Source organism: Cryptomeria japonica, chromosome 11, assembly GCF_030272615.1.
Source record: "Cryptomeria japonica chromosome 11, Sugi_1.0, whole genome shotgun sequence".
Classification (NCBI taxonomy): Eukaryota; Viridiplantae; Streptophyta; class Pinopsida; order Cupressales; family Cupressaceae; genus Cryptomeria; species Cryptomeria japonica.
In genome coordinates, this window is record NC_081415.1 from 68,220,751 (window position 1) to 68,357,476 (window position 136,726).

The following is a 136,726-nucleotide window of genomic DNA, read 5'->3' on the forward strand; positions in this document are numbered from 1 at the left end:
ATAATTACTCAGCCATTTAATGTTATTAATAAGTGTTTAATTTATGAAAGAGATAAATGGTTGGCCACAAGTACATGAGTTAGTAAATGCACACAAATAAGTGAATTGGATATTCAAAACTATCTACAATGAATTCAATTCTTGTCCATTAGTCATTTATGTTTGCAATAAGCATCTTTCTTTGTTTTTCTTAATCTTTATTCATAGTTATGTGCATATTTCACATTCTATAATTAGGATATCAATTGCTATGGCTGAACACTAGCATGATGTTTGTGTTGTGGTATAGATGCATGGAAACATAATTATGGGATTGTTATATTATAGAGATCATAAATCTAGATATCGCATATTAGTTCTAGCTCTTCTTGGATTGAGTCTAAAGTTGACATACATTCATAAAGCCATTATTAGTAGATCTATCCATTTCTAGTAAAGACAATTGAGAAAGTCATTTTGATATTGAGAGTTTCTTATATGTTTACCTATTGATCATTATTAAGCCATAATATTTAGGTCTATTTATCTCTCTTGCAAAACCTTTGTAAGTGTCCTAGATTGTCCCTACTACTCACTCTTCAATGAAATAGTGGAGTTCTAAAGATTTGTTGCACAAGATGGTGTTGAACGTATCAACAAGGCTACCATGGAAGGCATGTTCAAGCTTCCACTTGTACAACTTACAACAAATGATTTGTTGATAGAAGAAATTCTTGAAATAGGAATACAATCGAAAGACAAGTAAGTACATACAAACCTCCTCAGTTGAAAGTAAAATCTGTGTATAAAAAGAGTACATTGAATCTCAATCCATAAACACAATAGAGATACCGATGGAGACTTAATTGGATGTAGCATGTCGCACCAAAGTTGTTAGAGTATGCTAAGCTAGTACATAATGTTTCCTAAGCCACATTAGTATTTTACCCAGATCATTATCTACCAAAACTAACTATAGTAATCCTTTTAAGGACTCATTTCATGGTGCTAGATCTTCATTTAGTTCCACTTCTTGTTGGAGAAAAGAACAGTTATTTCTTGAGGTAGATGAATATCACATCAACAAAGGACAAGACCCTTTCTAGAATATAACAAATTCTACTCCAACAAAAGATCATGGGGGTTTCACTAGAGATATTGAATAAGAGATAGACTTCTACTAGCTACATTAAAAGCATTGGCATGTTCTTCATTTATTGATGTAAACTCTCTGTGACACCACCACAACCAAAAAGGGTGTAAAAAGTTGTTTGCAATGCATGGATTTTTAGGATTGTCCTTTGAGAAAACAGAATTAAAGTATGGAAGCAGGATCTGCCAGCTCCTGAGGGAATCTTGATGAAAAATAACTATAAAATATTTGGGCGAGCTTATATGCAAAATAAGCAAACTAGAAATCTAAATTCAATAAGATGCTTTGTTCAATGATGATAATTTCTATTTTCTTGCTAGTGAAGAAAGACCATGTCAGACAATATCAACAAACAACAAAATAAGGAGACAATTGCTAGATTGTGGTCTAACTTGAAAAGAAAAGGAGATGGAAAATAATATTGTCCATGCAAAATTTTTAAGGGGTTAAAGACTAGAAGACTTCTAATCAAAACAATGAAGAAACATTGTAGCTTGCATGGTCACATTGCAGGTGGACATGATTATCATCCATTGGTAATTTTTTCATTATATCATGGCAGCAATTTATATACATAATAAATCACGTGATGATGAGATCATGATCACGGTTTATTTGTTCCTATCAATTTTATATAGGTCGAGCACCCCGGAGCACATGGTATGATCAACACAACCCTGAGAATATGGTTTTCAAAGTGGACGAACATGGAGGTGTGAATATCGAAGCTGAAGATAATCATCCCATGGAAGATGACGATCATGAGCCAAAAAACACAATTGAAGATGACAGTACAAATACATTGATCCATGACTCATTTAGTACTCGCGCAACTGATCATGATGATGAAGATGACCTTGATGTTGTTCATAATGTCCCTCTACTTGAGAAGGCATCTAAGGCCCTTTACGAAGGCTCGTAGGCAACTCTTCTCTCCGATGTATTGTTGTTGGTAATCTTGAAGGTTATGAATGGTTTATCCAACATAACAATGTCACGTATGTTAAGGTATGTCATATATGTCATAATAAACTGTGAATCATGTTGTACCATTAATATTCTTTATTATAACAAATTATATTTTTTCGTTGTAGATTGATAGGTGAGTTTTTGTTACCACCATCAAATATTCTACCTCGCTCATACCGAGAATTATCTATCGTTTGAAAGATATTGGAATGGAGTATCAAGCAATAGATGCTTGTCCCAATGATCATATTATATATCACAAACAACATGAATTTCGAACTGAATGCCCTGAATGTCATATCAGTAGATATCGAACAAATGAAATAACAAAAAGGGTTCCTTGCAAGGTTCTTCGCTATATTCCCATTATTCCACGTATGCAATGATTATTCAAGTGCACTAGCTTGGCACAATTTATGGATTACCATGCACGCAATAGAAGTCGAGATGACATTATTCGAATGTATGTGGATGGTTCAGCATTTATGGACATAGAGGAAAAGTGGCCACACTTTAAAGAAGAACCTCGTAATCTCAGGCTTTCATTGGCAGCGGACCGTGTCAATCCATTTGGAGATATGAGATCTGTTTACTCAGTGTGGCCTGTTTTTGTTATCAACAATAACATTCCTCCATGGATGTCAATAAAGAGGGAGCACATAATGTTGGCAATGATTGTTCCAGGTATTTTATCATTTAAATATAGTCGTCTAAATTTAATTATAAATATTGCAATAAAATGGTCATAATAATTATGTAATGTTTTTGTTCATTCGATTAGGTAAGTACCAAGTTAAAGATGTGAATGTATATATCGATCCTCTTATCGACAAGTTGTTGGAGTTATGGAATGGTGTCACTATGTATGACGTCTCTAGACCAATAGGACAAAGACAATTTCAATTCCATGCAATGCTTCTATGGACAATACATGATGCCCTGGGGCTAACACATTTTTGTGGTATGTTATAGTGTTTAAGTTGTGCATGAACATTATAATTCAAAAAATTATCATACTTAATCCAATTATACATTATCTTGTAGGTCTTCAAACAAAGGGAAAATTTGCATGTCCTGTTTGTGGTCCAAAGATGAAATCTCGTCATTCAAAAAGTTTAGGAAAGCAGGTGTTTGATGAGTATAGGCACTTTCTCCACAAAAATCATGTATCGAAATACTGAAAAACATCTTTTCAATGGGAAATAAGAGAATGCATCAAAGCCACAAAGAATGACACCTCACCTGTGGAAGTTGGAATATAATAGAATTAATCGTCAAGGTAATGCCATTCCATCTATTGGTTTGTCATAAAACATCTTTTCTATTTTGTTTTGTTTACTGATGATGTGATTGATGATCATGAAGGTCATGAAGGCATAAATGACCACCTTCCTAAGGGAATAAAAATTTATCCCCAACAATTTAGTAGGTTGCCCTACTACAAGCAGTTACAAATTGTTCATTTGTTTGATAGTATGCATATTGGAAAGAATATAACAGAGACAGTATGGAAAATATTGGATGGAAGGCGTGACAAAGAAAAAATTGTCAAAATATGTAGTGACATTCAGGATTCCAATCATGCAATGATAAATGTCATTCAATCAAATAGCCATGGAGACCAAATTAATATAAGTGAGCTTCCTTGGTTATTAACGGACCAGCAAAGCAATGCTATAAAAGAAGTCATACGAAAAATTCCATTTCCCACAGGATTTGTTGCCAACATAAACAATCTCATATCAAAGAAAAGTGAATTTGGGCCAGGGATGAGAACGCATGATTGGCATACCTTCATTAAGGTAATTCATGTTCTTATGTTTTTAGTATGTATTTAAGTATTGCGCGTACGTGTACTTTTCATTATGTTACAAAAAAATGAAAAGATAATTTTATAATTGTTGCAGTACGTTCTACCTCTATCTCTCCTAGATGACTTCGACAATAATGTCAAGCAAGTCATATATGATCTTGGAAAATACATGAGGTAAGTAGTGATATTTGTTTTACTTGTTATGTAATATATTTTTTTGCATCTTGAATACCTTGTAGGTGGTTGTCATTTAAAGAAATCCATAAAGATGATATAAAATATTGGAAGAGAAAAACTCCTCATTTAATGTGTGAAATGCAAAAGTGTCTACCTCCAGCTTTTTTCAATGCACAAGAACACTACCTCATACACCAAGAAGAGGAGATTGAATTGTGTGGACCTGTACACACTAGGTCAATGTGGATGGTTGAGAGGCACTCGAAATTTTAGAAGGCTTTGGTTCGACAAAGAGCACATCCTGAGGGTTCTATGGTGGAGGGATATATGGTATACCAAACTATGGTGTACATTTCTGAATATCTTCCTACGTTTGCAGAAAAGATCCATGTGGATTGCATTTGGGATCCCAACACCATTAACAAATTCGAAGGGGAGTACTTGACGGGGAAAGGTAGATTGAGGAAAGTGAGAGGTAATTATAATATGTTATTGTATTTAATTAATTCTTAATCTTCAAAATAAATCGATTGTAAGACGTCTATTTATTTTTTGTACATTTGTATGTTCTTTTTTTTAGTGATTTATACTAGTTTTGTAATTGTTAATGATATTCTTGACATAGACGGATGTTCAGGGAAAGGGAAAGGGAGTTGTAGTACCTGAGCACCTTTCTATGGATGTGGAATGATTAGGGTTAAGCAATGATGACCCTGAAGATCCCATAGACCTTGTGAAATTCTTTAAAATTCCTCTTATAAAAATTAGAAAAGAGATTGTTTCTTTGGCAGTTGTGCATCCTACCACTGATGAGATATGACAAAGGGTGGAATTATTGTTTAAGATAGCAGAAAAATTGCAAGTAAGCAGTAATGAAAGCTTTAATTATAACAAAAGTTCAATAATGGTTTATATTTTATTCTCTTTTATGTCATTAACTAAAATATGTACGTATTGTTTTTACAGCAATTTATCCACCCTCATGAAAGTCGTTCCCACGATCAAGGTGATGACGATTTTCTTGTATTATCACTTGCTTGGCTTATCACTCTGAGTACCCAAAACATATCATACTTGATACTGTCAATTTTCAAAATAAAGGTTCATCCTTGTTTACAATTCTTGCACTTTTCATATATTTAACATTTGATATATTTAATGTATTATTCTTTAGGTGTTGTCAATGTTACTGTGCAAATGTCGCCACTGCCTCATCAGAGGTCACCCTCACCTGTATTGTCGACTGCAATGTTGGCAACACGTAGCATGCAGACATTCTCTACTACATGTCATATTGGCCCGCCCACTGTTGGTAGATCCCTCTTTTGCTCTATCTTTTGTCATGTGTTTATTTCCCTTCAAGCATTCTTCCTTGAATTCTAATGCCATTTCATAGTGGATTCATTTTTTGTAGGAGGAGATGCACATGAGGATGTGCTAGAGGCGACTACTGTTGATAACATACCATCATTTCCTGGATCTTCTCGTATTGCTAGTACGGGAACGTTGCAGGCCACATTGGTAGTGAGCGACGAAGAAATGCTTCCCTTAAAGATACAAAAGGTTCCAGGTACTTTAAAATTATTATTATATATACTCTAATTGTAATTTACTTTATGATCACTCGTTTTGGACTAATGATCCCATGAATTTTTTGCAGGCAATGATATTTTCTATAAACATCTTAGTGAAATTGCATTGCAGATATTTGGGCCCACCATACGTAAAAGGTGGTACATCATATGTGAACTAACCCTTATCCACTTTTGATTTCATATCATTTCTAGAATAGTTTTCCTTTGATCCATTTCTTGAAGTGTAATAAATGTAGATTCAGTTCATTTTTTAATCTAACGGGTTTGTTTTTTCTTTAAAAGGTGGAATGACCAAGAAAAAAGGTTAAAAGATGAATTGACAAACCAAATGGTTGAGTGGTTTGGAAATGACACCTTTGACAAAACCAAACTCCTTGAAAAAACTGGCACATATCTAAAGTATGTGAGGGACCAATACAGGACCCATTTGGAGAGGAACCTAAAGTACGAGCGTCCCCCATGATTCCAGAGAGGGAGTGGAAGGACATAATTTTGGATGTCAAGGAGAGAATTGAAAGGAAAAAAGGAAATACACCACTAAACGCCAGAAGAAGGTACGGGATACTATTAAGAATGTAATTATGTACTAATTAATTACTCTTTATATTTATATAATCTAACATATTTCAAACTTTTTATAGACTGAGTGACACATCAAAGGCAACCAAGGCAAGGCAAGAAAAGCACAGGCAACACAAACTTGGCTCTAGTGGTTACATGAAACTTGTTGCACGAATTGTAAGTATCTCATGTAAACGAAATATTGAATCAAAATATTAATAAATTGCAAACATTTTTTTTTATCAAACAATGCAAGCAAAATTCACGGTACCAAGCAAAAATGTAGGGTTCTGAAATCAATAGAGCACCCATAGAAGATGACAAGAGAATTGCCTACCAACAAGGCTATTCAGTCGTGGCTGATCGGCTACGAGAATTGAATGGGCATACACAACATTCGAGTGCATTTGTCACACAGGTAAATATGGTAAATGGAAGTTGTTTCAAATTGAATACTTTACCAATAATCTAATTGATGTTGAGTTCCAACATAAAGTGACTATATTTGTTTTAAATAAGCAAGCAATGATAACAATGTGCATGTAATTGGAATGCAGCCTGCTAATTGTGAAACACCACCTGCACATGAAGGTCTAGATGTGCATCCCAGTAGTGGAGGTATTCATTTGCTATTTTTATTTATTTAGCTATTAATACAAGTATATATATCTTAATTTGTAATTAGAGTAGTAATTAATGTAACCTTTTTTGTTAATATTTTAGAGCATATAGTCGGTGGTGAGCAAGTGGAGCATGATCTGGGTAGACAACCTCAAGAATGTGATGTTCCCCACTTAGGTAAAGAGGACCACTATTATTGCTTTAAACAAATATAATTGCAGGTGGTGTTCAGCATTAATGTAACCTTTAGTATTTCAACTCCAGATGATCTAGAGGGTGTTCAGCATGTTGAGGTTGAGGCTACACAAAATGATGTGGCCCCATCAAGTAAAGAGCACAATAATTTTGTTCTCTAAATTAATGAAATACTTGTAACAATAATTATTATTTTTTTTGAATTTAACCCATTTCTTTGTTATTGCAGAGGACCCCCCTTCGCTTCAGTGTCCTCGTCCTCAGTATAGGACTAGGCATACATGGAGATCACGAGCAGTTGGCAGAACATCTGCAGAGGGGGGAAATGATGAAGAAACCGATGTTCCACTTAGTCTTTTCATAGCTTCAAAGAAAAAACAAAGAAAGAAATGATTGTAATCTAACTAATTTGATAATGATTGATTTTTGTGTTAGTGAATGTAATTATGTGCTAATTAATGGTTATGGATGATATGTGTTAATTAATATTGATGAATGTTGCGTGTTAATTAATGTTAATCCTTGTTATTTGTTAATGAACGTTATGTGATATTAATGAATGATTGCTATATTTTATTAATGGTAGAAAGAATTAATGAATGAATGTTATAAGATGTTAACGGGGAATTTAGAGTGATGTTAAGGGGGGGAGGGGCCAAATGAGATTCCACCTTCACGTGGTTGGCCTTGTTAAGTAGAGAATATTAAGCTATTCTCGAAACCAAGCGAAGCTCAACAAGGTAACACACTTTTCAATATTTCATTATGTTGCACAGTTAATCTTATTGAATAATGTATATTGAATCTTAACTGCAGGGTGCAAGTGGAGCCAACACGAACAACAACACCACAAGTTGTTGGGTATAATAAACTCCCATATTGTCTTGTCTGTACGCAAAAAATATGAGTTGCTTCTAGTGTTGATATCCAAGGTAGGACTGCAAAAGTTATGAATATGCCTCATCCTTGTAAGTAATGAATATGCCTCATCCTTGTAAGTTTTTTAATTACTTGTAAGTCATGAATATTTCTCTTTAGTTGATTAAAATTAAATGAAAATCTTTAATGAATACACAAAACTATATACATATGCAGGCGCACCATGGTTGAGATGGTCCAACTCCCTAGTCTCACTCTACGACTAAGCGTATGCCATATCTAAATCAAAGACATCTCAAATACATGGTCAGTGGAAAGCTGCAAAATGCCATTTTCATACATAAGCAAGACATACACAATTGGGCAAAATCACCAAGAGAACGGTAAAAAGTGTGTTTGAGATTGTATCATGGATGCTTTTAAGGATTGTATCATGGATGCAAAAAATCTCTTCATTAATCCTTGACTCATGATTGCTATAATACTTCTTTAGACTTCTCATGTCATTTGTTGCACTTCTTCACTATTTTGGACTGAGTTTCAACTATGAATTTGCCTTGACTTATGACTGTACCTAGCTTTGTCCTATCTTTGTAAGCTTCCTCTTTGAATTGTGGTTGTAGCTTTGATAATACCTTTTTAATGTTTCACTATTTGTAAGGAGGACAACTCCTAATGCATGTTTCAAATTGTGTTCTAGTGACTGAGACTAACCTAATGCATCTCAGAATGGCATAAATTGCTAGGATGGAGATATAGCAGATGAGTTCAAGATTGTTGTTGTAGAAATTATTCGATTTTTGTGCTTGAAATTTATGTATATAAACTATTTATAGTCTACTCTATATTTCCTACTCAGCTACTCCTATTTCTTTAAAATGAAATGTGAACTGATGAATTGTATTCTATAGATGACCAGTGCCTTTCTTCGTTGTTCAATTGAAATAACCATAAATTACCCAAATGAAACCGGTAAAATATTTGAAAGCATACTAGAAGACAACACAAATTTTAGGCTCACAGTTAATGGTTTGTATATTTATATTCAATTTCGAAAATCTTACAAAACTTAAATAGTTTTTTGTGAAACACTACAAAAAACGCAAATAAATTTCTGCAGAGTTTCTTTACAAATTCTTGTGATCATTTTTCCTCTATCTTGGTATCCATTTATAACATTATGGATGCATACAAGCTTTGAACATCCCTAAGGAAAATTAGTTACAACCATAGCTTCTTTCAAGAAGCAGTTACAAGTCTTTTTCTGTCTCAACGATCTTTTCAGTTGGTAACTCTTCTACAACATCTTCTAACTGTCACGAAGCATCTTCCAACTATTCTGGAGCATCTTCCTCTTGCATCACATACCTTTTGGTCCACTCTTGGAACACATCATCAATAGGCCATGAGTAGCCAACAATCTTTTTCTCTAACTTAAGTAACCTTTTCCAAGAGTTTCTTATTTTCCTCACCTCTGATTCCAAAAAACCGTAATGTGATTTTATCTTTTCTATCTCCTCAATTGTTTTAAGAAACAGAGAGGTGTCATCTTTGTTAACAATTTCATTTACCCTCAAAGACAAATTAGCTCCCAGCTCATCAAGCCATACCTGTTTGTCCTTCAACTGATTTTGGCTAACAAAACCCCCAGGAAATAATTCAAATTTATGCTCAGTATATTCTTTCCTGTACGAGTTATCTTTCCTCTCTACATTGGCTCTTCCTTCTGCTAACTTGGTCAAACCTTTTTCCAACTCACATGTGGATTTGATAGTAACATCAGATCCTGCTTCATCATAAGATGCACACATAATTTCTAAATCCACTTCTCTTGGCATCCACTTATTCAAAATAGGCTCTAAAATAGCCTTGTCCTCATTTAACTCACACAGAGTGTCTAAAATTCTTTTCATATTAGTGTGCACAGTGGGGGCCTCTACTGTATCAGAAAAACTCAAAATGGTGGCCTTTACCTTCTCTTCATACTTACTTGCAAACAAGAATTGAGCCTGTTTCATTTTTTCCAACTCATGTTGAAAAGTCTCAGCTGGTTGAAATCTAGAAGGCATAGGAGAAGGGGGGAATTATATAATAGGACTGGTAGGTGAAGGTCTTGTTGGAGAAGAAGAGATCATCAGGGTAGAGAAATCACATCCTTGGTGTTGTCCTACCAACTGACTCTAAAGTCTAGCAATAATAGTATCCCTGTTGGCTACCTCCTTTTTGGCTTCATTATAAGCCTTTAAAATTGTCTCCAACTTGACTTGGAGATCATCTTTTTCCTTTGCTTCTTTCTCTGCTACTGCCACATTAAACTTTGCAGTTTCTAAGACTGTACTGGCAGCTTCTACCACCCTTGTATTCTGGACTCTTTGTACTATCATACCTCCTAGAAGATTAGATCCCGAGGTATCTTTCCTTCTTCTACTTTCACCCCTCTTGACGGACCACATGACCAGAGAAGCATTATCTTTGCTAAATGTCACTCCCTTCATTGGCTTGGTTTCTTTTCTAACTACTTCAAGAACTAATGCATCTACTATATCCCATTCAGGGAGGATTAGAACACCAGCCTTTGACACCATCTCTCTTCTAGCTTTAGGAGTGATAGCTTTGAATTCAGCCATTTGTATCTTTGTGAGGTTGCTCACTCATTCTCTTTGCACATCTAGCCTTGAATTGTTCAATGTTTTGTTTCCATACAAATTTCATGAAAGCCCCTATTGTGACAAAATTGTTGTCAGCTAGAAACTCTTCACTAGCTTGTTTGACAGTGAGGTCTAATTCCTTTCCCTTTCGCTCACCATCAGTTATATTCATTTCAGCACTAGGTGGCTCTTCTGGCATTCCCTCTTGGGTCTCATCATATGTGTATCCAATTTCACCGAGACTCCCTAACTGTAGCAATTTTTTGGCCACTGATTGCTCATCTCCTATGTGAATAGGGGATTGAGATGGAGAGTATTGAGGCTCATTAGTTTCAACCTCCTTCCCTACTCTTTGCCTTTTAGGGGAATCTTGAATATCAATGACATCTTCAATGGCCCTTTTTCCTCTTGAAGTGGAAGGCTCACTTGTCATTGGCATCATCACAGTATATTTAGAATTTTTATGTATCATATAATTACTAGGTGGGATAGCCTTAGCAAAGGCAGGCTTAGCTAAGACCAATTTAGCCCTATCAGGATCATTTTGCATTATAGCCTCCCTTTTTTCTTTTAGGGTTTGCATTAGGTCTTCAAAATAAAGAATTAAGAATTTAACCTTCTCTTCAAAAGGGGTAAAACTAGAAAGAGGGTCATAGCTAGAATCAAATTGATGAATAAAATCAAGTCCTCTTTTGTATGCAATCCACTTCTCCTTTCTTAATTCCTACTCGTCTAAGCTGAATTCATTTCTAATTAAATCTTTAGGAAATTGAAATTGGTGAGGCCTACTTTTACATACTGCCCTCTTTCTGAACATGTCATTGAATAAATCCTCAGGGTCTACACACCTTGAAACTGCAGTTGACAACATATATGGCTTAAAGAATTCTTCAAAGTATTTCCAGCCACCTTTGGTAATTACAAAATGATGGGCCATGGTAATAGTTGGGAAAATGGTCCCTTTACCCCTATTGGTCAACTCGGCCTCTTGTACTCCTCCAATCTGTCTCAACACTTTTGCAATCCCTATCTTCAATGGGACCTGATAGAGCAGTAGATAGGGGGTTCCTCTGAAGCCATATACTCTGAAAATCGTAGAAACATGGTACAAATACATGTCTCCCTAGTTGTGAACAATCTTGATATCTTCTACAAACTCTTTAGGCCTAAGGAATTTCAAAAGAGCCTTAGGAATCCTAGGGTTTTCTACGCATAAAATAACTCTAATCTTAGATGCAAAGCATCTATCAAACTTTAGAAAACTAGCATCCTCTCTATCCCAAGATAGAACAGTGCTCCAAAGTTGCACAGGCATCTCCTCTTTATCTTTAACCTTGACCAAATCCATATCTTTTGCAAAATAATCAGCACCTTTGAACAAAAACATGTGCATTAATAGGGAGTACCATCCAAATGGCCTATCCACCTTACCATTTTTAATCCCTACAAGCCCTGCATGAATAGCATCAGTGAGGTATGGGGCAAAATCAAATGTTATTGCCAGGGAAGGGTTTAGAATTTGGGCAATCATCAGCATATAATGGGTTGGCATATGTTTCTCAGCATCTTCTCCAAAGATCTGACACGGTGTCCAATACATACCCTTAGCTCTTAAAGTAAACAAATTCAGGGAAAATGGTTCCATTGTACTGGGGCCTACAACTGTTAACCCTCCTATTTTAACAAAGAAATCTCTCAATGGGCTACTCCTAAGATGATCTCTTTGTGCATTGTAGACTTGAGCTAATGCTTCAAAATCAATAGGCTCAAGATAATTTGAAGCTTCACTAAGCTTGAAAACATTTTTAAACTCATCATCTTTGATTTCAACTAGGGCTGATCCCTTTATATTTCTGATACATCTGGCAGCAGGGTCATAATTATGTGTGATCAGGGTCAACTAATCTACAACCATGAACACACCAGGGACCACAAGCTTCCCCACATCCAGTTCCCAGATGTTATTCAAAGGGGCGGGGGCATGTCTTTGACCAAAACCAACTTTAAAAAGACTTAGACCTGATATCCCTATTTCGGGGTCCCTTAACCAATTTCCTTTGTCATACAGGCCATCCCCAATTTTCAAATGAGGGTTTTTTGGTACTAACTCTTTGGCCCTAGCCCCGACATTAGTTGACATGGTTAACTGCTCTAGAAAGTCATCATAGATGTTTATGTCTTGATAGTTCACCTTTCCTGTCAATTACCGTCTGGGTGCCATTTTGAAAGTATGCAAATATGCCAATTATCAATCAAAGCAGTTCTTTAACAAAACAAAACCACAATTCAACAACTTTCAAGCAATGGGTAAGCAAAGAACAAGAAAACCTGATTTTGGCTTGAAGAATTCTACTCTGCACCAACTTTCTCTGCAACAACTTCTTTAAAATGATACCTTCATTCAATTGATGCGAGAGTAGATACGGAAATTGGGCTTCTTAACTACGAAATTAACATTGCATGCTTCGGCCATCCCTTCAGAATTGAATTCATGAAAGAATTCAAAAATTTGGCTCCAATGGGTCAAAACTATCTTGACTATTTTTTCTTTTCACTCTTTCGCTATTTCGCAGAGCATAAAACCCTTACATGTTCATCTAGCAAAGTCACGCCAACCATCCGATCAAATAGAACTTGCACTGCTTTTACCTTTTGACTTTTCCTCATCCGGCAACAGGCTAAAATTCCTTTCGCTATTTCGTGAACGGTAACCATTGTGCACTCTAACCCAGCAAAACCGTGCTAGCCATCCAATCAAATAGAACTTGATCGGTCTTTATCATGTCCTGACCTGACAATTTACCTCACTAACCGTGCACCAAGTGGTTAAGGCTAACAGTCTTCGCAGTTTCACAAACAGTAACTGTCTTGCTCCTTCAGGCTGCGAAATAGCGCCCATCATTGGATCCTCCTCAAGATACCCGCTCTTTAACAACTTTAATCCAGTAGATGTGGGCCCTCTAATTCAGCGCTATCCACCCTGGCATTCGATCTCCTAAGAAACCGACATGGCAAATTCTTACTTGCCAAAAAACTTTTGTGGGATCCACTTCTAAACTACCACCTGTGCTTGACAAGTTGCCTCTTCGTTGGCGGTATGATTCAATCTATCTGTTGGGCCCACCACTTGGTCGCCAAGTTTATTCTTTGATTTACTTAACCTCGAGGCCAAGTGTGACTTTCTAATTTGCCACCTAAACCACCTGGACTGCTAACTGGACTGCCATGTCATTTCGATACTTCGTGAAGGCTAAATCTTGAGAACCTTTTGGCCATGAATCAACGCAGGCCGTTGATCATTCTCTGAACCAACCACTCTTTACTCTTTGGAAAACCTGCCTGCTTCTGGGACCCACCACTTTTTGCTATTTCGCGGAGGGTAAAACTTGATCATCTTCATCCCACGAAACCATGTGATCCGTTCGATCAAAAGAGAAATGATCTGTCTTTAACTTTAGCTTTACTACCACGTGGACCCACTTTCCTTTTCACCATTTCATGATAGGTAACTCGCGATCATCTTCATCCCACAAAATAATGCGGGTCGTTAGATCTCAGGGACTTGCACTGCTTTTATTCCTTCTATTGACCACCTCGCCCGAGCCTACCATCTTTTCGTTGCTTTGCAATAGGTAAACCACGAGCATCTCCCGGCTGTGAATCAACGCTAGCTATTGGATCAACAAAGAGTTGCATGACACTTACAGGGCCCCCGATAAACATTAGAAAAAAGGCAAAGTAATAGGTGTATAAAATTTAAAATATTTAAGGACCGCCTAGGTAAATAACAATGGGGGGACACTTCTCATGACAAACGGGCCCATCACTTAAGTGGTAAAAAGTAACCATCTCCACTTTCCTCAAGACCTTTTCTTGTCGATGAGAACCATCTCCACTTTCCTTGAAATCTTTTATCGATGGAGTTACTGTCTTCAATGAGTCCTTTCTGAAGTTGATCGGCGTTTTCTTTCTTCGATGCCCCTTTTATATCGATGAGACATCGTTGGGTCTCATCGATACTGTTTGAATCTTAGATACTTCGATAGAATGCTTTTAGACTTGTTCGATAACTTATGGGTTATTACGATATCAATGAAAATGATTATTTCTTCCAAAGAGAGATGGCTTCTATGATTTAATTTCTCAAATCAAGATATTTTACTTAATTCAGATTTGATGCTCAATAGAATGACTGCACTATCACCAATCTATCTTCAAGACTTGACTACTCTTTAGATTATTATTATGACTGTCATGATATTTCATGAGACTGCTCTATCCCCATATGAAACCCTTTGTTCCCACAAATCAATGCTTTGAACTTGACTGCAACTTTATAGTGATCACTGTCTTTGTACAGTAAGCTTGCTACTTTCTCAACTTTTGATATATTGGAGGCTCCTAGGATGCTTTCTATCTTATAGTCACAATACCTTGCTATAATTTGTAGCTATTGTATGTTTATTTGTTTTATATGTTTATTTGTTTTCCACTCTTAACTCATAGTTCAACCGAATATGGTTCATCTTGGAATCAATGCACATCGGTTATAATCAGATTATAACCAGTCTCCATGGTTGCAAGACCTGAAGAAGGATTCTTATCATCAATTAGATGCATACTTTTGGGAATATAGAAAGACAAAAAAAAATATTAGAACCGTATTTTTTGTTGAGTCATAATATGATGTGTTAATTTCGCTAAATAAGGGAACCAATGTTGTATTAGGTTTAATTCCATGATGACAGTTGAAGCTTGTTAGAGATAGGGGATTTGTAGTAGTTGGCTTGTTAGTTTATGTCACAATCCTATGAAGGTCCTTGTAAACTGTTAATGTCAATAGACATGAGACTGTTATGTAACGAATTGGATCAGCTAAACCTAGAAGTTTTGTAACCAATGAATCAACTGACTCAAGTGTATGTTAATTATCTTATAATGGTCATTTATGACCGTTATTCTTAGTAGACATTAAGCAGTTCGCTAGATAGTTGGTTAGTAAACCAGTGAGTTAGTTGGCTCAAGTGTATGCTAGATGTGGAATATTACATGTGGTATCAGAGCAACCAAGTTCAACATTGAACCTCAGGCTTTCCACCTATAAACAAAACTATATACATATACAGGCGCACCATGGTTGAGATAATATGCAAGCGCACTATATACAAAACTATATTCCCAAGTAAATCTTTTATTCAAATCCATAATATGAAACACAGAGTTTTACTGGAAGAACACAAGTAACCTTATCTCCTTTAGATAATATCACAAGCAACTACCTACAGAAAGATGCAGTAATCCATAGCATATACACAAAGGAAAGATGATTGATTATATTATGTATGTTCGCAAAATGGTACAATAGTAAGCCTGAGGCTATATTCTACTTCTTCTCTAATGATCCTTATTGTTACAAAAGTTCCCTCATTTATATGAGGGTATACATTGTCACCAAGCATCATGTCTTTTCAGCACATAACTATTAATTCGCACTTTTGTTAACAAACTGGAAGATAAACAAGTTCAACATTCCTATGTGTTCAATGTACTTATCATCTTTATACATTAGAACATCATTGTTTAGTGTCCTCATGTCGCTTTCTGGCTGGAAATGATTGGATAGAATATGGTTAACACAAAGTGACAATTCTTTGTCCCGATCCAACTCTGCTACTGCTTGATTATTCTCATCAATGAACTCTTGTTTCCACTGTTCGAATGATACTAACCATTACTATAAAAAGGGGGCACCCTAGGGGTATTCCCATTGTCCAGCCTTTGAAGCTCTTTCCTTAATTGAAATTTCCAATTCATCATGGGACTTCAAGTAAGCCTCGGCTTCAATTTTCTCACCTGGATTAATCAGACTATTGTCATTCATCATGTCTTCCAACCGAGACCTGAGCCTTTCATGCTCTTTCAAAGCTCTGACTATTCCAGTGTATGTTTTCCAATAGATTTCTGCAACTTGCATCATACTTCTGAACCTATGTTCAATGATCTCCAGAATCAACTTATCCATCTTTTGATGTACCTTTTCTACTTGCCGAGATGTCTTTTCAGCCCTATTCCTCCAATACATAGCGTCTGTCAAGGCATCCATGGAATCTCTGTCGACATCGTATGTCATCCCTGTTTGACTGGTACCTGTATCAATCTGAAGCAATCTTGCTTGCAGCCTCTGTTTTTCTTCATCGGTTTTCTCATATAGGCTTTTGTATGTAGAATTTTCTCGGACCAGAAACTCTATCTGATCTTGGTTCAGTTTAGCGACATCCAAATTTAGTTTGGCAGTTGTTCTAGGGTCAGTCTTTCCAATCTGATGCACCATCAAATGTCCAAAAGCTTCTTCTGTATCAACCAATATAGGTCTTTTATCTTTGGGATAGATAGCCCACTGTAGAAGAGCCTTCTGATCTGGATCATATCCTGATCCTCTAAAGAGTTTATCAATCTCTTTTGGCATCATTTGCCTACTTGGGTCCTGTTTCTTGAGGAATCCATCAAACAACAAGGCAGAGTACATGTCCCATCCAGAGTATAATAGCACACTAGCTTCCTTAAGCAACTGTCTTCCCTTCTCAGGTGTCATTTCTCTCATCACAAGATCCATCTCCTCTTGTAACTTTTGAAGTTGTTTCTCTTCTTCAATATTTCTCATGTTATTCCTAATTTGAGATCCTTTATGTTGATAGAGGAATGCGGTGAACTCCTTGGAAGTAATGAAGTCACTATCAGCAATGAAATCCTCATGCTCTAGGAATCTGATGTCAGCCACTTCACGAACATTTAGTTGTCCTATTTCCAAGTCTATCGGTGTATCCTCTTCATAACCAAGGGGGTAATCCTCTCAAGGAGTGAATGGAACGATGCCAGATGTGGAAGTAGGAGACATATGAGCCAAAGGCTCTGTATTCCTAATAGTATCAATGTAATCCCTAAAAACATGAGGCGGGACTCCCTCAAGTATTTCCAATTCATGCTCCACAAGTTTGTTGGCCAACTCCAAGGGGTCTTCAATCTTTTGTAGCACGTTCTCATCCATTTTCCTTCTAAAAAGCTTCCATTTATAAGCCTGCATTGCTTTCTCAAACTTTATTCACTTCACTTTGGCCTCTTCTCTGCCAATCTTCTTAATTAGGTCATCTGGTAGGTAAGATTTATGCTCTCCAGCATTCAGCTTTTGTGATGACCGGGCTATCCTTATGTATCCTTCAGGATCAAAATTGGGCCTTGGATCCCCCATAGCCATGCCATAATAATCCAATTTTGTCTGCAGCAGGCCATAACTCTTTGAACTTTTCATAATAAAATCTGAAAATACTAACAACCCAGGTACAATTGATTGTTTCCCATGGCTTGTCAGATGTTTTGTACTCACTATTGACAGTTGCCTCACAATTTCCAGACAAGCCACTCTGTTAGGGACTGTAAGTGGTAGTAAGTATGGTCTCCCTCCAAACCCGTATACCCTGACTTGTGTGTAGTCTGAAAAACAATACCAATCTCCCCAATTGTGTTCAATTGAGGGATCTTCATCGAAATCTTTTGGTCTTAGGAATCTTTGAACCTCTGGTGCAAGGGCATGATCGCACGGGCATCCCAATAGTCTATATAATGGCTTGACAAAGAACTCCTCAAAATGCCAATATTGATTATTCTCATACCTCTGGTCCCATGAAGAAACCCATAGTTGCACTGGTTTTCTCATCCCAGCATTGTCATATGTCCTGACACATAACTCTTCTGGCCATAACCCTTCATCTTGGCCCACATACAATAGCATATGCTTAAGTAAGGAATAATGCTTGAAATGAACATTATGACATCCCCCTTTAACTTTTCTAACACATGATTCAAAACCTCAACCAAATAAGCAAAAAAATCAAGGGTCCTTAGATTGCAAATCGGCACAAATGACCATGGCTGCAACATCCATCAAAGGATGGGCTTTTATCCCTAGCACTTGGGCAACACAGTAATAGGTATACTTGAAATATGGATGGAAAGAGTTGACATCATAGGGAGCTTTGTCATCCTGACCTAGTGGCACTAAGGACTCTGCATTCCTAGGTCTATGTATAGGGAGTCTCCATGTTTTGTAAATGTGCTCTAGGTTAAAATATTCACTTGTTAACTTCTTGAGGTCAATCAATTCTTCAAATCCCCAATCCAACTCGAACACGGTGTCAATAACCTCCTTTCTGATTGCAAGAATTGGCTCACCCATGTAGTTATATATGGTCCTAGTTTTAGGGTCATAATTGTTTGCCAATGCCTTCATGGGCTCCACATTCATGAATACATTAGCCACAGCTAACCTTCCTAAGTTCAATCACCATAAATTGTTGATAGGTTGAGGGGCAACTCTTTTGTTGTACCCATATATGAATAATTCATACCCTCTCAATTATGTCCATATGTCTCCAAGATCCTCAAACCGGTCCTCCAGGCCTTCCTCGTCAGCTCTAATCTTCTTGGACCTCAAACTAGATGATGGCCACTAGTCAATCAGGTCCTGGGCCAAAGAACGCCCTTCCCTTTTCTGTCTTTTAGGTTTTTCTTCTACAGCGATAGGTTCTTTTCCCTTTCTGGTCTTATTAGTTTTAGATGATGATTCCATTTGAATTTTAAAAAAGAGGTATGTGTGCAAGCAACTTACTTTGAATTACTGAGCTTTATCTGTGAATTCGCCTAAATCATGCTTTCAATTCGTCACCTGTTAATTCCTTAATGTTGTGTCCTTTGATGTTGATCCACTACTTATGGCGTATTTAATCAGTTAGTAATGGCGGTTTGGACAACGGTCATTCGGGCACACGTTTGAATTTAATGGCGATGTGACCTTCTGTGGGATTTGTTTCTGATTTTCCCAGCAATCAATAATCATTTCGATGAGGATATGTCTTTTGATCATTTGTTTCTTTAGTCCATCGATCTCTTTGTTTCTATCGACAATACTTTTGTTTCGAATATTACTTCGATCAAGTATTTTTTCCCTTCATCGAAATACTGTATTCGGTCAGTATGGTTGTCTCCTCATCGAAAAATATCTGATATCCATCAAGTCTTATGTTGAAGAAACCTTGGGCTTCGGTGTGCTCCTTTATTTTTCCATCGAAATACTTCTTTCATCAATATCACTATGCCCCATCGATGAATGAGCCTATTATCTCACCGATAAAGTTACATCGGCAAAACCACGCATATCGAGAACATGCCTTTTAACCTCCTCGAAACCTATATCCTCATTGATATCTTTTATCGATATAGCTTCCTTTTGTCGGATCGATATTATTCTTTTGATGAAAACGCTCCTTTCGGTGGGTCCTTTTTATGTTGCACCGATAGTATTATTTCCTCGAGAACTTTTCCTGTCGATGAAGACCCTCTCTGCTTTCTTCGATATCTTTTGTCGATGAAGTTATTATCTTTGGTGAGTCCTTTATGGAATTCATCGACGTTTCCTTCCTTCGATGGCTCTTTTATATTGATGAGACATCATTGGGTCTCATCGATCCAAATTCAAAAGGTATCGATGAGACCCAGCGATGTCTCATCGATATAAAAGAGCCATCGAAGGAAGGAAACGTCGACATCGATAATAAATATTTTTTTTTGATAAAAATTATCATCAGAATTACGATGACTACCAAGCTTTCGACCAACAATGTAATCGGCAGACATACAGCATTGGCAGAGTCCATTGGATTGTCGTCTTTTCGACTGGTATGGCATTGTCGACCAATCTGACGCCGACTTTTCGACGGTTGATTTTGTCGGCACTCCAACGAAAATTCATCACAAATCCGACAAACGGTCGTCAGAAATCAGCTCTAAATGTACTAGTGTGTTTACTTGGTGTGGTTGAATTTGAGTTTGGGAACTTTGTATCAGTTTTTCAATATACTAATTCACGCCCCCCCTCTCAGTATTCTATCGCATACTTATTCTTTCATCATACCATCAATTGGTATCAAAGCTTCTTAGGTCCTCTTAATCTAAAAGCCTAATAGCTTGAGGAAAAGATCTTGTAGATCATGATGAAGAAAGAAGGTTTGAAGTTCAACAAAGATAACTATAGAATATGGAGTGACAGAATGAAGATTTACATTAAGAGTCTTGGTAGTCAGTATTGGGATCATATAGGAACTAAGTATATTACACCTACTGGAATCCTAACTGATGATCAGAAGAAAGAACAGCAAGAAAATCACCAAGCATTAGAGGCTATTATTAGTTCCCTACCTGATGTTGAATATGTAGATGTTCATGGTCTTGGAACTGCACATGAAGTATGTCAAAAACTTGAAGAGATTTATAGCACTGATGAACATGTTAAGATTCCCAAAGAGGAGAGTTTAAGAGGAAAGTTCGATGACATGAGAATGTCTGAAGGTGAGAATATCCAGAAGTATGGTCAAAGGATTAAAGAGATGGTTGGTGACATAAAGAGTGCAGGAGGGAAAGTGGAAGATGTCATAGTAATCACTAAGGTACTGAGAACCCTGCTACCGGTCTATGCTATCTGAGTTGCAGCTATTCAGGAGCTGAAATCCATTGACAAGAAAAAGGTAACTTTTGACTCTATTATTGGCAAACTTACTTCTTTTGAGCTAAATGGCTATGATGGTAGTGTATAGAAATTAGAATCTGCATTCATAGCTTTTGTCTCTAACCCATCTGTGAGAAGAAGTAGAGATATTGTCCATAGCTATGAATCTAGATCCAGCAGAGATGTTGATGATGAAGACAGCAAAATAGAACTTGAAGCATTGTTGGCAAAACGACTGCCTAGAGGCACTGGTAAATATAGAGGTAAGCTACCTTTAAAATGTTTTGCATGCAACAAGATTGGTCATATAGCAGCTAATCTCCCTAATGGTGAAAATGAATACAAGAGAGATAAATTTTAGAAGTATAAGGGTAAAGGCAAGAGAGATTTTCTTGTATCTATTGACAATGGTATTACTGATGATGATGCTAGTGAAGATATTGTGTTTGTATCTATTAAGGAAGAAATATCAGATCAGAAGGCACTAGTATCCAGAATGGATAACTCTGATGATTGGATAATTAATATTGTTTGTTCACATCACATGACCGGTGATCGGAGCAAATTTATTTCCTTGAAGGAATTTGATGGCGGTGTTGTCAGATTTGGCAATGACTCGCCATATATGGATAAAGGTAAGGGAGTTATTTCTCTTAATGGGAAGAGCAGTGTTGACGATGTCTATTGGGTTGAAGGCCTAAAGCACAATCTTTTAAGTGTGGCACAACTTAATGACAGAGGATACCCACTAGAGTTCAGAAATGGAATGTGCAAAATCTTTGACAACAAAGGCGAATTGATTGCAACCAGAAAATAGACCAGAGGTAATCTATTTCATCTCAATCCTAAAGTTAGCAACTGTTTCATTGGAAAAATAGATGATAGCTAGCTTTGGCATAGGATATTTTTTCATATGAATTTTGACAATATTGTTAAAGTAAGCAAGTCTAAGATAGTAAGAGGTCTGCCTCAGCTAGACAAACCGGTAAATGCTCTTTGTAAAGAATGTCAGCTAGGAATTATGACTTCTTCAACTTTCAAGAGCAAGTCCTTCTCAGCAAAGCACTTGTTAGATTTGGTTCATCCAATAAGAACAAGAAGCATTCAAGGTGATAGATATTTCATGATCTTCACTGATGATTATTCAAGGATGATGTGGGTCACATTCTTGAAGGATAAGAATGAAGCTTTTAGTAAATTTAAGGCATTCAGAGCCTTAGCTAAGAAAGAGAGTGGCAAAAAGATAAAATGTCTAAGAATAGATCAAGGCGATGAATTCACTTCTGTGGAGTTCACTAAATATTCTGATGAAAATGGTATCAAGCGGCAGCTTTCTACACCAAGGACACCACAGCAAAATGGTATAGCAGAGAGAAAAAACCACTCAGTGGTTGAACCTACTAGGACTATGTTGATACAAGGAGGTGTAGCAAAAACATTTTGGAAAGAAGCTGTAAGTATAGCTATCTAGACAATAAACCATGTTCTGGTGAAAAGAGGTAAGGACAAGACCACATATGAATACTGGTATGGGAGATCACATGATGTTAGCTATTTTAAGATATTTGAAGCAAATGTTTTATTAAAAGAGGTGATTGCATAAGAAATTTTGAAGCTAAGAGTGATGAAGGCATATTTCTTGGCTATTCCACCAAGAGTAAGGCCTATAAATGCTTCAACAACCGAACATAGAAAAGTCTTGAGAGTGTTGATGTTCGTGTAGATGAATGTCCTAAAATTTCAGAAGGAACAAGTTCTGTGAAGAAGGATGAAGATCCTTGCATTTTTCTTTTGGAACCTGAAACTATTAAATCAGAAACCAATAAAGCAAATCCTGATGTACATGTTCAACCCGAACAAATAAATTCAGAAGAAGATGATAATGAAGAAGTTGAACCTGAAGAGAATGATCATATTATTCCTAGGTATGTGACACTGAATCACAGTCCTAAATGAATAATTGGAGATAAGGATGTCAGTGTACTAACTAGAAGGAGAGTAAGAGAGAACTCTTGCATGATCTCCACCTTTGAACCTAGAAGTGCTGAGGCATTTGGTGATGATCATTGGGTGAAATCTATGGACGAGGAGTTGGATCAAATTGAGAAGAACAACACTTGGACCCTAGTACCCTGACCGGTAAACAAGAATGTTATAGGTACTAAATGGGTGTTCAGAAACAAATTAAATGAATATGGTGTTGTAGTTCGCCACAAGGCAAGATTAGTATGCAAAGGTTATGTGCAAGAAGAAGGAGAAGATTAAGGAGAAACTTTTACACCATTAGCAAGACTGAAAGTTGTCAGAACATTACTTGCATTTACAGCTCATAAGAAGTTCAAGATATACCAGATGGATGTTAAGTCAGCATTTTTGAATGGGATACTGGGAGAACAAGTTTATATAGAGTAGCCTGATGGTTATCCATTGACAGATAAGGAAGACATGGTATGCAAATTGCATAAAGATTTGTATGGATTAAAGCAGGCACCCAGAGCATGGTATGAATGGCTTCATACTCATCTGATGAAGATAGGCTTTGCTAAAACTAATGATAACAACAACATTTATCTCAAGTCTAAAGGAGATGAAATACTAGTCAGTGAAGTATCTGTTGATGACATTATATTTGGAGGAAATGATGACATCAGTAATTATTTTGCAGATGAAATGAATAATGAATTTGAGATGTCATTAGTAGGGGAAATTAAAAATTTCATAGGCTTACAGATACAACAGATGAAGAATGGTATTTTCATTACTCAATCCAAATATGTGAAAAAGGTTTTGAAGACTTTCGGTATGAGTGACTGTAAACTAGTTGGAACCCCAATGGTTACAGGTTATAAATTGTCCAAGGAAGATGCATCTAAGTCTGTAGATGAAAAGGAATACAAGTCAATGATTGGCAAATTACACTATGTTGTTCACAATCAACCGGATATTGCCCATGCAGTTGGTATTGTTGCTAGATTTCAGAAGAATCCAAAGGAGGCACATCTGATGGCAACCAAGAGAATTTTTAGATATCTAAAAGGTATTGTTGACTATGGGTTATGGTATCCATATGGTGGAAATTTTGATTTGAAGGCATACACATATGTTGATTGGGTAGGAAATATTGATGACCGGAAGAGTACTACCGGTGGACCATTCTTTCTAGGAGGAAGGCTAGTCTCATGGAGTAGTAAAAAGAAGAGTTGTACTTCACAATCTACTACTAAAGCTGAGTATGTAGCAGCTTATATGAATTGCACACAAGTTATGTGGATGAGACGTATTTTGGAAGGTTTGAAGATTGAAATCTCAGAACCAATAAATATTTTTTGTGATAATACAAGTGCAATAAACATCTCTAAAAATATTGTTTTGCATGTAAGGACTAAGCACATTGAATTGAAGTATCACTTCTTGAGGTAAAAAGTTCAAAGTAAAGATGTTATCTTGGAGCATGTTTCTACCAAGGAGCACCTTGCAGATATCTTTACCAAACCTCTTCCTAAGACCACTTTTGAGTATCTTAGAAGTCAATAAGGGGTTGTCCCTCTTCATGAAGTTAGTTGAGCATGATGTTGATTACATCAGTCCCTGAACCACTTGCAGAATTTTACATGGATTGATGAAGAAGTGGAAGTATTCCACAAGGGGAGCATCATGTTGCAGAATGATGTTGATGCATAGTGAGAGCAGAATTACATGTTTTTTACTTTCACTTTGGCATTGTTGTCAAAGGGGGAGAAGAATTATGTGATTGAGGAGAAGAATTATGTGTATGATTAGGTGAACCAGTAGCAGGCTGAAGACAAACAGAGAAAGGTGAATACTTGGTAATGTAAACCAGGATTCCTATTCACCAATCTCAGAAGAAATCAGAGGTGTTGATATTTTTATTTCCATCAATGCCAAAGGGGGAGATTGTTGACATTTTTAGTTTGTTGGCATTTTGCATAGAGATTGCATTAATGATATGTTGTCATTGATGTCAATTGAACTGGTAATGGTATTCATGTTATTGTTGATATTGTTGTTTTTGATATTGGCTAGTAACCGATAAGAAGAGCTTTGTGGAAGATGTTGTAAACCAATATGTAAAGTTTGTGAGTTGAACCGATAAACTAGTGTAAAGGGTTAAACCTTTCTATGTAATGTAACTGGTAAACCCTATCAACTGTTAAACCCTAATAAATTATGTTTGTTGGTTAATTATCTGATAAGCGGTAATGATGGAGACATGTGTGATCATTGTATGAGGATAAGTTCCAATTGTTTTGGTGTGTTTGTTTATTGTCTATGGAAAGAGAAAAGTGGATTGCATCTAATGCACAGCATGTGATGAGTTACGAAGTCCGATGAAGTGGTGATCATGCAGCGGTTGGAATTTTCTTAAAGAATGTGAAGAGATTGTCATGATTTCTAATGGTCAAGATTATACCAACTTGTTTGTAATCTCGATGATGATAATTAGGTTTTTGTTGTGTTACTGACCTAATTGATTTGTATTTAAGGTCAATGAAGTTATTTGTAAAGAGTCTTGGCAAGATTGGCAAAAACCTGTTGAGTGCGTAGTTACCTAACCAGTGAATGGATCTGCACTTTGAGTGAAGGCAGATTGAACCTTAGAAGGATCTGATCAAGCAAATGTAGTGTTATTCAAACAAATCAAGAAAACTTGTTGTTTTCTAACAATTACAGCAGAAGTTAAAACCCTTAACTGGGTAAGCTCTAACAAGCTTGGTTACTCATTAAATCCTCTAACAAGGTGGTCCATTAGCTTGGATTCTTAAATCCTCTAACAAGGTGGTCCATTAGCTTGGATTCTTAAATCCTCCAGGGAGGTTACTCTTAACAGGGTATTGTGCTTTTTATGAAGGCATATTTGTAATTCCCTTAACCGGGTGATTCCTAACCAAAATTAGTTCTTAATAGGACTTATTGTAAAGCTTTAACAGGCGTGGCTCCTAACAGGGCTAACTTCATAAGAGTTCAGATAGATATCCTTGTGAGTCTCATCTCACCATGGTTTTTACCTATTTGGGTTTTCCATGTAAAAACATTTGTGTCAAGTGGTGAATGTCTTTGTGGTTATGATGTTATTTGTTGATTTGATTAACTTCTGATAAGGCATGATAACTAGAAGCATTGAGAGATGAATATTTTGAGTTATGATTAAGCATTGTTGATTTTTACAAGATTGAAGTTGTTTATTGTTAAGTTGTCATAATAGTTAAACTGGTTGATGTCAAGTATTCTTATGAATATTGATCTTGACTGAGATATGTTTACTTTGTGTGGTTGAATTTGAGGTTGGGAATTTTGTATCAATTTTTCAATATACTGATTTACCCCCCCTCTCAATATTCTACTAGATACTTATTCTTTCATCATACCATCACTCATATGGTGTCCTAAGGGGTCATAGGACACCATATGACCCTTTAGGATACAGTATGACCCGTAACGACACTTAAAGGATCATATGGTGTCGTTAAGGGTCTTATGGTGTCCTAATGGGTCATAGGACACCATATCACCCCTTAGGACACCATACGACCCCTAACAACACCTAATGTGGCATATGGTGTCATTAGGGATCATATGGTGTCCTTAGGGCTCATATGGTGTTTTAAGGGGTTATAGGACACCATATGACCCCTTAGGACACCATACAACCCCTAAGGACACCTAAGGGGTCATATGGTGTCGTTAGGGGTTTTATGGTGTCCTAAGGGGTCATAGGACACCATATGACCTCTTAGGACACCATACAACCCCTAAGGACACCTAAAGTGTTATATGGTCTTGTTAGGGGTTGTATAGTTTCCTAAGGGGTCATAGGCCATCATATGACTCCTTAGGACTCCTAAAGAATCATAGGGCACCATATGACCCCTTAGGACACCATACAACCCCTAAGGACACAATAAGTGTCATATGGTGTTGTTAGGGGTCATATGGTGTCCTAAGGGGTCATAGGACACCATATGACCCTTTAGGACACCATATGACCTCTAACGACACCATTTGGTGTCCTAAGGGCTCATATGGTGTCCTAAGGGGTCATAGGACATCATATGACCCCTTAGGATACATTATGACCCTTAATGACACCTAAGGATTTATATGGTGTTGCTAGGGGTCGTATGGTGTCCCAAGGGGTCATAGGACACCTTATGACCCCTTAGGAAATCATACGACCCCTAACAACACCATATGGTTTCCTAAGGCTCATATGGTGTCCTAAGGGGTCATAGGACACCATATGACCCCTTAGGACACCATACAACCCCTAAAACACCATATTGTGTCCTACGGGCTCATATGGTGTCCTAAGGGGTCATAGGACACCATATGACCCCTTAGAACACCATACGACCCCTAACAACACCATATGGTGTCCTAAGGGGTCATAGGACACCATATGACCCCTTAGGATATAATATGACTCCTAACAACACCTAAGGTGTCATATGATGTTGTTAGTGGTGATATGGTGTTGTAAGGGGTCATAGGACACCATACGACCCCTAACGACACTTAAGGGGTCATATGGGGTCGTTATGGGTCGTATGGTATCCTAAGGGGTCATATGGACCTAAGGGGTCATAATTTGTTGCTAGGGGTCATATGGTGTCCTAAGGGGTCATAGGACACCATATGACCCCTTAGGACACCATACGACACCTAAAGTGTCCTAAGGGGTCATAGAACACCATATGACCTCTAACGACACCATATGACCCCTTAGGACAAAATATGACCCCTAATGACACCTTAGGGGTCATATTGTGTCCTGAGGTGGGAAGATGAACCATTATCACAATATAAAAAGCAGTGCCAATACTGCTTACAAAAATAAGTTTATATCACCCCCTGAGAGCGATCATAAGGTTCAAGGATGAAAATAATAAACCAGTATATGCTCCCCTTCTCTCCCTCCCTCACTCTCACTCTCTCTCTCTCCCCCTCTCCCCTTCTTAGTCTCTCAGTCTCACTTGTTGACTCTCTCTCTCTCTCTCACTCTCTCTCCCTTTCCCCTTCCACCCTCTATCTCCCTTTCTCCTTATCTCTCCTCCTCTATATGTCTCTCTCTCTTCCCCTCTCCCCTTCTCTGTCTTTCTCTACATCTCCCATTATCTCTCTCTCTCTCTCTCTCTCTCTCTCTCTCTCTCTCTCTCTCTCCCTTTCCCCTCCCCCCTCTATCTCCATTTCCCCTTCTCTCTCCCCCCTCTCTCTCTCTCCCTCTTTCCCCTTCTATGTCTTCCTCTCCCTCTCTCCTTTGTCTCTTTGTCTCACTCATCAACTCTATCTCTTCCCTTTCCCCCCTTCTCTCTCTCTCTCTCTCTCTCTCTCTCTCTCTCTCTCTCTCTCTCTCTCTCTCTCTCTCTCTCTCTCTCTCTCTCTCTCTCTCTCTCTCTCTCTCTCTCTCTCTCTCTCTCATTATTCCTCTCTCAATCTCCCTCAAGTATCTCTTTCACTTTGCTTACATGTTAAGAAATCAAATATCAAATATAATCCGATATCTGATTTATCTACATTAGGGCACCAATGGGAATTTTTTGTAGGGCTATGGAAAAATATGTATAAAAATCAAAAATCTGATTTTTGCACCATACAAAAATAGGCTTGTGGGTTGTTTTGTGCATTCCAACGACAAACACATTCATTTTGCAAATGACATTAATGGGTTTTTAGATAGAAAGTGATACAATACAGCTTTTAAGAGATTATTATGGACAAATTTAACATTGTCAATCATTTAGGAGCATCTTTTTGTAGGTATAATGGGGAGCAACAGTTGTCAAAAGCATAAACGTAAAAGAAAGCTTCCAAATAACCAAATAGATGTATATAGACAAAGACATAGAGAAGGTCATAGAAGGAGAAGACAAGGTATGCCAAATATTGGTGAAGAATTTGCAAATGTTACTTCAAGTGAAGAAGAAATTAAATTTGAAAATGTTGAGCAAGTTATTGATAATGAAAATGAAAATGTAGATTTTGATATTGAAAATGTTGAACATGGTATTCAAAGTGGGAATGACAACATTGAAATAGATATTGAAAATGCTCAACATGACATTTAATTTATGAATAAAAATGTGGGAATTGAAAGTGTAAATGTGGTAATTGACAATGAAGGTGAAAATGTGGGTGTTGACAATGAAGGTGAAAATTTGGGAATTGACATTGGAGGTGACCATTTGGGAAATTTTGGCATTGAAGGTGGAATTTTTCAACCAATTGGGTCATATGTAACACCAAATTACATGAGAAATGAAGACCCTCTCATGGATGAAAGACAAATTCCAAATTCAAGACCTTCAAGGACCCCGGAATGGTTACTTGAAATTGATGAGAACATTATTGCCAATCTTGAAGGCAAGAGGTCAACAAGAACCATTCGATTGTGGGCTACACAAATTTTCAACCAATATTTTAGCATTTAAGACATTGACCAAGCAATGCCAACTTTTTGTTCAATTGCTAAAGATGCAAAAGATGAGACCATTCCTAGCCAAATTGAAGATTCCTATGAACAAGAAGATGGAGAAAAATTCTATTATTGTAAAAAATCTTATTGATTCTCTCAATTCTATTTGAAAGAATATCAAGCAAAATTATAAGAGAGTCACTCAAAGAGTGATTACAACCTCCTTAGTAAGCCATCAATTGAGGAAGGCTCGTTTTATGAGACAAACCTGTGTTGATTTGAACATAAACCATAACACTTTGAATAGAGCACTTGCAAGAAGACAAATACTCGATGATCCCCTTCAACATGATACATGAGATTTTGGTGGGAGTCTTCCACGTGTTGATAGAAAGTTGACTGACAATGTGAAGGAGTAAATTCAACAATTTTGGCACTCTACTTCTAGAGTATCACCCATTGTAAAGGATGTTTTGAAATTAAGAATTGGTAACCAAGACCACACACCGCATCCCAAACATTTCTTGGAATCAAGCCAAACAATGTTGTACAAAAAAAAATTTAAATAACATCCAACTTTGAAAATATCGCAAAGGGCCTTTGAATCTTTGAAGCCATTTTATTGTGTACCCATTAAGATTCATAATAGTTGTTGTTGCAAATACCATGTGGAGTTTTCAATTTACCATGAAATTTTATGTTATATTTGTTCTACGATGCATACTAATTATATGTTGCAGGAGTGTGGTGTAATGCAATTTCCAAGATCATCAAGAGACTTGCTAGATCTAGTTTTGTGTCATAGAGATGATGAATGCTTTTTCTATAGAAATGATTGTTTGAATGAGAAGTGCTCACAATGTGGTGGGTTGTCAAAGTTTGTTTCTTGTTTTCATGAGGGAAGCGAACACGAGTTTGGAAAGAATATTGTTGAGAAAAAAAGATATGAGACAGTGAAATATACTTTCAAGATTGGAGGTGAAGGTTCTAGTTGTAAGTTGGTCTCTAAAGAAGTTAGTGTTGTTGATATTATTTTGGATTTTAAGGAAAATATTATCTACAAGTATGCAAGGCACACCCATAGTTCTCAGTGGTTGGATCAACAGTTCAGGATGTGTAAGAACTCTTTCCCAATTGGCACTATTATATCAATGGCTGATTTTGCAGAAAACTATACATTTCAACCACAAAATGAGGTACAGTTTCAGTATTATAATTCAATCCAGATTGCTATTTTTGTTGACATAACATATAGACATTCCCCTAATAGTACAGAAGAGGATAGGAAGATAATCAAGGAGTATCATTTTTATATGAGTGATGATAGATCACACTCCTCCGAGTATGTGCAACATTATTTCAAGAATTTATTTGAATTCTTGCAGGAGAAAGGTATTGCAATTGATCATCATCTCATATGGTCAGATAACTGTATGGGAATTCAAGAATGCTCCTATGCTTTATTGGTTGAGTAGAATGAATGTACAGAGGCGTATACCTCATATTTGGAGTTTTTTTCAAGCAGGGCATGGGAAGGGGGAACATGATGGAGTAGGTGCATGTTTGAAGAGAGCTCTAGTTAAGGAGCAATTGAGGATTTCAGGTACAAAATTCTCTGATGCACGTTCTATTGTTGATTGGTGTACTTTAACATTGTCACAGGGAGGGACACTTGATTGAGCAGTGCGCAGATTCTTTTGGTTGAGGAGGGCACAGTGGGAGACAAATTGGATTATCAAACAATTAAAGATTCTTCAAAGATGCATTCATTTCACAACTCAGTTGCAAGTACATGGGCCATTTGGACATGAGAGTTGGCTTGTTTTTGTCAGATTTGTGTTCAATGTGATTGGGTTCAGTGATAGTCAAGTGAGTGGGTTGATACATGGGTTCCACAATATCTAACTCCTTTATCTCAAACAAATATCCATGTCAAATGATGATATGGAAAGTTCAGTTGAGTATGACTGTCTTTCAGATCTTCTACAGCCAGGACATGTTTTTGCAGTGGTTGCACTGGAGGAGAGATCAAACTATCGGTTGGCATGGTGTGTACAAGGAAAGAAGAAACTAACATAGCCAGTGACAGATGATGATTTTTTCACATATCGTATAGGTTTAGTTGTTGTTGCGGGAACTTGGTTGCGAATATACATGATTAGAAAGAATGGGACACTTGCATTTGAAGACTACGAGAAACACAAAACCATTCTCATGTATTCACACCTTATCATAGCTACAAATGTCAATTTGTTGAAGCATTAAGCAAGATCGAAGACCAAAGAGCTATGGATAGTGATTAGTGTTGATCACAAAGCAATACTAGATACTCTTAAGCAAAGAGATGACCCTTCAAGCACACTTGAGTAGTAGGTCTTTATTATCTCTTATTTTTTTAATCATACATTTTGTCTCAAATAATGATCATAAAACCTTAATGTTCAAGTTTGTTACATGTATATTAAGATTGTGTTAAAAATACAGGTCTACTTTGATGAACATTACTATTGCATCATGATTTTTGCATGCGCGTAGTGGGTACACTCGATATACTTTGTATAATCCTATCTCTTTGTTAATCTGACATCTTTGTTTATTATCATGCATTTCATTTCAAATAATGATCATAAAACCTTTATGCTAATGCAAGTCTTTTTGAATCATTACAACACCATTGCAATACGATTTTTTGCATCAACGTAGTGGGTACACTCGATATAATCCCATCTCTCCATTTATCATTATGTTTTTTATGTGTTTATTAACAACTCTTGAAAATGTAGGTATTTTTGATGTTCACGTTGCTTATGTTGGTCTTCATTTATATGCAAACATTGATCTACATAAGCTTTTCTCTTAGGACATGAGGATGTTTGATGCACATGAAGTGGGATGTTGTATTTGTATATGAGTACATTGATGTAACTTTTTTTTGATGATATACGAAGTATTTGTACATGACTATAAATATATACAATGTATTTACACATGAGAACATTGGTGTAGTTGTATTGTTGATATATAATGTATTTATACATGAATAAACTGGTTTAGTTGTATTGATGATATACAATGTATTTGAACATGAGTTTGTTGTGGTTGTATTATTTTGTTCACCTCGATTTATAGGGCTATCAATTATCAATTAAGAAAATAAATTATTTTTTTATTATATTCTGAGAATGGGATTGTTCTTCACCTCTCACTTAAACCCCAATTCAACCCACTCTTTGCATTCATCTTCTTTGTATATCCTCATCATGATTAATTCAATGTGACAGATTGTGTTTCATTTGTTTCTTAAAGAATATGAGCCAACTAAAAAATGTGGCAGATTGTGTTTCATCTTCTTTGTATATCATCATCATGCTTAATTTAATGTGACAGATTTTTTCGTCAACTTAAAAATCATTGTCCTAAAAATACCACTCTGAATCTTGTAAATCCAAGACAAGCTTTTGTAGGCAGCCCTTACACAACCCTATAGGTTCAAACAGATCATTCGCAGGTGCCATGAATTCTGGGATATGGCCTGTCAAATTTTGACAGTTTTTCACACTTAGGGCGCTCAAGGGATGACACTAGTAGGGTATGGCCCTGAGTGTTCAACCAAGTGGGGGGGTAATACAAGACCATGCCTAGGGTAAGAATGGCTAACCAGATGTGCTCGAATCAATGGTTTGAGCCCATGACATGCATAATGAGAAATTCTCCCCTTGGCAACTTTTCATTGAATGAAACTGACGATTTTTTTGCCAACTGAAAAATCATTGTCCTAAAAACACCGCTCTAAATCTTGTAAATATGAGGTAGGCTTTTGTAGGAAGCCCTTACGCGATCTTGTAGGTTCAAATGGATCACTCACAGATACCAAAAATTCTGGGATATGGCCTATCAAATTTTGACAGTTTTTTGCACTTAGGGCGCTCAAGGGATGGTGTCGGTAGGGTATGGCCCTAAGCGTTCGAATGAGTGGGGGGTGAGACAGGAGCATGCCTAGGGTAAGAATGCCTAATCGGACATTCTAGGAGTGACGGTTCATGCTCACGACGTGCAAAACAATAAATTAGCCCTGTGGCAACTTTTCATTGAATGAAAATGACGATTTTTTTGCCAAATAAAAAATTGTTGTCCTAAAAGACCGCTCTGAATCTTGTAAATCCAAGATAGCATTTTGTAGGCAGCCCTCACGTGACCTTGTAGGTTCAAACAAATCATTTGCAAGTGCCACGGATTCTGGGATATGACCTATCAAATATTGACAATTTTTCACACTTAGGACACTCAAGGGACGACGCCGATAGGGTATGGCCCTGAGCGTTCGACCGAGTGGGGGGGTAAAAAAGGAGCATACCTAGGGTAAAAATGCCTAACTGGACATGTTATGACTGATGGTTTGCGACCACGACGTGCAAAATGAAAAATTCTCCCCGTGGCAACTTTTTATTGAATGAAACTAATGATTTTTCGCCAACTAAAAAAATGTTGTCCTAAAAAGACCCCTTTGAATCTTGTAAATGTGAGATAGGATTTTGTAGGCATCCCTCACGCAACCCTGTAGGTTCAAATGGATCATTCATAGGTGCCACAGATTCTGAGATATGGCCTGTCAAATTTTCACAATTTTTCACACTTAGGATGCTCAAGGGACGACATCGGTAGGGTATGGCTCTGAGCGTTCAACCAAGTGGGGGAGTAAAAAAAGAGCATACCTAGGGTACGAATGCCTAACCGAATGTGCTAGGACTGACGGTTCATGCCCACAACGATCAGAACGATAAATTCTCCCCATGGCGACTTTTCATTGAATGAAACTGACAATTTTTCCCCAACTGAAAAATCATTGTCCTAAAAAGACCGCTCTGAATCTTGTAAATCTGAAATAGGCTTTTGTAGGCAGCCCTCATGCAACCCTTTAGGTTCAAACAGATCATTCACAAGTGTCATGGATTTTGGGATACGGCTTGTCAAATTTTGACAATTTTTTGCACTTAGGGCGCTCAAGGGACAACATCGGTAGGGTATGGCCCTGAGCGTTCAACCGAGTGGGGGGTAAAACAAGAGCATTTCTAGGGTAAGAATGACTAACCAAACATGTTGGGACTGACAGTTTGCACCCACGACGAGGAGAATGAGAAATTAGCCCCATGGCAAATTTTCATTGAATGAAACTGACGAGTTTTTTGCCAACTAAAAAATCGTTATCCTAAAAAAACCGCTCCAAATCTTGAAAATCCGAGACAAGCTTTTGTAAGAAGCTCTCACACAACCCTATAGGTTCAAATGGATCATTCGTAGGTACCATGTATTCTGAGATACAACTTGTCAAAGTTTGACAATTTTTTGCACTTAGGGCGCTCAAGGGACAGCATCAGTAGGGTATGGCCCTAATAATTCGAACAAGTGGGGGGGTAAAACAGGAGAATTCCTAAGGTAAGAATGCCTAACTGGATGTATTAGAACTAACAATTTGTGGTCACGATGAGAAGAACAATAAATTAGCCCCGTGGCAACTTTTCATTGAATGAAACTAACGACTTTTTTGCCAATTGACAAAACGCTACCCTAAGAAGACCACTCTGAATCTTGAAAATCTGAGATAGGATTTTGTAATAATATCTCACATGACCCTATAGGTTCAAACTGATCATTTTCAGGTGTCATGGATTCCAAGATACAACTTGTCAAAGTTTGATAATTTTTTGCACTTAGGGCGCTCAAGGGACGGTGTCGGTAGGGTATGGCCCTGAGCATTCAAATGAGTGGGGGGGGTAAAATAGGAGATAGTGTATCTTTTAGTAGCTAAATGAAAATCAAAACAATTTTATTTTTAGAGTTCATATATTCAGATCTTAAATTTAACTGGCAATGTGTGGAAATGGACCTCTTCACAATATCTACCTGCTTAGATGACTTTAATGATGGTGGATTGTTGCTAAATGTAACCGATTGATTATGGAAAAAATGCATTTCATTGTAGAAGATGCTTTGCTACTTTTTATTTCTCATTATTAAGTACATCCATGTTATCATTATTACAAATACTAATATGGTCATTAAATTTTGTGAAGTCGCCAAAGGCAACCAAATTTAACACTTAGGATTTAGATGAAACAAATTATATACAATCTCAAGGTTATACAAACAATATTGTATTATTCATTAATTAACCATTGTTAATTATTGGATTGAAGATTAAAGTTTAAAATAATGACGCCATGCACATGAGGAACAAGATATATTGAATCTCAACTTATATATATATATATATATATATATATATATATATATATATATATATATATATATATATATATGTATGTATGTATGTATGTATATATATATATATGTATGTATATATATATATGTATGTATGTATGTATATATATATATATATATATATATATATATATATATATATATGTATGTATATATATATATATATGTATGTATGTATATATATATATATATATATATATATATGTATATATATATATCAAAATGTTGAATAATTACAAGTGTATGTTCGTATACAAATATGGCACAAACGTCAACTCAAACAAAATATATGTCAATATATGTAAATGTATGTCCATATACAAAATATACATGCCAACTAGACATGTGAGTATCCCAAAATGATCTATAACATCCTAAACTACTGATGGATCATCAAAATCAATCCTCTTCGTCGCACTACTCCTCTTTGAAGGATCCTGCAAAGAAAAATCAAACCACAATTAAGATTAGTTATATTATATAATTCACATTCGAAAAGTTAACATAAAAATCAATATACATTGAACTATAATTGAACTCTCAAATTTAATTCTTGTTTACCTCATCTCCACATTTCCTCTTCATCTTTGGAGGAGTCTTGACATATGTCTTCACTAGAGGAGGTATGTCATCAAGATTTTCAAACACAGCCTAGATATGTTCACAAACATAACATTGATACAAGTTAGCATATAATTATCACTCATAGGAACAAATTGTATCTACTAAACACAAATTGTATCTACTAAACACAAAATAAAATAGACACATGTACCTGATGCCTCTCTTCTTCTTCTTCTTCAGGTATAATGGACGCAGTCAACAAGGATGTGAAGCCAACAATTTTTTGTACATAAAGAAAACAAGTGTGTGAAACTATTAATCTATGTAGACATGTATAATCATTATGTTATTTTAACTCTTAATTCAATCATGTTTGCATTCAATTACCTTTCCCTTGTCTCCAGCTACACCAGAAAAGCCTAAATCTTGTGGCATTGCACTCGCGCTACTTGTGTCCTACAAGAGTAAAATAAGATAATCATGCAAGTTACTACATAATTTAATTAATGACAATATAAATGACGAGCATGTATGTACAATAAAAATGTAAACAACTAGGTGCAGTAATATATGTACCCTATAGTTGTCAAGGCCAAATGAAATGGTTGTCAAGGTGCACTCATGGACCTGTGTCAACTCCTCCTCTGTCATTAGTTGTTAAATAGACCATGTATATAAATATTAGTACTTAATACTATCTAGAGTATAAATATTCATTTAAAATAAAATGCATTGTGAAAATACAACTCTTACCACTACATCGTCAGTGTATGATGAAGGTACCTCCTCACCTCTAACATGTGAAGGCTCTCCAGGGTATCGTACAGTCCCTGTCATCACATTTGGTGCATCGTGCATTTCATGCACCTCATGAGTTGTAGTGTCCATGAGAGGATCAACAAGCTCTCCAATTGGACCTAAACATACATGCCCACACATAGCAAAACTATGCAGCACACAAATATTTGAACTTGAAGAGGACATGTCAGTGCCACTGGATCCACCAACACCATCACTTAAAGGCTGACCTAGTGCCCCAGCCTGAGAAACCAAAAGGCTACTCAAAGAGTGAATAGTCGATATAGTCTGTGACGCTACCTCAACAATGATATCTGGATGTTGCACTGGAGGTGGGGGATCAACAAGAGGAGGGGGGATATATGGGCTCTATACTACTCGAACTGCCCTAGGTCTATCTTGAGGCATACCTAAACCCACACCCTGGAAAGTCTTGATGTCAAAGTAGTTGACATGCTTGCCCAAAACAAACTCAGCATACAATTTTTTAATTAAATAAAAGGGGACATCGATATTTCTGTTGGGTGGTTTATCAAAAACCATCCACCAACGATCCCAATTTATTCACCATATCATCATTTGTACACCATTTTATGGAAAAAAAAAATTCACGTCTACAAGCTATCCAATGTGGGGATTGACAAACAATGTGGCAATATCAGCTTTTGAAATCTCAAGCTCCTTGACTTGATCATAGGTCAAGCCATTCACATATCTAGCCATCGTGGAGTCTCACCACAATAGAGTGTCATTGTGCTCCTCAGTGACAGATTGTACATTGTTTATTATAGCTTTGAGGGGATCTAACATAAGGGTTAAACGATGGATTCTACTATAAACATCTGCAATGCCCCTCAATTGGTTCAAATTTTGGGCAATTAAATCCTAAATTAAGGGGGGGTTCAGCAATGGAGGGTTTGGTGGTTGTGGTGATTGTGGCGATTGTGGTTGTTCACAATTTTCATTGTTATCCCCTATTTGACCTGATTGAATTTGAAAATTTCAATTTAATAAACAAATTTGAAAGAAAAATGTATTTCAATTAAAAAAACCTAGTTTCAATGACAAAACAAAAAACAAATAAAAATGTGAAAAAAACTGATAAAAAACAACAAAATGGCATGAAAGCATACCTGAGATGAGAAAGTCAATTTTTTATGCCCAAAATCAGATATCTGCTATTTTCCTATATCGGATTTCTCTCATGTAGCACAGCCTGTGGGTGAAAAATGAGCCACAGACTGTCACAGTGGGTATAAAAATACCCACAGAAATCGGATATCCAATTTTTTTAGGGTTTTTGCATTTTAAATATTATATATCATATATAATATATAATCTAATATATATATAATATAGTATAATATAATATATATATTATATAGATTATATTATATTATATTATATTATATTATATTATATTATATTATATTATATTATATTATATATATTACATATTATATATTATATTATATATAATATAATATATAATATATAATATAATATAATATAATATAATATAATATAATATATAATATCATATTCTATATTATATTATATTATATATTATGTCATATCTAATATAATATATTTATTTTTAATATAGTATCTCGTTAATATCGGATATCCGAATTTATCGGATATCTGATTTGCTTGGGTTTTTGCCATGGCAAGATGTACTAGCATCCAAGCTAACCAAAAAGTCAACACGTATTTTTCATGTTTTTAGGCGAGTGGAGAAGGCTATTTTTTTCATATCGCCACTTTTTGGCACACCATGATCCTGCACATACCCCATAGGATTTTTCAAGATGTGATGGTGGTGGCTCCTTGCTTGTGGTGGAAAATTCTTCATTCTTTGGGAGAAACTGTTTCAACAAAATGTGATTTGACGGAAACAATGGATCCTCGAGATGTTGGTTGTTGCAATCATCTTCATCTTCCTCCTCTACAAAGTCAAGTCATGAGAAAAATATATGTCGACATCCTCTTCGAAAGATAAATAGGGAGGGATGTTGGTCTCCTCCTCCTCAAGGAGTTTTGTATGGTTCTTCTCAAGGAAACCCTAGTCATGATAGTATTGGTGGAGTTGGCCAGGATAGTTCTTGGACTATTCAGTTTATCTTTTCTATTTATAAGGGTTTTCATACTAACAATTTGATGGAAGCTCTTGCCATTTTATATGATGTGCAACGCAGTTGTCAGCTTGGGTGGAGAAGGATCATTTGTGACTGATTCCCAGGTGGTGGTGAATTTGTTGAATAGGCAAAATTTAGAAGATGTTAGTTGGCATTTAGCTTTGGTAGTTAAACAAATTCTTAATTTGTGTGTTTCTTTGGATTCTGTCACTTTCAATCATATTCCTAGAGAATGAAACGGAGTTGTCAATTGTTTGGCCAAATGGACCTCTGATCACATGCAAAATTGGAACATTGTGTATAAAGATCAATTACCCCTAGATTTGTCTCAAAAGTTGGACCACTTAGTGGAGCTTAACAGGGTTGTGTGATGCCCTAGGTTTGTAATTCTTCTAGTTTGAATAAATTTTTACCCTTCTTTTAATCAATGAAATATCTAGCTTGTATTGCACCCAATCCAAACTCTATACTACAATTATCCTATTTGCAATGAATAGCCTCATATTTATAGCTAGAGCTTCTAAAATATGGAAACTTCAAGTATTCTAGAGAATTGGAATGTTATTTTTCTTGGACAATTTCTAGTTGCTTCTAGTTTTTGGATGATTCTAGCTCTCTAAAAAAGAGTTCACTTTATAGACAATCTTACTCCTTAACACAAAAGTAGTGAATTTGGCTAAGCTTTCCTATCTACCCATGTTTTGGTTATTTTGACCTTGCTAGGTAGGCTCAAATCCTCTTCCATATGAACCTTTAATGTAGGTTTCTCTTCTCATTGAAGGATAATCCTCCTCCCAGTGTAGTGGTATGTTTGTAATTCTCTTCGACTATGGTTTTATATGATCATGTCTTGTCTTCGATATACAAGATTTTTTTTCTTGTTACCATCATTTCTGTAGACCATGAATATCTCTATCAGTGACATTTAGTGGAAAAAAATATCAATGTACTTGAAAAAAAAATTAAAGTATTATCATTACTTTCAAACTAAAAAAGCATTCCAAAGATTTGAAACATTAATGATTTAAAACAACATTATCATTATATTGAAGAAAATATTTATTACATATATTCGTACATAAACGAACACAAATTTATCTCCAATAAATATACTTTTCTCTTGCAAACAATGGGAGCTGAAATGGTAAGCTACAACCATTAGCCATAAAGAACCATTATGGGTTGATGATATGAATGGTGAGATGAATGTCATTCATAAAAATAATACTTGGGAATTAGTGCAACTTCTCAAAGCTAGGCATGCGATTGATGTCTTAAGGTAATAATACTCACTATAGTTTTATGGATGTTGGCATTTTTAGTTTGTTGGCATTTTGCATATAGATTGCATTAATGATATGTTGTCATTGATGTCAATTGAACTGGTAATGGTATTTATGTTATTGTTGATATTGTTGTTTTTGATATTGGCTAGTAACCGGTTGGAAGAGCTTTGTGGAAGATGTTGTAAACCGGTATGTTAAGTTTGTGAGATGAACCGATAAACCAGTGAAAAGGGTTAAACCTTTCTATGCAATGTAACCGGTAAACCCTATCAGTTGTTAAACCCTAACCGATCAAGTTTGTTGGTTTATTATTTGATAAGCGGTAATGATGGAGACACGTGTGATCATTGTATGAGGATAAGTTCAGATTGTTTTGGCGTGTTTGTTTGATGTCTAGGGAAGGAGCAAAGTGGATTGCATCTAATGCATAGCGCGTGATGAGTTACAAAGTCCGATGAAGCGGTGATCATGGAGCGGTTGGAATTTTCTTGAAGAATGTAAAGAGATTGTTATGATTTCTAACAGTCAATATTGTACCGACTTGTTTATAATCTCGATGATGAGAATTAGGTTTTTGTTGTTGTGTTACCGAACTAATTGATTTGTATTTAAGGTTGATGATATTGTTTTGTTAAGTGTTGGCAAAGTTGGCAAGATTGGCAGAAACCTGTTGTGTGTGTAGTTGCCTAACTGGTGAATGGATCTGCACTTTGAGTAAAGGCAGATTGAAGCTTAAAAGGATCTGATCAAGCAAATGTAGTGCTATTCAGACAAATAAAGAAAACCTGTTGTTTTCTAACAATTATAGCAGAAGTAAAATCCCTTAACCGGGTAATCTCTAATAAGATTGGTTACTTATTAAATCCTCTAACAAGGTGATCCATTAGCTTGGATTCTTAAATCCTCCAGCGAGGTTACTCCTAACAGGGTATTGTGCTTTTCATCAAGGCATATTTGTAAATCCCTTAATCGGGTGATTCCTAACCGGAATTAGTTCTTAACGGGACTTATTGTAAAGCTTTAACAGGCTTGGCCCCTTACAGGGCGAACTTCAGAAGAGTTCAGATAGCTATCCTTGTGAGTCTCATATCACCATGGTTTTTACCTATTTGGGTTTTCCATGTATAAATATTTGTGTCAAGTGGTGAATGTTTTTGTGGTTATGATCTTATTTGTTGATTTGATCAACTTATGATAAGGCATGATAACTAGAAGCATTGAGAGATGAATATGTTGAGATATGATTAAGAATTGTTGATGTTTACAAAGATTGAAGTTGTTTACTGTTAAGTTGTGATAATAGTCAAACCGGTTAATGTCAAGTATTCTTATGAATATTGATCTTGATTTTGATAAGTTTACTTTGTGTGGTTGAATTTCAGTTTGGGAACTTTTTATCATTTTTTCAGTATATTGATTCACCCCCCCTCTCAGTATTCTACCGAATACTTATTCTTTCATCATACCATCAATTGGTATCGGAGCATCTCAGGTCCTCTTTAATCTAAAAGCCTAACAGCTTGAGGAAAAGATCTTGTAGATCATGATGAAGAAAGAAGGTCTGAAGTTCGACAAAGATAACTCTAGAATTTGGAGCGACAAAATGAAGATTTACATTAAGAGTCTTGGTAGTCAGTATCGGGATCATATAGAAACTAAGTATATTACACCTACTGGAACCATGACTGATGATCAGAACAAAGAACAACAAGAAAATTATGAAGCATTAGAGGCTATTATCAATTCTCTATCTGATGTTGAATATGTAGATGTTCAAAGTCTTGAAACTGCACATGAAGTATGGAAAAAACTTGAAGAGATTTATAGCAGTGATGAACATATTAAGATTGCCAAAGAGGAGAGTCTAAGAGGAAATTTTGATGACATGAGAATGTCTGAAGGTGAGAATATCCAGCAGTATAGTCAAAGGATAAAAGATATAGTTGGTGAAATAAAGAGTGCAGGAGGAAAAGTGGAAGATGCCACAGTGATCAGTAAGGTACTGAGAACCCTGCTATCGGTCTATGCTATCCGAGTTGCAGCTATTTAGGAGTTGAAGTCCATTGACAAAACTAAGGTATCTCTTGACTCTATTATTGGCAAACTTACTGCTTTTGAACTAAAAGGCTATGATGGTAGTGTATAGAAATCAGAATCTTCTTTCAGAGCTTGTCTCTAACCCATCTGTGAGAAGAAGTAGAGATACTAGCCATAGCTATGAATCTAGATCCAGCAGAGATGTTGATAATGAAGACAGCTTAGTGGAACTTAAAGCATTGTTCAAAAAATGACTGCCTAGAGGCACTGGTAAATATAGAGGTAAGCTACCTTTAAAATGTTTTGCATGCAACAAGATTGGTCATATAGCAGCTAATTGCCCTAATGGTGAAAATGAATACAAGAGAGACAAATTTAAGAAGTATAAAGGTAAAGGCAAGAGAGATTGTCTTGTAGCTATTGCCAATGGTATTACTGATGAAGAATCTGATGATGATGCTAGTGAAGATATTGTGTTTGTAGCTATTAAGGAAGAAATATCATATCAAAAGGCACTAGTATCTAGCATGGATAACTCTGATGATTGGATCATTGATAGTGGTTGTTCACATCACATGACCGGTGATCGGAGCAAATTTTTTTCCTTGAAAGAATTTGATGGCGGTGTTGTCAGATTTGGCAATGACTCACCATGTATGGTTAAAGGTAAGGGAGTTATTTCTCTTAATGGGAAGAGCAGTGTTGATGATGTCTATTGCGTTGAAGGACTAAAGCACAATCTTCTGAGTGTGGCGCAACTTAATGAAAAAGGATACCCACTGGATTTTAAAAATGGTATGCGCAAAATCTTTGACAACAAAGGTGAATTGATTGCAACAGGGAAGCAGACCAAAGGTAATCTATTTCATCTTAATCTTAAAGTTAGCAATTGTTTGATTGAAAGATAGATGATAGCTGGCTTTGGCATAGGAGATTTTGTCATATAAATTTTGACAATATTGTTAAAGTAAGCAATTCCAAGACAGTAAGAGGTCTGCCTCAGCTAGACAAACCAGTTAATTCTCTTTGTAAAGAATGTCAATTAGGAAATATGACTTCTTCAACTTTCAAGAGCAAGTCCTTCTGAGTGGAGCACTTGTTAGATTTGGTTCATACAGATCTATGTGGACCAATAAGAACAAGAAGTGTTTAAGGTGACAGATATTTCATGATCTTCACTGATGATTTTTCAAGGATGATGTGGGTCACATTCTTGAAGGATAAGAATGAAGCTTTTGGTGAATTCAAGGCATTCAGGGCCTTAGCTGAGAAAGAGTGGCAAAAAGATAAAATGTCTAAGAACAGATCAAGGCGGTGAATTTACTTCTCAGGAATTCACTGTACTGTGATGAGAATGGTATCAAGCAGCATCTTTCTGCACCAAGGACACCATAGCAGAATGGTATAGCAAAGAGAAACAACCGGTCCGTGGTTGAAGCTTCTAGGACAATGTTGATGCAAGGAGGTGTAGCGAAAACATTTTGGAAAGAAGTTGTAAGTGCAGTTGTCTACATAATGAACCGAGTTCTGGTGAAAAGAGGTAAGGACAAGAGCCCTTATGAATACTGGTATGGGAGATCACCTGATGTTATCTATTTTAAGATATTTGGAAGCAAATGTTTTATTAAAAAAGGTGATTACATATGCAAGTTTGAAGCTAAGAGAGATGAAGGCATATTTCTTGGCTATTCCACCAAGAGTAAGGCCTATAAATGCTTCAACAACCGGACACAGAGAATTGTTGAGAGTGCTAATGATCATGTAGATGAATGTCTTGAAGTCTCGGAAGGCACCAATTCAGACAAAAAGGATGAAGATCCTTGTATTTTTCTTTTGGAACCTGAAATTGTTAAATCAGAAACCGGTAAAGAAAATCTTGATGTACTTGTTCAACCGGAACAAATAAATTCAAAAGAAGATGACAATGAAGAAGTTGAACCTAAAGAGTATGATCATGTTATTCCTAGGTATGTGAGACTGAATCACAGTCTTGAACAGATTATTGGGGATAAGGATGTTGGAGTACTAACTAGAAGGAGAACAAGAGAGAACTCTTGCATGGTCTCCACCTTTGAACCTAGAAGTGCTAAGGATGCATTTGGTGATGATCGTTAGGTTAAAGCTATGGAGGAGGAGTTGGATCAAATTGAGAAGAACAACACTTGGACCCTGGTACTGCAACTGGTAAACAAGAATGTTATAGGTACTAAATGGGTGTTCAGAAACAAGTTAAATGAAGATGGTGTTGTAGTTCGCAACAAGGCAAGATTAGTCTGCAAAGGTTATGGGCAAGAAGAAGGAGAAGATTATGGAGAAACTTTTGCACCAATAGCAAGACTGGAAGGTGTCAGAACTTTACTTGCATTTACAGCTCATAAGAAGTTCAAGGTATACCAAATGGATGTTAAGTCTGCATTTTTTAATGGGATATTGGAAGAAGAGGTTTATATAGAGCAGCCCGATGGTTATGCATTGATAGATAAGGAAGACATGGTATGCAAATTGCATAAAGCTTTGTATGGATTAAAGCAAGCACCCAGAGCATGGTATGAATGACTTCATACACATCTGATGAAGATAGGCTTTGCTAGAACCAATGATGATAGCAACATTTATCTCAAGTTTGAAGGAGATGAAATACTGGTCAATGAAGTATTTGTTGATGACATTATATTTGGAGGTAATGATGACATGAGTAATTGTTTTGTAGATAAAATGAAGAATGAGTTTGAGATGTCATTAGTAGGGGAAATAAAAAAATTCATAGGCTTGCAGATACAGCAAATGAAGAATGGTATTTTCATTACTTAATCTAAGTATGTGAAAGAGGTTTTGAAGACTTTGGTATGAGTGACTATAAACTAGTTGGAACCTCAATGGTTATAGGTTGTAAGTTGTCCAAGGAAGATGCATCTAAGTCTGTAGATGAAAAGGAATACACGTCAATGATTGAAAAATTACACTATGATATTCACAGTCAACCGGATATTGCTCATGCAGTTGGTATAGCTACTAGATTTCAGAAGAATACAAAGGAAGCACATCTGATGGCAACCAAAAGAATTTTTAGATATCTGAAAGGTACTATTGTCTATGGGTTATGGTATCCATATGGTGGAAATTTTGATTTGAAGGCATACACAAATGCTAATTGGGCAATAAATATTGATGACCGGAAGAGTATTATCGGTGGAGCATTCTTTCTAAGAGGAAGGTTGGTTTCACGGAGTAGTAAAAAGCAGAGTTGTACTTCACAATCTATTGTTGAAGCTTGAGTATGTAGCAGCTTATATGAATTGCACACAAGCTATCTAGATGAGGCACATTTTGGAAGGTTTTAAGATGAAAATCTCAGAACCTATAAAGATTATGTGTGATAATACAAGTGCAATAAATATCTCTAAAAATATTGTTTTGCACGCAAGGACTAAGCACATTGAATTGAAGTATCACTTCTTGAGGGAAAAAATTCAGTGTAAAGATGTTATCTTGGAGCATGTTTCTACCAAGGAGTAGCTTGCAGATATCTTTACCAAACCTCTGCCTAAGACCACTTTTGAGTATCTTAGAAGTCAATTGGGGGTTGTCCCTCTTCATGAAGTTAGTTGAGCATGATGTTGATTGCATCAGTCCCTAAATTACTTGTAGAATCTTACATGGATTGATGAAGAAGTAGATATATTCCACAAGGGGAGCATCAAGTTGCAGTATGTTGTTGATGCACAGTGAGAGAAGAATTACATGTTTTTACTTTCAATTTGGCATTGTTGTCAAAGGGGGAGAAGAATTATGTGATTGAGGAGAAGAATTATGTGTCTGATTCAGGAAACCAGTAGTAGGCTGAAGACAGATAGAGCAAGGTGAATATTTGGTAATGTAAACCAGGATTCCTATTCACCAATCTTAGCAGCAATCAGAGGCGTTGATATTTGTATTGCCATCAATGCCAAAGGGGGATATTGTTGGCATTTTCATATAGATTGCATTAATGATATGTTGTCATTGATGTCAATTGAACCGGTAATGGTATTTATGTTATTGTTGATATTGTTGTTTTTGATATTGGCTAATAATCGATTGGAAGAGCTTTGTGGAAGATGTTGTAAACCAGTATGTTAAGTTTGTGAGTTGAACCGGTGAAAATGGTTAAACATTTTTATGCAATGTAACCGCTAAACCCTATCAGTTGTTAAACCCTAACCGATCAAGTTTGTTGGTTTATTATCCGATGAGCGGTAATGATGGAGACACATGTGATCATTGTATGAGGATAAGTTCAGATTGTTTTGGTGCGTTTGTTTGATGTCTAGGGAAGGAGAAAAGTGGATTGCATCTAATGCATAGCGCATGATGAGTTACAAAGTTTGATGAAGCGGTGATCATGGAGCGGTTGGAATTTTCTTGAAGAATGTAAAGAGATTGTTATGATTTCTAATGGTCAAGATTGTACCAACTTGTTTGTAATCTCGATGATGAGAATTAGGTTTTTGTTGTTGTGTTACCGACCTAATTGATTTGTATTTAAGGTCGATGATATTGTTTTGTTAAGTGTTGGAAAAGTTGGAAAGATTAGCAGAAACTTGTTGAGTGTGCAGTTGCCTAACCAATGAATGGATCTGCACTTTGAGTAAAGGCAGATTGAATCTTAAAAGGATTTGATCAAGCAAATGTAGTGCTATTCAGACAGATCAAGAAAACCTGTTGTTTTCTAACAATTATAGTAGAAGTAAAACCCCTTAACCAGGTAAGCTCTAATAAGATTGGTTACTTATTAAATCCTCTAACAAGGTGGTCCATTAGCATGGATTCTTAAATCCTCCAGTGAGGTTACTCCTAACAGGGTATTGTGCTTTTCATCAAGGCATATTTGTAAATCCCTTAACTGGGTGATTCCTAACCGGAATTAGTTCTTAACAGGACTTATTGTAAATCTTTAACAAGCTTGGCTCCTAATAGGGCTAACTTCAAAAGAGTTCAGATAGCTATGCTTGTGAGTCTCATCTCACCGTGGTTTTCACCTATTTGGGTTTTCCACGTATAAACATTTGTGTCAAGTGGTGAATGTTTTTGTGGTTATGATCTTATTTGTTGATTTCATTAACTTATGATAAGGCATGATAATTGGAAGCATTGAGAGATGAATATGTTGAGATATGATTAAGCATTGTTGATGTTTACAAAGATTGAAGTTGTTTACTATTAAGGTGTCATAACAGTCAAACCGGTTAATGTCAAGTATGCTTATGAATATTGATCTTGATTGTGATAAGTTTACTTTGTGTGGTTGAATTTGAGTTTGGGAGCTTTGTATCAGTTTTTCAGTATACTGATTCACCCCCACCCCCCTCTCAATATTCTACTGGATACTTATTCTTTCATCATACCATCAATGGAGATATCAATAGACATGGACAAAATTGCAATTCCACCTATTCATCTTGAACCAATTCATGAAGGTCATGATGTTGGATCTCTCTGTGTTTCATCCTCACACAACACACAAGATTCTTGGTTATGGTAATAGTGCTACAATTATCACAATATATAGTTGTTGGATGTTAATGACCTAAATGTAGATCCTCCAATATATATTTAATCGAGACTACTTGAGAACTTGCTAATGTTGTTGCAATAACTGCATTTGCTAAAGAGCAAACCATTATTGCATTTTTTTAACAATCCAAGAAACATCTTCAAAACCAAACGATGATATGTAACCAAATGTATTTTATATCATCCATTGAACCAACCCAATAAGAATCTATGTAACCAGTTAGATCAAACTTATTAGTAGGGGAATAATGAATGCCAAAGTTTTGTGTACCACTCATATACCTTCAGATTCTTTTAACACCTTGCCAATGAGATTCATGTGAATCATGTATGAACCAAGAGATGAGGGTCACAACATACATAATATCAAGTCTAGTGCTTCTGAGGTACATGAGATTCCCAACCAAACTTCTATATCCTTGCTTAATTTCTCACCAAGTTTGAGAAACAAGGGGTTGCAATTGCTTTGCATGTCATCATTCTAAACTTCTTCAATAAATCAAATATGTACTAGTTTAAGAAATAAATAGAAGCATTTAGTTAGTTTGAGAAACAAATATACCTTCCTAATATTTGTTATATCTCCAACCAAGAAAATAATGCACGAGTCTTAGATCTGACATTTCAAATTCTTGTTTTGTTTTTGCCTAGAATTTCTCCATGAGAGTTTTGTTGTTACCTATTGTTGATGTGTGTTTTATGCACATAACATTTCAAAATAAAATACCAAAGTAATTTACCCTCTTGAACAAAATCACCTCAGATGTTAGGGCTAAGATCAACTAAAATGATTCCAAGGTTTCATGTCAGGTCTTGACGAGTGGGTAACTCAACAGTTGATGTGAATTGTTGTGTTCACTTGGAGACTTACACAAATGTTTGAATTAACTTCATTGATCATGAATATGCAGGATGGGTGTGCTAATAACTTAGGATATGGCAATGTAGTTCTGGGCTTAAGACTTACTAAAAAAAATGGCAAAAGGAATAGGGTTCAGCATATCTATTCTAAGCCTACAAATGTAAGAAATGATGAATAAATTAAGTGGAATCAAAGTAGGCAGGGTCTCACCATCAAGTTGAATAGATTTTGACACGAGCTTAGTGCAATCATCTAAGGTATACTTATAGATTTTCAAATTACTACCATCAAACATTGAGACCATCCAAGTTGATGCATATCAATGGACATATAGAAATTGAAGTTAAGCTTACTGAAATTTCAAGTTGACCACACAAGGCACACTTACCAACAGCAATGAGCTAGTGGTATGGATTAAGGATTCCACACAAATATACTCAACAAATCTTTCACTCAATCTAACAAACTTGAAAACAAATTTTAATCTAAAATTCTAATCTAACTTGGAGGAATTGAGAACCATGAATGCAAAAAAACATTTGAAACACAAAATCACCATCAAGTCGAACAATGATTTATATTCAAATAGTTGTAGCATATACCAACAATTCTACAAAAACTCTCCCTTACAAATGAGAGACAATGAGGTATATATAGTCTCATACAAAATGGATGGCCAAGATTAAAACTAAATCAAGGGCCAAGATCATGCCAACAAAACCCTAGAATTGACCTAATTAGGGTTTACATCAAAAATGGTGCCACCAACATATGGCCCAATAGAAAGATACCTAGTCATCAAATAGGGAATCTTCTAGAAGATTCCTACCTGCATCTCTCTCTCTCTCTCTCCTAGCATGCTCCAAGAATCTAGCCAATACAGAATCTAATTCCTCCATGGAAATGTTGGGTAAGGTATCATGTTGTAAATCAATCACGTCCAATGCATCCAAGCAAGCATCCAAAGTGTTCTTCCAATCTGGCATGAGCTTCTACGAACTATGAACATGAATCAACAAAGAGACCAAATCATCTATCTAACTCTTCTTCAAAGAATCCAACTGACAAAAATGCATAAGTTTCATCTTGTCTCTTGATTCTGTGAAGTGTAAACCACTGGCCTCACTAACATCAACACGCAATAACTCCTCAATTGAGGCAAGGATCTTCAACTGAATATCATAAATTGATCCTTCCATTTCTGTACAACTCAGTTGGGCGCCCTCATAAGTCAATTTCTTCATGGCCAATAAACAATACCAGCCATGGAAATTATATCTATCTCCACTGTGAACAAGATTCTCTCTGATCAATGTGGATTGAGGAATCTTCTTCAAAGCTCTGAGGGGTGGAATAGTCTTCTCCTGGATAGGTCTTAATTCTTCCCAAACTCCTCCCAAATATTGTATTTTGAATATGAGTCATGTTGTCCTATCAAATGCCTAGACAAACTGACTAAGGAAATCATCCGCCTGTCTCTTTGTATTATCAATCCATCTCTCCACCTCCGAGAGTGTATCTCTTGTTGCCTCATAATATGAATGTAGTCCACAATCAACTGTGATAGGGGAAATAAGGGTTGGATTCTGGTGCCTTATCCCTGCAATGTACTTTCTAAGTCTAATATTCTCTTCTTTGTACTTCTCCTTTTCTTCAATTTATCTATCCAATCTCGCACTGATTGCCCTAAGGTTATCACCAACCTCCTAAAATTCTTGCTCTCTTGTAGTATGGCCAAGGGCAACTGAAGTAGTCTGGAAATCCATGGGAGTAGCAATGTTCGTCATCACACCTGCAATAGGAATAGCCACCTGTGCAATCTGCATTCTTGTCTCATCTCTAGCTATGTGTGACGAAATCTCAGCTCTCTTAGGCTTTGGCTCCTTATTGCTCCTAGCTAAGTAGTCATCAATGTCATCAATAGGCTAACCTCTATCATTTTCTTACTTTTCTCCATACTCTTCATCAGCCAATCAGGAATACCGGCCATCTCCATACTATTATCGAGACACATATCTCGATCAAGCTCTCTCAATGCCAAGATAACATCATCATCATCATCATCAAGATTGTTCCCGGTCAAATCATATACATTATTTCCCAAACTAACTTCCAAAAGATAGTAGGGGATCCCGACTAATCATCATCCTCATTAGGTGGAGCAGATGTCGTTGTGGCATGTAAATCCTGAATATTCTTTGGTAGTATCACTGTGTTGGAACATTGCTCAGTCCCTTTGTTTTGTTCTGGCATTTCAACTTCCTTAATTGATGAGACACTGAGAGGTGGTGAAGGAATGGTAGTCTTTTGTTTCTTCTTCTTGACCTCCTCAATCTTCTTCCCTCTAGCCTTGACTTCTCCTGGTATGTTCTTCCTTCTCTTGGGAGCTAGACTTTCCTCATCCGCATGAATCTTGAAATCACTAATAGTCCTCTGATCATCTTCAGAAACGGATTACTCATGTTTCATCTTTTCATAAGTGAAGGTGACGCCCATATCAACTAACTTATTCATATGAATATCCACCCATGCTTGGGAGAAACTCAAGACCTCTCTCATCAACACATTCAAATCTATTTCTTTTGACTATGACCAACTAGGCAATAGAATCACCTTCTTCATTTCATTTTCATATTGTGGATGCGTATGATCCCTATCATCTAACACTTGGTCAAGAATGCGGAAAAGTACACACTTCCTCATGAAATCTACCAACATTTTGGACCACATTCTTCTCTTCATTGCCTGCTCTTCCATCAAGTTGGCCCAATAATCTTCTATGTCTAATTTGTGGATGAACTTTTCTCCCTGAATCCTTCCAACTTTCTTATCTAGATCAAATCTTTCTCTTCTCTTATATGTTGTAAATCGATAGAATGCAAGTTCCTCACTTGATGTGTTGGCTACTAAGGTGGACTGGCAAACCTCCAATGTATTCCCAACTAAAATAGGGAACGCCATGCTTGTCCTGTGCTTTTCTTTCTGGATAGAATCAAACTCCAGAAGCTATCTCACCACTTCCAACAAGATCACTCTGTCAGAAGGATACCTAGGAAGCCTATAGGGTTCGGATTGGAATTCATAAATCCTAAGGTATGTGAAAGTGGGAAACTGTATATACCACGATCCATATTTCTCTATCAGCTTTGTTGCCTCCTTGGACAACCTCCTGTGGACTCCACCTTGCAGAATCAGTGTGATGTACATTGTGAATACATCATTCACTCTCTTATAATCTTCAATTCTATACATGTTCAGTTGTGGATAGCATTCATAACACATGAATTGCCCTTGTCCATTCCCGACTTCACCTCTGCATATTAATCCTTTGTATGTAACAAATCATGCAAGCAGGTACACCAAATAGGAAGTCATGGCGAATGACTTGGACCGCTCCACATTCCTTAGTTGAAAGTCCAGATTGGCACTTATGATTCTAGACCAATTTATCAATGTTCCTTTTAGACAATCCTAGATGAAATAGAACATTCATCCATCGTATATTGCACCTTGCGGCATCCCTATCACTCGGTTAAACAAGAATACTAAATCACTATATTCCTCTTTGAAGTTTGTGCACATGAATGTCTTGGGAGCCTTGGAATGATGAGTCGTAGGCTCGACCATCCACTCCTTGTTTACTACAATTTTGCACGCATCCATCTTCTTCTTGTATCGGTCTTCATTTTCATCCTTAGTTATATCCTTCATGTCTACTTCATGTGGAATTCCAAACACCTCGGCAATCACATCCTCAGCAAGGTAGGCAATGACGACACCCTTTAGAGTCTTGATTATTCAGGAGCGAGGATCATAACATCGTGCATACTCTAGGATGAGCTCACTGCACTATATGAATTGGGGAAATCCAGTGGCCTGATAAATGCCACTCTTCATAATGTTCACATACGCTGGGGAAGGAATTTGGCTTCCAATTCTGAACATACGCAGTCACATCTGGTTCATGTTTAGGAAATGCGTGTTTGTGTGTGTGATCTCCTTCCATCTAGATGACATCTTGGATTCTGGATAGAATCCAGTCTCAAGTATCTTCTGTTGTTCTCTCCTTTCCTTGAGTATGGACTTCGACATCACACATGTACGAAGCTAAAAGTTAGAACTTAGAAAAATATAATATTCTTGACAAAATTCCTAATTTCTTAATGATTTAGACTAATTTTGGTATGGAAATCGAGAAAATAATCCACACTCTTGATCAATTTCAACAATTGAATACAAAATGTGACAAGGTTATGGCATGAAACCCTTGTCAAATTCATTAAAATCAATAGTTTTCAGACCAAAGTCACCAAAGTCTAGAAACACCTCCTTATACTTAGGAACTATGCTCAAATTAGAGTGCAGAGGAGTATACCAGATCAACATTGACTAAGGAAGAGGTGTGAAAGGTTGTGTTTTCACACAAAACCAAGTCTGAAAACACCTCCCGAAGTCAACAATGGCTACCAGCAAATCTGAAGACAACCTGCAACTTCACAAATTAATCTGTAAAACATGTTGCAATCACCCCAAATGTGTACAAACTTTATGAAAATCAACCTCAATGATGAAAGCAATCATATCCAAGAATGTAGGTATGGCTGGTAAAAGTAAAATTTTCTGAGGACAAGTCTGAAAATGGATTGCTTCAAACTTACCAACACCTTGCAAAGTGGTAAAAATCCCTAGAAATGATCAAAAAAAGACAAAGGAATGAGCTCCAAGTAAAATTGCCTAAGTGGGTAGGTGGCTGGAAAAAATTTCTGAGGACAGCCGCCTACAATGGAGTTTTTCAGACCTACAACAGCCTTCAAATGGTTTGAAAATTGACTAAAAATAACTCCAGTCTGCCCTTTAGACAAAATCGCCTAAGGCACAAATGAGTTGGAAACACAATGTAGGTCTAAAAATATCAGCAAGCTTGCAACAATGGCGGCATCACCCAAGGGAAGGAAATCGTCAAAATGGAGGTAAAACCTCTAAAACATGAAAATCGCCTTCTTCCCAAAAATCGCCACCTCCCTTAGGAAAATCGAAATCTGAAAATCTGCAGCTTCACTCTCCAATGGCTGCCAATAGAAATCACGGTGGGCTAGCTATGAGGGAAAAATAACAACAAAATTAATCTTCAACCCAATGTGTCACTTGGACACTTCACCAAAAATCACCAACTCGAGGAAAAATTGCCCTTTGCAAATATAATAATAAATTAATGCTAGGAGCTCTCCTTTTCACCATCAACTTTCACCACACAAGCAATGTGGGATAAAAAAAAAATTGTTATTATACTTGCCTGGCAAAAATCGATTTGCTTCTAGAAGGTAAAAATCATTAAATGCTTATTGCAAATCATTTATTAATTTTTTTTATTTTTAAATAATCGTTGCTTTTCATCAAAAACAATTAAATGACTCATTTATTAAAATATTTCAAAATTTAAATTAAAATGGCCAATTGGGGAAAATCGATTTAAGTAGGGATAAAAAATCTCATTAAAATCATTAAAAAATCGTCAAAATTATCCCCTTAAGGGAAAATCGATCCCAGTAGGGATAAAAATCCCTATCAAAATTCATCAACTTGCGCAGAAATGGGTCCAGGGGAAAATCGATCCGAGTTTGGAATGAAAATTCCAATTACAACTTCATCATCTAACACAAAAATGCCTCTGGGGGAAAATCAATCCTAGTCTGGACATTCATCCGAACACAAAATCATCAAAATAACTTTCAATGGAAAATCGCCTAGGGTTTGGAATGAATATCCGCACAAAAATCCTCAAAATCTTGTCACAAAAGGTCCTAGTAGAAAATCAATCCAGGTATGGAATCATCACAAACTTCATCCACAACCTTATCCATACTCCCAATGGAAAAATGAAGGTAGTCAAGATAAAATCCCAACTTAGTCAAAATTAAAGCATCCGGGGGGAAATCAACCCTAGTATGGATTCTCAATGGTGGAAACATGGAGCAAGTCTAGATTTCAAAGGAAATCCATGTCCAATCTAGATTTTGAGTGGGGGAAAATCATATGTAGTCAGGAATGAGGGGGGAAACACCTCTAGTGTGGAATTTTGACCTTTTAACCCTTAGAATATAGATTTTCATCCAGAAAATGATGATTTTTCCACTCAAAATCACTAGGAAACTTCAAAATTTAATAAAACTCATATGGACTTAGGCAAATTTACCAAACATTTGAGCAAAAAATAAGAAAACCTATCGGAATAAAGTGCGAAATCAACTTGAATAACTTCCTAGGAGCGAGAAAACAACTCCAAAAGTCCTAAAACACCTTAGCACTTTAGAATCACCGACGTGGACGTTCAAAAACACGTTAACCCTCAAAAGGTTTACACTTCGACAAAATTAAGATCATTTAAAATCTCAACTTTACGTGTTTGATCCTATAACTTCAAAAAACCCTAAACGACAATAGGCATGATCAAAACTCCGAGACTCGTGCACGAGAAACTCAAAACTGCCCACTATGTTGCCAAAACCCTAAACTAACCAACGCGAGAAGCAAGAAAAGAGGGGGGGTCCCCGTTTGCAATGGGGCGATGTGTGAAAAGGTCACAACACCTATACAAAATAAGATCAACATAAAGTCAAATAATGAGAATATCATTACCAATACATTGAACATATAAGATGGGCTATGAATGGCTTCTATTGAATCCCTTCTTCATGAAATAATTCTCAATCCTAGCATACCAAGCATGAGAAGCTTGCTTCAACCCAAAAAAAGCTTTCTTTAAGTTGTAAACTAAGTGTTCTTTGCCTAGAACTTCATAACCCATAGGCTGATCTATAGAGCTTCTTCCTCTTCCTCTTCATCTTCCTCTAATCCTTTGTTATTAGCACAAAGGTTAAACTTAACCCTTTGACAATCGAGAACACCCTACATTTAGAAACCTATTACAACTTATTTGAATATGAAAAATTCTTATCTGGCTCAAGGTAGGTAGCAATTGATAAGGAATAGTTTCTGATCTTCATATGTTACCTGCCAGAAATCACAACCATCTTTAGTTACTATCTAATCACGAAAGTTATACCGTTTTGACCTTGCTAAAGCTTCCTCAACCGAGTATAATAACTTGTTGCAGTCATCTACCATTCTGAATTCAAGATAAGAGTGGCTTTTCTGTAGTATAAACTATTGCCCTTCCAAAAAGTTTATAGTGAGGTTAGCCACTACTTTCGCATGCTCCCAACAATTCAGATTGCAAATGGTTAGCCTATGTCCAAAATGTAAAATTTTAATCAGGACTTCGAATAAATTTTAAAATTACAATTATTTTATCTTTGTTAAAAGGATAGCATTTTAATCATCACTTCGATTCAATTTTAAAATTACAATTATTTTCATCTTTGTTACAAGGATAGATAGATCTAATTGCTTTTAGCGATGGAGAACTTACGTAATTACTAACACTGATAACAACTTGCCAATATACATTCTGTATTTTAGCAGATGAAATCAGCCTTTTTTTTTCTCAAATTAAAGAAAGCAACAAATAATTTCAGAATACATAGCACCATCAAATATAGCTGCAGGAACTAAAATTGCAGCTAGCTACAACAGCAAAATATAGCTGCAACGATGAAAATTTACAAGATATTGAGCACCATCAGAATTAAAGACACAACTACAGCAGTAAAATGCAGCTGCAAAGACAAGACTAAAGATTAAACAGTCTCAAGAAAGCTACGTAATTGATAAATAGACAGCTACAACAGCAAATGGTAGCTGCAGAGGCAAGAATAACTATTACAAACATAAGGTTCCATGAGCAGCCTCATATCGGAAGTAAGCAGAAAGTAGCTCTTGGCCATGAGATCTCTAGCCATACATCTGTTGGTATAACCTTTTATAATTAGTCTTACTATCGTTCATCAAAGATTACTCCCCACTCACAACTGCACCATCACAATGGAAGACGAATTAACCAGCAAAAAGTTCAGCATCCCAAACAAACTCCCTTCTCTAGATGAAATCAACCTTGTAGATGTGAGGAATAGGGAACAAAAAATATCAAAATTTCTTCTCGAAACCCAAGATTTAATACAAATGAGAGAACACATTATAAGTTGGTAATGTAGAAATTCAGCAATATCAAAAAGAAAATTTTAAAAAAATAATAATAATTAGATTAACCAAAAAAATGTACTATCTTAGAAGGTTATAGTCATAGATAATTTCAGATATCAAAACACGAGATTAAACTCCTAGCTATCTTGTCTTTACATTGTTTATGCATGATGGTTCCTGTATTATGAAACAAGCTCCAAATCCAGTGATTGGGAAGGCCAGTTGTATTACCATACACATTAACCCAAAGGATATGATAGAACCCGGAATACCAGAAATATGAGGACACAAACCAAGTGTGGGAGCTAATTTGCCACAGATTTGCAGAAGATGTGAACAAAAAACATCAATTATACAAGTCAATGTTAAACAGCATACCCATTATACAGAAACCAGCCTCATATCCTTGCTTTGGCAGCCTCTGGAACTGTAAATTGCTCATTAAATTATTTTTTTGAACTTAAATATACAAATGTGTGCCATAATGTGCACAGGCATCATGTTCTATCTTAGCAGCCGCTTCCAGTTTATTTCCAAAGTACCCTTCCATACAAGAAAACCATCTCTTGTTATATAGCATGCATTGAATGCCCGAATGATAAGAAAAGAAAAAGAGTTGATGTTTTAAGTTTCCTTGTATAGATACAAATACAAATACTTCAACTTGGTGGTTAAATAATATCAACTCCAACCAAACAATCTTCCATTAATTTCTGTTCTCAGAATATAACATATCAGATCCAAAAATTAAGATGTGACATCCAATGTCATTTCTCCATTCTAAATGGCCATCTCTAATGGTGTCTCGTGCTGCACGTCCAGTGGTGTTTGGAGTGAACTATTAAGGGGAAACAACTCACACTGTGCATACTGCTGCATCAACTGATCGGCTAACACCAAAGCCACCATAGCCTCAACCATGGGCACAGCTGCATATCCAATCAATGAAAGACTTCAAAAAATCTATTTAAAAAATGACAGAAGAATATTTGTAGGAATTTCGAATGTTGCATGTGTGTGAAAAATACTTCCACAGTACTGATTCAATTTCCACTCTACAATTCTATTTAAAGTCAAGAATATATATTCCATAAAACTAATTTTTTCTTTGAGATGGAACTACTTCCAACTAGATTCAATAAAACCATTAATCAAATGTATATAATTTGAGAAAGGAGATGCACCTCTAGGTACTACACATGGATCATGACGACCACGTGCTTGAAGTTCAGTCTCCTCCCTACCTCTGGTGACAGTCATTTGCTTCTTCTGTAATGTATTAAAACAAAAAAAATGAGTCATTTTTTAGGGATTAAACATCCTCAACTTCACTTTCTCAAACATAAGTTCTAACAGTTGAATATAACGAATCGATCAAGTAAAAATAATTTATTCTTTTTTCATTCTCAACTCGTGTATTATGCTTTGTAGTGTCCTTAAAATTATAGTTTGCAAACATTGGGAGACTTGTTATTGGAAGCATTTCCCCATCTTGGATGTCTATAGATGTTAGGAGACTTTATAATAAGTTTCTTTGCACCAGTATGAATCTCCTACACATATCCCTTTAAGAAATTTCCTATAGAGCTTTCTCAAATACACCATATAAATTATACTGGGTTTTCCTACATGTTGATACTAGTTAGCAAAAGCTAAAAGAACTAAAGAAATACGTTAACAGACATAATTTTCTTTATTTTGTATAAAAAATTACAAGTTTTTTTGTACTTGAAAATTTTCCTATCAAATCTCAAAGAGGTATATAGCACAAAGAGAAACAATAATAAGGCTTAAGATGGTACATACATTGCTATTCATCATTTAATTGAAAATATAGTCATTTTTGAGAAACCTCATACCATATTTTAAAACTAAAGGCATTCCCCTCCTTGTCACTATCTACCATCTCTCGGTTATTACGGTTTAAATCATTTTTTTATATCAGACAATAAAAATTAAATATCAATATAATTAATCTTTATTTCTGTTGACATATATTCAATACCTTGACATTTTAATTTTTTATTCACATTGTTGGTATTTTCTTTAATCTCTCTCTCTTATATATATATATACAACTTTTTTTGAAAGAGGCTTACATACCTGTCCCCATCTCCCATACTAGTACCAATCCCCATCCCCTGGTAGCTATGTAAAATTGTATTATATGCAACAATTGAAAGAAAATATAAATACAATATGACAGGTGCAAGGTTTTATCTTGATTCTCTAAACAAACATCAAAAGCAAGGGAATATGATTCATGCACCAAAGTTTGATTACCCCCTACAAAATGTACTCAGCCTGAAATAGCTAAAAAAAGACAGGAAATTCATAATGATTTAAATGTATGGTCTTGAGCGTAACCTATAATTCAAGATTATAGGTCACTCAATTCTCAAATTATCATTGTTCCATGGGGATGTGTCCCACCCAAAAAGACCCGTGTCCCCCTGTACGGGGATGTTTCCAAGACTTGGGGAAATGTCCCCGCACAGCACCACCACCTGCCACCTCCACCAGGATGCCACCGGGTCGCTTGCTATATGGCACATGCCATTACATACTGATTGCAACCTTTAACTTTGAGAAAAAAACTAGTTTGTCTTTCATGGGGCACTCCTCAAGATGTTATATTGCATAATTTGCCTTGAAGATTTCAGTTCACCTCAATTTATATATCACCATTGCCCCCCTCTCCAACCACCAATCTACCGTTGTCCCCCCACCATCCCCTCACCATCCCCAAATTTTGGCCCTTGATCCTGCATCCTCCCGTCAAGAAACTCTGTTGAACTATGCAAATTATACACAGTCAGATTGGAAGCCAACATATGGAAAGTATCAATCTATTCTTCAACAGATTGGTCACAACCATGACAAAGTTGGACGAACATGATATATTAGATCATAGTTTTCTATAAGGTAATAGGCTTATTTCAAGGCTTCAACAAAACTATTCCAGGTATCTACATGGGTGAGATCTTCCTCATGAGCAGGGCATTAGGTAGTTCACCACCTTTTAAAAAACATGGAAACTCTCAGAAGGGCAAGGGTAGTAACCTTTGCTAAATTGAAAATGAACTGACAGCATAGGAGCATTTAAAATTTCTTGACAGAGAATGTTTGAGTACTCAATATGGAAAACCACATACATAAAGTGACTTGCTCTCTCCTGACTTCAAGAAGGTTGAGGGAGTTTATGCTCTTTCCCAATGAAGGAGATAATTTAGGCTCTCATTCAATAGGACAAAGAACTTTAGGCAGTCAACTGATGTCAGGAAGTTGAAGATTTCCCTCACATCATTGAAAGTTCATAAGCTAATTGTATAGAGCATCAGCATGTATCTTACTTTCAGATATAGGAATATCCAGATTAAATTGTAAATTGTATATCGCTTGGCCTTCAAACATGTTTTTGGCCTCATGAGGACGGGTCAGAAGGAATTTGAAAATGCTGCAAGAATCTTCTATCATCTTCTGAAACATTGTCAGATTCAATCAGATTCAATTCCACCATAAATTGGGTCATGGAATATGACAAGGAGAGTAAGATGAAGGATCACAAGTTTTGAGACCAAACTTCATATAGTCAAATGTCTTGTGGGTGGGTATAAAAGCACATAAGGGGACTCAAATGAGAAATTCACACAAACTCCATTGATATGGGGCCCAACAAGAACAAGGGAACAGCGCACTCAATTGCATTCAATGTGTTATGTAAAGAAATGTATAAATAAGGATGAAACAATCACAACATTCCAAATGCTGAAATGAAGATAACTCCAAGAGCATAAACGATGCTAGCTGTGATGAGACTATATTATGTAAGACTTAACCATGTCATGACCCCACCATAAGAGAAGATGTCAGCAACAAGACTTCATGATTTTCTATTATGAGTCACAGACCCATGATCTGATTAGAACCTACTACAACAAACAAGCAGAGATCCGAACACAAATTGAAGGAATTAAAGAGATAGCAAAGGGATCGCATGAGCATTAAGTGGTAATTAATTTCCAAGTGGTGTGATCACCCCTGGATTAGTTAAGGCCAAGAGGCACGTAGCCAAGGGATACTCTTTGTAAAGAGATGGCAAAAGAAAAGACATAACTCTCCACCCATCAAGAAGGTATAAGTATCCATTCCCAGCATCCAAGAAGGGCATCAAAAAAAAAGAAAATAAGCATGGGATAAAAACTAAGAATCACAGTTCCAGCAGTATCGAATTAAGACAACAGTCTATATACTGATCTGAATATATTGGTATGAATGATAATATGTGATATTCTGATTAGGTTGAACTATTACTGTTTTCTATGGATATGAAATAAGCATATTTTTTGGATAATATCTCTGTGCCCCTGAACTTGATGGACGGGCTCAAGGTGCCTTGTATGATCTTCCATGGGCTTCATAGCGTGGATGAGTCATTGGGTAAAGCCTCAAAGCAAATCCACATGTACTTATGATTATTAGGATGACGAATAAAGTTCTAATTATATGTTTATCTTTTGATATCTAATCTGATTGTAGGCTCTAAATCAAGAAACTAAGTGGACAAATCTCCATTTCCAAACCCTAGTTAGGAATTTTAGGGTGAATTGAGTTAAGTCCCCATAAGGGGCATTACACTTTGTGAATATCAAATATCTTGATAATCATTCTCTGTGTCATTACTTGCCATAATATAATGATGGCCAGTATGTTATACAAGCTGCACTTTTTGTAAAAAGTAATAATTACTGGCTTCATGTTATTATAAACAACGCATGCTTTACCTTTTAGCACCTTTTAAGTGTTCACCACATTGGGTACTTATAAATTAATGCAAGTCACCTTATATTTATAATAGGTTGAAGATTTGGCTGCTATACATATTTCATCACGTCAAGAGGCATACTAATATCACAATGGAGGCTGGAAGCAAGGACCCATGTACATAAAAACTGAAAAATTATTAATTAATTTTAAACAGTGTTCGTTTTTTAAGAATCTTAAATATAAAAAAAAAATGTTTTTGGTTAGTTTCTCTTTTAAATCAAAACAATTTATTAGTTTTAAATAGTGCTTTTTTAAAGAATAGCAAATATAAAAAGGCAAATCTTTTTGCCATTGCAAATTGTAGCTTCAGTCAATAGAATTTTGAATATTTACCCTTGCTAAAGTTTTGCAAAGCTCTAAGATTAAATTAGGAGTGGGGACTGTAGTGACATTTTCAAACATCGCCCCATTGCAAATGGGGACCCCCCACTTTTTGCTTAGGCTTAGGTGTTTGGTTAGGTCATCTTAGTTTGGTGAGTTTAGTAGCTATTAGCTCTTGCCTATGAGGAGTGAATATGTCTTGTCAAGTCAGGATTGAGGTTGTGTTGTCAACCTTGTCAAGGTGGTTAATGTTGCTGAAGGTTGTCAATTTGCAAATCAGAGGGCATTAGGGGTTCGAGATGTGAAACCTAACAAAGGCATGAGTTTATTCAAAAGATCAATCTTGATAAATGTTAAGCTTAACAATTTCAAGTTTGTATTGTAAAGCTATCTAATTTGGCTGATCAAGTCTCAAACTGTAAAGCAAGTTAGTTTCACCACTCAAGCTTTTCACTACCAAGGGTCTTCAACTACAATGACCTCTCAAATTTCCACCAGCATGCTAAGTTGCAATGAGGTCTCAAATTGCCGCCAAGGAAAGAGTTGCAATGATCATTTAAATTTGCACCAAGAAAGCAATGATGCAAAGCTCATTCAAAAATCCGACCAAATATTGAAGATGCAAAGGTGCTGATAAATATTACTAAGATCAAATGGTGCAATGGTCATTGAGAATTTCAACTTGATGGTTGAATTGCAATGGGGTCCTAATTTGCCACCTAGATATTGAGTTGCAATGACTCTCCAAAAATCCGAATTGATGTCAACATGCAATGGTCTTTCAAATAGCTGCTAAGAGCAAATCTTGCAATGCTACTCCAATTTGCCGCTCAAGAGGTGTAATGGGAAGGTAAGATATAAATTTGACTAAGTATTGGAGCTGCAAAGGTGGCAATGCATGTCAACAAGATCAATACTTGCAAAGGGGTGTCAAAATTTCGATTTGATAATAACTTGAAATGGCCCCCTTGATTTCCAAATTGAACCTTTGCTTGCAATGACCCCCTTGATTGCCGAATTGACCTTTGCATGCAATGACCCCCTTGATTGCCGAATTGAACCTTTGCTTGCATTGACCCCCTTGATTTCTGAATTGACCTTTGCATGCAATGACCCCCTTGATTTCCGAACTGATCTTTGCATGCAATGACCCCCTTAATTTCCGATTTGCTTGCAATGACCACCCTAAAATCCAATTTGATGAAGAGTTGCAATGACCTCTCCAAAATCCGCCAAAGTTGAAAGAATTAAAAAATTATTAATAATGATGCAAAGTCGAAAGTGCAATTAAAAGTTTCTTTTTTTGACAATGAAAGTCGGCCTAGGAAACTTTGAAATGAAAAGACACACCCTTCAACCTCCAGCGCCTATATAAGGAAGTTTAGAACAATCATCTAACCATCAAAGCGAATTCATCAGCAATCAAAGCAAATTCATCAGCAATCAGGCAAATTTCAATCAGCACTAAGACAAACTCAGTCACAATAGGTGAAGGTTCAACAATCAAGGGTGAATTTGTCTACATAAGCAAAGCGAATTTGATCATTGCACATTTGTAAGAAGGGTGAAAATCAATTCAATATTCATATCTGCATCTCTGAAAATCACAATTTTCTTTCTACAACAGCAATTTTGATTGAAGAGTTGATCATTACCTTGAGCAAACATTCATCTCCAAAGGAGGCAAATTCACTTAAAGCAGTGATTGTGATTGATCATTTCATTGATCACACACTTATTTGCAAGACAGAAGAAATTGATTTCGAGAGAAACATTCAGATCTTTATCCCTGAGATCACTATTTTGCAGGACAGGTTCAACCACAATCTGCGATTCTGATTGCAAGTTTGAGGAGCAAAGTTATCTATATTGGCAATTTTGGACAAAGGTTTGATCATTTCATTGATCAAACACACGGTGACAAGGAGAATGGAATCAATTGAAGATCATTATTCTGATTTTAAAGGCATTTTTCAACCCTACAATTGAATATAAAAGGTGGAATGAGATCTCCAAACATGTGACTCAGACCTTGGAGCACTTCCAAATCAGATATGGGAATCAAAGATAGAATCGCCATCTCATCATCATTTCGAGGATATACCAAATTGTAGGTTTGTGAAACCTATCCATGTGTGTTTAACACTATCTTTGTTTAATTTGCAGGTAACAAAGGGTGAAGATATGAACTGCAAACAACATCAAGATCAAGCTCGAGTGATGAAATCAAAGTCAAGGCATTAGTCAGAGGGGAAGATAACTTACATGATGGAAGAATGTTTTACAATCTTGAATTCCCTTTGGGAATCCAAGAATCAAAGCCAGTACATTGAGGAGTCTAATCCCACCAAGTGTATCATGAGCAAGGAAGATTAATCAAAGTCATCACACAGTCCACATCAAACATGATCAAGGAAACAGATAGTTTCAGAAGAGTTAATCAAAGTTCGCTTCTCATCATCATCACATCAAGCTTTGAGTAAGTGACTAATGTTGAGTATCAAGAGACATTGCAATATTCATTGATGATGATGAATCAAGTCTACAAACAAGTTGAGTCATCATCCCAGTCATCACTCCACAAATCAAAGAGTTCCACAAATCAAAGAGTTCCACATCAACACGTCTAGATTCAATGAACCAAGCTCATCCATGGGGGCACAAAATTCAATGTACCTACCCCCACTATCTATTGGTCAACTATTCTAAAGAGGACATGTGTCCAAATGTTGTAATTATTTCATTGGCTAAGAAGAGTTTGTTGTAACAAACCCTAACTAGGGTTTTCATTGTAAAATCTTGGCCATTGATGGAGATTCAATCCTGACCACTCATTGTAATGAGCTCTCTATATAAAGCTCGAGCTCTTCATTTGTAAAGGCCAATAGTAATAGTAAGTAGTAGAGGAATAGTGAATAGAGCTAGAGTAGAGTAGGAGGAGAAGGCAGAAATTGTTGCCGAAGTTGTAAATAAACTTCCTTTTCATTGAAGTTTGTTGATTTTAGGCAATCAAATATTAATCTAGTTACTTAAATTATAAACAAACTGAAAATAGGCAGAAATAATAATAAAAGCACACAACACAAGACACAAGTACCCTAGGAAAACCTCCCTCTTGGAGGAAAACCCCAGCATCAAAGATTCAGATCAGTTCCTTTATTCATAAGCAGATTACATGAATCAGATTACTTATCTAATTGAGTGCCAATCTAGGGCAGACTGAACCTAGTATATGCAGCTGTAGCATGTCTTCAGGGAGAGCAAAATATCGACACCACTTGTAGAAGGAGATCACTGAAGTATAGAGCACCACCTTGTCCAGCAAGTTGTCCAATGAATTCGCTCAAGGATGAAGATATGGATCGCTCTCTACCATGCCAGATTCGCTGACTGTTCTTGCATAAGGCTGACGATGCTTGATGATAATGATGTGTGTTGTGTAGAATGAATCTTGTTTACATACAAGATTCATGTACAAGTTTTACAAGTCGTCTTTAATCAAATTCCCTTTATTTTACATATTCTAATTTGCACTTTTGGTGCCCATTTTGGGGCCTACATAACTTGCAAGTTGTGACACGTTTCCTTTTGGGCCCAGCCCTCTTAGACATGAATTGCTTAATCACACGTTACATTTGGGCCCAGCCCTATAGACATAAATTGCTTAGCCACACGTTACATTTGGGCCCAGCTCTATAGACATAAATTGCTTTTATTACAATAAGATAATATTTTAATTTCCACAAGGCAACATTAAAATATGATCCGAACTAGCTACACATTTCAACAAAGTTATGGTGGAATCTATTGTTTCTTTACAAAGTGCATGGTTTCTTGTTGGCTCTTCATGTTAGATGATGAATAATTAGATTGAATGGAGGAATTTGTTGAATGCATTTGTGTGGAATCCCTTTAGTCTATACCACTAGCCTCTTGCTGATTGTAAGTGTGCCTTGTGTGGTCAACAGGCATTATATGAGCTTAACTTCAAATTGTTATACATCCATTGTTTATGCATTAACTTGAATGGTAATCAATGTTTGATGGTAATGATTGGAACATCTTTGAATTATCCCTTAGAAGATTGCACTGAGCTTGTATCAAATTGTTCAGTTTGATGGTGAGACCATGCCCAGTAGGATTCCATCTAATCATTCACTCATCTTTTTACAGTCTAGGTCTTAGAATAGACTTCCTCAACCCTTTACCTTTTGTCCTTTTTTAAAACTCAAGTTAGTTTAGGAAAGAAAGCATCACAAGACTACAACATCAGATGATCCAAGTTCCAGCAATTCAAGTATTCAATGTAAGTCCCCTTGTGATTTCAGCATAATCACATCAAACCAACGAGCTTATCCACACGTCGTGACCCGACATTTATGAACCTTGGAGTTGTCTCAAGTGATCCTTAAGCGAATCTTCAACATTTTAGTAACTTTGATCAAGAGAGGATAAGATACTTTTGGGTATTTTATTCTATGTTCGTATGTGCATGAAAAACACATCAACAGGGACATTTCTATTCTCTTAATGATTTTCCCTTTCTAATGTGATTGTAGTTGTTTTTTCTTCTTTATCATTTTGGGTTGTTTCAAATAAAAAATTTACATGGTTTTTCTTTATTTTGACGAGGGATCTTTCAATATGACCCAGAATGTTAAAATGTTAAAACAAAAATAGTTAAATTTTAAATAAAAAAATCTTCTAAAGAAAAGATATTGACTTTTTTAATATATTGGTCAATTTTTTTGTAAATTTTGATTTGGTTGTCTTTATATTTTGAAATTTCAAATGAAATTGTTTTTATAACGTGAGACACTGTTTGAAATATTTTTTAAATAATTAATTAAAAGTAGAATGATGATAAATAAGTAAACACTAGCATATCTATATTGACAAAAATTTATTCGTATATTTCTTAATCAATTTGTCATATATAAGTGGAATAGAAGGGTATCTCTCGATGTATTTTAGATAGATTTTTGTGAAGATAGATATGCTAGTTTATAACATGTATCCAATATATAAAGACATATTAAATCTTTTTACACGGTTAAAATATGTATAAATTTATGACTTTCACATGCTTTTGTACAGATGAACCCAAAACAGGGCCAGTGCAAAAAAAGTTTTTGTGCTGGTGTACCTGAACTGGTAACTTACAGATTTTAAATTCAGTGGGAAGACTTGGCACTAGTTGCCCAGGAAGAAATACTTGTATTCATAATATTACAAAGGAATTTCCACACAAAAAGTCAACGAGAGCTGCAGATTTGTTCCAATTGGAAGTTGTCGAGCAAGGTTGAGAGGTTCACAACAGAGCAGGTGGGTAAGCACACTCCCATTCATCAAACAACTGATTTTTTTGTAAGAAGATAAAACCTCCTTATTAGGGTGATATCTAGCAAATTGAGTCATGGTCTTAGGAAGAAATTTTTGAAATAAAAGAATTTTGAAACAAAACTTTTTGTAAAATATTCAAAATACAATTTTCACAGGAAGCAGAGATAGTTATTCCTTCTTTCTCAAATTAAAATGTTATATGCAAAGAAAAGAAGGGCGTCCCTCCTCCAGTAGTCTTTCACTAACTTCCCTTCCCCCTAATGTAAACATAGGAGAAGAAAGGACAAGCATCCCTTCTTGACCACATTTACACTCCCCCTGCACCTCTCCGATGCTTCAAAACAGAGCAGGTCAAGAAACAAGTTCCCCATTCATTAAACAACTAATTTTTGAGGGAAACAAAAGAGCTCCGTATTGAGGAGGTATATTACAAATCCATTCAAGGAAAATTTTAAGGAAAGCCATTAGGAAGAAACTTTGGAAACTTTAAAGAAATCTAGAATAGAAAACAGTTTCTTCGAAAAAAGCGAATCATCTTTTCTTCATATTACAGATTTCATATGAGACGAAATAACAGGTATCCCTTCGTCGCCTTTTTATCACTCAGTCCCTTTCCACCCAATGTTTGTGAAATGCCAAGCATCTAATTTCGCATGCAAAATAATGGATGACTAACCCTTCTTTGTCACACCTTCAGCTTTTATCTGAAAGTCACCAGCTCTTTTCTGAGCTGACTCTTTTTTTTCTCACAAGTAGAAAGGACAATCTACCCTCCCTTTGACCTAGCTTCGACTTAAACCTGGGGAAACACATCATTACTCAAAATTAGAATTTGGCAAGATGGTGTTTTGCCATGTGTATGAGTGCATTCGACTATATTTAGGGGGAATACAACAGTCAACTTGTTTATTTATTTGTTAATTTTTTTCTGGCTGAATCCATGCATTTGCTCACAACATATAGCTGGATTTGACCTGACCTGTGACTGTCATGCTGTTTCAAAGATAAGTTTAAATGAGACAAGATTACCAACCCATTGCCCTTCTTTTCAAGCCTGGTGGGATCTTAAAGCTAGATGGAGAAGCTTCACTCTACAAGTACCGTGAGGAATAAAATATGAAAAAAAGAATAGAACAAAAGCATATCTTGCTTGGTCACCTTAAAATTTATCATCTAGCTTCTACAGAAGTTGGAATGAATCACACAAGCAATAATGTATTAATGAATATTAAAAGCAAATGAAATCACATAAATCTCAATGTAAAGATCTTTAGAACATAATTATAAGCACCCTGAGCAGACACCCAGCCTCAGATTCCTCAAGCTAGGGATTCCAGGCAATGGATCTCGAAAACAATTTAGAAAGGGTAGAATTTTGAAGCAATAGGAAGCTATTTAAAGTTAATAAAACAGAAACTAACTTCAAACAAGGGTAACAGATGCATGTGTGTATGTAATGACAGAACTTTTGAAATGAGCACCCAATGACAAAAAGTTGTACTTATTGCTACTTTATTTCCATTCTTGAGAATGTTTCTTAGTTATTGAAACATTTGCAGTATTACATTCAGGAAAAGAAAATATAATGAAGCACAATACCTAAATTATAATTGTTTCTGTGAGTAAAATAATAAATACAAGAACATAAAACTGTTTCTCTGAAAATAGTATAAGCAGCTTACCGTAATGGTTGATGTGGGCTTAAAGGCAACCCTCATTACTATCGTTTCGCCATTAGATATCCCACCCTATCCACAACCCAATAAAGACTTGTGAATTTCATAGAATACTTCGAAAATAAATCAAGACTACATTATTGGCTATAACTTCAATGGTAGCAAAGCAATACCTGTATACCGCCTGACCTATTAGTTCGGGTCCTAACATTTCCCATTTCATCCATGTAAAATTCATCATTGTGTTCACTACCAGTGCACAGAGTACCTGGTGAACATCACAAATCAAAGCTGTAAGGTCTGAGAAGATTCAAATGCATAAGCAGCACAATTTTCAGATGTTGTAGCATGTTAGATAACCACCTGAAAAGCCACTACCAATTTCAAATCCTTTGGTTGCAGGCAGGGACATAACGGCCTTTGCCAACTCTGCTTCAAGCTTGTCAAATACTGGTGAACCAAGCCCCTGGGAAAAGCCAAGTTTGGTAGCACCAAAAATATCAAGAAAGTTATATGAAGGTTTACCTAGATAACATATTTGTCAAAAGAATCAAATCATGGATAATTAAACAGATTTGACCAATATTAACAAATGAGATTCTAGTAATAACAATGAGACTTTGCATACCCTAGGGACATTCCTTGCAATGCAGGTAACCACTCCTCCAACTGAATCACCTTTTACGCGAACAGCATCTATGGCATCTATCATTTTTTCAGCATAGACAGAATCTGGGCACCTGACAATATTACTTTCAATCTGCCAATAAATTAAAATTGAAAAAGAATAAGATGTTAAAAAAATATAATTAATATAAATGAAGTCGCATTCTTCCTACATTTAGAGATGATTCTGATCAAATAAGCTAATCAAATATAAAAGACAGTTAAAGTCTTTTCCTGGCTGTAAATAAAACTTTGACAATCAAGAATATTCCTGGCCCTCTCATTTTGTTAATTGCACCAAAGTTCTAAAAATTGATTGTTTTACAATCTAAATCAATAAATTTATATTTTATCCATAACCTTCATAAGGAACTTAGAGAAAATCCAAAGCCCAAAACCTTAGCAAGCTGAACAGATTAATTTGTATATGTACCATATCCTGAGTCAATGTATCATGATCAACAGTTCCATCAGGAAGAGTAACTTTATGAACTTGCGATACATATGCCAAAACCTGCAAATGCCAAAACACAGGACAACTATAAAACTGCCTTTAAGAATCACTGTATCTTACCTTCTAAGAAATCTCAAATCCAAACAACCATATCCCTTCTCTCAGCCAAAAAGCTTTAAATACAAATGCTTTGGCCTACGAAATAAAAAAGAGAATTCTACTTTCACCAATCATCACATTAATTAGATATTAAAAAAAAATTCAAAACAGTTTAGTCAAAATATAAGGCAGTATCTTCATGTGCATTTTAGAATGAGGAGACCTGCAAAGAGCCCACATAGAAATATTATGGTGAAAATCAGAATGATAATGGTTTTTAGGTTTTTCAGTTACTAAGAAATACAATTTCCACTTTTAAGAATAAGTATAATGCTTACACCATGGCAGTGAAAGTGGCACACGGGTTATTTTAAGCCATGAATGAATTGAATTGTCATGTAATGCATATCTTAAAAAAGGGACACCTTGATTCAATAGCAATTGTATAAATTTTCATGTAGCAGTTAGTTACATCAAACAATCAAAACTAAGATACATTCAGTGGGAGGAAAAATCCAAGGTTTTTGCATGATTTTTTAAGAGTGAGTGGTTCATGTAAATAACTCGGCGCATTGAGAACCCTAGTTGGTTGCATCAAAGGATGGGAACGAACAGTGACAAGCACCACTAGAGCATTAATATAAGGATTTGGAACAATATTACGGTTTACCTGAGTGCTGCAACAAGAGCATAGCTTGGGAGGAACCCTAGATGATTGGGTTGTGCGCCTACTAGTAAGAGTAGTAGAATCCTCATATTCTGTTCTTATAGGCTGAAACAAATAATTTGAATCACTAACTGGCTTTGTGCACTGGAGCTGAGTGGTATACATGACCACCTGAAACTCTAGTGAGGAAGCAGCCACCTTGTGCAAGAGGGTTATCATAGTGCGTTTAAGTCATTCTACCTTCTAGCTTGCCTAGACAACACAATCTGATCTGGAAACACTATAAATCAACCCTAAACCTATTACTGAACAGGATCAAGGCAACAAAATGGGGCGAATTATCACCAGATTTGTGAGATTGAAAATTGCTTAAGTATAGAGGTAAGCATACAATGCGCCCTATGTGGTACACAAGTATGCAATTATGTGCCCAAGTTAAAACACTCCTTGTAGCACCTCCAAAGCAATCCAACAATCAAATCAATCACAAAACTCATGGCAGAAAGAAATGAGATCATGAAGCTCAAAGGAAAATTCAATCAAAACTTGACTGAGTATGAGGTTGGGCACATTGTGCAGCTCCATGTGTATTTTGTGCCCATGTTTGTGCATGACAGGGTGCATTTTGCGCCCATGCTGATAAGGATCAATGCCACCAAGTCTTCAAGAAAACCTTGCACAAAGAGAGCTGAGGTGGCAAATTCAGGTGTAACAAAGATGTGAATTTGATGTTCTGAATGAAATTTTGACTAAGTATAATCTCTGGCGCATAGTGCATGTGTCCATGCACTAAGCGTCCATCCTTGTGCACATGACCATGCACAATGCGCCCCCTTTCTCTTGTGCATTCCAGCTTGCAGAGGTAAAAACTTGTCTAAGTATTCAACCTAACGCACTATGCATAGCCTCATGTAGGATGCGCCCAGTAAGCAATCAGGAAATCAGACCTGCAATCAACAAAATCAGACCTGAGAGAAAGCAAATCAGACTTGAAACATGAAAATTTGACTAAGTATTCTACCTAGCGCATTGTGCATGCCTCTCTGCACTAGGCGCCCAAGAGCACCTCCCCCTAGCATGCCTAAACGATTATAGACATACCATTGAATACACTAAAGCATCATAACTGATCAATGCATCATTAAATTTGATGGCAACTTTCAAAATTTTACCAAGTGTTATGCTGAGTGCACAGTGCATGCACTACTGCACTATGCGCTCCTGTTTGTGCACTGTTGCCTATTTTTTACTTTCAGGAAAAAATGGCCTAAAATATCCATCTAGGTCACATGCCAAAGTTTTGGAGGGTTTTAAGAAAGTAAAAGATAAATAGTGCCCCTTATTTTTCACTAAAAGCCCCAAATAGAGAGCCAAAGCATTCAAATTCTTAAAATTTCCCACATTAATAAAGTCAAAGTTGAGTCCATTTATTGACTTGGAGGGAATTACATATTGGTAAAAAGGTAAGAAAGAAATAGCTTCTGAGAAGTAATACTCTATTGTTATTAACATGTTGTTTATCTCCCTTTTTTCCACGTAGCTGTGCCAAAACTAGGCTTTTGATAAAAGAAAGCTTAAGTTGAATTGAGAAGACCCTATCCTATAGGAGTTTTTTTAATTTTTTATCACAGCATTATTCATGGCTGCCAAGGTTTCTCAAGTTCCAACAGTAGCTTAAAGAGAAGATTCACGCATCCATTAAGCATGCATCCTCAGTTATGAAGAGTCTCTTCAGTATTCAAGGGGCTTGACAGTTTGATCTGACAGACATGTAAAAAAGAATCATAACAGAGAGAAATATGTGGGGCATCTCTCCTTCAAGCCATGCAAAGAGCATGCACACCATGTTTTGCCAAGATAAGTCTGCCTTACTCAAATAAAGCTCTTTTATTTATGAAAATTAGATCATATTTGCATAAACGTGAAAGGTTTTTGCTTCAAATCAGAGGTCATGAGAGAGATAACAAAGGTCTTGTGATTAAAGTGTAAATGTAATCAATCCAATAAGGTCTGTGAAGGCAGTGAATAATCACAGAGAATTCAAGCAACAAAGGATAGATTACAAATTGTGTATGGCTATCATGAAGCTTAGACAGTAAGATCAAAGACAATAATGAGTAGGTTTTGACAATGATAGGTTCAAGCAATAGGGCAACATCTCCAAATGATACAGATCTGAGTCCAGGGCAGTAAGAGATACAGATTTGCAGCCACAACCCATGAAAAGACAGTGAACAGTATGGAAAGGGACTGTCATGACAAATTTGACAGAGATGAAGCTATAAGAAGTCTTGTTTGATGAAAAGAGATTATCCTAAGAGCCATAACTTGAAGAGCTTTGATAGCATGAAAATGATAATGAAAGGTTATGTTAGTCTCATACTGTTCATTAAAAGATTTGTGACCTATCCATTGTTGAAGGAGGGCAGAATATGGATACACAAAACAATGAGCAATAAGATTAGCATACCTGCCCTCAATGTAGCAGAGATCTACAAAGAAAGCAATCACAGTAATAAGAGAAAGTTTGAAGACTCTTTTAGATACAAGAGCAGTCGAACACAAGGAGAATGGAGTTTATAGCAGTTCAAAGCCCAGTTTCAAATCACAAAAATAAAATAATCAAATGTCAAGAAACAAAGCACAGCAGCAGAACAGAAAAAAGAATGGTCTCAGTTAATGGACAATGAACTCCATTAATCTACAGTGATAGCCTTTCACGAGAGCAAGAAAAAGGTGATCAAACATTTAAAGGCATTCTTGCAAATTTCAAAGAAAAACAAAAAAAAGCAATGCATGCACAGTCAAAACAATGTGTAAGAGACATCACAGTCCAGAATGCAAAGGAAAAGCATTAACAGAGCAGTACTACAGTAAATATGCACAGTGCAGGAAACGGAGACCTTCAAGGGCTAGTATCAATGAATACAAGTTTACAGTCCTCAAAGGATCAAGATAGCAGCTTTATGAAGAACAGCCTCAATACCACTCAGTATCAAAAGCAAGGCTTTGAGAAGCAAACGATGAATACTGACATCAAACACAGAGATCATCACAAAGTTATCAATGACCGTTATAAGAATGAGCAGCTTCAAGACAAGAGGGCACATTCATGAAACAAATGATATTACACAGATGAACACTCCATGACAGTCACTGTCACAATAGTGGCAAGTTTGTAATGATAAAGGAAGTCACTGTCCATAAACAGTGAGGAACAGCTGTAAGGATTTAAATCTGATTAAAGAGCAGGGATTAGACCATGATTCAAGACAGTCATGTCAAGAAGGCAACAAAGATATCTTAGTGCTAGTGTTTTCAGAGCAATGCCATGAAAAGAATGTGAGAACACTCTCTATGTTTATCACAGTCCACATGAGTAGTAATAGAAATGAGTTCCAGTCTTGCACACTTTAGAATAGTGCCCTATATCCTGTATAAGCAATAGACATATTGTGAACAATTTAGAAAGGCAGTCTATCATGCCAAAGTATTGAGTATCATACCTTTACAAAGTATATCAGAATCAATGAGCAATCAAAGACTTTTACCAGTGATAGAGACTTTTAAGCAGCCACTCAGGTCAAGACACTATTGATAATGACAACAAGGGTAATCTTCAGAACGATAACAGTCAAGAAGTCAGTGAGCACCCAAATCATTGGCATAAAGACAAAGAATGCAGTCAAGATATAATATCCCAGACTCGGATATTGCTTCAAATCTGATATGGGTTTTCATTTTTGCTCATAGTTTGTTCATCATAATATAATATTGTGACATGCAAACATGCAGATTCAACATGCAAGATCAACAATACAGATTTGCAAGGAAATCAATCAACGTAATAGGAGAATCTAAATAAGCCAATGGTATTCTTTGATTTACAAACTCATGCTGCTGTTACAAATCAAAAGATGCCTAATGCCATCAAGTAACACATACTCGGAATGCCTCCATACATAAAATAACAAACCCTCTAAAAATCTGCAAGATAGATTATCAAATCTCCATGAAAACTGTTCAATGATGTGCAACTGTGAATCCTGAGATGAATTCACCAAGTGGGTTGATCTGGGTTTCCGTCCAAATAGCCAAAACCTCAAGGCTTTCCGTCCTAGGGTTTACTGAACCTGCAAGCTAAAGCTCTCAAGCTTTCAAGGAAAAGTTTCTTTGAAAATAACAACTCAAGAATGAATCCTAATTGCACTTTTTCCTACTTTTATCATACTTCTCCTTTTTGAAAGTAATACTTTTATTTTATCTCTCTTAATTTACTTTTCCCCTCAAAAGTGAGTTTACTTTATAATTTGTAATTGACATTATTATAAAGTCACTTTATAAAATAAAGTATGTCCAGCTGCTGATTAATTAAATTTAAATAATCCCATAGGACTTGGGACTATTTAACATTTAATTAATTAATTATCACTCGACGAAAAGGGGACATTACACAAGACTTCATGCATACAGAACATCAGTCCAAAAGGGTCTTAGAGCAGCGCCTCATGACAATAAATGCAGCCAAATACCAAAAAGAGCAGTCAAATTCTATAAAGAGAAACAGTGATAGTGCCTTCATAATACAGATCATAAAAAGATCGAGAAGGCAAAAGCAATAAGTCAAAGCAATATCTCAGCCCATAAATGCTAAAAGACAGTCCTTTCAGCCCTTTTATTCTAGTCTTAGACAGGGTGTAAGCAAAGGATTATGTTTCAAACCCCAAAAGCATAGAAGCATTTCTATCATGAAAGCACCATTGAATGAATGAAAAGTCTTTAGGCACAAGAAATTAAGGATTCAATGTATGTTGGAGTTCACAATGAGCAAGCATTGTTTTTCTAGTCCAACAAAGGGTATTTTCAAGGGTTTTCGATAAGGAGAAATACAACTACTATAGAGTTTTGTAGACCAGAATAAAAAGAAGTTCCTCCGAACCCTATCCTGAGACAATCACGACCATTGTAAAAAACAGTGATCATGAGAAGAACAGAGATAGTAATGAGCAGTGAGAAAAGATGATACTGTCTTGAGAAGAAATGATGCAGTCCACAATAGAAAAGAAAAGTATAAGTCACAGAGACAAAACAGTGAATGCATCAGCACAAGGAAAGATTTCAAAGCAGTAAATAAGGAGCATTCAAGAAGACAGTATGAGTAACAGTCTGTGCATGACTAGTAGCAGTCCTTGTGGTAGAAGACAGCCTTACAGCAGTTACAGTTTGAAGAAACAAAGAATGCACACAGTCAACAAAAAGGGCAATTTTAAACTCTTAAATGATTTCTTAACATGGGTTAAGGTACCTAAATGATATGTATGTGTTCAAACATCAGATACAAGACTCTTTTATCATGTGCCTAGAGATCATCAATCAATGCAAATGAGATGAGCAGCTGAGGCATAAGTTGAATAGGTCATGCATTAGTTAAAGCACCAGTTCTCAGAGAAAGGGTGGAGTCTTAAACTCAAAATATCAGATCAAGGCCTAAAATAGAGGAGTTTTGGAGGTGCAAACAGCAGTTGGACCTTAGTTTAAGGCGCCACCTAGGTGGAGTATCAGTCAAGGAAGATATTTAGGCCTCAAACTACAAGTTTCTCTCAGTTTTGAACCTGTTTTTGGGGCATTTTCTCCTTTGTACGATCCATGAAGATTCATCATGCAAGTTGGAGTAGAATTCAAGAAAAAGACAGTCAGTTGGAGCCAAGTTAAAGCTCAGAGAGGTGCAGTTCGTCATCAGTTCAAACCTTCAGTTAAAGAAGCTCCTCTCTTCTTTATATTCTTCTTTCCTTCTCTTTTTTCAGCTAGTTCTTTCTCTTTGCTTGCACACACAGCAGGCATTGCATTGTAACTCATTTTCTGAGTTTTGTCACAGCAGCATTCCTTTATTTTTCAATAAAATAGCAGCAGATTTCTTTTTAGCACTTCTTGTATTATGTGATGAATGAATGATTTGATGAATTTTCTGTGATTTATGTATGAAAGCCTCTATTTTGTCTCATTCAATCAGCATTTGGCGTAAAGAGATACATGATAGTTGCAGGTCTTGGATTGTGTTAGTTGATTTTGATAGCTTGTAGTTGTGAAAACCAGTTGTTTTTCTTCAAGCAAGCATCAGGTTCAGCCCTTTCTAAAGAAATACTTATGCATCACATGTTTATTTAAGTTGTGAAAGTTTCAGATCTATTTGTTGAAAGTTTTTGTGAGTTAAACAAGTTGCAGATCTTAGCTAGATTTTGGTGCATCACCTCCTAGGATAGGCAACCCACAAGCATGAGGACCATTCCATGTTTCATGGGATTACTGAGCTCCCAGCTTAGCAACACGGTGCAATACTTCTTGACAACATGCACACTCTTGTGCATTGAGCGCCCTCCTTGGTGATGTTGTGCAAAGGTCAGTGCACTATGCACCCAAGCATGGAGAACCATGCTTAGAGATAAAACTCATACTCAAACCTAAATCGAGCATCTAAACTCAGAATCTGATCTTGCAACATGGCAAAGTCAGGCGTGAAACCTCAAGAACAAATTAGGAATTTTGCCAAGTGTGTACCTCTAGCGCATAATGCAAGTACAAGTGCATATGCACAATGAGACCCATTTGTGCAGAGGTAGGTGGAGGATACGCTCGGCATGGAGGAAGCGTCAAAGGCAAACTCAGAATAGGGTGAAGTTAGAACATATGGGGCAAAGGATGTATGATTGGCATTTGCAACATACAAAGATCTGAAAATCAAAACCTAATCAGAGATGGGAATCAGAAATAAAATCAGATATCAAGATCAGTCATGAAAAATCAGAGATCAAATAACCATTTTGCCATCACTTAGAAATGTATATCAGATTAAGGGTTTATGAAATTTGTCTATATCACATATGTTTGATATTGTCCTTGTTTGTTTTGCAGATGAGACAAGATGATAATGCAGATTGCGAACAACATCTTGAAGGAGCAAAAGAGGGAAGATTGCAAGACTCACGTCATCATGCAACTTCAATAGGAGGACTTCATCAGTGAGCACAAGGATGCCAGGGAGAGCGACTACACAAGGAGTGCATTTCAAAAAGTTCAAGACAAATGAAAAAGATGAATATCACAGCCTCAACAATGCAACCACGTCATGGAGATTCTCCAATTACAACAGCATCAAGGTTGAAAGCTTTGTTGCATAAGGAGATAACAAAGATACTACAATGTGGAGGAGAGTCGACATAAGGAAAGGACCTTATTACAATCTTGGATTTCCGTAATCCAAGACGAAGGCTTCAAGATGAGAGGATTCGGGATCAATACAAGTATGAGGCGTGAAATGCAGTACACGAAGAAGAAATTCCCAAGTTGGGAGGTGAAATTGTGTGAGAGGATTAGGAAGATAGTTCCAGAACAGTTAATCAACGTTGGAAGTTTGGCTTGATCAAGATGATACAATTTGGGAATATGCCTTCATCCACATCACATCGAGCTAGGAGAATATCAAGAGATATGGCCTGAGGCATCAACACTTACTTGTGATGAGGTATCAAGTCTACAAGGCAAGATGAGGTGGCATCCGGTCATCATTCCACCAATCAGAGGACTCCCAATCAAAATGTCTAGATGCAATGTACTTGGCTCATCCTATGGAGGGACAAAGTTCGAGATACCTAACCTCAATTTTTATTGGCATGCATTCAATGTAGGACAAATGTCTAGTCTAAATATAATTTTCTCATTGGCTGGAGTGGAGTTTGTTGTAACAAACCCTAATTAGAGTTTTGTCTTGTAATCTTGGCCATTGATTGGAGAATCAATTTGAACCATTCATTGTAAAGAGACCTCTATATAAGGCTCGAATCTCCCATTGTAAAGGTTAATAGTGAGTAGCGGATCAATAGTTGATACCTAGCAGTTTAGAAGTAGATCATTAGCAATTAGAGCAAGAGGGAAGAAGGAATGTTGCCAAGACTTGTTGATTTTAATACATGATCTTCATTAAAGCATGGTGGATTTCTATGTATAATGTCTACATGTTGCATGGTTTCTTGTTACTTCTCAAGTATTAGTTGAAGTTCATTGATTATAATGGAGAAGTGTGTGGATGGTGATAATTCCTTGGTTAATACTTTTTGTGGTCTATTGATTGTAAGCTCCCGTGCAAAGTTAGCCTGAACCGTGTTATTGTGCTAAGTTCAATTGTGGATATATGTTCAAGTTGCATCACATTTGGGTATTTGAATGAATGTTCATGATATGAAAACATTTATCATCCTTAGAATGTTGCACTAGTGTTGTGAAGTTGTTCCTAGCATGTCAAAGAAAAGCTTAGTTTAAGGAATTTGTCCATCCAAACATCATCCATCGTTATCACTAATCTTGGGATTAGATTAGTTTCTCAAACCTTAATTCCTTTTGCTATTTGTTTTCAAGTTAGGTAAGTCTTCATGTTCCAGCAACATTCACGTACAACGTAAGTTCCCTCGTGATTCCAGCAATATCACATCAAAGTGATCAAACCATTGAGCTTATCCACACGTCAAGACCAGACATTTGGAACCTTGGAGTTACCTCGTATGATCACAAAGTTTAGCATTTGAGATTTTGTTCAAGAGAGGAGAAGATATCTTGGTATTTTATTCTGTGTTTGAGGTGCATATAAAACACATCAATAATACCAACTTATCTTCTCAATCTAATTTCCAAAAGGATGGGGACAAAAGCAACAAGTAGCTAAACTCATAGTAGCAAGGCCAATTGTTGATAACACAGACATTCACAGCAAGCTCAAGAGCAACATTTCCTTCCATACAGCCAAGGACCAAATTATATCTCAACAAGGATTGCCCTTATCCAACTGCTCAGGTAAGTCAATAATGTCATCAGCAATGAATTTCCACTGAAATATCCCACTCACCAAGAACTAGCAAAAAGCTTTTCCTTGGTCTGGATGAAACCGTCAGTAACTATTTGAGGCTACAAAACATCACTGGATGTTGTTATGCTATTGAGCTTCTTTTGTTTCCTTGCAGTTTTATCAGTTTTTTTTGTAAGAATAATTAAGGGATAACGATATCATGAAATTATTTAAATGGTCCAACTTAGACCTCTAGTTTTTTTTATTGAAATATTACATTTTTTGTTGGCCGGGGCACACATGCAAAAGGGTGTGTAAAATTCATGATTCAGTTGAATGTTGTCCATAGTTGCAGTAACAATAATTGATCTGATTATGAAAAGTTTGTTCAATTTTACAAGTTATTCAGTAATAATGTACATCCACATACTATATAGATCAAAGAACTTGTCTAGAACCTTTTTGGTACAATAAAATCTTAAGTATATCATAGAGCTATAAAGGGAAAAGAAAGGATTCAAATAAAATCTGCAAAATATGATGCGCATAAGTAGTATGGCCATACCTCAGTCCCAGCTTTTAGCTGAAGAATTTTTTTCGCTACAGCTCCAGCAGCTACTCTTCCTATAGTTTCTCTTGCCGAAGATCTGCCACCTCCCTACACATTTCAAATCAAAAGCCATATAATATGATGAATACAAATGCTGTCATAAGATGCCCGCAATCTAGTTGAACAGATCATTTAGTTTAAATTTGAAGTCAAAAGCCATTGCATACAACGAGTACAATAACTTGGAAAATGAACCTGTTTTATTATACCTGAACTGAGCGAACACCATATTTGAAGTCATATGTAGCATCAGCATGCGAAGGCCTGTATGCTAATGCCATTTCACTATAATCCTGTCATAATCGGTAGAATGCAAATCTCATGAGAATGGATTTGATCCCTCAATCACTGAACTACTACAAATGTTATTCATTAAGAGGATTATGTTGACTTAATTTTATTCTTTAACATAGTGTAACAACTACACAACCTAGTACAACATTTATCAAGTAACCTAACCTGCCAAGCATTTAGTATACCCTTCTTTCTTAAATAAATGACAAATTGAAATAATAATAGCAATAACCATGATAGAATGCTAATGTCTACAACAACTTTTACCCAAGGTATTGGCATACAACACTTAAATGTAAGGACTTAGCTAGAATGGCAACTAGAATGGTACAAGGGGGTAACATATTTTTGTCCTCAGAGACGAATCACAAGGGTATAGAAAAATCAACATCAAATTGCAAAACAGTACCACTATCAGTACCTCTAAACTAGGTTATATCCCACAAATATAATCTAGATCTACCATCTAAAAATTTCAACTTTCTTCCTTACCTTTATCTGTGCATTGTATCTTAAAGATCTCCAAACAACTTACAAATTGACACTGATTCCTCCCCAAATGAATCAGATGATAATAAGCACCTAGCTTCCACAAGGCCTCATGCCAGTCATAAGCTTCTCCCAGTATGAAACAAGAACTGAATACCACCCACAACTGATTGTCATCTCCCGAACATTTTAGGAGAAATTGCAGCATTATTAACCTTAGATCACTGTCGTTATCTTGGACAAAGAAAATAATAAGAGTAGTGATTTTTCAAAGGGAACAAAATTTGATATATTCCAAAGATGAGTTCTAGTCAATCCGCCTTGATGTTAAAGTGTCTTGGCCTGCCAAAAAAAGATTGCCAGATTGCAGCCTTAATAAAAGTTATATTCCAGCCATTACAGCTGTCTTACCCACACCGTAAGTCACTGACCACCATGCCCCATCAAAATTAAGGAGAAACAAACAGAAGCTGGTCGGCGATCTGTTTAGAGTTAATATGATTATCTTCAAAAATCATCCGCTCAGCACAGTGGTTAGTGAAAGGGGTAGCTTTGACTAAGAGAGACGTCTCTATTTGAAAAGGATGTAATCTTTAATTTTGGTTGTGACCCTTCGTCCCATACTGAGGACTATATAAGGCAGACCCCCCTATTGGAGAAGGGCATTGATCAAGGTTGTAAATCAGATTTGGAATAGAAGTAGAAATGGCAGAAAAGGAGATTAGATTTGAATAATAAGATACAGCAATTGATTTAGGAAGGATAATCAAATGGATTGACAGATCAGATTCTCTGCAGTTGATACTTGTTCACAGGAGATTATTACTGAGACATCACATTGGTATGCTGTGTCTTACTGATGAACCAATTATTTATTTACAGCTATATTATATTTGAATACTATAGCACATCAGTTACATTATTTCTTATTTTATACATATAATAGAACTAATCAAATCTATAGTGGTTAAGTAAGATTATACTAATTTGTTAATTTCTATCGATGACATATATATTCTTAATACAAAAGAGATTGGCATATTCATAGCCCCATCACTTAATCACTTCTATTCCCCCAAATAACGAGAGGTGTGGCGTTGTTAGGGAGAGGCAGAGTATATCCATCCCAAATTAGGTGAGCCCCAAGGGTGGTCTGGACGGATGTTCCTGAAACCTCGGCCCAATTATAGAGGTGGTGTCAATGCGCCCTAAACAAGTAAATTCCCATCCAGGGTTGAGGATTAGGAATGAAATAAGAACTGGGGCTTAAATATAGCCACTATCAATTGTACTATGAATAAATATGGCCATCTAGCTTAATAAATTAATTTAAGGCATAATAGCATTAAGTAATGGATGTTGATTATTGGGAGATTGGCAACGTCCTCGTAGGGGACATTACACTGATGTGATCACAGGCCACTGAATTCAGGCTTGGAAGAATTTGTCAAGTCATAAACCTCTTGCACTGAGAATAAAGGGAATATGAATGATAATCAGTATGCTCCCAATCCCAATGTCACAACGGAATTATAATTCCCTCAAAATACTTGTTTCACACTACATCCTAAACACTCACTTCTCAACCATAGGATTAGGTCCCAAACCAAAAATAGTGTCAGATAAGATAACAAGGCCATCCATGATTCCAAAGCATGATCTGTCATTACTAATTAGTCTATGAGTTGCTGTCTAGAAACAATTTATCTGCATATACATATTCTTACTCAAGTTGAATAAGGACAGGTCTGAATCTTGATACAGATGTTAATTAAAAATAAAAAGTTAAAAGTAAGTTTCTATCTACTTATGTGGAATCTATTACAAAAGTGGAATCCTCCAACTTTTAGCACAGTCTAGCCACAACTGAAGCTCAAAATAAGTTGTAAGTTATAACCCTGTGGTAGTTAGAATAGCTTCAGCCACTTGCACTGGTCTTACATGTTCTAAAACAGATCTACATAGCCTCTGAATAAAGGGGAATTACAAGTGCAATTTGATATCTCTATAAGTTAGAAACCCTTTAATAGTGGAAATCGAAATTGCTAATTGCCATCTCTGAAGCATAAATGTCGATCTACAACATGTCTGCTCCTTGGCAGGTATACAGTAAGAAAAAAAATTTAAAAATAGAAAAATATATGTTCTTGTACTGTAATGAGATGTCATATAGCCTCTGTGCAGCAATTTCTGGTCCATGAAGTTTATAAACCCCTCATATATCAATGTAAATGGATCCTAACAATTTCAGGAGAGCTAGCTTCATTTACAATGTCTCAGGGTCATTTTCACCTTACAACAATTAATCAATACAAGGGATCAACAGTCATCAAGGGTCAACCTTTCTTCAAAAAACTTATTAGGAAAGGATCGAATGTTCTTTGAAATGCTTAAATATTATGGATTCTAAACTTTATTTTTCAGGATAAAGGTGATTGATGAAATATCCACAGATTTATTTAGAAAGATCCAATTTCCCAATCTAGCACTTCTATGACTTTAAACTTTCAACCAATGGCCACATAAGCATCTATCCTGAACTGCTGCATTACTTCATGGATTTATACTTATCATGCAGGCATTTATGGATTCAGTTTGCTATCAATTTGGTTCTAATCGATTAAGAATGTCCTAGCAAAAACCATCCAAGTTTTCCCACAAAAATTTCCTAGCTTCCTTGGTTTTGTATTCCATCAAAATTCTCAAAGAATTTGCCAAAAAGAATCAGTCACTCATGCAATAAGTCCAAATAAAAAGTGCAAATTAGCATAAACCTAGGGTTTTCACTTGTTCAGAGTCTGGAACTGTATGTCTCAGTATGCTCTCTAGAAATCTGCAATTTTTTATTGTCAGGACTGTAACTTGCACATAGAGAAGAGGGGAAAATGGTTGTGTTGTATACGGGCTTGCCTAAGTCATGTAGAGGCCAGTACTACTCTATCAACTAAGATAAGGCTTAAAGAAACTATGGGACAAATGAAATAGAACTAAAATCTTCCAGAATACGTGGTTAGAAAAAAGAAACAAAATGCCTGATCTAGTACACTGAGGTCGTCATCTCAATCACAAATTTCCCTTTAAATTCTCACACTATTCCTTTGTGCCCTTGCTCATTTCTTAAATATAATCACATTTCTTAAGTTTATCGAAAAGGTCTAGATTGTACTCCCATGTTCTAGCCTAGCCTTAATCAAATAACTTTCTTCTTATAGTTATTTTATTATCTTGTTATCTCCCCTGAATCAGATAACCTTTGGAATCTGAGTTGGAGATTGGTCTTCCTCATGCCTTTGGAATCTGAGTTGGAGATTGGTCTTCCTCATGCTGTTGCATTGGATTCTGCCTTAGATGCTCCCTTGACCAATTTTCAGATGCTGGGGCAGCTCTGAAAGCACAAATTTGAGACTAACTGACACATTTGTGGACCATAAAAACAGACTCATTGACATAGTTGCGGATCATGAGGCTGACACTAATCTGGCTGAGAGAAAGATCTTGGTTGACTATTCCTGGCTGGAAACCTGTTAGACATCCATGCTAAAGTTATCGTCAAGCCTGTTTCGTAAAACACTGTTAAAGATTAAACTCTCTTTCTGTTTGTCCTGAGCGTCTGTCCGTTGTAACTTTGTTCTGAATTTTGACTATGGCTGCCAACTTGGAGCCTTGATCTTTTAGATCTTTTTCCCAGATTTTGAAGTTGTAATGGTATATTTGTGGGATTGCAACTTGGGCTCACATACTATGTCATTTTTGTAGGCTTTCAGTAATACTTAAGAAAAAGGATGGAACACTTGGACCATCCCAGCTTCATTGGAGGAATCCATAAGAAAGTTTTAAGTCCAAAATGGTTGATAGCATGGATGTGATGCACTATCAGCATAAGTAAAACCCTCTTTCATACAGATCTGTGCTGGTCAAAACTAATAAGTTCCTTATCACTCACTAGAGATCCAATAGTGTTTCATCTTTGATATTCACAAATGCATTTGAATATCTATACATGTCTTGTTTCTTTTTATACTAACTATAAAACAGTTTATTCATTAAAAATGCATATAATGAAACCCATTTGACATCAAGACTCCAAATTACTTCAATGACTGCAATTCTTCTGAGTACACTACATTATAATATATTGAAAATACACAACATATGTTCAGCATAAAAATTAAATTTCAGGAGATAGGTTTCTGATTGAATATCATATGTAAAGGAAAATGCTTCTACATTTGTTTCCAGTTACTCACATGTCCTCTTTGATCTGTATTTGGCACGAGAACCGAAATTGGTGTTCCAGTAGTTTGACCTGAAATAGTGTCCATGATGTATTAGCTATGTGGAAGAATAAAATGAACCCCATTTAGATTAAAAGTTCAAACAACAGTATTTTTTTAGTATAAGTGCTGAAATTGTGAAAACTAACCTTCAGAAAGACCTGACAGAATCTTGCATGTGTCAGTTTCCTTTCTAGGAGTGGTGATGCGGCTTTGTCCCGGCCTCCTAAGGTTCAAAATAATTTTGCGAAGGCATTCAGAATCCTTATAATCAGCTACATTCTCTGACAAGATGAACTACCATAATACTATAAATTTCTTAGCAGCTTCCAAATACAACTTAGTCATAAAATTTCAAATAACTAAATACATGCAAGGGGGAAAAAATTATCTTAAGTTCCATTGATGATCAAAAGCAGCCAACAGAACCCATAAATACATGCATGCAAAGTGTAGTGAATAGCAAGTAATGTGATGAGTAGGACTAAAGTCCCATGGTCAGTGCCTAATGCCTATCCGTTCTCTTTTACTTCTATATACCTTTCATATTATAAGGACAACTTGATCACTAATTCTCTTATAAGCCTTCCTCAGCAGATAAACAGGCACCAAGAAATCAATAGCAATAGAGCTAAGCACATAAAGGTTGACAAATCAAGATACAAGTATCAGTGTATCAACTTTTGTAAAATGAAGCAACACATATTAATCATCATCCAACACAAAATAAAAAAGTAGGCCACTGACACACATCTGCTATTATTACTGCTACCATTTGATCCCATGGTGGATCAGTCTCATGGTAAGAAAGATTAACTCAAGCCATCCTATAAGTATCATCCTAGGGTTTAAATAGACATAGACTATGGGTATACAACGCTGAGCCATAATAAATTACAGAGTTTCACTGTAATTTTCGTATCGACTTACAATCATCCTTATCAAAAGTCGTATATCTATAATACAAATATCTTAAATCATTGCTCATATGATAGTGAAGATCCAAAACTTGAGACATGATTGTTGTACAGTTGTACTGTGAATCCAACAAAATATCCTTCTTGACAGATATCTATAATACAAATATCTTAAATCATTGCTCATATGATAGTGAAGATCCAAAACTTGAGACATGATTGTTGTACAGTTGTACTGTGAATCCAACAAAATATCCTTCTTGACAAATATCTTAAATCATTGCTCATATGATAGTGAAGATCCAAAACTTGAGACATGATTGTTGTACAGTTGTACTGTGAATCCAACAATAAATATAAAGTAAATAGCAATCCAGACTCAAAACAGATATCATGCCCTCTTCAGTAAAATGCTTAAATTATCAGCAATCATCTAATGCAACAAATCTTTGTAATCATTGAATGAAATACTCTAGTCCCAGTTTATATATGCAGATCTATTAATTTTATGTCGAGATTTTACATTAAGCATCTTGTACGAATGTTTTGGTTGATTTTCATTGAATTATTCCAGATCTAAGCAATTTATATGATTTTTAAGCTAAGGGTCACTACAGAAGAAAAAAATGTTTTGAAAATCATCTCAGCTACAAATAAAAATATTATCTACTTTGCTTACCAAAACAATGAGCATTTCTATGATTTAAACTAGTTGTAGGGTAAAATATGATCTAAAAAATTCTTAGTTAATATGCATGTGGTAGAAAGACAACTTATAGTATTGTTCGACAACAACTATACAAAAAGTTTGCAATCACACTAATACTAATCCTGCTGTATTAAACATTCAAGCATTCTTTACTCTCTCCTGCTTGCAAATAACACTTTAAAATATTGTAAAGCATCAAAAGATAAAAGAAAGAAATTAGAAAATATTAAAATAACAGTACAACGTTCAAAATGAATGACTACAAATTAATAAAAAATTGTGTAAAATTAAAATATTGTTAGCAAGGATTAGACTGTCTTTCAAAATTTAACCTATTATGGATGGAAATGCTAAAAGATTTTAGACATTGTACAAGTCCTGCAGAATCCTGATCAAGCAATTAAATTAGTTCACACAATGGGTTATAAAATTGCCAATATGGAGTTCTTCTTGATGTCAATAACTAAAGTAGAAATGAATGTCAGTTTTTATGTTAAAAGAAAGCTATTGTAATGAAGAAAAGTAAACCTTCTGTCTAGTTCAACTTGAAGATCAGCTTCTGAGATAGGAATACGCGGGGGGCATCCATCAATTACACAACCTACACCCCCACCATGGGATTCTCCAAATGTTGTAACACGAAATAAAGTGCCAAATGAACTTCCAGCACTAGCTCTTACATCTGGAATTTTATAGTCAAGTAAAGTCAAAGCAAAATCAGAATAAATTATCATTGGATTGCCCTTAATAGCAAATTGAAGAATAATAACAAAAGTAATTTGCAAGCTTTTCAACACAGAAAAAAAATTGAACTTAATTTTGTTTAGAACTCTATAGCCAAGAAAGGTTCTCAACACAGTGATTGAGGAATATAAGTAAATAAGGTAAATATCTGAATGAGTCATATATTTTCCAATTATTTGTCATATTTTCACATGCTTGTCATTTCAAATGAAATTCATTAGATTTATAAAATGCTTTAAGAAACTGTGCATTTATAAAGATTTTAAGCAATGCTTTGTAAAATTTCTTTCCAATTACATCTAAAGGATGTTAGAGCTCCAGCCCCTTGAGTGATTGACAAGTAATTCCTTGACAGTCATATTTGAATTATGTGTTTTTATTTCTATTATCCGTTCACTGTGTACAAACAAAATTATTTTTGCCCTTTCATCTTTCTCAACTATATCAATAGATTTTTGGTCAGTCCAAAAATATTTCATGATCCCAAAACAGAGTGAACTTCCTGAAGAGGAAGCAAGGTAGACTAGTAATACCCTAAAGTTTATTTGACAAAATATCAGTATGCAACGCAACTAATTTTGTCTTTTTGGCTCCTCCTGAATGATCCCCAAGCTATTTTGCATGCTTAACCACTGATTGAACATTCCCATCATTTCTCAAATTGATAAAATCAAAAAACTACTACTATGAGCTGCAACTCGTGATGATCATTCTCCTTCAGTATGTATTATGTGACTTTGGGATTCAACCTCCTCCATGGGATAGAAGAGGATTAGATCTTATGACGCTTGATCTGCTTGGGACAAAACAAAAACAGGATCATATTTAGAAAATGTTTCTTCTTGATCATTCCTTAATGTATATGATCATGACTAAGCATGGAACTTGGACGAGATGAATCATAATCAATGTCAGCTAAGTATGGTGATTATCTTTTAGCACAGCACATCAGTCATACCTTTTGGTCTCTTTCAAACCTCAGATATAAATTTAGTAAAATGACATTAGCTTCAAATAAATACATACATTCAAATGTCAGCATCATATCGTATATATTTGCATTTGCATCAATGGTATCAGATATTTGAGCCAATATTCTAATTTCTTTGACATATATGATTTGCTAGGGATTTTCCTAAATTTATTGCATTTGTTTTATGAGGATTTCCGGAGGTTACTTCTTCATCCTTTAATTGTTGAAAAACATTGGCTAGTTAGGTTTCAAAATGCTGCTTCATTTTGCAGTTTTTTCTTCTTCTCTTGATTGTTGAAAATTATAGGCCAGTTAGGGTTCAAATAATATTGCTTCATCTCAATATAATTAAAATTGCACTTCAGGTCCCCCACTGAACTACTAGCCCTCCTTCCATTCAAGTTTTGGTAGTGATTGGATTGCATATTCCAACACACCATCTCGAGCTCACCTAAACTGGATTAAATTATTAACAGCATGTTCAAAATCATGGACAAGCTGAGACTTAAACCCATAATATCCCAAACATTCTTCAAATGCCCTGCCAATGATGTATTGGCCCTCCATATGTGATTGAGATCTGATGGTGGGTGGATTGATCTTCCAATGTTGTTTGAATCAAAAATTACCCAGGTTTCTTTATTATTGCATATTTGAGAAGTTCTAAAATGGCAGCCAGACATTTTCATTATGAATTGTTTTTCAATTCTTGTTATACTGCTCCCGTGTTGCAAAATATATCCATCTTCTCTTCCCATACATTACTGGGTGACAATTTATCGTGGCCAAAGCCATTGGAACCCTTGATAGTCCAGTTAACTCGTCTGCAGAGACTTACCATTCAATAACAGAAAACCCAAAACTGAATTATAAATACACGTTAAAGCTGATAAATCGCCCCTCAATAACAGAAAACCCAAAACTGAATTATAAATACACCTTAAAACTGATAAATCGCCCCTCCACCCCCATTTTAACATCTCAATTTCCGTTTTACAGGACCGCCAAGAAACAAAACAGAATTAGCTGTACAGAGGACTCAACCTAAGCAATTTTGGTGAATTTTTCAATAAGTATGCTTGTTTTTGCCAATGTTTTTAGCCAAATCCAAGCCCAAAATGAGCTTATCAGATCCGATTCTCAATACTAAGGTGCCCCTCAGCTACTTATCTCATATTTTAGAAGATATTTTAGCTTTAGTTTTCTTCCTTATTTATTTTATCAAAATCTTGCAAAATCCAACGGCTACTCCACAAAGAAAATTTACCAATAAAAACTTAATTATCAAAAAAAAAAAATGTAATGACAAATGACAAGATTTAAACCTAAAATAATTAATGAATACCAAAAATTGAAAGGCAAACTTTGAAAAATGAAACTAAATACGTACCAAGTCTTCTCGATCGCATTTGGCGAGGGCGAAACTGAAGATTTTGAGATGTCTTTCCATTTGCACCTTCTGCAAATCCATCTTTCACTGAAATCTTCAGAAATGCCTTGGAGAGAATTGCAGAGCTCATTTCTGTTTCTTTTCTTGATCTTACTCACAGATCTCCAGTGAGTTTCTGCAACACAAGCTCACTATAATAATACAGCAATTTGCAGGTACATACACATTGTGTATATGCTACCACGTGATATTTAAGTAGGTGTAGCAGCTCCTTCCCTTCCAGCCTATTTAAAAAATAGTTATCAGTGATTCGGTAAAGCAAACCATTTGGTGCGGTTGGTGTGGGGGTTGTTGGTGACTGTGATTCAGAAGAAAATGTTTGACCTGTTAAATATCCGGTAATTTATAAATATCCGGTAATTTGTAAATATTCGGTAATTTTTATAGGTATCGGATAGACATTAGATATTTTTGATATGGAATAAAAGAATTTTTTTCCGCGTAGGACATTTCACTGACGTGTTTAAATCATACTCGTAATAGATGATTTGGCAAGTCATCAAGGGGTTGTCCAAAACCTACCGCTGACCCAAAATAAATTTGTTTACTTCCGGTTTTGTAGGTGGATGATATTATTTTGTATTTTTAAATATATTGTGTGTTTAGGGTTGCATGTAAAATGGTATCTGATTAAAAATACAAATTTGTATAATACTATTGTTTTTTAACAAATTTTTGGCATTTTTATAGTACTGAAAAGGCAGATTAAGAAAATCGAACCAGTAGAAATCGCATAAAAATTTGTTGTGATTTGCAGATTTTGTGATTTTGATTAGGTTTTGTTTTGTATGGAGAATAGATGGATTGTCACATTTTAGATTATTTTAGTTGTATTAAACTACTGAAAAGTAATTATTAGTCACGAATATACATTTTAAGAGGTAATTTATAGCTAAACAAACAATGTGGTATATGTTTCTTCTTCAATGCTGTACTATTTAATATAGTAAAACACATGAAATAGAATAGTGTTATCTACAACAATGCAATAATAAACACTATTTTATACAAAGTTAGACAAAACCATAAACCAACAAAATTTGAGACAATAATAGCTTCTCATTATTTACAATCAATGTAATGTAGTATCCCTCCTAGACTTATATTTTGATTTATGCATCGATAGATTTATTTAGACATATCATTGATGTTTTGGTGATTATTTATGACTTTATCTATATGGTTAGATGTTATGGATGATGATAGACATTTTATATTGACCTATGTTATATGATGACTCTTATGGATGGTTGACATATCTTGGATTATTATTATGACGATGGATTTACTTGATGATCTTATATGTGCTCATTGTTCATGATGGATCATATTACTTATGAGATTTCAATGATATCATGGTTATGCTAACCCTATTCCATGATCATGATGATTGAGTTGATGCTATGATGATTGCGATTGTCTTCTAGTGTATTTGTGTTAGAGACTGTGTCATACCACTCATTACGAGCATGATATGGCATTGTGATTGTCTATCACTTGTCTGATTATTTATGATATATTATTGTATATGTTGTATCATGATTATTGGTGGTTGCAGGATTGCAGGTACTAGACATCGACTCCACCTGGTTTCACAGGTCTAAGTGTGTCTCTATCTCAATGAAAAGTTGTTGGAGATGGCATAAGTTTATTTCCTTATACTCTAAGTCTAAGTTGGTATCCTTGTCAGTTGTGTCTCAGTTGAGTTGTCTTGTGGCGCCTTGTAATATGTTGTTCGACCCTTGCGTCAGGTTGTCTTGAGGTGTTGCAAGTATTTGATTAGGTGACTAAGTAATACTTGATTTGTATAGTTTATTAATGTTAAAATTAATTTATTATAGAGTTTGGTCATTTAATTAATATTTGAATAATTTAATATTGAGATTTAATAATTATTTGTATTGTTTGATTATAGTCTTATGTGCCTTGGTTATTATTTATTTATTAATATTTATTTTGGGTTTTAATATTTAATTGGTTATCTATTTATTTAATTATTTAATTATTTTACATGGGTTGTGATCTTATATTTAATTGTGATATTTATTTTATATTGCCTTTGATTTATTTGAGTATTAGGCTTTTATATTTTATTTTGCCTATGAGGTTATTTTAATTAATTGCCTTTTGATTTATTATTTCCTTTGTTGTTACTTGGTTAATCAATATTATATATTTGTCACTTACCCTTTTATCCTGTTGGTTGATTTTGTGGGGGTAGGTAGATAATATTATTTTATATTACGTACCTCGAAAATTATGCATGGTAGGTATAGGATACAGTTTTTGGGAATATCTTGATTGGTTGAATTTTTCTATGGTTTTGAATTCAATTTTATATTTATTGGCCTTTCTATGCATTCACCCGGGTTGGCTTCTAGGAGAGATTTATGTGCAATTGGGATTTTGGCTTTTGCTCAAGCTTAGATTTTGGTTGTTTTGGTTGTGGACTTTTGGATCTTCATCGAATTTTCTTGACCATAACTTCTATTATTTCCAATTTGGTTCCATTTTATCCTTTGTATATTTCATTTCCAGAAAGAATTGTCTGCTTTGTGTTTGTGTTGATTGATGCGGGAAATTTGGGGAAAATATTTGAGAATGGTGTGTGTGTGTGTGTGTGTGTGTGTGTGTAAAGTTATATTGTTGTGATTTGGGGAATCAATGCATTGTGTATTTCTATTACTGGTTGGGATTTTGTTGTGAACGACATTGTATGTTTTCTGTGCATTTTTTATAATGTCTTGTCTTATTGTGGATTCATATCTTGTGTCCAAGAGGAATGAAGTGGATTTTTTATTATTTTATGTGTATCTAGGATGATTATTTTTCCTGATCTTAGCTTTATTTGGTTATTTAAACCTTTCTCTCTTTGAGTTTGTGATGTAGAGGTATGGTTCCAACAACTTAAAAATGCTCCAAGTTGCTCACTTGCTCAACTGGCAACCCATTCCCTTTCAAAAGAGATTTTCCCAACCAAACCTCACACCTTGAAAAGCAACAGATCAATATCTCATTTCAATTTTTTCATCCCCATAACCCCCCCACTGAGACATGTTACAAAGGCTATCAACTTTGGTTTGTCAACCCCACAAGCAAAGTGCTCAAAAGTTGCTCAAATGGATCAGACCCCTCCAAAATGGTTCTACAAGTCCACAAAGACTCAAATAAAGTTTATTAGGATCCAACAACCTCTAATGATGTTAAACAACCCTCATATTTGGTTGATCAAGTCTCAAAGGGGTCAAAGTGCAAAATGGCTATTCTAGCCAACTAGCCCTCAAAAGTGACTTTTTGGTTTCTCTCCCAAAAATTACAAAGGACCAAGAAATTTTATTTTATATTCACCATTAAAAACCTAGGACAGCACTTTTTCCAAAAATATTTGATCTGGAACCTCCTACAAATACCATTTCTAGTAAACCCTCAACTAGGCTAAATGGGGCTAAATGAGCACTTTAACAAAGGAACTACCCTTCCAATTGGAAATTTATCAAGGGTGGCATTTGGAAAAGCTTGGGGAACTCAAAAAATCACCAAATCCAAAGTTACAAGTTTTGGTTTGCATCTGATCAAAAATTATGGGGAAATGTCAAAGTCTTCTTCACCACCGTATGCCAGTCACATGGGGATGCTTGGCTTCAAACTTGAAGAAAATAATCTCCAGCCACATTATCCTGGTCTAAAACCTCTTGAATATCATATTACACTCTCATATCTTCCATCCAACCAAGTTTTAGACTTTTTTCATGATTAGATTGGAAGAAAAGGGAAAGAAATGGTGAAACCCTTGGTTTATGCCCTTTCACGGGCTGTTTTGGACTGTTACACTATAACTCGCTCAAAACTCCACCTCAGAAGCTTTGTTTGGACTCAAAAGAAATGTGTTTCACCCCTCTAACTCCCCATGAAATAATTTTTCATTTTGGGGGTCGTTAAATTCCGTACCAACCAAAAGAACAGCAAATTTTCTGGAAAATGCAGTATTTTTTATTGCTTCAAAATGTCAAATTACAAATATCCACCAACAACAACTCCAAAAGAGTTTTTTGAGGCATTATATATCCATATCAACATGTTCCAACCAAAACAAAGTGGTTGTGAACATTGGGAACTGATTTTTAACAACTTTTCAAAAAGTTGTTCACCAAGTTGGCAACATTTTGGCAATTTTTGACAATTTTGCAATTTGCCAACAAATTAACTTCAAACATAGACCTAGGAGCCTAAACATATTATATTGGACCTAAATAGAAAAAAATACACATAACTCACTAAATTGACCCATCCCAAGTCCCTTTGACCATAGTTGACCATAGGGTTTATAATACACCATAGGCCACTAGGTCTTACAAAATGGACTATTAGGACTTTATTTTCAAAACAAAACATGAACATGGGATTCTAATATCCTTTAAAACACCTTGAAACCAAAACATGAAATAATGAAATGGGAAAAGATGAATTCTTAGGCTTGTGCCCTTGCACCATACTCCCGGGGTGGGCTGATCTCATTTCCACATGAGATAAGTTGGTCCAATGAAGTACCATGCTTCAGAATTTCTGCCTCATCCATCCATACTGCCTCTTCTATAGGTTGTCCTACCCATTTCACAAGGTATTTCTTGTATTCTTTATTTCTAGTCTTCTTAATGAACCTTTCATCAATGATCTTTTTAGGCCTCTTTGGTGCATGAGGAGGTATATCAGCAATGTCCTCTTGAATCTCCTCAACATGAAAGTTTGTACCTGCAGCAACATGCCCTTTATAGGGTGTTAGATCACATACATTAAAGATAGGAGAAATACCAAGGCTAGAGGGAAGAGATATCTCATAGGCATTCAACCCATGTTTCTTCAAAACCTTGCAAGGACCCACTTTCTTCATGAGTAACTTTGTATGCTTCCCCTTTGGTAATCTTGCTTTCCTCAGGTACACCCACACCATATCACCAATCTAAAATTGTACATCCCTCCTCTTCTTATCAGCAAGTTCTTTATACCTTTGTGAACTCTTTTGGAGGGCTAGCCTTACTTGATCATGCACTTCCTTCATGCTATCAGCAAATTGTTCACCATGAGCACTTGTTTGCCCATCATGTGGAAGGTCTCTCAACTCCAAGATGCCTCTTGGATTCTGCCCATACACAATCTGAAATGGACTCCTTCCTGTACTCCTATTCACAGAATCATTGAATGCAAATTCAACTTGTGGAAGTACAACATCCCACTTCTCTCCATATTGTTTTGTCAAGCATCTCAATAGGTTTCCCAAGGACCTATTCACAACTTCAGTTTGCCCATCTGTTTGTGGATGGTAGGCTAAACTAAAGTTCAAGTTTGTTCCCAACCTCTTCCATAAGGTTCTCCAAAAATGGCCAATGAATTTCACATCCCTATCAGACACAATTGTTAGAGGAAGTCCATGTATCCTTACAATCTCTTTGAAAAACAAATTTGCTACATAGGTTGCATCACTTGTATTTCATGGCAAGAAATGTGTCATCTTGCTGAACCTATCTACAACAACAAAGATGTTTCAAAGCCTTTTTGAGTCCTAGGCAATCCCATTACAAAATCCATACTACAACTTTCCCAAGGCCTTGTAGGTATGGGTAATGGTTGATACAAACCCGCATTAGTTGAAGTGCCTTTGGCTTTCTGACAAATAGTGCATGTTTCAACAAATTTCCTCACGTCACTTTGCATCTTGGGCCAAAAATAATGTCTTCTTACCTGTTCAAGGGTTTTATCTAACCCAAAATGTCCACTCATGCTTTCACAATGCTTTTCTTTCACAATATTCTCCCTCACTGAACACCTAGGAATGCATAGTTGATGTCCTTTGAACAATAAACCATCTTGGATCAAGTAATCAACATATTCAACATGGTATGCTTCAGAAAAATTAGAACAAACTTTATAAATTTCATGAAAGTCTTCATCACCTTCATACATACCTTTCAAGGAGTCAATCCCCACACTTTGCAACTTCACCTCTTGCACTGTCAAAGATCTTCTACTCAAGGCATCTGCCACCTTGTTTGCAACTCCCTTTTTGTGTTTGATTGTAAAGGTATATGCTTGGATAGATTCTACCCATTTCATATGCTTGTGACTCAACTTCTCCTGGCTATTCAAGAAGCTAAGTGCCTGGTTGTCAGTAAAAACAACAAATTCTTTGGAAGGAGATAATGCCTCCACTTTTTCAAGGCTTGAACTAAGGCATACATTTCCAAATCATATGAGGAATACTTCCTCTTTGCCTCATTGAGTTTCTCACTAAAAAATGCAATGGGCCTACCCTCTTGGCTCAAAACAACCCCTATAGCAACATTAGATGCATCACACTCAATTGTAAAAATCTTTTGAAAATATAGAAAAGCAAGAATAGGTTGCTTTGCTACCTTTTGTTTGAGACTTTGAAAAGCCTCCTCAACGTCCTTGGTCCATACAAACTTGCACTTCTGCCCCCCTTTGATTGTTTCTAGGATAGGTGCACAAACTTGGCTAAAACCTCTTATAAACTTCCTATAAAAGGAAGCCAAGCCATGGAAGCTTCTAACTTCAGTCATTGACCTTGGAGAAGGCCAATTCAAGATTCTCTCCACCTTCTCAGGATCCATCTTGATGCTTCCACCTAAAACTATGAGACCAAGATACACCAATTCTTCTTGCAGAAAAAGACACTTGTCTACATTGATTAGGAGCTTTTCTTCCTGCAATCTCTTAAGGACCAAATTCAAATGTTGCATATCTTCATTTTTATTCTTACTGAAAATAAGAATATCATCCAAGTAAACAATAACAAATTTACCAAGGAAAGGTTTTAGAACTTCATTCATGAGTCTCGTGAATGTACTAGGTGCATTGGATAAGCCAAATGGCATCACTCTCCACTCATAAAGGCCTTCATTAGTCTTAAAGGTTGTCTTCCATTCATCCCCAGCCCTTATTTTGATTTGATGGTACCCACTCTTCAAATCCACCTTTGAATACCACCTTGCACCCCCTAGATGATCCAACAAGTCCTCAATCCTAGGCATAGGGAACCTATACCTAATAGTGATCCTGTTAATGGCCCTTGAGTCTGTACATAACCTCCATGTACCTTCTTTCTTAGGTGCTAGCACGGCTGGAATAGCACATGGACTCATACTTTTAGAAATCAAACCCTTATCTAAGAGCTCCTGGATTTGTCTTGCCATTTCCTCATTCAGTTGGGGTGTTAACTTATAGGCAGCCTTATTGGGAAGTGTAGCCCCTGGAATCAGATCAATGTTATGGCTAATATCTCTAATAGGAGGTAAGGAATTAGGTAACTCCTTGGTTACAATGTCTTTGTAGGTCTCAAGCAAATCAGCCACCTCCTTTGGTCCTACCCTCCTAGATTCTTCCTTCTTTTTGTGCACCTTCTTTTCTTCCTGTTTTGGCAACACAACCAAAGCATAACAAGGAGTATCCTCCTCTTTCAAGCATTCTAAAAACTCTTTCTCACCTACAAACATGATTTTGGAGTCTTTTGCTTCTTCACCATTATCAGGTAGGGGTAGTAAAGTTACCTTCTTACCTTTAGACCAGATGGTGTATGTGTTCTTCTCACCATCATGCCTTGACTTCATGTCATATTGCCATGGCCTTACAAACAGAAAATGGCATGCATCCATGGGTACAATGTCACAAAGTACCTTGTCCTTGTACTTGCCAATAGAAAACTCCACCCATGCTTGTTCTTCAATGATGGTTTGTTGCCCCTTTGTAAGCCATGATACCTTATAGGGTCTTGGATGCTTAATCCTCTTCAATTTCAGTTTCTCTACTGCCTCAATGGATAGCAAATTATCAGTAGAACCTGAATCAATCACCACACTACATACTTTGTCACCACTTCTATAAGTAGTTCTAAAAAGTGCCTTCCTTTGGGGTGGCTCTAGTGGACTAGGTGCTTTGATCAATGTCCTTCTCATCATCATGATCTCTCCTTGTTCAGGCTGCACAAAGGATCCATGAGAGTGAACACTATGTGTGTCCTCATCTCTCACCAAATTTGCTCTCCTTTCACCTTGTTTGTTTGCCTTCTCTGGACATTTGGATGCAACATGCCCAATTTGATGACACCTATAGCATTTTATGCCTTCTAGGCCTCTTCCACCACCTCTTCCTCTAAAATTTCCTCTCTTTCCTCTGAAAGATCCTCTAGAACTGCCTTCCCCTTGTTCACTTCCTTGACTTGATCTTGAGACATATTTCTGCCCCTATTTCCAAAGTCTTTTTGCCCTCTTCCTCTTCCACCTTGATCACTCTTCCTCTTGAGTTTCTCCTCAACCTTCAAAGCAAGTTGAAAGCATTTTTATACTGTGGGAGGGTTGCTTAGACTGAGTTCATCTTGAATGGTAATTCTCAACCCTTGCAAATATCTTGCAAGCTTCACACATTCGGGCTCCACCATATTGGACTTCATCACCAATTTATGGAACTCTTGAGTATAATCTGAGACACTCATCTCCTTTTGCCTCAAACTCATTCTCCTCTTATGAAGTTGGACTTCATAATCATCAGGAACATATGCATCCCTGATCAATGCAACCATCTTCTTCCAAGTGGTCACTGGATTCTTCTTCTTCTTCACCCTATCATCTTGAGTGAAATTCCACCACGTAAGGGCTAGTCCCTTCAATCTAGACTTAGCAATCTTAACTCTCTGACTTTCAGGCATGTCTTCACATTCAAAGAATCTTGTGAGGGCATCAATCCAATCCATAGCAGCATCTGGATTCAAGTTTCCATCATAGGAAGGTAGGTCCAACCTAACATCCATGGTCCTTCTCTCCATGGCCTTCAGGGTCTTCACAAGTAGTCCCTGATCAACAGGCACTTCTTCTTCCTCATCCTTCTCAAGGGGTTCCTCATCACTCCCCTCTTCAACAAAATCAGAGTTTGCACCACTTTTCTTACGAAGTTCCCCATTAAGTCTATCAACCTCCTTCTGCAAGGAATCAATCTTGTGAACCAAGTTTTGATCCTTCAAAAACTTCACTATCTGTGCATTAGTCATCCTTGAGGACAACTCACCCTCTTCTTCTTCCCCTGACATGGCTAAATTGAAATAATCCTTCTCCTAAGGATCACACTTGCTCTGATACCAATTGATATAGAGGTATGGTTCCAACAACTTGAAAATGCTCCAAGTTGCTCGCTTGCTCAACTGGCAACCCAATCCCTTTCAAAAAAGATTTTCCCAACTAGACCTCACACCTTGACAAGCAATAGATCAATGTCTCATTTCAATTTTTTTCATCCCCATAACCCCCCACTGAGACATGTTACAAAGGCTATCAACTTTGGTTTGTCAACCCCACAGGCAAAGTACTCAAAAGTTGCTCAAATGGCTCACACCCATCCAAAATGGTAATACAAGTCCAAAAAGACTCAAATTAAGTTTATTAGGATCCAACAACCTCCAATGATGTTAAACAATCCTCAGATTTGGTTGATCAAGTCTCAAAGGGGTCAAAGTGCAAAATGGCTATTCTAGCCAACTAGCCCTCAAAAGTGACTTTTTGGTTTCTCTCCCAAAAATTTCAAAGGACCAATAAATTTTATTTTATATTCACCATTAAAAACCTAGGATAGCACTTTTTCCAAAAGGATTTGATCTGGAACCTCCTACAAATACCATTTCTAGTAAACCCTCAACTAGGCTAAATGGGGCTAAATGAGCACTTTAACAAAGGAACTACCCTTCCAATTGGAAATTTCTCAAGGGAAGCATTTGGAAAACCTTGGGGAACTCAAAAAATCACCAAATCCAAAGTTACAAGTCTTGGTTTGCATCTGATCAAAAATTATGGGGAAATGTCAAAGTCTTCTTCACCACCGTATGCTAGTCACATGGGGATGTCTGGCTTCAAACTTGAATAAAATAATCTCCAGCCACATTCTCCTAGTCTGAAACCTCTTTAATATCATATTACACTCCCATATCTTCCATCCAACCAAGTTTTATACTTTTTCCATGATTAGATTGGAAGAAAGGGGAAAGAAAAGGTGAAACCCTTGGTTTATGCCCTTTCACGGGCTGTTTTGGATTGTTACACTATAACTCGCTCAAAAATCCACCTCAGAAGCTTTGTTTGGACTCAAAAGAAAAAAATTTCACCCCTCTAACTCATGAAATAATTTTTCAGTTTGGGGGTCGTGAAATTCCGTACCAACCAAAAGAACAACAAATTTTTTGGAAAATGCAGTATTTTTTATTGCTTCAAAATGTCAAATTACAAATATCCACCAACAACAACTCCAAAAGAGTTTTTTGGGGAATTATATAGCCATCTAAACATGTTCCAACCAAAACAAAGTGGTTGTGAACATTGGGAACTGATTTTTAACAACTTTTCAAAAAGTTGTTCACCAAGTTGACAACATTTTGGCAATTTTTGACAATTTTGCAATTTTCCAACAAATTAACTTCAAACATAGACCTAGGAGCCTAAACATATTATATTGGACCTAAATAGACCAAAATACATATAACTCACCAAATCAACCCATCCCAAGTCCCTTTGACCATAGTTGACCATAGGGTTTATAATACACCCTAGGCCACTAGGTCTTACAAAATGGACTATTAGGACTTTATTTTCAAAACAAAACATGAACATGGGATTCTAAGATCCTTTACAACACCTTGAAACCAAAAAATGAAATAATGAAAGAGGAAAAGATAAATTCTTAGGCTTGTGCCCCTGCACCAGTTTGTCGTGAGTTTTTGTAGCACCGGAGAATGGATTTTATGTCTATACTTTGGTTAATTGATTGGGTATGTACTTGTTCCTTGTGAAATGATCACCATTGCATCTTTTTGGATTGAACTCGAGTCTTATTTTATGCCTTAGTAATTTTCATGAGTCATTCGTGAGTTCATACTTCCATTGTTTGAGTTTTAGTCTCTAATTTAAATGCACAAGAAGATTTGTCATATGCACAAGAAGATTTGTCATATGCACAAGAAGTTTGGTCAAATGCGTCATTTTGCCTTTTTATTGGGTTTTGATTATTTCGTCAGTTTGTGATCAGTTTTCTTGAATTTGGATTTGTACTAGAGGCTTGTGAGGATGTCCTTGATATCCTTTGTTGTGTATTGCTCGTATTTGATTATTTCATTATTATTTTGGCTCCGATAAGAGGGGTAATGCCTTGTCATTGAGGATTGTGCATTTGTAATGATTTAGCTCTAGCAAGTAGGAGAATGTCTTGCTGTAGAGAATGATTTATGTAAGCTCCAACATTATGGATATGCTTTGTTGTTGAGGATGCGATATGATTTGTTTTTTATTAAGATGATTGCATGCCTTACTCTTGCTTTTGTTGTGCATTTGCTGATTGAGGCTCTTGATTTCTTGTAGGCTTTATGGCCTTGATTATGCTTCAAATTTGTATTAGTATGTTGATGTCGATTATGAATTTTCTATGTATGAGCCTTCTTGCATTGTGGTTATTTGTGTTTCACCCTAAGGTCTTGGTCCATGGTTAGGGGGAGTGGGCTCTTGCATGTGTAGGATCGGGGTCATGAGCAATAGGCTTATAAGAGGTTTCTTGTAAGGATGCTTAGGGTATAGACCTGTCATGGCACCACATGAAGAGTTTTCCTTTAATTTAAAAGTAATAACCATAATAATTAACTAGAGGGTTGGGTAATTAGGACTCACCTAATAAGATAATAATTGATTTGTGGCCCCACCTCATGGCCCTTGAGTAGAGACTCAAAATGAGCTTGGGAAGACTATAAAGACAATAAACTAAACTCCCTTGATTGGCTCCAAGGTTGAGATGGTTCCACATGTCTATCAGGGTGTGGATTGGCCCCTTTTACATGTGAGGGTAGCATGTGATGGCACTATATCCCTACATGTGTCCATGATCCTTATGTCTTGATTGTTGATACGCCTATGGGAGTTTATTGCATTTCGGTTAGCCTTGTGATGTGATTTGGTCTATTCTTATGAGTTTACCTTTCTTGATTGTGAATTATTTTCCTTTGGTTGTTAGGTGTCAACCTAGGTCTAGAGTGTTAATTGGAACCTTGTGTTATCTCCTAGCATGGGGAGTGGCTCCTTATTGGTTCCACATGGTCAGGTTGTTTGATGCCTTCTTCCATTGGGATGTTATTTGTTGGTTGATAGCATGTGTGGATGTGGATTTGTATATCTTGTTCATGGGGATGGATATTTGGAGCATATTTTATGTATTTGAGATTGTAATCAAGTATTTTGTATCATGAGAGAGATGTGATTATAAAGGAAGAGTATGTATCTTGCATCTTGGGATCATATGTATTAGATCTTGTAGTAGGTTGATATCATGATGTATTGTAATAGATTGTGATGCTTTAATTGGAGATTCATTATGTATGTAATTCTAGATTGGAAAGGAAATCAAATGGTTGTAATGTTATCAGTTTATTCTATGTGTACTTATGGTTGTAGTGAAAGTGTTATTCCTTCATTATTGGTTATCTCTTGAATATGAATATGTGTGAGTAGTTTGTAGGCATGTATGTTTATCCTTAAAGGAAAATAACTAGATTTGCATTTGATGATACTCTATGTGGAAGGATGATGTTATCATGTTAGATGGGTTCAAAAGGGATTAAGAACATTTGGATTTGGAGTTCTAAAATGAGCTTAAAGGTTAATGGGGAAAATAATAGATTAAGAACTAAATGTAATGAATGTTAATGGTATCATGTTTATGGATGTGCTTATGTCTTATTGTTAGCTAAGTAATGGCATTGAGATACCCTAGGGATGGATAGTTGTTGTATGGTTATTTCTGCTTGCATATTATGTTGTTAAGAATATGATTATGTTTAAGTTGTTCATGCTTTCATGTTATGTTTATGATTTTGCATGTATTTGGGTAGTTATTGAATTAATGCACATGTGTAAATGTATCTTGTATGTTGCATTAGTAGATGTTTTTTCAATTATCTCTATTTGTTAGTTAGATTAGTTATCTTCTCTAGGGTATTTTGGTGGGCATTACATGTAAAACCAAGTTACAATAATTGTACAACTAATCTAATTTGTAATTTAAGTCAATTTCTACTAAAATTACATAAAAGTACCAATACCAAACAATGTAGTCCCTAGAGGAACTCAACTCTCTATGTGTTAAGACATTGATCCTTATATCCTCATGCTAAGAAAACCCTTTCAAACTACTTGGACGTGTTTCAATCTATTTTACTCATGCTCAGACCAACTAGTACTCCACCAAGGAATTGTCTCGCAAAGTAACATTAACTTGATGAGAAGTGTACACTGCTAATGTTTGACTATGTGTCTAACTCTGGATTGAATTTGTATCAAACACAACAATCAGTTATCAACATTCATCGTTATCTACTTTTCTATGTTTCAAATTTATTAAATCAACTTAGGGGTTTGACTAACATTAAGAAAGTCAAACACTTTTTCCTCTATAGTCATTTTCCACACTTTCTTAGATGTAGGTGAGATGTATTGAAATGGGGTCCTGACCTAGAGACATGAACCAAGATCCCCAATAAATATCATTCATTGGAGGAAATAGCCAAGAAGATCCAACTTCAGTCCTAAAGGAAAGTTGATTGTTGAGTGTGATTATTTCCTCTTTTTGTATTGATTTTGATTTGATGTGAATGTGCAATTCTAGGTAAAAGGATACAAAAGTGATTATATTCAACATAAATAGACAAATACCAAACTAAAAGTAATCTTAGAAGTACATATCTAGAAAATAAGATGTAGAAAGGAACTTGTCATTGAAATCTAAGTCTAAAAATTTCAGTCAAGTGTGTTAGGCGCCCTAGAACCAAAGGTGCTTCTGTTACTAAAAATTCACATTATGGATCAAGATGCTCTATAGATACATTCCCTCCAAGATTTAGCCAAAAAGTGTTGGTCACATGTGCAAATTAGCATAGACCTAGGGTTTTCACTTGTTCAAAGTTTGGAACTGTGCCTCAGTCTACTCTCTGGAAATCTGCAACTTTTTGTTGTAGATCCTTACACATAGAGAAGAGGAGAAAACAATTGTGTTGTATAGAGTCTTGCCTAAGTCAAACCCCATGTTGGTGTTTCTATGTCCACTACAACAATGATGATGAAAAAGAGAGCTTACCCTTAGTACAAAGAGGCTAAATTAGCAATAAAATTCGAAATTGAAATGGTATTACCCTAGAATTGATAATGGTGGTGATGCAATGCTCATTAGATAAGTCCTCCTAGTGTCGATGCAATAACATGATAAATCGTAACAAATCCATCATGAAAACATACTTGAAAACAAGTTGTTGTAGCTTGATGTTCCTTGCACTTAGATCTACTCTTTAATGAAAGAATTGGGACTTGGAATGAAATTACTAGATGTGTGCTTAGATGAAAATAAATTAGAAATAATGCCTTTATATAATTTTTTCAAGGTATTTTCACATTTAGTCCAACTTCCAACAATCAAATCAAAATGTCAAGGCCTAATCATAAATGGTAGGAATTGACACTCTGAAATGTTCAAATTTGGGCCCCTTTTGGAGGGACTAAGGCACTACTAAAAAGAGACAATTGAAAGGTGGTTGCAGAGTGCACAAGCTCGGGACATAGGATTGGGTCACCTAATGAGCATATGACAACAAATTGGATGAGATAAGACCAAAATAGGCTCAAAATGACCTAGAAAGAGGCACAATAAAGCAAGGGCACAAAAAAGAGTGTGAAATCGTATGGGTTATAATTTATGACATTGATATAGGTACACTTAATGGTGAATAGGTAATGTTTAAATCAAAGTTAAAAATTTGCCACAAATAAAATCATGTTGATGAAAGTGTTCAAATACTAGATTAGTTGCATAATCTTATCTCAGTATTCAAAAAGTTTAGTGTTTGTTCATCATAAGCCTTGAATCACTAATCCAATATTATTTTAATTTTTTCATCTCTTTATTATAGTGTTTCAATATTCAAAATACACATCATAGTAGATGCTTGTCTCACATAATGATTACCAATGTTCCATTATTAGTGAATTCCAAGGCAAAGAAAAACATAAGCACATTTTGGTATTGCAATTAATTTGTATAATAAATTAAAAAAATTATTTTAAACTAATGATGTATCACTTGACAAAAGTTCTAAAATCCAAACAAACAACCCTATTATTACTCAAAGACAATAGTAGAAAACTTAAATAAAATATGTTAATTTGTTGAAACTATATAGTTTTTCTACTATGATGTATACATGTATGTATATGTGAGTGTATGATTTGTGTGTGTGTGCACGCGCGGGCGCACACACACATGCATATATATATACATACATACAAACATACAAACTATGTATGTATGTATGTATGTATGTATACAAGCATATACCTACATGCATATATATAAACATATACACATATACACACACATATACATAGGCATATGAAAATAAAAAGTAGAGAAATTAGATGAAATATGTCAATACACTTGAAATGCATATATTTATGTGCCATTCAAAGGAATTTTTATAATAAAAATATGTCAAGCCAAAGTAGAAAACTTGGATTTAAGATATCTTAACACGAAAAAAACAAATAATGATATGTCATTTGAGATCTAAATTCTTGATAAATTTTTTTTTGTTTTATTCCATAATTATGTAAAAAAAATTAAAAAATAATAATATTATTAGAAATACACAAAGCAAAAGTACAAAATGAAAATAAAAATCCTAATATCTCGAGTCAAATGGAAATTGGAAAACTTAAATTAGAAAACTTAAATTTGTTGGTGTAGACACATAAAAATTTCCATTAATTTGTTCGCATTTAATTTCAAATTTCTTTGAACATCTGGCGAATCCTTATTATTACACTATTATTTCTCCATAATTCATTATTCATAATTTCCATCTTTCATTATATTATTATTATTAATATATCATCATTTATCTATTAAATTTATTAAATAAAACATTATATCATATTCATTTATACGCCTTCATGCATTTTTTTTTTTTGGCAAAAGGGTAAATTTTTTATTGAGAATCAGAAATAGGAATTACAAAAAGAATCAGAGCCCCAAGGCCCCCGAAAAGGACAACTAGCCCAACCACAAATCAACCAACTTCAAAGCCACCCATGTCCTCAGTGAGAATCTTCTGCAATTCCTGACAGTAATCCCTAGAGAGATGCTCCCAACCTTCCACTTTCCACTCATTATCATGTTCTGATACCCACTTGGCCAAACAGTCAGCCACACCATTCCATTCACGAGGAATATGGATGAAGGGCACCTGCTCCATTAAAGAGCTAATTTGAAGAATCTATTGAACAATCCTTGCCAACTACCACTGAATCCCACTCACCTTTTGATCAGACAACAAGTTAACAACAATTTGTGAATCCGATTCACAAATCACCTTCCTAAAACCCCTCGCCAAAGCCCGCTCAAGTGCATAAAGAATCGCAAAACCCTCCATAAAGTTATTAGACTGATACCCTTTATGCACCAAAAAGAAGAAAACAACCTCCCCCCTGCTATTCCTGCTCACACCCCCAACACCAGCAGGGCATGGGTTTCCCCTAGATGAGCCATCAGTGTTGATCTTGATATACTCCTGCTAAGGGGGTGTCCACCTTCCAACCCTTTGCACCCTCTTCAAAGCCCATCTACCTTTCCTGACACAAGCAGAGTTAGGAGACAACTCCTGCAATCCAAGCCTACTCACAATATCCACCTCGTCTCTACCCAACGGGAAATTCACCTCACATTTAGCTTCCACTGTCTCCCGAATCATAACAATGATCCTATTCCAAACTTGTTGAACAAACAATTTGGCTTCCCAAAAGATCCTCCTATTCCTTTCGAGCTAGATCTGCCACTGAATGAAGATGGGCCCAATATTCTAGACCGTCTGGAGGAAGGAGGACATAATAGGAGGTCTGCTCAAACTGCTCCAAAACTCCACTAGAGAGTCTGCATGGACACAAGGATGCTTCCATACCCCCCACCAATAGTGCCAGATCAGCATAGAGAAGGGGCATCTGAAGAATAGGTGTGAGGAATCTTCCTCTCCGTTACCACATAAAAGATAGATAGAAGGCCCCAAGAATCCCCGCTTGCGGATATTGTCCCAAGTTAGACATCTATTCCAAGTCAAAGTCCAGGCAAAGCAGTTACACTTCGGCCAAGAAGCATTATTCCACACTTGTTTCCACCAGTTCACTTCTCCTCCCTCAAGTCTTTGACTCAACAATTCCCAATAACCACTAGCCATAGAAAAAATGCCCTTAGGATTTGGAGACCAAGCAAGCCCATCCCTACCCTTCAGGGAGCTACAATGTCTATTTGCCAAAATGCCCTGCAACTCTGCACATTCTTCTGCCATCCCAACCACCATCCATTCATTAGGAGTCTTCCACCACTCCAATTCCAGCCGACCGCACCTATAGACAGCCTTAAAGTCACTCACCCTTGACTATCCAGCTTCCAAGAACCTTTGGCCTAGGTTTCCAAGGTTAGGAAACTGATCAAGAATGGGGGGGTATCCATCCCAAGAATCATTCTAGAAAAGAACTTCTTCCCCCCTTCTGCAGATCCAAAAAAACCTCGCCTTAATGAGAGAAGCCCCCCTCTTGAGAGTGTACCAGATCGATGAGCCCTTTCCTTCAAGCGGACATCTGGGGATTTCCTCCATCGGGATCCTCTGCATATATTTGCTGGCCAAAATCTTGGCCCAGCCTCGGTCCTGCTCAACACACCACCTCCAGTACAATTTAGCAGCAAGTGCTTCCCCAAAAAGAATAGACTGCCTTAACCCAAGCCCCCTAGACTACTTCGGCCTACAAACCAGGTCCCAATTGACCAGACTCCATTTGGAAGAGGTGAGATTACTAACCCATAAGAATTTCCTAGCTAGAGAGTCCAAACCCTTCAAGAACCACTTAGGAGCCACCTGAAGCATACATCGATAGGTCGGTAAAGCCTGAACCACCGACTGAATCAGAAGAACCCTCCCCACAAAAGATAACCATCTATGAGTCCAGTGTTCAACCTTGGAGCAGAATTTATCCAAGATCCCCTGCCACAACTCTCTAGGGGGGTTGCCAGGAGAAATAGGAATACCCAAATACGTCAGGGGCAGGGAGCCAACTTGGAATCTCGAGATAAAAGCAATCCTCCTCTGAATAGACTCAGGAGTGTTGAAAAAGAGGATGGAAGATTTATCCTCATTGATCATCTGGCCAGATGCTGCAAGATAAACATACAGGACCTTACACAAATTCGAAGCTTCATTGATCCGAGCAAGCCCCATCAGGGCTGTATCATCCACAAACTGCAGGTGAGACTGCGGCTGCAAGTCATTCCCCCATCTCCAACCCTGAATAGAACCCTAGCCCACATTATGCTTAATCAGCCTCCCCAAACCCTCAGCAAGAAGAATGAATAAATAAGGGGAGAGAGGATCTCCCTGGCAGAGACCCCTAGAAGCACCAAATAGCTCAGTATGGTCTCCATTGATAAGCATAGAGAAAGAGGTGGACATAACACAACTCATAACCCACTGGATCCACTCGTCTGCAAAACCAAAATCCTTGAGGATCTTCTGAAGGAAGGACCACCGAACTCTATCGTACGCCTTAGCCATATCCAGCTTGATAAACATAGCTTTTTACTTGGATGTTGCCATAGAATGAATGGTCTCTGTAACAATGACCACCCCATCCAGAATTTGGCGCCCTTCCACAAACCCACTCTGCTCCTCAGAAATAACATTCCCCAAGCACTTCTTCAATCTATCCGCTATCAGCTTAGAGATGATCTTATAAATCACATTGCAGAGGGAGATTGGGCGGAACTGGCCTAACCAGTTGGCCCCTTCACACTTGGGGATTAGGGCAATGAAGGTCGCATTCAATGCCCTAAGCATCTGTTTATTCCTCTGGGACTCCTGGACTACTTCCAATAAATCCAGCTTAATTATATCCCAGAACTCTTGAAAGAACTCAATTGGGAACCCATCTGGTCTAGGAGCCTTTCCTTTCCTCATGTGGAAGACAATCCTCTCAAGTTCTTCCAGTAAAATAGGACACAAAAGCTGCTCATTCATCTCCCTTGAGACAAGAGAAGGGATGCAATCTAGAACCAGATTCTCCTCCACTGTTTCCCCCTGAGAGTCCTCCCTAAAGAGGGACTAGAAAAACTGGAGAGACTCCCTAGACATCTCCTACAAGGATAAGCACTGCTCACCTCTGTCATTAACCAGTACAAGAATGGAATTTTCGTGTCTTCTTGCCAAGCAGCTGTAATTTGTTAAGCTTTAGATTAAACAATGGAACCGTCAAGGTTTCGGGAACATTTTTCATGAGAAGAAAGCTGCTCAAATTGCGCTGAATGAGATCAGCAGTAAAATTAGGGAGCATGGGTTGTCTGAGGAACTGCTTAGAGAGGAAGACATGGCTGTCAAGGTGGTTGAGGAATGGGAGCTGTGAGACAAAACCATCAACACCCTCTACCACACTCGACATGACAGCTTTCCCTTTCTCAGCCCTATCAAGGCTTGGTTCTGACTGCTGAGGTTGTCTCACTACCGGTTTGTATCTAGGACACTTATGCTGTAAATGACCATACTCATGACATAGACGACAACGAAATGGTAAAGTCTTGTAATCTAGCTGTTGAACCCATGAATAAGAGCCTACACACATATCTATAGCATTTGGCAAGGGTTTACTAAGATCTATTTCAACACATATACGTGCATAGGTCATTACCTTTCTCCCCAGAGTTTGCGACGAGGATCCCACTGGCCTCCCAAGCAGAGCAACGAGCATCCATAGCACATCCTCTCGACAACATTCCACTGGAAGACGTGGTAACCGAACCCATACCAGAACTCTATTTGGGAGCTCCTCTGAAGGATTAAACCCTGCATGCCAAGGTTTGATGAATAATCCCACCTTGTTGTAAAAATACGGACCTCCTTTGAAAACCCTATTGCGATCCTCCATGCAGTTGAACGTAACCATGAAATAGTTATTTGCCAGCAACATAATCTCCATTTCCCCTTCTGGTGCCCATGTCCGTTGCGCCCAGTTTTCCAAAAACTGCAATGAAACCCTCATTCCCAAGAACTTGCAGTATAGCGAGTGATTTGAAAAGTATTCAATGTCCTCAGCTATAATCTCAGGAGGGATGATCAACTTCGGCCTCTCACTGCATCTCTCCAGGCAACCATTAATTTTCACCATGTGTGAGCTACCAGCACTCCCAGAGCCTGAATAAGAAGAGAATAGGTTATTGTTAGACGTCTTTACATTCTGAAATGGGGGTTTTGAGCCCACCGCAACACGGAAATCCATAGCTGGAACCGCCTGCGAGGCTTCCCCACCCAAAGTCTCCATCGGGGCACACAAAAATAAAAAAATAAAAAAACTAGGACAATGACCGAGGGCCCACACCCCTAGGTCTCCCCATGGGACTGAGCACCCAAGGCCCCCCCCTCACCCGCACCACCAAGGAACGGCCCACCCAAAACCCCAAACCCCCGCGAAAGCTTCGGCCGCAGCAGCAAAACCCCACCCCCACTCAACCCTCCTACCTCCCGGCGACCACCCCCACAGCCACCATCGAGCCCTAGCCACTCCTTCCTCCTCCGTCTTCCCCCGACACCCAGCACTTCCCCCCCCCGCGCGAACCCACACCAGCGCCGCCTGCGAGCTAGGGCCGCAAAACCCTAGCTCGGCCTCCTGCGCAGACCCGCATGAACGCCATCGTTAATTTTTTCTATGCACCTTCATGCATTCACCTTATATACATTTCTCTATTTATTTAATAAAACCCTTTAATATCCCCTCTTACCACTTACCATTTCCCATTTACCACTCATCTTCCCTAGACCACTCATCTTGCATTATCCCATATTCATCCCACAACATGAACTTGCTCGGAAAAAAATCTATTTAAGCAAGCCGCCCTCTCTTATTTGGGTATCACATCTTTATGTGCCAAACTTATGTCAGTTTGCATCCCATTATCTTGACATCTTATCTACTATCTTTGCATTTCTAAATCCCCATTTCCTCATAGCTTTTTTGGATAAGTGCTTCTGAGAGCAAACATATTAAATGTGAAATCTTGAGGAATAGGAGTGCAATGGAGTGAATTTATATTGCATGCATGTGTGTTTGAGATTAGATATTTGTATTTGCATGTGTGTGTTTTGCAAGTACTTCATTGTTGGATGTTGGAAGATTGAATCTTGTATTCAATCTGTTTCCCTCATCTACATTTGGCACGCTCGGTGGGACTTACCTTTGTCCTTTCATTTTGATTTGATTTTTTTGTTTGGTAGAAGTTTGTAATTGTGGCATTCATGAGATTGTCTCTTTGAAGCATTTTATCAAATTGTTAACCTGCCTTGTCTGTATTTGCATGTTTATGCATTTTGTTTAACATTCCAACATACTTTGTTAATGATGGCAGGTTTACCATTTTGACATGCAGTTCATGACTGCGCATTCTATGAGAGCCTTGTTGTATCTTGTGTAACGTTTGAATGTTGAGGCAATCTGTTAAAAAAGCTCATTTTTTTTCAGGCTGCAACGTAACATATATTGCTTTATATAATAGCTTATGCACCCTGTCTATGATGACACATTTTGACACTGTCGAAACAACAAATACATCCCTTGGCAAGATTTAATACTTTTTTTTTTCAAAACAAAAAAAGACAATTAACTATGGTTCCAAGTCTTGCATGCGTTAAAACTTGTTTATGATTCCACCTCTCTTGCATCTAAAAATGAGTTCTTACATTCCAACTATGCTTTTGCACCTGTGGATCACCTTCTCTTGAAAGTTTCTAAAGCTTTTTCTTTTCTTTTATCAATATCATGCAATTGCAATAACATCTCTTTGAGGTATTATGTCAAACAATGCAGCTACATTATCTACGATTCCACATTTTGCATGCATGCCAACATAGCATTCATAAATAGTTTTACAACTGTCAATTACATTGCTCAAAAATTTCTTAAAAAAAAACATTTCAAACAAATTTATTTCAGCACTGTATCTATGCCACGTTTTTTGGCAGACTTAAAAACGTCTTAAAAACATCAATTAGCTGCATTTCTATCAGAACAGTTACACATATCATTCGACATTTTCATTTTGTTTTAACTGAGGGGGGAGCTATTCTAAAAAGCCTCCGTGAGACTAAATTAGAAGCTTTTCTTTTTAGATTAGTTTTCTTTAAACAGCTTTCTTAAATTAGTTTTCAATTAGTTTTAAAGTTAGATTTGCTTTTTTAGTTTTTTTAAATTGGAATGTGTTTTTAGTTTTATTTTTAAAATTAGATTTCCTTTTAGTTTTTTTTTAAATTAGAAATTAGATTCAGTTTTGTTTTTTTAGATTTTAGATCATCTTTTTTCTAATTAGATTTAAGTTAGTTCTTTTTTAATTAGTTTTCAAACTTTTTTTAATTAGATTTTAATTTAGCCTTTTTTAACAAGATTAATTTTTAATTTTCTAGATTAGTTTTTAATTTTTTAGATTTAGTTTTTTTAATTTTTTGGATTTAGTTTTTTATTTTTTATATTATTTTTAATTTTCTTATTAGATTAGACTTTTAATTTTAATTTAGATTAGATTTTTTTTTATTTTTAGATTAAAATCAGATTTTTAATTTCTTATTTAGATTAAATTTTAATTATTTGTTAATTAGATTAATGTTTAGTTTGGTCTTAGTGTGTTTTGATTTTGATTTTTTTTGAACTAATCTTTGTAGATTTGTGTGCTTGTGCAGGGTCACTCTTGTGGTATCCAATCTCGTGTGTTGAAGATAATCTCTTGAAACTACTAATGTCATTTGTGCAAGATGCATGTTGAAGAATTTGCGATTTAAAACTGATTGTCTAGTTTTTTAATTAGATCACACTTCAATTGGTGCTCTAAAATTGAATCAGTGTCTTTCGTGTTTTGAGCATTAGGCTCTTTTGTGTTTATCTTTAAAGGGTTTGCCTCCCCGTGTGGTCACTAGGACTACTAGTGAGGACGGAACGACCCAAGTGAGTACGGCTAAAACCCAAGCATTCCAATTCACTATAATAAATAGGCCTCTTGGGATGAAAATTTTGGAGGTTGGAGCTATCTGAGATTTATATCATATCAAGCACTTTGTAGGGCCCTTGAGGTCTAAATCATTCTTGCGTGACTACTAAAGTGTTTGGTATTTTGTTGGCCTATAGGCCTCAATCGTGCTTGTGTGACTTCAAAGGATAGTCTCCTAACGGAAACCCTTACTAGCACCTTTTTGTTTTAGAAAGACCAAAAACCTTCTAGTTGTTGACGCGGGAGGTCGGACCTCTAAAGCGGCTCACATTAGATTATGGTTCTTAGTAGAGATACAAAGTTCATCACAGGGAGTTTTCATGGGGACTGGTGCTTGGCTGCCCCAGAGAAGTGAGTGTCGAGGGTGGAGCCAGTGGGGTCAAGCATCTAAGTATCCACTTTGAATTATGTAGCTCGGGGTAACCCCCCAAGTGAGATTCAACGACTATTGTCCTGGCCAACCTTAGGATTGTGGTTGAATGTCCTTTTATTGCAAAAATCAAACAAACATTCGATTTGCCGTGTTTTCTAAGTGTGTGCAAAACAAATAAAAATATTTCACAATCAACACCACACTTGAAATTGAAACACTTTACAAAAACTTTGGTCTAAACTTTCAAGTATCCATCCATGTTGTAAAACAAAACATTGCAAAACTACATTGTCCTTGAAACATTGAACCTGTGAGACATCATTTTTCAAGTTCTAATCTTTTAGGTACTCGCTTAGTCACATCATTCTAGCTTCACATACCTTTTAGGTCCTTGCATAGTCTTCACCTAGTTGCTCCTTTCATCCTTGCATACAACATTTAATTATACCTAGTCCTTGCATACCACCATTAGGTTATATATACCCTTGCATAATTCCCTTAGATCATACCCATAATCTTTGCATAGCTTTCCATCATTCCTTTAGGGCATGACCTTAAACCTTGCATAAGTGTATTAGGTCATTTCATCATTGGTCCTAGCACTCCATTATTATTTGCATACCAAAATCCAAAAAAACCACAAACATTGCTTGCACACATCAAATTTCAATTATCAACCACCCTTATTACTTTAGGTGCATCTTTCTTGAGTTAGGGAACCTATCAATGTCTTTGAGTTAGTATTCCACTTGGAGTTCATCATCTCCTATCATAGCATGCCCTCTCTTTGATCACTTATCCTTGTGTCTATCCATCATAGCACAAGTCAAACCTCACATTGCAAGTATTTTCCAAACCTAGAGTATCCTTAGTCCTTGCATCAAACATCATTCATCCTCATATCCCATTTAGGGTTTAGCTGCACAACACTTTCCTATCATATATATCACATTTTTCATCAACCCTTTAGCACATTCCCATCTCAATCATGCCACATAGATTTCATTGTTGCATTGATCCTTATCACATCCTAATCTCACTCATATTATATAGTTCCCCCTTTGCACTTTAGGGTTTGTATCATACCTAGAGTCTCATATATTGTCCTAGGTCAAAGATCAGAACTATCGTAAATCTCCATGGCTACCTTGGCCCAACAAATTCAATGTCTCAAGAGAGAAATATATGACATTCAAGACCAACAAAAAGATTCAATGACCCCTTTTGAGATAAAATTTCACGATATCAAGAACAACAAACTTCAAGAAATGCTAAATCAACTCAATAAGGTGGAACAACAAGTGATTGAAAATCAAAAGCCAAATCTCGAACAAGATCCCATGAATTATTCACCAAGACAACAAGATATTTCTTCAAAATATCCCTCAAATAGACAATTTACACCTTTGGGACAATCTATTGAGTCAGCTTTGAAAGAGCTTCTTGAGCACAATCTTATCATATTGCCTAACAAGACCACATGGGGATGTGAATTTTTGAGTGATTATTGTGCATATCATAGACACAACAAACATAAGAATTCAATATGCATGGAATTAAAACATAAAATTCAAGACCTCCTTGATAATGGTGGTATTGAAATTGAAGATCCTAATGATTCACCTAAGGAGAAACTAGGTGTAATTACCAAACATGATCAAAATAATACACCTATTCCTAGCAAGGCTCCATATGTGGCCTCCATCTCTTCCATGATGCCTTCATCTCCTAAAACTTCTCAGCAATAATCAATACCATCTCCTTCAAACAATGAACCTAAAGGTGAAACTTCCCATGTTGACCCTCAAGAGCTATCAATAGTACAAATCCAAGCTAATCCATTTTTTTATACAAATCCTTTATACGATTCAGATATATTAGATCCTATGCCATCATGCACTCCAATTCCAATCATAGCCACTCTAGAAGGCCTCATCCAAAATGCTTTCCCATCATGCAAAAACATGAACACCTTCCAAGAATCCCCCATGCATATTGAAAATACTACCCCTTCCTTAGAAGTGGTTCCATGTCAAGAGGATAATTTGAAAAATGAAGAAACAAGTCCTATCATAAATCAAGATCAAGACACCAAAACTCTCAAATCCAGTCCAATGGTTGAAAAAGATTCTACCTCCCTAGAACCCTCTGATGATCCCCTTACACCTTTCCATTTCTTCCAAGATGATCCCCTTCCACCTCAAGAGAAAAATATCCTTCCAAATCTCATTCCTAATCCACTTCCTAGGAAAGATCATGATGCCTCTTCCACCTTTTCAAATGATCCTATTCAAAATGAAGAGTCAAACACCCTTCCTACTCTATCCAATGGTCCTCTTCCATGTCAAGATCAAAGTATCCCTTTATTCCCTTGTCATAATTCTCCATGTTTGCCTCAAGAGTCCATCATGCCCATAAAGCCCTCTCATGATCCTATCATTCCTTGAAAGCCACCCCCACCTCAAAATGGACTTGCCTCTAGCATCAAAAGTAAGAAGAAACCCTTTGTTAAAAATATCTTCCAAAGCATGCATTATCAAAGAAAAGGGTTAGACCTCCATGAACAAGACACATCAAAATCCCACCATATTAAAGCAAATTATGATACTCATGGTCCCAGCAAAAAAAATCACTTTCGAGACGTTGGTATCCTTACTAAATCCCACATTTTTCCATCTAAGTCCAAACATATGCCTTCCCCTTCATCTCTTCCATCCATTTTAGGTCACTATACCCCTCCATTCCTTATGCAGGATCAACATTAAAGGCACACATCTTCGAGCACCTTCCATTCATCCAAACCTCCATATCATTCATATCCATCCACACATTATTTTCCTTCTCCAAGAAATTTGGATGCAAGCATAAAAGTCATAAGTCAAACAATCCACATGTATTCAAGGATCAACATGTCCCATCTAATCATCATGTCAAAACAAAGAAAAATATGATCCAAAAAGAAAAAGAAAAATCCAAAAGGCCACAAAGGCCCACTGAGCAAAAGAAAGAAATTTCAAAAGCCATATGGATTCCTAAGGTGCTTGTAGAAGCAATGCATTCCAAGGAACTACAAAAGAAAGAAATTTCCAAAAGGCCACAAAGGCCCACAAAGAAAGAGAAAATTCAAAATGTGTATGGCTTCCCAAGTCTTACATCGAGGCAATGCATTCTAAAGTATCACAAAAAAATGAAAAATCAAGAACCATGTGGATTCCCAAGTCGCTCATACAGGACTTGCACACTAAAGAAAAATCAAAATTGGCATTCAAGTTTGCTACCCCAGCTTCTCCCACATCCACTATCCTAAAACCTATTTCACCTCCTTCATCCATTTTGGCTCCTGGTGTCCTAAAACCCACACTAACCTTTCCATCAAAATCACAAACTCTGAAATCCACTATTGCTCCACTAGTCCACGACCCCTCAAGGTGTGTGCCAATGTTAATCTTGCTAGCATTTCCATCTAGCCATGCATAATTCTTCCAACATCCCATCCATTATCCAACACCTATGTTATATCCTTCCATCCCTCTTATCCAATCCTTTGCATAAATCCTTATAACCTTTTCATCTTATCATCCATTTCATCTCCCTTTACCATCACCCTATTGATATCTTTGAGCATACCTTCAATAGCCATGGATCATTATAGAACATCTTTCAGGGGTATTATCTAGAGAACAACTTGATTCGTAAGTCATATATCCTATCAAGTATCCATCATCTTCCAAAGTTCAAAAAAGTCAAAAAAAATGAAAGAAAGAAGTCAAAATGAGAAAAAAAGAAAAAAATGGAAAAAAAGAGAAAAAGAAAAGGAAAAAAACAAAATGAAAAAAAGAAAATCAAAGAAAAGAAAAAAAAGTGAAAAATCAGAAAAAGTAAAGAGAAAAAAATCTATCCACTGGTGAAAACCTGGTAAACAGGCACCTTGGACAAGTACCATGATGAAAACTTGGCAAACAGGCATCATGCATAATTCATTGTCCTCTTGCACTATTCACTGGGGACAAGTTCCATTTGTGTGCATCCATCTATTATCCCCCATCCTCCATTATCCCTTATTCACTCTATATCCATCCATATCCCTTTTCCCACCTTTGATCTTGACAAAGTTAAGGATCTTTATAGGCTTTTGTGTGTCCTATCTATTGCACTTGATCCACACCCTTAAACTCCTATCCATTATTTTGTCCATTGCTTGCTTACATCCATCATTACCCCCTTTTGATCTTGCTTATCATATCTGCCTCCTATCCAAATCTATCCCTCGATCTTGATCAAAATTAAGGACATAAAATGCAAAAAACCTCTTGACATGTCCATTCCTTTGGATCACATGACATTCGTTACACCTATCCTAGCTTTACATTGTTATATTTGGTCCATGTGCTTGGATTAAACATGTTATCCTATTATGGTATAGTCCTTGAAAATTAAATAAGCTTTCTCGATCATTCACTTATCCATTTCTATCCCAGTTGTTCATTCACTCGCTCAAAATCCCTTTTACCTTGCTAGACACTAGGGGCAAACATTCGAAAAAATCATAAAATGTCCTGAAAAATCATAAAATGAACAGAAAAAATCATAAAATTTGCTGAAAAAAATCATAAAAAACATAAAATGTCCTTAAAAAATCATAAAAAATCATAAAAAGTCCTGAAAAAATCATAAAATATCTTGAAAAAACCCTAAAAATTAAAACATTCATAAAAACCCTAAAAATCATAAAAATCCAAAATTATGTAATAAACATTGCTGCGATGACACAAACACTTCGGACAAGCATGCAGCTCTGGAACTTCAACAAATTCATGACATGACGAGATTATGTTTGAGCAAACATAACAACATCTAATCAACTTATTAAAACCAAACACATTAACTGTGAACAAAAATAATTCGACATGAAACATATTGTTTTCTTATTTTCTTTTGATTATTTTTTATTTTCTCTTTTGGTGACATGTCTTTTAGCTTTTCCAGGATGTCTCTAACTAGAGATTTAATCTCCAGGATGTCTTTGACTAGAAAGACGAGGATGGGGCATGTTCACTTGTTTGTTGCTTGCGGGATGTTCCTTAGGAATATGATGACACGTCATAGGACATGATTGCTTAAGATCATCGAGGACATATTGGTCTGATACACACTAAGGTATTCCTTTACTGTTTGATATGTTTTCCTTCTTGCAATTGGAGTGACTGATTCATTTGGGTCTAATTCATATCCATATGATTTTTTGCATTTTGCTATAATAAGCTCGATGATGATACAAGCACTTAAAAAAGCACAAGCATTCTCATCACTTTCATATCTTCTTTCTCATCACTCATTCTTTTTTCCCATCACTTTTCTCTTCTCATCCTCCTTTTCATCTATCTTATTCATCATCTCCTTCATTCTTCTTATCATAGTGAGATTGATCAAACACTTTATCCAAATGATGCAATGCCTTTGAATCTTTACTCTCTTTATCAACCAACTTGTTTTTTGCAATCTCAATGCCCCCAGTGTCAATCAATCAATCAATCATTGGATCACCTTATCTTGCGCTCGCATCAATCCTTATCAACTTAATCAGCTTAATCAACTTATCAACCTGGCTATACTATTCATTTCCATCAATTGTTCAGTTACGCCTCATCAACTGTGCATTTTCATCAAATGTACATCTCAACCTAATCACTTGTACAATATCAATCATCCAATCTTCTCTCCCGCAATCTATCGAGAGACCAATCTCCATCAATTTGTTTGATGAATCTCTCGAGGGGGCATAACCAATCAATCATCATCCTTACCAGGAAATCTCTAGGGCATATATTAGTTGATCATTTTCTTTGAAACAACGCGACAAGATGCATTGTCTCAAAGAGGGGCAAAATGTAGACACATAAAAATTTCCATTAATTTGTCCGCATTTAATTTCAAATTTCTTTGAACATCGGGTGAATCCTTATTATTACACTATTATTTCTCCATAATTCATTGTTCATAATTTCCTTCTTTCATTATATTATTATTAATATATCATCATTTATCTATTAAATTTATTAAATAAAACAATATATCGTATTCATTTATACGCCTTCATGCATTCACCTTATATACATTTCTCTATTTATTTAATAAAACCCTTTAATATCCCCTCCTACCACTTACCATTTCCCATTTACCACTCATCTTGCATTATCCCATATTCATCCCACAACATGAACTTGCCTGGAAAAAAATCTATTTAAACAAGCCGCCCTCTCTTATTTGGGTATCTCATCTTTATGCGCCAAACTTATGTCAATTTGTGTAATGCCCCGCCAGGAACCCTAAAGGAAAACAACACAACTACGCAACTAAAGGGTGAAATAATTATTTTTTTAAAAGATTAAGTGCACTAGATATAACAATAGCACATTTAATAACACGACAGAAGACTAACACATGATTTCCTAAGGGTTACCAACGATGGTTAATTCACAAATTATATTAACACCATAGTTAATCCAATTGTCCATTTAATTAGGTAAATTAAATGCTTAAGATTAAAACTACACATACATCTAAATTCCATAATGAAAGAATCAAAGTATTCCAATGCATTTATTTATCCATAAATCATTTATACATAAGATCAAAGCAACTAAATTAACATACATTCCACTGACATAATATTACAATATCCATAAATACATGGCTTCCAAAAATACCACGGAATCCAAAAGTTACAATAACAAGGTTACATAAAAGTCTGATACAATGACCACAAGGTCTCAATTGAACAATGACCATGAACCAAGAAACACCAGTGAAGCCTTTCCTTGCTTGAAGATACAATCTAGAACATCCAATGGGAAGTGGCACTACCACCCGACCATGTGATCCCGAAATGGAACCACCCCACCGTGCCAGGAGATAGTAGAAAACCCTCAAGCAAGCAAAATAAGACAAGTACGAAAGAACTACATGACTCCGCAAACATCCATGTGACTCAACTCACAAACACTAGTGACTCTAAGGAGAGAGTGTCATCGCATGGCTTACGGTGGTTACCATGGTAGGCCTCCATAGGTCCTGACCCCCATCCTGGGTTATCTTGGTAACCTCTCCCGAACCTCCAGCTCCATCTAAGTCTCATGCGGACCCTACCAATCTTTTCGTGAAGACAAGGTGGTAAGTTTGCCATTCCAGACCTTCTCGCAACATTATGAGCCCTGTACTAGCACTCACCTATGCACAAGGTACATTATCTTAATTAATATTTATTCTACCCACCCCCTAATCAATTATTAGGTTATCACTTCTTAGCTGACTTTCGAGGGGTTATCCTGCCATCCACTTCGGGCACGACCCTCGCTCAAAAGCCACTCTCTCTCATAGGACACTAACAGGAAAGGTCTCTCTACGAGAACTCTATGGCGAAACAGACAACCATAACTAATCCTGACAAACCACAGGTGAAGGATACACAATCACTAACCCAAGATTAACCATTTGGACAAAACACACAATGGCTCACATCAACGAGGTTATACAACAACACTTGACCAAGAAGATATAATAACATATGACATCATGACAACTCAACCAAAATTGCAACGAAATTAAGCTTGATTGCAAATACCATTAACACAAGACCCTAATACAGACAATATTTTCTTAAAACAACCAAAAGCATAAATAACTTGTAATTAAAGATTTTCCAGAAAATAAGAAAATACAACTATATTAATACAAATAAATCAATTTTGTCATTTGTCCAATAAGGTTTAAATCAATCACACAAAAATTAACCCCCTAATTATATGCTCATGATTAATTTACAAATAAATCCGATTATCTTATACCAATAATCTAAATTAAATTCCAAATTAAAAATATATATAATAATATAATAAAATTACATAAATATATATACTCGTCAAATATAATATCATATAATTATATCACATTAAAAATATATAATAAAATGAAGATTTAATTTTACAATAACTTTTATTTCCAAAATAACATAATAAAACCACAATATATATATATATAATTTTATTTTTTAAAACATATAAAAAAATAAATGAAAGAAAAAAAAGAATCGAAACTATAATTTTCGGTGAGCAAATTTTAATGAGGACGACGCTGTTTGTTTTAATGGCAGCCCCCCTTGCTACCTTACGGTAGCACTGCTACCGTGGGGTAGCAAGCTGCTGCCTCCCCCAAACACAAAACGAAAATCACTAAAAATTTTCTCCCAGTTTTATTAAATAAAAACAATTTCCCAAAAATAATTAACATATTAAGATTTTAATCCCCAAAATTCAATTAATACAAGTTTCCCATAACAGTTAATAAAAACAATAAATTTATTTCACAAATAAATTTATTCCTATGGCAATTTGCATAATTTAACAGCTAAAACAGTGATACATAAAACTTAATTAACATCTAGAATAAATAACAAAGATAATTAAATCTCTGGCTAAATCTCAGAGATAGTACAGGGAATACAATCACAGTCAAAAATTATCAAAACAAATACCAACCAAGAGGGAATATTTTCTCTGGTAAATCTCATTCCTCCCAAATCTTGCAATTTCCATGCACAATAAAAATCTTGGCAAAATTTGCTATAATAACTTTTCACAATTTTCTCCAAATTTAATCTACAAACACCCAGGAAATAACTTCTTTCCATAAACTAGAAATTAACTTCAGGAATGGACTTTAGCCAAGAATAAGAAATAATCAGACAAGATTTTAGATTTGACAAACATCTTAACACACACATCATTCAGAAAGATAGAAGAAGTAGAAATATTTTCTTTAAAACAAACAATCAAAAGAAGCCACCCAACCTGGTATAGCTTTCCTGGAAGAAATTTGTAGAAGAGAACCAATCCTTCAACTAGCTTCCAAATAAATCTCTTCACCTAAATCCCCTGACTTGTTTCTTGTGTGTTTCTAAAATAAAGACCTATTCCCCTTTTAAACTCAAATTCTAGGTTGCATATCTTTTTCCCCAAACCCTAATATTTAATTTTAGTAATAAAAGCAATTTTCTTTTCTTTTCTAATTTTTTAACAAAGGATAAGTTAACATGCAATAATAAAAAATCATTTTTCTTTCTTTTCTTTTCTCATGCAAATTAATTAATTTTCTAAATAAATAAATTAAAGCAATACTTCAATTCTAATTAATTCTTTTATTCTTTTATTTATTTAAAATTCTAGGAAACAATAAATGAAATTAATCTAATTTGTTTTTCACTAAAATTTAAATAAAATATATTTCTAATATCATGCAGCTTGCAACTTAATTTAATAATTCCTTTTAATTAACTAAATTTATAATCTCAATGCATAAAATACATAATTCCCAAGAATACCAACTATGAGATAAATCCATAAATTTATTTAATTAATTAAAACCACTAAACACACAACTGAACAAACCTCACACAAATACTCATAAAAAGATCAAATGACAAAATACGAAGGCCGAACAAACTTACAGGACAACTAATTGACGACACTCACAAGGGTGTAACTGAGTAAAATAGGGTCAACTACTATCTCCTCCACTTCCATCGAAAAATATAAGGCACGCTCAGACCTGTGAAGCCAGGTGGAGACGATACCCCGTACCTACCCGGTACTTGTACCTGCAATATCCTGCATCACCGAACCACACATGCATATATATACAATATGGAAAACACGACATACACACCGATGAAGGAGAATCACGATGTTCCCTATCTCACCGAAATGAGTGAAGGAAAATCGTCCCCTTGCATCCAATACACTCGCAGACACGCAACATATAATTACACATTGCATGGATAAAGTAAAATGTCAGTACATAGCAATAATCCATAAAATGCCATAAATCACAAGTACTGAAATACTGCAAATAAATTATGCATTCTCATATCCAGATAAAACAAGAAATAATGTCATATAAATCTGAATAACACATCATGGTAATGTATCCACTGAAAGTAAACAATAATAAAATATGAGTCTAATAAGTTCAAACGAGTAGGGGTACTACAGTTTGCATCCCATTATCTTGACATCTTATCTGCTATCTTTGCATTTCCAAATCTCCATTTCCTCATAGCTTTTTTTGCATAAGTTCTTCTGAGAGAAAATATATTAAATGTGAAATCTTGAGGAATAGGAGTGCAATGGAGTGAATTTATGTTGCATGCATGTGTGTTTGAGATCAGATATTTGCATTTGCATGTGTGTGTTTGTTGGTATTATGGATGTGTTGCATTAGTTTTGTCATTGATGTCAACACTTATCCTTCTGGAGATCTATGGTTACATTGGTTATGTTGAACCAGCACATTATGTTCACCTGTATGTTTAGTGACATGCACAGTCACCGGTATATTGTTCATTGGCAGGTTATATTGTTCACCAACACTGAGGATGATCTGTTATCATCTGGAGATTACTTGGTTATGTCGAAGACATGGTTTGGATACTTTGTGTTATGGTTATTGGTCTAATTGAGTTGACATATTTGTTGTTACTGACAAATTGGTCTAGGTTACACACTGACATGCATTCTCTATTCCAGATTAGCACGACACGTTATGGAGATGATTTATTGATTGGTTATTATTGTAAATGTATTGAGCCGACATGATACATCACATCTTGATTCATTTGTAATTGATTTAATTATAATATTCTTAGTGATCCGACCTACACATTTGGTCTTAGGATTGGTATATATGTAAGGTCTCATTTGTGAGATGATATATAGGTATGGAAATGGTATGAGCAGAGAAGAAAAGGTTATGGTATGTGTGAATATTGAAGATCATATGAGCAGACCATAGAGAAGGTTCAAGGAAGGTATGAAGGTGATTATTTGAGCTTAACCGATACTGAATCCAGCATTGAAGATGCTATTTTGAGTAGTACATTATCATTGGATTTAACCATCCAATTGTAGTCAGTGTGACTCCTACTTTGTGATTGAGTAGTGAGCTCTAGGTAGTTGGCCTTTCTGCATGTGCAGACCCCATTTGTATACATATACTATCTGCAGTAGTATCATCTGATTGTGGGTAAGGTTTCCCACCATGGTTTTTCACCTTACAGGGTTTCCATGTACAAATCTCTATGTTATGTGTTGTGGATGTTGTTTCTCTTTCTATTTCATGCATTAAGCTTCACCAGTATTGTTATTAACTGTTAAATTGTTAACCGACATTAAGTTTGGTTTACCGGTATTATGCATCAAGTTTGATTAAGTTATATTTGGGTTGAAATTAATAGACAACTGATTCACCCCCCCCACCCCCCTCTTAGTTGCCTCCAGCTCCTAACAGTGTTTTGCAGGTACTTCACTATTGGATGTTGGAAGATTAAATCTTGTATTCAATCTGTTTCCCTCATCTACAGTTGGAAATGATGCCATTGATGTTAAAGGTACAAAGAAAAAGTTGTCATTGATGTCAAAATCATGTCAAGAAGGGTTTTGTTGTCTAATCATATTATAATTGATGCATGGACAAGATTTTGAGAAGGTTGTCACTAATGTTAAAGGCAACTTAATATTGCTGCTAAGCTTATTGCGACTAGTTAACAAAGGATGTTTCCCTTGAATAATTGTCTTTCTACATGAATGGGATGATTCTCTTCATGAGACCATGCAATGGTGTAAATAGAAGATGAATGAGAAGTAAAATAAGTAAGTTCTTTGCAATGAAGATTATTCAAATTTAAGAAGATATAGAGTCATATTGACTTGAAGATAAATAAAAGCATTTTAAAAGACAATCAACATAAATAATTGTTAAAAAAAAATGTCTTTTCAAAAGGTTGCCTCTATTCAAAGATATATGTCTTTTCATGAAGAGGCATACAGATTTGTAGAGGATTTAAGCAGATTTGTGAAGCATAAATATAGTAGAATTTTAAGAAGTCGTGAATATTCAAGTGATCATCTTTTTTAAGAATGATCACATCTCTACATAGGAATACAAAGATATATATTAGCATATGAAATGTTTGAAGTGTGTGTTCAAAAAGAATGTATATTTAAAGATCACAATGAATTTTTGAAGATAAATAAAATGTTCAAAGGTAGTGATTAGTATTTAGAAGTTTGTTATCAAAGAACATGCCCAATGTTTTAAAGGTGAAATGAGTTGTCTCTAAATTAAATTTCTTCTCTTGGACTATAAAGATATCATTGTGTGAGAGATAGAAAGTGTGGATTGAACAAAAAGTAATATCATCCATACACCAACAAATTCGAACATATGAAAGACAAAAATTTTTTTTTGGGCAAAAGTGGAAAACCACTAGTATATATTAATATCAATATTAGAGATTACAAAATCTGGTTCAAAGGGCATACCAGAGGAAAGAACCAAAGAAAGAAAACCTCTGGTTATAGTTGAGTAGAAATTACAAACTTCTTCAATTTACAAGTATCATTGTATAAACCTAGAACAAAACTATCACCAGTCGTAACTATTGACGATGACTAATCAAAAAGCCAAAAATGGCAATTGATATCATTACAAAATTTGCATAGTTGCAAATAAACAGTTCGACCACCTTTTGGGGAATTTGGTCAGCCAAAATTGGGAGATAGAACTTTCATTCCTCCATTGCATTTGGAATCATCACGTTCTCATTTTGTAGATGAGGTGTTGAGTCCCAAAAGCCACCAATTGGGACTTGAGAAGTGGAGGCAACCTCTACATTTCCCTACAATGCTACATGATCTACTGGTATGTTGAGGTCAAGTACCATCGCCTGATTGTCCTGAGGAAGAGGGGGTTGAAGGAGAGGGTTTCCAATATCCTTAGGGGGAACACAAAGAAGAATAAGAAGTACGTTAACTTTCTTTTTCACAATTTCAGTCATCTCTTTCCCTATTGATTTGTGGTGCCTGTCGAAAGCCCTTTGAATATATGTGAAATTCTGCATTTCAAGAGTATTCTTGATGTTGTCATAGATTGAAAGGAACACATGCCTGTGAAGAAGAAACTATCGCGGGAAGATGCCTCCAACATGAGATTGCCCTTCCCAGAGGTCGTATTTCTGAACTGCTAGTAAGAGCTTGTTATCTGGCAAGTAAGCTTTTCTAACAACTTTTTGCGCAATATTTTCCAACATTGAAAGAGATTGGAGCAGGTCTGGAGCATTTGAGAGAAAACTCAAAACCAGTTGTGAAGGGAAAATAAGCCTACTAGATTGGGGGAACAAGATTCCTTCCCCAATTACACGTTTGATGCTCTTTCTCACTTGGTAGTTTTGAGTGAAGAAAACTTGCGTAAGGTGATCATTTGTGATATGTTCTGTAAAAGGACGTTCCCATTTTGCCACATAAATGAAAACCCTGTAATTTCATGGAAAATAGTCCATATGCTCTAAATGACAAGAATAACACTCCCTACTACTCTACATTTCCCGTGCTATAGTTACCCCCCTCTGTAACAAAAAACCCTTCTTGAAATCTGCACTAGATTGAAATCCTTACACAAAGGTTAGAGCTTGAAGAAAGCTTGTGAAAATAGAATGAGAATTGAAGGTTTTATTTTAAAATGCCAAGAATTCCAGCTGTCCTTTTAATTACAGGAATAATAAATGTTTGCACAATGAAAATAATGTTAATAATAGCTTGAGCATGTGAGTGAGATGTGAGGGATGCGAAGGCTGAGTTCGTACTTTCATAAGAGCCAACAAGAGAGGCTTGTGCTAGTAACCGTATTTTCGCATGAGCCAACAATAAAGGCTTGTGGTAGATTTTTCATTATTATAACTGCTAGGAAATATAATGCTACATGTTCGTTCATGCCACCGTAAGATATGCAAAGGGATAAAAAGATTTGCATGCTTTCCAAATCATGAGGCTTAATTAAAATTGGGAGACATGATATGATAGGAATTTTTTTTATGATTGCAAATTTCATATCACAAGGTTAGCTGAACTTTGATGATGTCATCCAAGAGGGGGAGAATATGATGTAAAGCATTATCGATCTTAGCTAAGTTTGCTTCTATGCCATCACACCCCATATTTGCTAGTCTGTCTACTAATATGTTTCCTTCTCTATACGTAGGCGACAACTGGACTTCTTTGAAAGAATCTAGAAGATCCCAAGCTTGTGATAATACATAGTGAATATGCTAATTGGAGGAATGTCTAAGTTTGCAAGCATTTACAATAATGGAAGATTCCCCTTCAATATGGACTTTTGAGTAGCCCATCTTCTTAGCAAGTATCAAACCGAGCAATAATGCTTGTGCTTTTGTCATGTTATTTGTTCCTACTAGCAGAACAAAGGATTTATAGGCTTTCAGTTCACCTTGATTATTCCTGATGCACACTCCGCTCCTGAAGCACCTGGGTTACCTCGAGAAGATCCATCAAAGTTAATCTTTACAAAATTAGACCGAGGAGGTTGCCAAGAGACATGTGGTCTATTAATTTTTCCTTTACTACTAGCTGTTACAGATTTGCAAGTGGGAATGCAAATTCGTTTTCATTTCTTAACATTTTTTGCATCCCAAGAAGTGAATAAAGAACTACAACTGATGTGCTTCTACACATATGCATTTACTGATTCTAAGATAGAATTTTCTACAACCTCTAGGACTGTTAAGATAGGAGAAACAACTTTTCTAAAATAAAATTTATTCCTTTCCCACCATACTGGCCACATAACAGTTGTTGGGATAATCGACCAGATGCATGAGAAAAGGGAGCATTTGTAAAGAATTGGCCATGAATTAAACAAGTCCTAGAGAGAAATTGGAAGAGGCATTGAGAGGTCCAATTTGTTCATAATGAAAAGTCAACATTGATGGGTGAAGGGACAATGGAGGAACAAATGGTCAACATTTTCCATTTCTTGATTACACAAAACACAAGAGAAGGGCTAGGCTATTTGCATCTTAACAAGTTTGTCACTTGTTAAGATCTTTTTTTGGAGAGCTAGCCATGAAAAGCATCCTACCTTTGGCATGAGTACATTATTCCAATAAAAGAAAAACACTCTTTGATTTTGTTGAAGATTAAAGATGTGTTGAAGGGCTTTATATCCATTTTTAATTGAGTAGTTGTCGTATTTGGATGGAGCCCAAAATATTGTGTCCTCTTTGTTTGATAAGAAAACTACTCTCTGAGATAAAACTTGCTGCAAATTTGTGATAAAAATTTCATCCTCAATAACATCTGAGAAGTCTTTTCAAATCACTTTGCCTAAATGTAATTCAACTCCATTCACATAGTCAATTAGCTCATCCCCCCATTCAATAGTGAGAGTCTGAATAACTGTTTGTAGGTGTTGCATCTGAACTAGAGGTGTACATCCATTCCAAGAGTCATTCCAGAAGTGAATTGATTCACCATTATGAACCTGCCAAGAAGTATATGTAGTCATCACTTCCCTAGATGACATCATGAAATTCCACATAGCAGAACCTTCCAGGGGGTTAGAGATTGTTAGAATTCTAAGAGGGTTTGAAGTATCCAGATATTTGGCTTGCACGATTCGACTCCATTTAGAAGTATATATATATATATATATATGCATAATTTATGAAGGATTTATGTGCTTGTTTGAGATATTTATTAAATTTTTGGGATGAGGATGATGGACTTAGGTAAATAAATAATTGGATTTATTTACCTAAGATGGACTATGTGAGAGGAATGATTAAATGGTTTAGGTTGGAAAACAAGAGCGGGTGAATAGTGATTAATAGTGAATTTATTAATAGAATAATAAAATATATTTAGTTAATACAAGAATAAAAAAAGATAATTAATTGAATAATTAGAGTTATATTTAACCAATTATACAAAAAAGAGTTAGGTAGTGACAATGTGTCAATTTTATATGCCTACAGTATATCTACAAGAATTAAATATAATCTTTTTTCACATATTAAAATAAAATTAATATAATTTCTTACCAAAACCTTTTTCAATGTAACAATAATATAATCCATCGTCTTTAAAAATAAAGAAAGTAGTAAAGTTTTAAATATTTTCATAACTTACACGTATATATAGTTATATTATTTTTAATTTTCATGTAACTCAAACAAATAATAATGAAGCATTATCATATTAATCACCTTTAATTTTTCAACCCATTCATGGGCCTTCTTAGGTTGATCTGAATCTCTCCTCTACTATCCAAGAAAAATGGGAATTGCCACAAATAGGGTGGTATAAGGCCAATTTTGATGGTGCCTCTAGAGGCAATCCGGGGGTCTTAGGTGCAGGGGTTGTCATTAGGGATTGGCATGGGAATATTGTGCTATTGGGTGCTCAAAAACTTGAGAAGGGCACCAATAATGAAGCAGAAGTTCAAGCAACATTATTGGTGGTTCAGTGGGAATTGAAATTTGGAGTTCAAAATATGCATCTTGAAGGGGATTCACAAATCATGTTTAATGCGATCATTAAAGGGGAAGCAAATGCTTGGATTTTAAATAAATATATCTCCAAAATCAGAAATGATTTAAATTTGTTCAAGAATTACAAGGTCACACATGTGAGAAGAACTGGAAATGAGGTGGCAGATGTGTTGTCCAAAAGGGAAACATCATTTGATGAAGTGCATGAAACACACTTGGAAGATTTTCAAAATTTGCAGGAGGTTGATGTGGCAGGTGATGTATAAGGGCATCATTAAATTTACTCATTTGATGGCAAGGAAGGAATGTGGGGTTGGGACAGGCATACATTTATAGGGCCTTGGGCTCATTTTTGGTAGTATTGGATGTAGGTTTTTGTGAGGTGGTGACAAGTATGGAGACCACCTTTACCTTGTACACCTCTCGACAATAGTTGGTATTTGTTGGTGATATCTCATAGAAGCGGTTGAAATGCATTTTCAAACATGGCGAGGATGTGTTCATTCAAATTGTGACAATGTTGTTGGGGGAGAGTTTCCTCAAGACCATGCATAAGTATAGGACTAATGTCAATGTGGTGACCATGGTCTTGTCATGGAGTCTGGAATTGGGAGAGGAAGGATGTTTTGGTTGAAGTTATGAGATAGTGTGTGGAGGATGACTAGTTGGGTGGCTTGATGGAACTTTTGGCGATGGCAATGTTGGAGGCTAGTTTTAATGCTGGGGAAGGGTTGGACATTAATGGTATTCACGAACTATGTGAATTGGTCCCCTACATACACTGACCTTTTAGTCTGGACAGAGATGAGTGACGAGCAAAGGGAACTATTGCTTGGGATTCTCTCAAGATGTTTCTAAGGGAGAAGGAGCTAGAGGCCTGATGCCCTATCGCAAGAAAGTCTGCAAGGGGTGGTGTTGTGAAGATGGAAGTGAAAGGAAAGGGCAAGAGGAAGTTTTCAGGGAAGAGAAGGGCCAAGATGGGCATGGTGGAGTGTGTGGGTGATGGTGTAGAGATGGGTGGTCGTGGTCATGGTAATGCTGATGAAGGGCTGAGTGGCTTTGCCTTGAATGTGCCCTAGTTTTGTTCTGCATGGCAAGGTTGTGGATGATGTTTTTTTTATGTGTATAGTCTTGTATATCTATTGTTGTTGTGTTCTCTCTGCTACATGTAAGTAGTGTAGGTAATGGTGTCTTCTGTAGGGGTGGTGCTTAGTGTGTTTCGAGGCTTATGGTCTTTGGTTTGTAATGGATATTTGAGGTCCCATTTTGCTCAATTTTTGCTCGTATTATGTAATCTTGGCAAATTTTGTAAGAATGTCATAGTATTAGTAGTCTTGTGGTGGTGTCTTCACAATTGTAAAGGGGTGCTGGATGGTGGTGTCTAATTTATTAGACTCTTTGTAAATTTGCAATGTAAGCCTTTATTCCAATATAATAATAAATAGTATTATTGGTGATTAAAAATAAAAATTGCCTTTAATTTTTGAGATTGCAATACTAATAAAAAAAATAAAAAAATCTTAGCAAATCAAATTCTAAATAATTAATTTTTAAAATAATTTTAGCTAAAAAATTGCTTTACTTTAGAATAGACAAATATTTCATTATCATAAAAAGTAGAACTTCTTATTTGTTAAAAATATAATTGATAATAATTGTTAAGCAAAACTCATTGCAATATAATTGCAAGTGTTCAAAAATAATGTGATGTAAAGTTGCAATATTAACTTATGAATGAGTATGCAAATTTGGAAATAAGATTACTGAATTAAGATTATGTGATTATACATTCAACATTCATATAAAAATTAGCAAATCATATGAGACACTGAATTTATGTGGATAAAATCTTTCGAGAAAAAATTCCACATGAGAAAGAGGGCAAGTATATGATTACTCTTCAACGAAGAGATATACAATAATACACTTCACTACTATCCTCTGATCAACTTGACAATAACCTATTGCCTACAGGAACTCAACATAAAAACACCATCTCATGGCTCCAATTTATAGAAACTTGTGGGTGGAAAAACCATTATGATAACTTGAAACAAGAGACATGGAACCACCCACAAAAACTCATGCTTAGGATAATGGACGACCAAACATACATGATAATAAAATGATATAGTTCAGATGGCTCCAACATGAGCAACTAACTCATAGCCACTCAACTCTTTACCTTCTCAGATGCTCCATAACTCTTCAATGACTATTCTAATCACACAACAAACAACCTTTCATCTTCCAATATTGGGCACCCAATTCATGACTCTTCATATTCTCAAATTTGGATGCCTAGGATGTACATTATCTTGTTTTGATTTATAATCATCATCAACACATGTTCACCTTTTTGAGATGCAATTGCAATTTTTCATAGAAATAAATGTTTAATGTTTTTCCTCTCATGTTCCCTACAACACTTTTCAAGGAATGCAGAGACACATGGATGACATAGGAATGCAAGGTTATTGTTACCTATCCTAACAACAAGTACCAATAAGAGAAAGCTATATGATTTCACACATAAATAATACCAAAGTATATGTTAAGAAACAACCTCTAAAAAAATCTATAGAAACCTAGTGAATCCATTATAAATAACTATAATTTCATATTGGAAATAAAATTTTAGAGTGGACGACAATATTTTATTCTTATACCATTTTTTGGCAATTCAGTGACTATTTTAAAAAAAAAAATCAATACATGATTTTTATGGCAATTTAACATCTAATTTTCTAGTTTACATATAACATTTAAACAAAGAAGTTGAAATGATACAAATATTAAAAAATTAGAAACCATACTTTATTATTTAATATTGTGATATATGTGCCATTTTAAAGAATTAAATATTTCAATTTGACATAATTTTGTTTCAAGACCAAAGAAAATTCATCAAATAGAAATGAATTGAAAAGCTTCCATGGGCGAGACCGATTTTTTTTTTAAAGATTGAAACTCCTACCTACAATTCTACGAGGTTCCCCCATCTTGGGTGGGTGGGAGCACTTTAACAGGCGTGAGCGTTCCTATAGTTGTCGGGGAATGGAAGGAAGGGTCACATGGATTTCTCAATTCTATTGCAACATTGATGATTTTTAGTTAGTCTTAAGACAAGAGTTCATCAGGATGACTAATGCATTAACCTTCTCTAACCCACATACAATGGTAATCAGAATGGGCCAGCCGTATGACATGAAAATATTTAGTAAGAAGACGAGTGCAACTTTAGTTTCTAAGACTAAGGTGGTCAGTACCTGAAAAAAAATTTATTTTGAAATAAATTGAACATTTAAAAAAAAAGAAAGTAAAACCAATCAAATCTGAAGATTAAAAAAATAAAAAATAATTAAATAACAACATTTAAAAATTTCTTGAGAGATCCTGTCTCACTCTAAAATTTATATTTAAACATTTATTGAATGAATAAACATATTGAAAATGTCACATGAAGAAACATGTGCTCCAACTCATAATTCATGTACGCTTGTCTGAAAAATTAATGTATTGTGACTCGCCCAACGTTTACTTACTAGCAGTTGCAGGGGAAGTGCCTGCAACGAGAGGCCGATAGGTGTGATCTTTAAGGAAAATCAATGAGCGACATAATATAGTTAAGGGTCGAAGGTTTTAATACAGTTATTGAAATAGCCGTGATTAGCAAGATGTTGTGAATGACATAGTTATTTATTTTTATAAAGTAAGGTTGTCGAATAAATGAAAGTGCTTAGAGAAGATAGGGAAATAAAGTGACATGACGTTACATACTTGAAGAAGGAAATTTTATTAAAGTGAAACAATAATTTATTTGTGTACATATCCCAACCAATGGTTGTTCCCAAATTTTACAGTTTTCCACCCACCATCCCCCATGCTGGCATATGCAGCATGATGTACATGAAGAATATGCTATGAATATAGTTATACAAAATTATTTGTAGGCTATATTGTTCCCAACCAATTTTTGTGTTGGACCTAGATTCTTGTTCTTATCCACCCTCCATCCCCCATGCTGCTAAGAGCAACATGTTATATAGCCTTTTGTTGAATTGCATGTGATGTTTATGGTGAAAGACCTGCAGTATTTTTCCGTTTATATATTTTAGTTTTGGATAATATAAAAATGTGGTGAAGTGAATTTTTTTGAAAAACTTGAATATTGAAAGATATTTTTTTGTAGCAATATAATACCTGATGATTGTGTAATTGCTGAATTGGACTGCCATGTATGTTGCATGTGAGTACTTCTTTGTTGTGAGGTAGTTTCTCTACAGTGGATTTTAATAGTAAAAATTTAGTTTTGTTTAAGATGTGAAAGGAACTTAATAGTATTTATGTAATGTGATAAGCATTTACCTGATCTTTTTTGATCTGAAGCTGTCTTTGCAGTGAAGAGAACCTGAAAGACTGGACGGGTGTTAGGCAGAGTAGGCAGTAAACCTAGAATTAGGTTTCAACCTATTGAATGAGTAAGTAAGGTTTACATACCGTGTAACCAATGATGTGGGTGGATGCGATGGTATTCATTACTGAAAGCTTATTTATTGAATGAAAATGATTGTAAGGTGTGAAGGAATGTTGTAATGCTAAATAGTGAGCAAATAGTGCTATAGCGAGCAAAGAATAGGTAATGTGGAGTCCAAAAACAAATAATACCAGAATCTACATTAGAAATTCAAACCTCTCATATAGCCTTTGAAATTGGTTGCAAACTGCAAGCAGTGACAACGTCAAACAGGTAACGAAGAGAAAGAAAGTAGGAACCCTGCAAGCACATGGTAGCAAAAAATAAACAGCCTATAAAGGAAAGAGGTTACAAAATAATTAGCTCACAAGAAAGGCCAATAAAATAGTCACTAGGAGAAACAAACCTAAGCATGAAAAACTGACAACGAGAACAAAAGTCAACAATCTATGTGAATATTGAGAGATTGAAAATTGCAGAGTTTAATGTTGGTAATAAAGAACATTGCGGTTGAATGCCAAAGTATTGTTGAGAAGAACAAAACAAATTAGATATTATGGTACTATCAACAAAGTAAAATATTGATTAAGAATAGAACGGTTGAATTGCAAATACCTGTGAGAGTGGCCATAGAGCTTGGAGAGTAAAAGTTGTCACGTCCACAAACAGTGAAATAACATAATCAAAGTAATAATCGTACAGCCTGCAGTGGTGCACATCAGCTGGGTTCAAAAGATTAAAAAAAGTTGTTTACTTAAATGAATAAACATCTGGAAATAGCAAGACCAAACCTTTGGAGTGCACCCAATCATTTTAAAGAGTGGTAGTGCGAGGGAACATAAGCACAAATAAATGTGTAAAACCTGTAAAATGGAAGAGGTGTAGTTAAAGAAGAATGTTGTATTAGTGCATTATTAGTTAATATTAAATCTATTGAAGAAGTGAAATGGCAGAGAGAATGTTGTGTTACTGCATGAAATGTATGGAATTGGTGAATAGGGGGGAGGTGTTACGTGTGTACCTTTTATCTTGCAGGGTTTGGGGATGCAAAAGTTATAGTTATTCATTGTGTTGTTGATCCTGTAAAGCAGAAAGATTTTTTTGGGTTGATACATTGAGTAGAAGAAATGCAATACATGAAAACATAATGATGATTTGATTGACATAGCTGGTTGTGTTTCATCTGCAGGTATGCTTGTTCTGTGTTGTGTGAAATCTGTAGCAAGTGGGCTTCCTCTGTCTTCCGAAGCATTGTTGATGTGGTACCTTTCAAATGGGAGTGCCTTTGGTAGGTGAATGCTGGTTGTATATGTAGATGTTCAATTGCTTTGACTCTTGAAAGGGCTATGAATGTTAGGCCTTGTTTTTCTATTTTCTCGATGTCAACTATGGAAAAGTCTAAGGTCAACCCCTGTGATTTGTGAATTGTAATTCCCCATGCCATTGCCAGTGGAATTTGTGTTCGGTTTCCTCTAGTAATTGGTGCAATTGGTACATGTTTTGCATTCTGTGGATCCCATGAAGGTCCAGTATAATGTTTGAAAAGTGTAGACACCTAAAATTGTCATGTCTAATTAAATAAATATTTTATTTATTTAATTATTTTAGCCTAATTCTTCTATTAATTAAATAAATCTTTATTTATTTAATTAATTCATTTATCCTCTTCTAGCCTTATTTCTCATTTAAATAAATACCTTTATTTATTTAAATCATCCCTTTTCCTAAATTAAATAAATATCTTATTTATTTAATTGATCCCATTTCTTCTATTAATTAAATGAATCTTTATTTATTTA

The 136,726-nt window shown here is 35.9% G+C and overlaps 1 protein-coding gene across 1 annotated transcript; it reads right to left on the bottom strand.

The window, feature by feature from the left end:
- Positions 1-57,617: 57,617 nt before the first annotated feature.
- Positions 57,618-90,836, bottom strand: LOC131046646 (chorismate synthase 1, chloroplastic). The gene is made up of 13 exons (XM_057980434.2): positions 90,480-90,836; positions 87,901-88,054; positions 85,896-85,972; positions 85,720-85,778; positions 80,899-80,982; positions 80,645-80,737; positions 70,460-70,540; positions 69,989-70,120; positions 69,724-69,826; positions 69,534-69,628; positions 69,367-69,432; positions 58,378-58,462; positions 57,618-58,122 (listed from the first exon to the last, which is right to left on the bottom strand). Exons 1-13 carry the CDS (start codon positions 90,607-90,609, stop codon positions 57,974-57,976), a joined length of 1,308 nt encoding a protein of 435 aa, XP_057836417.1. The 5' UTR covers positions 90,610-90,836; the 3' UTR covers positions 57,618-57,973.
- Positions 90,837-136,726: the final 45,890 nt, after the last annotated feature.

Bases quoted from the DNA above. Each gene is read 5' to 3' on its own strand.
- LOC131046646 (XM_057980434.2), bottom strand. From the start codon at position 90,609: ATGAGCTCTGCAATTCTCTCCAAGGCATTTCTGAAGATTTCAGTGAAA. The intron at 85,973-87,900 runs GTTTACTTTTCT...TTTGAACCTTAG, and splicing joins CAAGTTGAACTAGACAGAAG to GAGGCCGGGACAAAGCCGCA. The intron at 58,123-58,377 runs GTGCATCTCCTT...TTGGATATGCAG, and splicing joins TCCATGTGTAGTACCTAGAG to CTGTGCCCATGGTTGAGGCT.